General features: G+C 39.2%; 2 protein-coding genes across 5 annotated transcripts; one reads left to right on the top strand and one right to left on the bottom strand.

Moving 5' to 3' along the window:
- Positions 1 to 68,024: 68,024 nt before the first annotated feature.
- On the top strand, positions 68,025 to 69,281 carry GPR151 (G protein-coupled receptor 151). The gene has a single exon (XM_027604358.1). It carries the CDS (start codon positions 68,025 to 68,027, stop codon positions 69,279 to 69,281), a length of 1,257 nt encoding a protein of 418 aa, XP_027460159.1.
- A 1,520-nt stretch (positions 69,282 to 70,801) lies between these two features.
- TCERG1 (transcription elongation regulator 1) lies at positions 70,802 to 132,661 on the bottom strand. Of its 4 annotated transcripts, none has more exons than XR_003521988.2 (23): positions 132,385 to 132,443; positions 125,818 to 126,043; positions 123,422 to 123,574; positions 122,123 to 122,540; positions 117,390 to 117,632; positions 112,990 to 113,052; positions 111,641 to 111,841; positions 110,811 to 110,923; positions 109,962 to 110,050; positions 101,946 to 102,106; positions 100,466 to 100,522; positions 100,059 to 100,125; positions 97,420 to 97,555; positions 96,505 to 96,594; positions 88,223 to 88,341; positions 83,917 to 84,067; positions 79,289 to 79,453; positions 78,848 to 79,030; positions 76,736 to 76,915; positions 75,981 to 76,064; positions 74,569 to 74,669; positions 73,662 to 73,755; positions 70,802 to 73,385 (listed from the first exon to the last, which is right to left on the bottom strand). XR_003521988.2 is itself a non-coding variant. In XM_035727598.1 (23 exons), the coding sequence occupies exons 1-23, from the start codon at positions 132,441 to 132,443 to the stop codon at positions 73,184 to 73,186; spliced, it is 3,312 nt and encodes a 1,103-aa protein (XP_035583491.1). In that variant the 5' UTR covers positions 132,444 to 132,661; the 3' UTR covers positions 70,802 to 73,183. The 4 variants fall into 4 exon arrangements, 3 of the variants coding, with proteins under 3 accessions (XP_035583491.1, XP_027460847.1, XP_027460848.1); XM_035727598.1 differs by lacking the exon at positions 73,662 to 73,755 and adding an exon at positions 98,921 to 98,971 and having other exon boundaries at positions 132,385 to 132,661; XM_027605046.2 differs by lacking the exon at positions 73,662 to 73,755.
- Positions 132,662 to 144,179: the final 11,518 nt, after the last annotated feature.

Here is a 144,179-nt window from a genome sequence, read left to right as displayed (position 1 = left end):
GTTCAGCTCCAGTAGTCTCACTTAGTTACACAGGTACAAAGAACCCCAACACTCCAGTACTGTACCACTTTGGCTCCAGCTGCCTCATAAGGGTGCTCCCTGTATGGAGCACTTCAGGTCCCCTCCAGCCAGCACTTCACCCTACTCCAGCTGCCCAGACAGGATGCTCCCTGTGTGGAGTACCCCAAGACACCCTGGCCTGCACCAGTCTCAGGTCCAGCCACCACACAAGGAAACACCTTGCACTCAGTACCCAGAAATATCCCAGATTGCAACCACTTCAACATCAGCTGTCTAGCCAGGCCATCCATTTCAAGGAGAAAACGTGCCATTGCCCTAATCCATTCCCATTTCAGCTCCAGCTATCTCACTGAAGCAGCCCTAGCACAGCCTGCCCCAGGATGCCAAGCCCATACCAGCTATAGCTCTAGCCAGCCAACCAAAGTCAACAGGCATACACAGTCCACACAGGGGATGACTACACATAAGACCCCTTCAAGTTTAGGACAGGTAGCTGTTCTGCCTAATACATAGAAATAGGGTGCCTGGGTGGCTCAGATGGTTAAGCATCTGCCTTCGGCTCAGGTCATGATCCTGAGGTCCTGGGATCGAGTCCCGCATCGGGCTCCCTGCTCCTTGGGAGCCTGCTTCTCCCTCTGCTTCTCTCTCTCTCTCTCTCTCTCTCTCTCTCTCTCTCTCTCTCTCTCTCCCCCCCGCTCTGTCTCTCATGAATAAATAAATAAAATCTTTAAAAAAAAAAATACATAGAAATAAACACAGAAGGTCAAGCAAAATGAGGAGACAGAGGAATATGCTCCAAATGAAAGAACAAGACCTCAGAAAAATCATTCAATGAAACAAAGATAAGCAATATGCCTGATAAAGAGTTTTAAGTAATGGTCATAAAGATGCTCACCAAACCAGAGAGAAGAGTAGATGGACTAAGTAAGAACTTCAACAAAGGGATAGAAAAGTAAAAAGGAATCCATAAAAGTTGAAAAATACAGTAAATGAAATGAAAAATATACTACAGGGAATTAACAGTAGATTAGAGGATCCAGAAGAACCCATCAGCAAACTGGAAGACAGGGTAATGGAAAGCACCCAAGCTGAGTAGCAAAAAGAAAAGAGAATTTTAAAAATGAGGATAGGGGCACCTGGCTGGCTTAGTCAGTAGAGCATGGGACTCTTGATCTTGTGGTCATGAGTTCAAGCCCCACACTGGGCATAGAGATTACTTTAAAAATTAAAAAAAAAAAAATTTATATACATACACACATATATATATAAATAAAAAGGAAGATAGGTTAAGGGATCCCTTGTACAACATCAAACAAACATTCCCATTATAGGGGATCTAGAAGGAGATAAGAGAGATAAAGGGGAAGAAAAAAGTTTTGAAAAAATAATATCCAGAAACTTCCCTACCCTGAGGAAGGAGACAGACATCCAGGGTCAGCAAGCACATAGAGTTCCAAACAACATGAACACAAGAAGGCCCACAACACAATGCAGAACAACTAAATGTCAAAGATTAAAGACAAAGAATTGTAAAAACAGCAAGAAAGAAGCAAATGGTTCTATACAAGAGAAACTCCAAGTCTATCAGCTTATTTTTCAGGAGAAACTTTGCAGGCTAGAAGGGAGTGGTTGGTTATACTTAACGTGTTGAAAGGAAAAAACCTATAGCCAAGAATACTCTATCCAGCAAGGTTATCATTTAAAACTGGAGAAATAGTTTCCCAGATAAACAAAAGTTTAAAAAGTTTATACCACTAAACCAGCTTTAAAAGAAATGTTAAAGGGACTTCTTTAAGTGGAAACTTAATATAGACTGGTATATACTTAGAATGTTATATAGGAACCTTATGGTAACTACAAACCCAAAGCCTATAATAGATACACAAAAAATAAAGAGAAAGGAAACCAAGCATAACACTAAAACAAAGTCAATCACAAGGCAAGAGATCAAGTAGAAAGGAACAGAGAAGAACTATAAAACAACCAGAAAACAATTAACAAAATGTGATAAGGAAATAGCTACTATTAATTACTTTAAATGTAAATGATCTAAATGCTCCTATCAAAAGACATAGGGTGGTGAAATGGATTTAAAAAAAGAAAAAGATCCATCTGTATGCTGCCTCCAAGAGACTGACTTCAGACCTAAAGATACAAGCAAACTGAAAGTGCCAAAATGGAAAAAGTTATTTTATGCAAATGGAAGTGAAAAAAAAAAAAAGCTGGGGTAGCATACTTATATCAGAAAAAATAGCCCTTAATTTTTTTTTAAAGATTTTTTATTTATTTATTTGACAGAAAGAGAGACAGTGAGAGAGGGAACACAGGCAGGGAGAATGGGAGAGGGAGAAGCAGGCTTCCTGCTGAGCAGAGAGCTGATGTGGGGCTCATAGCGGGCTCCCCTGGGATCATGACCTGAGCTGAAGGCAGACACTTAACGACTGAGCCACCAGGCGCCCCAGAAAAAATGGCCTAAAGGCCATTTAAAAGACGAAGACTGTAACAAGCAACAAAGAAGGGCATTACATAATGATAAAAGGATCAGTCCAAACACAGGCAGCAACCTCTTCAACCTCAGCTGCAGCAACTTCTTCCTAGACACATCGCCAAAGGCAAGGGAAGCAAGGGCAAAATGAACTATCGGGACTTCATCAAGATAAAAAGCTTTTGCACAGCAAAGGAAACAGTCAACAAAACCAAAAGACTACTGACAGAAGGGGAGAAGATATTTGCAAATGACATATCAGATACAGGGCTAGTATCCAAAATCTATAAAGAACTTACCAAACTTAACACCCAAAGAACAAATAAACACCCAAGAAACGGGCAAACACATGAACAGACATTTCTGCAAAGACATCCAAATGGCCAACAGACACATGAAAAAGTGCTCAACATCGCCCGGCATCAGGGAAATCCAAATCAAAACCTCAATGAGATACCACCTCACACCAGCCAGAATGTCTAAAATTAACAAGTTAGGAAACAACAAATGTTGGCGAGGATGTGGAGAAAGGGGACCCCTCCTACACTGTTGGTGGGAATGCAAGCTGGTGTAGCCACTCTGGAAAACAGTATGAAGGTTCCTCAAAAAGTTGAAAATAGAGCTACCCTATGACCCAGCAATTGCACTACTGGGTATTTACCCCAAAGATACAAATGTAGGGATCCAAAGGGCTATGTGCACCCCAATGTTTACAGCAGCAATGTCAACAATAGCCAAACTATGGAAAGAGCCAAGATGTCCATCGACAGATGAATGGATAAAGAAGAGTGGTATATATATATACAATGGAATATTATGCAGCCATCAAAAAAACGAAATCTGGCCATTTCCAGCGACGTGGATGGAACTAGAGGGTATTATGCTGAGCGAAATAAGTCAATCAGAGAAAGAGAAGTATCATATGATCTCACTGATATCAGGAATTTGAGAAAGAAGACAGAGGACCATAGGGGAAGGGAGGAAAAAATGAAACAAGTTGAAACCAGAGAGGGAGACAAACCATAAGAGACTCTTAATCTCAGGAAACGAACTGAGGGTTGCTGGAGTGGTGGGGGGTGGGAGAGATGGGGTGACTGGGTGATGGACATTGGGGAGGGTATGCGCTATGGTGAGCGCTGTGAGTTGTGTAAGACTGATGAATCACAGACCTGTACCTCTGAAAAAAAATAATACATTATATGTTAAAAAAAAAAAAGGAGATAGTAGGAAGGAAAAATGAAGGGGGGGAATCGGAGGGGGAGATGAACCATAAGAGACTATGGACTCTGAGAAACAAACTGAGGGTTTTGGCGGGGGGAATGGGTGAGCCCGGTGATGGGTATTAAGGAGGGCATGTATTGCATGGAGCACTGGGTGTTATACGCAAACAATGAATCATGGAACACTACATCTAAAACTAATGATGTAATGTATGGTGACTAACATAACATAATAAAATTAAATTAAAAAAAAAAGGATCAATCCAACAAAAGGACCTAACAACTGTAAATATCTATGCATCCAAAAGAGGAGCACCTAAATAAAGGAAATATCAAGAGACGTAAAGGGAGAAACTGACAGTAATACAGTAATAGTAGGGATTTTAACATTCCACTTACATCAATGGTGAGGTCATTCAGGCAGAAAATCAATAAGGAATCAGTGTCTCTAAATGACACATTAGACCAGATGGACTTAAGAGATATGTACAGAACATTTCACTCAAAAACAACAAAATACACATTCTTTTCAAGTGTACATAGAACATTCTAAAGGATAGGTCGCAAGTCAGACCACAAAACAAGTCCCAAATATAAGAAGATTGAACTCATATTATGCACCTTTTCCAACCACAACAGTATAAAATTAGAAATCAATCACAAAACTATAACTGGAAAAAAATACCAACAAATGGAGTCTAAACCTATGAACAACCAGTGGCCAACAAAGAAATAAAAGAGAAAACCAAAAAAAACACATACAAATGAATATAAAAACACAAGTATTCAAAATACTTGAGACACAGTGAAAGTAGTTCTAAAGTGGAAATTTATAGCAATGTAGGTCTACCTCAAGAAACAAGCAAAAGCTCAAATAAACAATTTAACCTTACACCTAAAGGAACTAGAGAAAGAATAACAAAGTTTAAGGTTAGTAGAAGAAAGGAAATCATGAAGATCAGAACAGAAGTAAGTGACATAAAGACTAAAAAGACAATAGAAAAGATGAATGAAAGAACTGGTTCTTTGAAAACAAAACTAAATTCAACAAGCCTTTACCCAACCCCATCAAGAAAAAAAGAGAGAAACCCCTATAAATAAAATCAGAAACAAAGTAGAAGTTGTAGCAACCAAAACCATAGAAACACAAAGGATTATAACAGACTACTATGAAAAAGTATATGTCAAAAAACTGGACAACCTAGAAAAAAATGGATACATTCCTAAAAACATCAAATCATCCAAATGTGAATCAGGAAGAAATAGAAAATCTGAACAGACCAATTATTAGTAATAAAATTGACTTAGTAATTTAAAAACTCCCACCAAACAGAAGTCCAGGACCAGATGCATTCACAGGTGAAGTCTACCGAGGATTTAAATCAGAGTTAAGACATACTCTCCTCTATTCCAAAAAACTAACAAAAACAAAAAAGAAGAAAAAAAGAAAAGCTTTCAAATATATTCTACCAAACCAGCATTACGCTGATACCAAACCAAAGACACTACCACAAAAGAAAACTATAGGCCCATAGCCCTGATGAACATAGATGCAAATATCATCAAAAAATATTAGGAAACCACATTTACCAATGCATTAAAAGGATCTTTCGCCATTCATTATCAAGTGGGATTTATTCCAGGTATGCAAGAATGTTTCAACATTTGCAAATCAATCAACATGATATACCACATTAACAGAACAAAGGATAAATGAAAAAAGAAGTACACACACACACACACACACACACACAGAGGATTTTATTCAGCCATTAAAAAGAATGAAAGCTTTCCATTCACAGTAACATGGATGGAGCTAGAGAGTATAACGCTAAGTGAAATACATCAGTTAGAGAATGACAAATGCCATATGACTTCACTCATATGTGGAATTTACAAAACAACACAAATGAGCAAGGGAAAAACAATAAGAGAGAGAGAGAGAGAGACAAGCTGAGAAATAGACTCTTCACTACTGAGAACAAACTGAGGGTTACCAGAGAGGAGGTTATGGGGTGGGTGGTGGGGGATGGGTGAAATAGGTGGTGGGGATTAAGGAGTGCACTTGCTGTGATGAGCACTGGATAACCTACAGAATTGTTCAATTCCTATACTGTACACCTGAAATATATAACACTATATGTTAACTATACTGGAATGAAAATAAATGAAAATAAAATTTTAAAAAATCTTCAACAACTTTTAATTTAATGTTATGAAATCTGATTTAAATTGAAGGTACTTTCATTTTGCCGAATTCAGCTTTCACATTTTGTAATAGTGGCATGTCAAGAGATGTGCAGCAGAACAAGATATATTAAAAAAGCAGTTTACATACCCAATTTAATATTGATTATTTTCTCATAAAATAAAAAACAATTGGGAAGAATTACATTTATAATTCAGTGTGCTAATATTTTAAGAGCATACGTTGCCCATTCCATTATAGTTTTCTAAATGATTATTTTGCTGCTACCCAAGGTTGCTGTGAAAATAAATGAGAAGAGATGAGAACAATGAGAATCTCAATTAAAACTTAAAACATTTGAGTTTTAAATGCCTATCTGCAAAAGAGAAGTATTATTCCTCTTCTGATTGGTATTGTAATAAAACTTTCTGTGTCCTAAATAAATTAATTTAATTAAATAAACAAAAAATAAATGTATATATTTAAAAATATAGATATTGTTCTAAGTCTCTTAAGATTTTACTTATTTATTTTAAAGAGAGAGAGAACACAAGAAGGGACAAGCAGAGGGAGAGGGAGAGGTAGACTCCCCGCTGAGCAAGGAGCCCAATGCAGGCCCAGTGGGGGACTGGATCCCAGGACCCCAGGATGATAACCTGAGCCAAAGGCAGACACTTAACCGACTGAGCCACCCAGGCGGCCCTGTCCTAAGTCTCTTAAACCAAAGTCTTTGTGTAGACCAGTTCCACAAAGAGGACAAAGACGGAAAAGATGGGCATCAATTATAACCAGGGCCTATGTCCATATAAATTTATACACTTACACCCTTTTCTTAGGTGAATTAAGGAAGGACACTGACACATTCATTTACAACTTACTCTAAGCATCTGCCCTTACTCTAGTAACTCCCCTTACTCTAGGCCAAATGGTTTTTGAAGTTATCACCCCTGCTGGAAAAATATGGACTTTTGACTGCCCAAACGCCAAATGGACATTTCACAAAACAGAAATTTAATCTACACGCACACACACACACACACACATCCGAAATTTAGAGAGTTAGTGCCAGGAAGTTATATGCTGAAAAAATACTGGGATATAGAAATAGAAGTAGGCTAGCAGGAAGCATAAACATGATGGAAACACTCTCCTCCCTACAAAGACCTTGGTGAGAAGAATCAGGAAGGAGCTTATGACTTTTCTCCTCTGGTACTCCCACATTCAAACACACTTTTCGGAGTCCCTTATGATATGTTTTCAGGAGAAAAAGACTAAAATGTGCTGGAAACTGTCCCTTAGGACACATTGTCAGGTGTTTGCTCAGCTCACCCCTTCACTGTGTTCCCACCCACAGGGACACTCCCCTGGCTGCCATGTTTTCACTCTGTGCCCCCAACGACTGGCCACAGCCACACAGACCAGGATACCATGGCAAGACCTTTAAGAAAAGCCTGACCCACACTTGGAGGCCCTGAGATGACAGTTCACTCGGTCTGGTTTCTTGCAGCAGGGTGCGGACTTGCTTGCTGAGGGGAGGCATTCTGCAGTTGCCATGTGAGTGACAGCCATGCCTGCCCGCCCAGCTATGTGGTAGCAGTCTGGCAGGAATCAAGAACAGAAATGCAGAGTAAGTAAACACTTAGGAACCCTCAGAGCATTTTGACAGAGTAACTTTATGACTACGGAATCTAATAATAAATACGAGGACTCCTTTGTTTCATTTTGGTGTAATTCTTTTTTTTTCTGTGTTTCAGCACATACAATTTGAGAAACACTGCATTTCAATGAGACAGAAGCAGATCAGCAAAGGTACAAGACAGAGGCAGATGTTTGTGCCAGGGTCCTTGGTTCCAGTCCACTCCTGAGGCCTGATGATATCCATGCCCTTAGAGTCCCAAAAACACTCCTGAATCCTTATAATGCGCATGTGGTGTTTTTTTTTAAAGCTTGCTCAGGCAATTTTATGGGCCTTGAAACTAGTCCTAATGAATACATTCACATGAGTTTCTGAAGAGGCAAAAAGCCCTGCTGGTCTTCATCCTAGTTTCCTCAGAAGTTCTCCTAACCCAAGATGTCATCAGAATAATCCAAAGCAAGTGTCACCTTTTTGCTCTCATCCTTGGTCGGACCCTTCACTCTAAAATAAAATCATTCTTTAAGTGGGACTCACAGAGAAGAGAAAGAAGGGAAGTGACTGAAATGGGTGAGAGTGAGTCAGTTAGTATGCACGGAGAGCCTGCAGTGCGCACTCACTGAGCTCAGCCATACGGGCGGGTACACTGGGGATTGCACATACAGATCCCCACCAGATGCAGCTTGCACCACAGTGGGAGGAGAGATACACCCAACAATTAAACAAACCAATCAACAAACAAGGTAGTTTTAGAGAGCAAAAGGCGAGGAGGGAAACTGTACACAACAAAGGAAACATACCAGCCACTCCAAACTACAAGCTAAGGCAAGGAAAAAGGTGAGCCAGAGGAAAGAGACAGATTCTTATAATAAATATCACTTACTAAATGCTAACTCTGTGTCAGGCCTGCAAAATATTTTAAGTACCCTCATAACATCCCTAGGAGATGCCATCGTTATCCCTATTTTACAGATGGGAAAGAAAATTCAAAGGTGTTCCCTCAGTTGCCCAAGATAACAGCTGGTAAGACAAGAAGACACGAATCTTAAAAATCCTACCTCAAAACCCATACTCTTAACCACCCATGGAGAACAAAAAAGTGAACTTCAACCCCACGAGTATTTTCTTGGTTACTCACAACAGTCAGGCTCAGCCATTCTCACTTCTTGGCAAAAAGAACTGTGAAATCCCTTCAAATACACATTCCCTTCTGAAAATCAAATGACAGGGCCTCCTGCTCAGTGAGGCTGGTGTGCATTGGTTAGGAGAAACCAACAGTAGCCAAGGGCTTTGGGTCACATAAAAGCTATTTTTGCAGGAAGCACCTCACAAAATGGAACACAAAGAAGATTGGATCTTATGACATTATTTCCTCGAGCCATGACAGGGAATGGCTTTAAAATGTCTCATAAAATCCTGTCAAAAGTACAAATGGCACAGACCTTCAACAAGTTGAACAGCACTAAGTGAGTCACTGAGTATCTGCGTGGGCTTGCCAACAGCCAGAGGAGCCTGGGGCTCAGATCCTTGTTTACAGGTACTAACAAATCCATCACAACCCTCTATTTGAGCCACGCCCTCCTTCTCTCTAGGGCAAACCTTTCTCTCCCTCCCTCTCCTCTTGATAGGTTAGTGCACCTGTTTTCTAATAACGGTTTCAGATGACTGAAATCATCCATCTTTCTGGACCTTCCTGGTAGGCAGATCCTGAATTTAGGCCTCCATAACTAGCTCTAGGCAGTTTGCTTCACATCCAAGCAATGAACAAAGATGAATGCAAGAGCCCTGGGTACCAGGAGATATCAAATAGATTTATAGATTGGTGGTTCTCATGCTAATTTTAAAAAATAAAACATCCAGGGCGCCTGGGTGGCTCAGTCGTTAAGCGTCTGCCTTCGGCTCAGGTCATGATCCCAGGGTCCTGGGATCGAGTCCCACATCGGGCTCCCTGCTCAGGGGGAAGCCTGCTTCTCCCTCTCCCACTCCCCCTGCTTGTGTTCCTGCTCTCACTGTCTCTCTCTCTGTCAAATAAATAAATAAAGTCTTTAAAATAAATAAATAAATAAATAAATAAATAAATAAAATAAAAATAAAACATCCATTCCAACCCCACTATTGTAGAATTCACAGCAGTCTAAGATGATTTTTATTAACTTTACCTACATGCTGTCTATAAAATCAAAGTACACTAAAGCAATTAATATTGTCAAGTACTTTTGTAGCTTTCAGCAAACATACCATGTTCTGTTCATCTAAGAGCTAGAGTTGACCAGATATAACTGATAAAAATATTAAGTGCTCAATAAACCTCAGTTATGTACCAGATCCCATCAGACTAAGGGTCACCACAACTCTATGGTGAAGGTAGTATTATCTCCACATTAAAAGGAAAAAATAAAATTGAGGATTCGAATGTTTTCCAAGGGTTAAAAAAAAAAAAAGAAGAGGAAGCATGATTCAAATTTGAACCCAGCACCTTCAACCTCAATCCTTCTGCTAGAGTGCCCAGGTATCTATTTTGTGAAACTATTAGCAACAGCTACTTGAGGGAAATCAAATATTTTCAAAGCCACTTCAAAATCCACAGCAGACTTGTCTTCTCCTAGCCTGGAACAGAAGGAAAATTTCCCTGTGGTTAAAAGGCTTTGCCAGCCACGGAATGTTCCAAGCCATATCCAAGCCAATTCCCTCGCAGAGCTCTGAAGTTCCTCTTAACAGTAACCACATCCTTTGTCTGTTATTCATTCTGATCAGCATTTCCATAGAGAGGATGGAATATCAGAAATTGATGGCCCAATAGGCCTAAGTCCCACCATAGCCACCAGTTGAGGAAGAACCTCCTTGTAATTCCCAAGGGTCAATTCTTCCCTCAGTGCTCCTGGGCCAGATGAGGCCCACCTTCAATGCAATCTTTGCACCAGGTTGGCCCCTGGCTCCCTGGGGCTGTAGAGTTCACTGGCACCTCATCCTCTGAGCCTTTCTGCTTTCTCCACAAACATCCCTTTCCCTAGGATGCACAGGCCATGCCATGGCCCCACATTTTAAAGATAATTCTTCAAGTACGGTGTTCTAGCCCCTATAGGAAACAAACTCCAGGTTTTACTGATTAGGTGATACAGAGCCTCTGGTCAGGTTAAGTAAAGTCAGATTTTGGTATCTCAGGAAAAATGATACTGACCAAAGGATCTGTTCATCTCTTGGATTCACTAGTGGACCAAAAACTGGAAGCTGAACAAACTCCTGAAAATAAAGCCTATGTAAATCTCCTTTACACACTCCTTTACATACTCAATCACACACTCCTTTACTCTCTGTCACATACTCCCTCTTCCTCCCATTGGTCATGTTATCAAGCACAGGCCAGAGGCAACTATGAATCTGTCAAACCACCAAGCAGATCCCAGGAGAATGGATCACCAGGCAGGGATGCAGCAGAGAGGGTCCTAAGTAGGGTGGAGCATTACATAACATGATCTCTAAGACCCCTTACATGATATAAGGTCTCAGTATTTGTTAGATGTTTTGCTAGAAACCGTTTGATACGCTCTCAAATACTTCCAAACACATAAACACATGAGCAAGTCCCCAGGCACACACGCAGCAAGCCGTGTCACCTACTGTCTTAGAGCTTTGAGCTTTGGAGTTGGATGATCCCCTCTTCTGCCACTTTACAGGTTGTGTGACCTTGAGCAAATCACTTAACCTTTCTGAGACCACCCTCATCTGTCCAGTGGAAATATAATGGAACCTGAATCCTGGAGTTGTTGGGAGACTGAGGGAGAATAGTATACATTATGAACTTAAACACAGTAAGAATCTAATTAATACACCATAGTTACTGATAAGGCTGGTCTCCTTGTAGTCCCCTGACATGCCATATTGCTTTCTAAATCTAAGTCTTTACCCAAATTATTCTCTTCTAAAAATTACATTGACATCCCTCATTATTTTCCCATACTACAAAGCCCAGTGCAAACAGGGATCATGTAGACCTAGGGAAAGAAATCTAACTCTAGTATAGTCCTTGATTTTATCAAAACCTGAAATCTACATTCGCTTTGACCCATAAATTTTACTTTTATGAACATAGATGGATACATGAAGACATATGCTTGAGGATATTAAAAACCACTGTTTTTAGCAGCTAAGGACTAGGAACAACCTAAGTTCATCAAAAGGGAACTGGAAAGTAAATTATGATACTTGTATACAATGCATAGTCTCTGAATTTTAAATAGGTGGAGCAACTCTACCTGTGTGAGCAGATAACCAGCAGTCAAACAAGAAGTGGTGGGAAAAATGAGTAAGAATAAATGTAGTATAGTAATGCTTAGGTTTTAAAAAGAGAAGAAGAAATCCTACATGTATATGCTTTTATACGTTTCTAATACCTCTGAAGCTAGCTACCTCTAGGAGAAAAAACTGGGATGCTGGGGTCCAAGAGAAGACATTATTTTTTTACTGAATACCTATTTGTAGTATTTAAATTTTTACCATGTATTAGTTTTTCAGAATAGTTTAAGGTTATTAGAAATAATTCTTTAGTTCAAGCATCTCCTTCTCAATGCCACAGTCCCAGTGTACCCTCAGACCCTGGTGGTCTCTCCTTCTCTAAGCCTCTAGAGCCTTGCATGTGCCCCGATCTGCTCTCCTGAGGCCTTGACCAACCACCTGTGGATCACAGTCATACCAACTGGATGACTGCTTGTAAAAGCCTAACACAAAATTACAGTGTCATAGGGATAACACTACAACATAAGTCCATGAATTTTTAAGTGTGCTTTCTGGAAAACTGGAAAGCTGAAAAGCCTTTGGATTAATCTAAGGTCCTTATATTTAAATTTTGTGTGCTCAAGCTCAAATACTTGACAGTCTCTCTAAGACTTTATGAAGCAAAAGTCAACGGTGCTTCTAAAGCTATCAGGTCCCTCTACCTTCCTTAATGGAACACTAGCTTCAAGGGCACTGGGATGAGCCCCTCTCACCTGCTCTCATTACTGACTCACAATATATCCGTGCACCGAGAAGAGAGTCACTAAATCTTAACATAGTAAGATGCACATGAGTTCAAGCCTGAAATCTGAAAAAGAAAGTATTTCCCCCACACCAAGACCTCTCTTGGTGGTAAAGTAATGAGAAAGAACAAGCAACCTTTCCTGGGATTATCTGCCTCTTTCCAACTGCCAGCCTGTGAAACAGAAACTCCAAGGGAAGTTATGAGAGCACAAGTACGTAACACCCAATCTGCCAGATCATTATTGCCAAACAGGTTTTTTTGTTTGTTTCTCAAATTATTCCATGAGCTTTGTTTTTAAAAAAGGAAATTCCATTTTTTTTAATCCTATTTCCACAGGTTTTGTCTTAGTTGTCAGCTCCATCCAAACTTCCCCTTACCTCCCAACCACACACTGATTGAGAAGACAAAGTTCTCCAGGACCAGGGCAGGGAGAGGACAGGAAGGCTGCAGGATGAAGCTCAATTCATTTAGATCTGAAGTTCACCAATCAACCTTGTCAACCTTAAAAATAAAACAGCCAGTAATTTTATTAGCAAAATGAGTTTATTTGGCAGCAGTGGAATTGCAGTTTGGAGAGACATGGAAGCTATGGTGAAACCACAGGCAAGTCTGAAGAGACAGAGAGAGGTCAGATTTTGTTCGGTTTTAGGAGGATACTGGGGAGTGATGTCTTTAACAAAAGCATTTGGAGATGAAAAAGAGTTGGAGGTGGTGGTGGTTTCTCATTGGCTGCAAGCAATGGTTAGTGTATAGTTACTGGGGCAGGAAGGGATCTGCCTTCTTTTTTCTTAAAAGCTGGAGATGAAATTCCTAAGTGAAAAATGTCCTTCCTTGTCAACTTAGGAATTACCTTCCCTCCTCCTGCTCGTTATGGAGACTATAAGGAGTGGTAAGTACATCAGAGCTCCCCCTTCAGGGCTTGCTGGCTCCATTTTAAACAAGGTTTCTGGTATTTTCACAACCTACATGGGCAGATGGTGTGTCTTCATTTGTAAAAATTTCTGGATTCCCAACAGATTCCTTTTCCTAAAAGTCCCTGCTGTTCCGAGCTTGATGAGAGATATCATGTCCCAGGTAAGCAGAGGCTTGAAGTCAGAGGGAACCCAGGTGCTGCTGAGGAAGGGGAGGAAAGATCCTCCAACACTAACCGCCTCTCTGTTCCAGCCTTTGGTCAGGAGAGGTTGCTGACATCTCTCTTTCTAGAAAATGTCTCAGGAAACCAAACCTGTTTCAAATGTGGCTTCCTTTAGCTAAACTAGTGTCTCTAAGAATGTTCCAGGGAATGCCTATTCTATAGGATGGAACGGCCATGGACTAAAGATTCTTTAGTCAAAGCCATGGGAAATGCTGTAATAAACAAGGACTGGCAGATTTCTTTATTATAAGACTCAAAGCTTTTATTATACAGTTTATGAATCTACAAGAAGGGAATCTCATATGCAGTATGTCTTGCTTACTGGACCAGGAAGTCTCTGAGCAGATCTTAGCATGGCTCCCATCACTCAAAACACCCTCTGAGAACTATTCAGCCTCAAGAAATCAAAGGGACTTTTCAAATGTGTCTGTCTAGCTACATCAAGGGACTGGGGAAAATGTTCTCTAAAGTCCTTGTCATTTCTGATTCTATGGCCAGCTTAACACAGCAAAATATCAGAACCCACCATTTGATGTTTCATTTTAATGGGTCCAAGACTTTTTTATTTAAGTCAGTAAAAATAGTAAGAACAACAGCAGCAGTAACAAGCTAATTTACTTGTTATTGAGCATGAATCTGCCAGGTCCTATACAAGGTCTTCTAAAATCTTCCTCCGTGCCCCAGGAAGGGGGTTTCCCGTTTTACAGATAGGGAAAGTGAACTTTCAAGATGTGAAGATACAACCAAGTGGTGGCAGAGCCAAGACTGAGCCTAGAGCTCCTAACCACGTGTGTTATACAGAACCAGGACTGTGTTAAAGGAAACGCAGTCCCTTGAAAAAGTCCTGGGGCCAAAGAGGAGGGGGTGCTCTTCCAAGGAGCTATAGTACCATGGACACTAGCATAACAATGGCTTTGAAAACTCCTTCCACATTCCTATAGGGAAAAGCACAGATTTGGACACTTAGTACACAATGGATAAAAAGCTCTACATAATGTCACCTTTGCTTGAAAATATTCAGCCCTCAGAACAGAGCAAATACAGAGAGAAAAGGAGAAAGCCAAGGAGAAGGAACAGAGGAGACAGGAGATCCGGGCCTATACATACACACAATCAGTAAGAAAATCCCCCAGGCAGGGAAAGACTGATCCATTTTGTGAGCCAGTGTCGCCATTTTTTTCTAGCTTTGGGGATAGCCACAACCTAAAAACTACAAAACACTTAGAAGCCATCCCCTCTCCCTTCTCCACCCTCGTCACATGCAGTACAACAGTAGCGTCTCTCACTACAGATGAGCCGGTACCAAATCCTAGGGCCACCAGCATAGCTCCGAACCCATCCACGTTGGCTCGTCCAGGGTTGGAGCAGAACCAGACCAGCTTCTCGTCCCCTTGCTTTTCATGTCCACTCCACGTAAACTAGGATGCCACTTCATCATGTCAGACAGCATGACTTCAACTCCAGGAAGGGGGCAAGGGAGGAAGCGGGTAGCAGGGGAAGGAGAAAGGTCTATTTTTTAAAAATAAAGAAAAGAAAACTAAGTAAATCAAGTAATTTTCAACTTCATATACAACCTAGAAGGGTGTACTCCTCTAACACCAAGAGCTGAGAAACATGCAAATCATGCATCTTTAGGATCCCTGCTGTCCTGTGGCCTTCTAGGACTATTGTGGTGTACTCTGCTCCATCATTTGTCTCCTATATAATAAAAAGACCTTTTTATTTCAGGAAGGAAGGGAGGGAGGGAGGGAAAGGAAGGAAAGGAGGGAGGAGAAGGAAGAGAGGGAGAGGAAGGAAGGAAGGAAGGAAGGGAGGGAGAAATGGCAGTTCCATGAGCTTGGGGGATTCAGAATTATGTGAGTTAGATTATCTAATTTACTCCTCACAACCGCCCACTGGAGTTGGTATGATCCCTAAACTCACAAAATGAGGAAACAAAGGTTTAGAAAGGTTGAGTCAAGGTCTGGTGGCAGAATCCCTGCGCTCCCACATTCTCTCTGTCCACTGCTCTGTATGTTCGGTTGAGTCATATTTACTGGTAGCATTTGCCACCTTCTCGGACATCATTTTTTGCATCATCTAGGGGTAAGGCAAATGCTTCATTGAGGAGCCAACAGAGGGAAAAATCTCCTTTTTCAGACATATCAAAGTCTTGGTGATGTCAGAATTCAGAGTAAGCTTAGGAGGATTATGATTACAGACTTATCCAGTTCTTCTCCTGTTATGGGAAGGTGCTTTTTTGCTGGTGGGATTTAAGCTGGAGAAGAAATATCTCTAAAAGAAAGCCTAACCCTCCTGCATTCCAACAAGACACCCCCCACCCCCACCCCAGAGGAGCTGGCACTGAATTCCAGAGCTGCCAGAAACCATGCCGGGTAGGAATTTATAACCTTTAGTTTTCCTGGCTCCTCTTAATGTGATTTTTCCCTGCAATGATATCTCTGAGTGATGAATAATTGACATAATATTCAACATGTATGAAGATCAATGTGATCCTAAGGCTATCAATCTATCCATTTTAATGCTTCCTTTGCCCACATCCCTGATGGGCCCAGAGATGAATGGGGGAGGAGAGATCCTGCAAAGCCTGGGGGTGAAGGTGACAGAACAGGCTCAAATTACAGTGTTCCCAGGATTGTTTGGGGGTGGGGAGAAGAACTTGGACTCAGCAGCACCTGGTTAAGGCTCCCTGGGGAGCCACTAGTCAGGCAGAGAGGCAGACCCCAGTGATGAATGGACTTCTCATGCCCTTATTTCTTAGTGTCTTTTCTCTTCTGAATCAGAAGATGACTGGAAAAGAATAAAAATGCAGAAATACACATGCACAGGCATGCTTATGCACACAAGCGTGCATGCACACACACACAGAGGCTTGGCAAAATCCTGCTTAGGTTCAGAATCCCTGCTAGACTGTTCACTCTTTAGGTTAAACTACAGGATGAATTTTGTCTTTGGAGTAAGAAAGATATGGAGAATCTGTCAAATTTGGGAAACACGCTGTTTTCAACAAATCTTGCATGAATAGAAATATGTCTAAGCCTTCTTTTAATTCTCAGGAATCATGAGACCAATCCAAGAACAAGCATATGTTACACTATTAGGCAATTTATCAGCTTGCTTTAATGAATAGGGTCCCATTTAACTTGTTTTACAGTAATAATAAAAAGCTTCTTAGCCTTTAGAAGACCAACATGTATAAAGACAAGATGCTGAGGTTACTATTACTATAATTATTCTGTTCCATAAACTTTATTTAACATTTCTAGTATCCCTATAAAACCCATTTTCCCCAGTGGCCAATGGAACGCCAAGCATGTTTCTAACTACCCTTGTGCCATTTGGCAATCATGATTTTGAACTTCTCATCTCAAGGTGATTAGATCAGTTATCTTTTAAAATAATCATGAATATGATATTCATCTAATACAATCCCAAAATATTAAGAATCTCAGTCATTGGGGCAGAATTGACAGATAATAAATGATCTCTTACTCACATCAACATTGTGCTTCATTCATTACCTCATATAATCCTCACACCAACCCAGAAAGTACGTTGTCATCCCTACTTTCTAGATTTTAAAAGGGAGGCTAACAAAGTATCAATTATCATGCACTAAGTAAGTAGCAGAACAGAGTTTGGATCTCACTCTCTCGTCCTCTGTCCTTCTGACATCAAGCTCATGCCCTTAACAACTATATTATTGCATATAATTTCTAAGTAGCCAAACACAAATGCATTATTTCAAAGGAAATGATGGAAGGAAATCATTTGTAAGCTTATACCTTCTAACCTGTGCCCCAAAAAGTTGCCATCAGCTTTTTTATTTATGATAGTTCCTAAAGTAATAAAAATGATAGGCCTGGTGCTAACAATCCCAAGGGATAGACAACAACAGAACACAATCTTCCTTTATTCCCCAGCCAAGTCAGAGCCGACTGGTTGCTTCAAGAAATTTGGACCCATTAGCTTTAGGTAGTCTATGAACCCCATCAACTTCTCTGTACCTACATGGATCTTTCTGGGATAAAAGTCCACAGCTTTGACCAGTTTCTCAGAGGGTTCTATACACTAGAGATAGACAGTATTCAGATCCTGAACCAAGAAAAGATACCTAGAATTTCATCTTCCTCACAATGAGGGAGGTACCTACCAACAAAGCAACATTTTAAGGAATTAAAAAAGAAGTTATACGAAAGGTGCCGTGATTTTTAACTTAGTAATAACTGCATATCTGTATTCATGTAAACAATATAGCTCTCTGAATCCCCTCAAGCAATGTTTGAGACTTAGCCTAGTTCATCAAGATTCTTCTGCATCACTTTTGGCCTTGGGCAGTCTTGTTGGCATTGAAGCAACACTTAGCTTTCCCTAACCCAGTTATATTCTTGACCCCTTTGTTACTACTTTAGGAGTAGGAGTAAAATTTCAAAGTATATTGTTAAGTGGGAAAAGCATATCCATCACCCAGCCACCCCATCCCTCCCACCCCTCACCACTCCAGTAACCCTCATTTGTCTCTTTTAAAGAAGAAAAGGAGGAGGACCAGTAGCAGCAAGGGAAGATAGACATTTTCTTGTTTTTTTGTATAGAACATCTCCTGAAGTTCACACACAAAAATGCTAACACTGGCCTCTCCCAAGGAAGACAAACGAAGAAGGACCTATTTTACTGTTTACTTTCAAAACTTGAATTTGAAATCATGTATATGTGTAGCTTAAAAAGTACTTTCAAGGCAAATCGAAGAATAATAACATTTATCTACATTTTCGATTCAGTTAAACTCATCACTCATTTTTTTTTTTTTAAGATTTTATTTATTTGACAGAGAGAGACACAGCAAGAGAAGGACACAAGCAGGGGGAGTGGGAGATGGAGAAGAAGGCTTCCCGCAGAGCAGGGAGCCTGACGTGGGGCTCGATCCCAGGACTCTGGGACCATGACCTGAGCTGAAGGCAGACACCCAACAACTGAGCTACCCAGGAGCCCCATCACTTATATTTTTCTTAACTGAAATACATGCCACTGGAAGTTAAACAGCTTTTTACTAAAATCAATCAGAGGAAGTCACATGAATCAGGCACATGAATTGTCACACCTACTTCTTTGTGCTTAAAAAACTATCAACTACTCCAAAGCATTTAGAAAGACTTGCCTTTAGGTGCAATGGGTGGCGATCTGTATGTACAATACCTTTTGTTTCAATGTTACAGTATAGTGTGACCTTTTTGAAGACATTTTGACCAATAATAAGATATCCACATTTTTATATATATATGTATATATATATATATACACAATGGAATATTACACAGCCATCAAAAAATGAAATCTTGCCATTTGCAAAGGCATGGCAGAACTAGAGGGTATTATGCTAAGCAAAATAAGTCAATCAGAGAAAGATAATTATCATACGATCTCACTGGTATGTGGAATTTAAGAAACAAGGCAGAGGCTCATTGGGAAAGAGAGGAAAAAATCGAACAAGATGAACCCAGAGAGGGAGACAAACCATAAGAGACTCTTAATCATAGGAAACAAACTGAAGGTTGCTGGAGGGGAGAGGGGTGGAGGGATGGGGTAACTGGGTGTTGGACATTGGGGAGGGTATAGCTGTAATGAGCACTGGGTATTACAGAAGACTGATGAATCACAGACCTGTACCCCTGAAACAAATAATACATTATATGTTAATTAACTGAATTTAAATTTTTAAAAAAGGAATAAAAGGTATCCACATTTAATTTAGATCTACCTAAAATGGTGCTACCAAACAAATCTCTCAGGCAAGCTTACAATTGAACAGATTCCTTCTGTGGACTCTAAGTTTGAATTTGATGAGTCAGAGACAACCTCTGATCTCTCCTTACTCATTCTTCGGCCTGGTAAATCTCTTTCTTTTGATATTAACCCTTAAAAGTATCTCAAATTCAGAACTGTTAAAATGGAGGTGAAGAGAACACAACACACCCACCAGAATAACAAAATTTTAAAATATAGGCAGTATCAAGTGTGGTCAAGGATACAGAGCTGCTGGAACCCTCATGTACATCCAGTGGGAATATAAAACAGTACCATCGCTGTAAAAAACAGTTTTGTAGCTTCTAATGAAATTAAATAACACCCACTTATTGACCCAGAAATTTCACTCCTGAAATATTTCTAGGAAAAATGAGTGTATATGTTCACAAAACACATGTATATGAATGTCCATAGCATCACTATTCATAATAACCAAAGACAAAATGATTCAAATATCCACTAGCAAGAGAGTATATTAACTACGGTATATCTTGAAAACAGAACACTTCTTAACAATAGAAAAGGACTTCTACATGCAACTATTTGGGTATCAAAAACATTATATTGAAGATATCAGTCACCAACAAAAGAACTGTATACCATATGTTTCTATTTATATGCAATTCAAATCTAGACCAAAATATTCTCCAGTGATAGGTATCATAGCAGCAATTGCCTCTGGTGGGAAGGAGGGGGTGCCTGCAAAGGGAAACAGGGGAAGATCCTAAAGTGATGGAAAAATCCTGCATCCAAACCTGGGTGATGATTACTTAAATGTATGCGTTTGTCAGAATTCATCAAGCTGTACATTTAAAATTTGTGCATTTTACTCTGAAAGTTATTCTTCAATAAAGTATTGCTAGCATTTAAAAATGCAAAAAAAAAACACTACTTTACAATCAAGAGAATATGTTATATAGTTTGTGAATACCTAATCCTCCCAAAATGAGATTGAGACAGAGAGATCTGAGCAATCCTAAAAGCAATGAAATAGGAATTCAGTAAATGTAAATATCATCTGAGTTCAGAATTTACTTGACTCTGGCAATTTTCTTTCTTTTCTTTCTTTTGGAACAGCTGGACTGGATTAGTTTTCTCTGGAGATCCTAATCTTTGAGAATCTGATTCACATGATGACCCAAACTCTAGAAAAATAACTATACACACACCACTTTGCATAGGATCCCAGAGGGTCATACATGATCTTATGGCCATCTACAGACGCTAAGAGAGGCTAAAGAGATATTTTCTGACTTTTCAAAATTCAGAGGTTTCTTGTTAAAGCTCTTATCTTCTAAACCAAACCAATGGCCTCTAAAATGCAAATTGGTCCATTGAAGAATGGAAATACATATTAATTAAAAAAATAAGCATTTATATTTTGCTAATATTTAACCTATATGGAATCAGTGAGATATACAATTTATAAATAAATACATATAAGCTAGTGTTTCCTGCTCAAAATTTTCATATAAAAAAATATGGGGCCACCTGAGTGGTATGGTTGGTTGAGCAGCCAACTCTTGATTTCTGCTCAGGTCATGATCTCCTGGTCATTGGCTTGAGCCCCACTCCGATGTGCAGTGTCTGCCTGAGTTTCTCTCTCCCTCTCCCTCTGCTCCTCACCACTAGGCTCGAACTCTCTCTCTCTAAAATAAATAAATCTTTAAAAAAATGTTTAAAAAAATATGATCTAAAAGTATGGATCTCAGGGCACCTGGGTGGCTCAATAAGTTAAGCGTCTGCCTTCAGCTCAGGTCATGATCCCAGGGTCTGGGATTGAGCCCCATGTTGAGCTCTCTGCTCAACAGGGAGCCTTCTTCTCCCTCTCCTTCTCTCCCTGCCACTCCCCCACTTGTGCTTGCACTCTCTCTGTCAAATAAATAAACAAAATCTTTAAAAAATAATAAAAAATAAAAATAAAAGTATGGAACTCAATCTCCTATTTTAGATCTTTGAATTTTTCAGACCTTTGAATTTCATGAATTGTACCCACCCAGCCCCAAAATGGAGATCCACAATATTTAGGGGATTTGTTGTTGTTGTTGTTATTTTGCCTTTTTGTCTTAGTGGGGAAAAAAGAGTAATATCTTACTTACCTTTACTATCATTTTTTAGAAAGATAACAAGGGGCATCTGGCTGGCTCAATCAATAGAGCATGTGACTCTTGATCTCAGGATCATGAGTTTGAGCCACACTTGGGTGTAGAGATTATTAAAAAAAAAAAAAAGATTAAAAAATATAGCAAAGGTAGGAAGGATATAGTCTCTGTAAAAAACAAAACAAACCAAAAAGAAAACTTTGAAACAGATTCCACTTTATGAATAACAAGACATTCATTTGATATAGAGGAGCCTGAGAAGATGTCAAAATGGGAGGACACTACGCTCACCTCCTCCCATGGATACACCTAGATAACAGCCACATGAGTGCAGCTAACCCAGAAAACTACACAACCGGCCAAACAGAGTCTCCATGGTTAACTGTAGCGAGAAGGCCACACTGAAAATTGTAGGAGAGGTAGAGGCTGTATAGGGAACCAAACTCCCAGCAAAACTAACCAAAAGTGGGAGGGACACCACAAGCACAGAGAAGAGAGAAGAGACCCCAACCAGGCACCCCAGACACAGGGGACCTGCACTGGGAAGATAAGTCCCCATAACATTTGGCTTTGAAAACCAGTGGGACTTACCTTCTTGAGTTTACACAACCAATGGAGTTTAATTCAAGGTACCTTAATTTTTTTATTATTTAAATTTTGTTAGTTAACATATAGTGCAATATTGGTTTCTGGGGTAGAATTCAGTGGCTCATCACTTACATACAACACCCAGTGCTCATCACAACTGCCCACTCGAATACCTATCACCCATCTAGCCCATCCCCCACCCACCTCCCTCCATCAACCCTCAGTTTGTTCTCTGTCATTAAGAGTCACTTATGTATGGCTTGTTTCCCTCTATCCGTTTTTTCTTTTCCCCCTTCCCATATGCTCATCTGTTTTCTTTCTTAAATTCCACGTACATCCAGGTACTTTAAAAGTCAGCCGACTCAGCTCTGAGAGAGCCATAAGGAAATAGGAAACTGAGTCTTCACCCTTAAAAAAGGCAGCATAACAAACAACCCCACTGAGAGATCATAGAAGCAGTGGTGTGGAAAGCACCTGGAGTATAAGGGAAAAATATTTACTAATCTCAGAACATGTGCAGGAGAGGCAAGGATCCTTAAGAGAACAAAAGAGTTGTCTGGTGCCATTTCTCCCCACCCCCATAACCTAGATAAGCTGACACCTGCAAGAACCAGCTGGAACACTCTCCACCTAGCTTGGTAAAGCTGTATCACACCCCTGTATTCTCCTGCGGATCCACCCCCTCTGGGCCTTCCAAAACAATGCCTCACATAACTCATTCTACAAGCAGGCATGACAGCAACCAGTGCCCCAAAGTGACTCCTGCCCTGGGGAGAGGGGAAGATAACCACACACACCAACTCAACTGCAGCCCCAGCAGTGGGGTGGGGGCAGACGTCTAGTCTGACTGCAGGCCATACCCACCAAGAAAGCCTTTAAGGGGATAATGCAGGGGAGATCCCTGCAGTTCAGTGTGGTCACAGCCCCCACAAATGGGCTAAAGGCAAGCATTTGGTCTGACCCAACTATAAACCCAAGGAGGCCCCAGACTTCCCCCTTGAGAGCACAAGGATCAGACCCCAACCACAGTAGGCAAAGAGTCATTGCGGATAATTAGACCAAAGAAAAATGTGGCTCAGCCACAAGAACAGGGTGCATGCAACACACATAGGAGACACCAATGAAGTGCCTGGTTTTGGTGAGCAGGAGTCATTGTCCTACAGGACACTAAAAGCCCCCTTCTTCAAAGGGCACTACTTTCAAGATCAGGATATATAGCAGACATTTCTAACACAGAGAAACAAAAACAGAGTTAGACAAAATGAGGAGATGGAGGATTATGTCTCAAATGAAAGAACAGGACAAATCACAGCAAAAGAGTTAAACGAAATGAAGATAAGCAACATGCCTGATAAAGAATTCATGTAGGAGGGGGAGCAAGATGGCGGAGGAGTAGGAGACCTAGATTTCGTCTGGTCTCAGGAATTCAGCTGAATAGGGATCAAACCATTCTGAACACCTACGAACTCAACAGGAGATCGAACAGGAGAGTAGCAACAACTCTCCGAACAGAGAAGCGACCACTTACTGGAAGGTAGGGCTTGCGGAGAAGTGAATCCGAGGCGATATTCGGGAGGATAGACGGCGGGGGAGGGGCCTCCGCCGGCCGCTTCTGGCAAGTGATAGAACCGCGGAGCACAAAATCGGACCTTTTAGAAGTTGGCTCGGCGGAGGGAAGTCGCTGCAGTGGCTAAGCGGGGGGTGGAATCCTCCCGGGACAGTGTGGTCTCAGGACCCTTGGGGTCACAGAGAGACCGGGGTGCCTGAGTGCAGCAGAGCTCCCAGGTATCAGAGCAGGGAAGCCGGCTGCAGATACGGAGCAGAGTCGCGGGCTCTTAGCTCGGGGTTGCCATAAACTGTGATCTGCGGCCCAGTCGGGGCACGGCTCCCCCAGCAGGGACCCAACAAGCAGCAGATCCGGGGAGACTCCCCTTCCTTCCCGGGGAGGGGCGGTGCGGGAACGCACTGCAGGGATCTGCTGGGTTTGGAGACTCCGCGCAGGGTCGGGTGCCAGAGATAGCAGCGCTCGATCACAGGCCGGGTGAGCACGGAGTGCGGCCGGAGACCGGGGACACGGAAGTGACTGCTTTTCTCTGGGGCACACTGAGGAGCGGGGCCCCGAGTTCTCAGCTCCTCCAAGTGGAGATTGGGAGGCCACCATTTCTGCCCTGGGCCTCCAAAGCTGTGCGGAGAGCTTGCAGGGAACAAAAGCTCCTGAGAGCAAACCGGAGCAGCTTCCTTAGCCCGGACCGACAAGGGCGGGGCAATTCCGCCTCCGGCAAAGACATTTGGAAACCACAGCAACAGGCCCCTCCCCCAGAAGATCAGCACAAACAGCCAGCAAGCCAAGACCAAGTTGATCGATCAAGGAGAATAGGAGAACTCCAGCGCTAAGGGAATACTGCACATAGATTCATGGCTTTTTTTTTTTTTTTTTTACCATGATTCATTATTTCATCAAAGTTAATTTTTGTTGACTTTTTTTTATTTTTCTTTTTCCCTTTTTCAACCAACATTTATAAATCCCTTTTAAAAAAAAAAAACATTTTTTATTTTTCATTTTTAGAGTCATATTTTATCCCTTCATAGTAGTTACCCTTATTTTTGGCATATATATATATAAGTTGTTCTCTCTTTAAAATTTTGAGGTACAGTTTCTTCTAACAGATCAAAATATACCCTAAATCACTAGTGTATGGCTTTGTTCTAGTCTCCTGCCTGATCACATTCTCTCCCTTTTTCCTTTTTTTTTTCTTAAATCTTCTTTCTTTTTTCAAACAACTTATCTTACCAAGTCCTTTTATAAAATCTTTTATAATTTTCATCTTTACAGTCATCTTCCATCCCTTCATTGTATCAACCCTTATTTTGTACATATATGTCTTTCTTCCTTTAAAATTTTAGGAGGCACTTTTTTCTAACAGACCAAAATACGCCCAAAATCTAGTGTGTGGCACTGATCTATGCACTAGCCTGATCATATTTGATCATATTCTCCCTTTTTTGTATTGTTTTGGTTTTTATCTTTTTTTTTCTTTTTTTTTTTCTTTCTTTTTCTCTTTCTTTTTTCTTTCTTTCCCTTTCTTTTCCCCTGGTGTCAGGTCTTTTCTGATTTGTATACAGTATATTTGCTGGGGACGTTGTAAACCTGTTAGCATTTTGTTCTCTCATTCATCTATTCTCCTCTGGACAAAATGACAAGACGAAAGAAATCACCTCAGCAAAAAGAACAAGAGGTAGTACCCTCAGCCAGGGACCTACTCAATACGGATATTAGTACGATGTCAGACCTAGAGTTCAGAATCATGATTTTAAAGATACTAGCTGGGCTTGAAAAAAGCGTGGAAGTTATTAGAGAAACCCTTTCTGGAGAAATAAAAGAACTCAAATCTAACCAAATCGAAATCAAAAAGGCTATTGATGAGGTGCAATCAAAAATGGGGGCACTAAATGCTAGGATAAATGAGGCAGAAGAGAGAATCAGCGATATAGAAGACCAAATGATGGAAAATAAAGAGGCTGAGAAAAAGAGGGAGAAACAACTACAGGATCACGAGGGCAGAATTCGAGAGATAAGTGATATGATAAGACGAAACAACATTAGAATAATTGGGATCCCAGAAGAAGAAGAGAGAGAGAGAGGGGCAGAAGGTATATTGGAGCAAATTATAGCAGAGAACTTCCCTAATGTGAGGAAGGAAACAGGCATTAAAATCCAGGAGGCACAGAGAACCCCTCTCAAAATCAATAATAATAGGTCAACACCCCGACATCTAATAGTAAAACTTACGAGTCTCAGAGACAAAGAGAAAATCCTGAAAGCAGCTCGGGAGAAGAGATATGTAACCTACAATGGTAGAAACATTAGATTGGCAACAGACCTATCCACAGAGACCTGGCAGGCCAGAAAGGACTGGCAAGATATCTTCAGAGCACTAAACGAGAAAAATATGCAGCCAAGAATACTATATCCAGCTAGGCTATCATTGAAAATAGAAGGAGAGATAAAAAGCTTCCAGAACAAACAAAAACTAAAGGAATTTGCAAACACGAAACCAGCCCTCCAAGAAATACTGAGAGGGGTCCTCTAAGCAAAGAAAGAACCTAAAAGCAGCAAAGAGCAGAAACGAACACAGACAACAGACAGTTAACAGTCACCTTACAGGTAATACAATGACACTAAATTCATACCTTTCAATAGTTACCCTGAATGTAAATGGGCTAAATGCCCCAATCAAAAGACACAGGCTATCAGATTGGATTAAAAAACAAGACCCATCAATATGCTGTCTGCAAGAGACTCATTTTAGACCCAAAGACACCCCCAGATTGAAAGTGAGGGGGTGGAAAACCATTTACCCTGCTAATGGACACCAAAAGAAAGCTGGGGTGGCAATCCTTATATCAGACAAACTAGATTTTAAAACAAAGACTGTAATAAGAGATGAGGAAGGACACTATATCCTACTTAAAGGGTCTATCCAACAAGAAGATCTAACAATTGTAAATATCTATGCCCCGAACATGGGAGCAGCCAATTATATAAGGCAATTAATAACAAAAGCAAAGAAACACATTGATAACAATACAATAATAGTGGGGGACTTTAACACCCCCCTGACTGAAATGGACAGATCATCTAAGCAAAAGATCAACAAGGAAATAAAGACTTTAAATGACACACTGGACCAAATGGACTTCACAGACATATTCAGAACATTCCATCCCAAAACAAAGGAATACACATTCTTCTCTAGTGCCCATGGAACATTCTCCAGAATAGATCACATCCTAGGTCACAAATCAGGTCTCAATCGGTACCAAAAGATTGGGATCATTCCCTGCATATTTTCAGACCACAATGCTTTGAAACTAGAACTCAACCACAAGAGGAAAGTCGGAAAGAACTCAAATACATGGAGGCTAAAGAGCATCCTACTAAAGAATGAATGGGTCAACCAAGAAATCAAAGAAGAATTAAAAAAATTCCTGGAAACCAATGAAAATGAAAACACAACTGTTCAAAATCTTTGGGATACAGCAAAGGCAGTCCTGAGAGGAAAGTATATAGCAATACAAGCCTTTCTCAAGAAACAAGAGAGGTCTCAAATACACAACCTAACCCTACACCTAAAGGAGCTGGAGAAAGAACAGCAAATAAAGCCTAAACCCAGCAGGAGAAGAGAAATCATAAAGATCAGAGCAGAAATCAATGAACTAGAAACCAAAAGAACAGTAGAACAGATCAACGAAACTAGGAGCTGGTTCTTTGAAAGAATTAACAAGATTGATAAACCCCTGGCCAGACTTATCAAAAAGAAAAGAGAAATGACCCAAATCAACAAAATCATGAATGAAAGAGGAGAGATCACAACCAACACCAAAGAAATACAAACAATTATAAGAACATATTATGAGCAACTCTATGCCAACAAATTAGATAACCTGGAAGAAATGGGTGCATTCCTAGAGATGTATCAACTACCAAAATTGAACCAGGAAGAAATAGAAAACCTGAACAGACCTATAACCACGAAGGAAATTGAAACAGTCATCAAAAATCTCCCAAGAAACAAAAGCCCAGGGCCAGATGGCTTCCCAGGGGAATTCTATCAGACATTTCAAGAAGAATTAATACCTATTCTCCTGAAACTGTTCCAAAAAATAGAAATGGAAGGGAAACTTCCAAACTCATTCTATGAGGCCAGCATTACCTTGATCCCAAAACCAGACAAAGACCCCATCAAAAAAGAGAATTACAGACCAATATCCTTGATGAACATGGATGCAAAAATTCTTACCAAAATACTAGCCAATAGGATCCAACAGTACATTAAAAGGATTATTCACCAGGACCAAGTGGGATTTATTCCTGGGCTGCAAGGCTGGTTCAACATCCGCAAATCAATCAATGTGATACAATACATTAACAAAAGAAAGAACAAGAATCATATGATCCTCTCAATAGATGCAGAAAAAGCATTTGACAAAGTACAGCATCCTTTCTTGATCAAAACTCTTCAGAGTATAGGGATAGAGGGTACATACCTCAATATCATAAAAGCCATCTATGAAAAACCTACAGCGAATATCATTCTCAATGGGGAAAGGCTGAGAGCTTTTCTCCTAAGGTCAGGAACGCGGCAGGGATGTCCACTATCACCACTGCTATTCAACATAGTATTAGAAGTCCTAGCCACAGCAATCAGACAACAAAAAGAAATCAAAGGCATCCAAATCGGCAAAGAGGAAGTCAAACTCTCACTCTTTGCAGATGATATGATACTGTATGTGGAAAACCCAAAAGACTCCACCCCAAAACTGCTAGAACTCATACAGGAATTCAGTCAAGTAGCAGGATATAAAATCAATGCACAGAAATCAGTGGCATTCCTATACACCAACAACAAGACAGAAGAGAGACAAATCAAGGAGTCGATCCCATTTACAATTGCACCCAAAACCATTAGATACCTAGGAATAAATCTAACCAAAGAGGCAAAGGATCTGTACTCAGAAAACTATAAAATACTCATGAAAGAAATTGAAGAAGACACAAAGAAATGGAAAAACGTTCCATGCTCATGGATTGGGAGAATCAACATTGTGAAGATGTCAATGCTACCTAGAGCAATCTACACATTCAATGCAATCCCCATCAAAATACCATCCACTTTTTTCAAAGAAATGGAACAAATAATCCTAAAATTTGTATGGAACCAGAAGAGACCCAGAATAGCCAGAGGAATACTGAAAAAGAAAAGCAAAGCTGGCGGCATCACAATTCCGGACTTCCAGCTCTATTACAAAGCTGTCATCATCAAGACAGTATGGTACTGGCACAAAAACAGACACATAGATCAATGGAACAGAATCGAGAGCCCAGAAATGGACCCTCAACTCTATGGTCAACTTATCTTTGACAAAGCAGGAAAGAATGTGCAATGGCAAAAAGACAGTCTCTTCAACAAATGGTGTTGGGAAAATTGGACAGCCACATGCAGAAGAATGAAACTGGACCATTTCCTTACACCACACACAAAAATAGACTCCAAATGGTTGAAAGACCTAAACGTGAGACAGGAGTCCATCAAAATCCTAAAGGAGAACACAGGTAGCAACCTTTTTGACCTTAGCTGCAGCAACTTCTTCCTAGAAACATCGCCAAAAGCACGGGAAGCCAGGGCAAAAATGAACTATTGGGATTTCATCAAGATAAAAAGCTTTTGCACAGCAAAAGAAACAGTCCACAAAACCAAAAGACAACCGACAGAATGGGAGAAAATATTTGCAAATGACATATCAGGTAAAGGGCTAGTATCCAAAATCTATAAAGAACTTATCAAACTCAACACCCAAAGAACAAATAATCCAATCAAGAAATGGGCAGAAGACATAAACAGACATTTCTCCAAAGAAGACATCCAAATGGCCAACAGGCACATGAAAAAGTGCTCAACATCGCTCGGCATCAGGGAAATCCAAATCAAAACCTCAATGAGATACCACCTCACACCCGTTAGAATGGCTAAAATTAACAAGTCAGGGAACGACAGATGTTGGCGGGGATGTGGAGAAAGGGGAACCCTCCTACACTGTTGGTGGGAATGCGAGCTGGTGCAACCCCTCTGGAAAACAGTATGGAGGTTCCTCAAACAGTTGAAATTAGAGCTACCGTTCAATCCAGCAATTGCACTACTGGGTATTTACCACAAAGACACAAATGTAGGGACCCGAAGGGGTACGTGTACCCCAATGTTTATAGCGGCAATGTCCACCATAGCCAAACTGTGGAAAGAGCCAAGATGCCCATCAACAGATGAATGGATAAAGAAGATGTGGTATATATACACAATGGAATATTATGCAGCCATCAAAAGGAATGAGATCTTGCCATTTGCAACGACATGGATGGAACTGGAGGGTGTTATGCTGAGTGAAATAAGTCAATCAGAGAAAGACATGTATCACATGACCTCACTGATATGAGGAATTCTTAATCTCAGGAAACAAACTGAGTGTTACTGGAGTGGTTGGGGGTAGGAGGGATGGGGTGGCTGGGTGATAGACATTGGGGAGGGTATGTGCTACGGTGAGCGCTGTGAATTGTGCAAGACTGTTGAATCACAGTTCTGTACTTCTGAAACAAATAACGCAACATATTTTAAGAAAAAAGAAAAAGAAGAAGATAACAGGAGAGGAAGAAAAGGGGAGTATGTCAGAGGGGGAGACGAACCATGAGAGATGATGGACTCTGAAAAACAAACTGAGGATTCTAGAGGGGAGGGGGGTAGGGGGATGGGTTAGCCTGGTGATGGGTATTGAGGAGGGCACGTTCTGCATGGAGCACTGGGTGTTATGAACAAACAATAAATCATGGAACACTGCACCAAAAACTAATGATGTAATATATGGTGATTAACATAACAATAAAAAAATTAAAAAAAAAAAAAAGAATTCATGTAATAGTCATAATGATACCAACTGGTCTTGAGAAAAGAGTGGAAGATGACAGTGAGACCTTCAACCAAGAGATAGAAAATATAAAATAGAACCAATCAGAGGTTAAGAACTCTAATTCTGAAATTAAAAATACACTAGAGGGAATCAAGAGTAGATTAAAGGAAGCAGAAAAAAAAAATCAACAAGTTGGAAGATAGAGTAATAGAAAGCAACCAAGCTGAACAGCAAAAAGAAAAACAAATAATAAAAAATGAGAATAGGTTGGGGCACCTGAGTGCCTCAGTTGGTTGAGCATCCGACTCTTGATTTCATCTCAGGTCATGATCTCAGGGTCGTGGGATCAAGCTTCATTTCAGGCTCTGTTCTCAGCATGGAGTCTGCTTGTCCCTCTCATTCTGCTCCTCTCCCCACTTGTGCTCTCTTTCTCTCTCTTTCTGTCTCAAATAAATAAATAAAAACTTTTTTTTTAAATGAGACTAGGTTAAAGGAATGCAGTGACATCAAGGGTAATAACATTCATATTATAGGGATCCCAGAAGAAGAGAGAGAAAAGGGGGCACAAATTTAATTTGAAAAAGTAATAGCTGAAAATGCCCCTAATCTGGAGAAGGAAACAGACGTCCAAATCCAGAAGGCACAGAGAGCACTCAACAAAATCAACCCAAGGAGGACCACATGAAGACATGTAATAAATAAAATGGCAAAGAGTGGTGATAGAGAATTTTAAAAGCTACAAGAGAAAAAAATAGTAACATGCGAGAGAAACCCTATAAGGCTATCAGCTGGTTTTTCAGCAGAAACTTTGCAGGCCAGAAAGTAGTGTAATGATAAGTTCAAAGTGCCAAAATGAAAAAAAAGTGCAACCAAGAATACTCAAGTCAGCAAAGCAATCGTTCAGAGTAGAAAGGTAGAGTTCCCCAAATACAAGTTAGAGTTCATCACCACTAAACCATCCTTCCGTGAAACATTAAAGTGACATCTTTGAGTAGAAAAAAAAAAAAAGGCCAAAATTAGGAATAAGAAAATAAGGAAAGGAAAATATTTCACAGTTAAATACTAACATAATAAAAGATGGGGCACCTGCCTGGCTCAGTGAGTAGAACATGCAACTCTTGATCTCCGGGTCCTGACTTCAAGCCCCATATTGGGCATAGAGCTCACTTTAAAAAATAAAAATAAAAAAGGATGTCAAGTATGATATCATATAGGTAAAACCTGGGAGGAAGGGGTGGAGAGTAAAAATTTAGTGCTTTAAAATGGGTTCAAACTTAAGCAATCATCAACTTAGTATAGACTGCTATATGTAAAGGATGTTACATATAAACTTAATGGCAACCACAAATCAGAAACCTGTAAAAGATATGGAAAAAATAATAATTCAAGCATATCACTAAAAAAAATCTATCCAACCACAAGGGAAGAGAGCATGAGAAAAAAAATAAAAGAACTACAAAACCAACTATAAGTAACAAAATGGCATACCTCTCAATAAGTACATTAAATATAAATGAATTAATGCTCCAATCCAAAGACAAAGGGTGACTATATGCTACCTACAAGAGATTCACTTCAGACATAGACACATGAAAACTGAACTGAAGGGATGGAAAAACATTTATCATGCAAAAGAGGCTAAAATAAAGATAGGGTAGGAATACTTAGGTCAGACAAAATGACTTCAAATCAAAGACTATAACAAACTGAATCCAACAATACAGTATAAAAATCATTCACTGTGATAAAGTGGGACTTATTCCAGGGATGCAAGAAAGATTCAAAATTCACTAATCAGGGGCATCTGGCTGGCTCAGTCAGTGGAGGTCTAACTCTTGATCTTGAGGTCATGAGTTCAAGCCCCACAGTGGGTGTAAAGATTACTTAAAAATAAATAAATAAGTTTTTAAAAATATTTTATTTATTTATTTGACAGAGAGAGACACAGCAAGAGAGAGAACACAAGCAGGGGGAGCGGGAGAGGAAGAAGCAGGCCTCCTGCGGAGCAGAGACCCCTACGCGGGGCTTGATCCCAGGACCCTGGGACCATGACCTGAGCTGAAGGCAGACGCTCTACGACTGAGCCGCTCAGGCGCCCCTAAATAAAATAAGTTTTAAAAGAACAAAATTCACGAATCAACTGTTTATATATGACATTAACAAAGCCAAGGACAAAAACATGATGACCTCATCAGAGGCATCAAAAGCTTTTGACAAAGTACAACATCCATTCATGATTTAAAAAACTCCTAACAAAGCAGGTTTAGAGGGAACATATCTAAACATGATAAAGGCCAAACAGGAAAAACCCACAGCTAACATCATACTCAAAGGTAAAAAACTGAGAGCTTTCCCCCAAAGATCAGGAATAAGAGAAGGATGTCCACTCTCACCACTTTTAACACAGTACTGGAAATCCTAGCCACAGCAATCAGATAAGAAATAAAGTATCCAAATTGCTAAGGAAAAAGTAAAATTTTCACTATCTGCACATAATTCTATATGTAGTAAACCCTAAAGACTCCACCAAAAAACCACTAGAACTGATAAATGAATTTAGTAAAGTTGCAGGATATAATAGCAATGTACAAAAATTCATTCAATTTCCAAACACTGATAATGAAGCAGCAGAAAGAGAAATTAAGAAAACAATCCCATTTACAATTGCACCAAAAATAATAAAATACCTAAATAAAAATAATAATACATATAAACGTAACCAAGGAGGTGAAATACCAGTATTCAAAAAACTATACAACACTGATGAAGGAAATTGAAGATGATACAAACAAATGGAAAGATATCCCATAGTCATGGGTTAGGAGAATATCGTTAAACTGTCCATACTACCCAAAGCAATCTACAGATTACCTATTAAAATACCGACAGCATCAATTTAAAAAAAAGTAAAATAAAATGCCAACAGCATCTTTCATAGAACTAGAACTAGAACAAATAATCCTACAATTTGTATGGAACCACAAAAGACCCTGAAGGCCAAAGTAATCTTGAGAAAGAACAACAAACCTGGAGGTAAAACAAAATCTCAGATTTCAAGATATACTATAAGGCTGTAATAATCAAAACAGTATGGTACTGGCACAAAAGTAGACATAGAGATCAATAGAACAAAATATAGAATCCAGAAATAAACACACAATTATATGGTCAATTAATCTACAACAAAGGAGGCAAGAATATGCAATGGGAAAAAAAGAGTCTCTTCAGCAAATGGTGCCAGGAAAACTGGACAGCTACATGCAAAAGAATGAAACTGGACCACTTTCTTACACCACACACAAAAATAAACTCAAAATAGATAAAAGACGTAAATGTGAGGGGCCCCTGGGTGGCTCAACCAAGCATCCAACTCTTGGTTTCCACTCAGGTTATAATCTCATGGGTCCTGAGATCAAGCGCAGTGTCAGGCTCTGCACTCAATGGGGAGTCTGCTTGAAGATTCTCTCCTTCTGCCCCCCCACCCCTGCTCTTGCTTGCTCACTCGCTCTCTCTCTCAAATGAATAAATAAATCTTAAAAAAAAACTAAATGTAAGACCTAAAACCATCAAATTCCTAGAAGAAAATATAGATAGTAATTTCTTTGACATCAACTGTAGAAACATTTTTGTAGGTATGTCTCTTCTGGCAAGAGAAAAAAAAAGCAAAATTAAACTATTGTGGGTATACCAAAAGAAAAAGCTTTCACCTACCATAAGAAACCAGCAACAAACCATCAACAAAATGAAAAGGTAACAGAGTGAATGGGAGAAGATAAATGTAAATTATAATTCTGATTAGGAGTTAATATCCAAAATATATAAAGGATTTATATAACTCAACACCAAAAATAATCCTATTAAAAAACAGGCGGAGGACCTGAAGAGACATTTTTCCAAAGAAAGCATACAAATGGCCAATAGACATAAGAAAAGATGCTCAACATCACTAATCATCAGGAAAATGCAAATCAAAATGCAGTGAGTTAATCACCTCACACCTGTCAGAATGGCTAAAATCAAAACACAAGAAATAACAAGTGTTGGTGAGGATATGGAGAAAAAGGAACCCTCATGCACTGTTGGGAATGTAAAATGGTGCCCCTGTGGGAAACACAGATTCCTCAAAATATTAAACATAGAATTCCCTGCAATCCCTATCAAAAGACCAACAACATTTTTCACAGAGCTAGAACAAAATTTGTATGGAACCACAAAACACCCCAAAAAGCTAAAGTAACCTAAGCTGGAGGAACCACAATTCTAGATTTCAAGTCATATTACAAAGTTGTAATAATCATAACAGTATGGTACTGGCACCAAAATAGACACATAGATCAAGGGAGTAGAAAACCCAGAAATGAACCCACAATTATATGTCAATTAATCTTTGACAAAGTAGGAAAGAATGTCCAGTGGGAAAAAGAATGTCTCTTCAACATATGGTGTTGGGAAAATCGAACAGCAACATGCGAAAGAATGAAACTGGATCACTTTTTTACACCATACTACACAAAAATAAATTCAAAATGGATTAAAGACCTACATATGAGACTTGAAAGTAAAAATCCTAGAAGAGAACACAAGCAGTCACTTCTCTGATATCGGCCAAATTTCTTTCTACATATGTCTCCTGAAGCAAGAGAAACAAAATCAAAAATACGCAAACAATGAATCATGGAACACTACATTAAAAACTAATGATGTAATGTATGGTGATTAACATAACATTAAAAAAAAAGACTGCATCAAAATAAAAAGCTTCCGCACAGTGAAGGAAACAATCAACAAAACTAATAGGCAACCTACAGAATGTGACAAGATATTTGCAAATGACATATCTGATAAAGGGTTAGTATCCAAAATATATAAAGAACTTATAAAACTTAACACCCAAAAAGAAAATAATCCAATTTAAAAATGGGCAGAAGACACGAAAGGACATTTCTCCAAAAAAGACATCCAGATGGCCAACAGACACATGAAAAGATGTTCAACATCACTCATCATCAGGGGAATGCAAATCAAAACCACAATGAGCTACCACCTCACACCTGTCAGATTGGCTAACATCAACAACACAAGAAACAACAGGTGTTGGCAAGGATGCGGAGAAAGAGGAATCCTCATGCACTGTTGGTGGGAATGCAAACTAGTGCAGCCACTCTGAAACACAGTATGGAGGTTCCTCAAAAAGTTGAAAATAGAACTACCCTATGCACTACTGGGTATTTGCCCAAAAATACAGAAATACAAATTCAAAGGGATTCATGCACCCCGATGTTTATAGGAGCATTATCTACAATATGCAAATTACGGAAACTGCCCAAGTGTCCATGGATCGATGAATGGATAAAGAAGATGTGGCATATGTGTACACACACACACACACACACACACACACACACACACACACACACAGGAATATTATTCAGCCATAAAAAGGAATGAAATCTTGCCATTTGCAACAACATGGATGGATCTAGAGAGTATTATGCTGTGAAGTAAGTCAGAGAAAGACAAATACCATATGATTTCGCTCTTAACATGGCATTTAAAAAACAAAACAAATGAACAAAGGGACAAAAAGAGACAAAACAAAAAAAACAGACTCTTAACTATAGAGAACTGGTGGTTGCCAGAGGGGAGGTGGGTGAGAGGATGGGTGAAATAGGTGATGGGGATTAAAAGTACACTTACTGATGAGCACTAGAAATGCATAGAATTGTTGAATCATTATATTGAACACCTAAAACAATATTACATTCTATGTTAATTATACTTGAATTTTTTACAAAGGTATTTGCCAGATTTTTTTCCAGACTTTACTGGAGAAAGAAAAACATCTGAAAGCAGCTCTAGTGCATAGCCTTAAATGCTGGTCTTCTGGAAATCTCAATACTTTTAATCTGCCTCCAACAAGCTCACATACGTGGAAAAGAAAGAGCTCAATTTTTTTAATGTAAAATATTAATTCTTTTCTTGCAGAATATTTACTTTGACTATAGTTGAGAGAAGGAGTAGATCCAAGCGTTCTTGCTTTCTTTCCACCTCCTATGGCTATTTAGAAGACTAATCGAAAACCAAGAGAATACTTGGTGATTGATTAAAGAGCGCTCCAGGACTTACGAAACAAGAGAAAATTCATAAGCGTCTCCAACGTAATAATCTGGAGTGGCCACAAAAACCCGTTAAATACAAAACTGCTCATAGGTACTTGGGACTGAGTATCACTACCCATCAAACACTGGAGCAATTGCTCCTCACCTGGATTGCCCTACTTCCCCTGCTAATGGTGGGATAGGAGATAAATAAATATGGCAATGCCATTTACAACAACGTGGATGGAGCTAAAAGTGTGTTACACTATTACACTAAGTGAAGTGTATTACACTAAGTGAAGTCAGTTGGACAAAGACAAATACCATATGATCTGACTCATATGTGGAATTTAAGAAAGAAAACAGACGAACACATGGGCAGGGTGGCAAAAGAGAGAGAGGGAAACAAGCTCTAAGAGACTCTTAACAATAGAGAAGAAACTGAGGGGTGATGGAGGGAGGTGGGTGGGGGATGGGCTAGATGGATGATGGGGATTAACGAGGGCACTTGTGATGAGCCCTGGCTGTTGTATGTAAGTGATGAATCACCGAATTCTACTCCTGAAATGATGCACTGTATGTGAACTGCCTAAAATTTAAATAAACAAACAAACAAAAACATAGCAATGGGAGGGCTGGGAAATTTTTTGTTTTTAACCTGTAGACCAGGGGTTGGCCAAATGCAGCCTGCTGCCTGTTCTTGTATGATCTTCAAGCTGGGACATGGTTTTTACATTTTTATCAGTTCAAGAAAATCAAAAGAATATTCCATGACACATGAAAATTATGCAATTCAAATCCATGTCCATGAATAAAGTTTTATTGGAAGACAGCCATGCTCATTCATTTACAAATTGCCTCCTACTGTTTTATACTCTAACAGCAGAGTTGAGTAGTGGCCACATGGCCCACAAAGCCTAAAACATTTACTATCCGGCCCTTTCCAGAAGTTTGCCGATCCCTGCACTAGACTAGTACCAGAAAGACAAAAGACTATGTTCTTGTTGTCAGTATTTGGTTATTTTGCTGCCCAGCATCCATCTCCTTCCTTCTGCAGGCCCACCCCAGTTCCTTTCAGGGGGAGGCCTTCCCTCTCAGCACAGTCCTTTGGGTGGGGCCCACCTCTGTAAGGCCAATTATTAAGCCAGTCCCCTTGGATTCAATAGTGGGGTTGGAGACACTTGTCTCAGTTAGTCCAGAGAGAATCCCGGGACTTTCAAGGGTTCTCTCACTTTTCCCAAGGACATGAACCTGAGATGTAGAATAGGAATCACTGGTTTCAGGTTTGAACTGAGCTAACACAGAGCGAAAAAAATGCAGGCATAGAAGCAGAGACACACACCAGATGCCTACTACATGGTTGGAGCCTGGATCACACCATATCTGAATCCAAATATGCTCTTCAATTCGAGATAGTTTTGCTCTTATTTGAATTTTATCTTCTGTCACATGAAATTAAAAAAAAAAAAGTAGTCTTCACCAATACAATTCCATTTCCATTTGATTCCTGACAGCACCCAGGTCCACAGCATTAACACAGGAAGGCTCTGTAAATGCCCATGAATTGGGATGACAGTTTGAACAGTTGAGAGCTAGGAAAAGGAATCCCTGCAGTCCTTTAGATGTACAGAGGTTAATAAACACAAAGAATGTAGAAGCCTCAAAGGCAAGTCAAGTTAAAAGTAACAGCAGCAGGGGCGCCTGGGTGGCTCAGTTGGTTAAGCATCTGTCTTTGGCTCAGGTCATAATCCCAGGGTCCCAGGATCGAGTCCCTCATCAGGCTCCCTGCTCAGCGGGGAGTCTGCTTCTCCCTCCCCCTCTGCCTGCCTCTCTGCCTACTTGTGCTCTCTCTCTCTGTCAAATAAATAAATAAAAATCTTAAAAAAAAAAAAAAAAAGAAAAGAACAGCAATATCAATGATCATTGACTGTCAACGTGGGCGCCACATTGTGGCACATATTGATTCAATGTGATGTCTTACAACAACATATTAAAACTCCATGGAACAGAGAAACAGATGCTGGGAGGTCTTATTTGTCACACAGTTACAGGAGGAGATTGAAGCCAGGTCTGCCAGTTTGAAAGCCCATGCTCACAAATGCTTTGACTATTAGAGGTCCTCTTCCTCAGACACAGGTCCTCTGAGGTAAGGCAGCCTACCAAGGTGACCTAAAAACTGGGGTCAAGGTGTACTGATGATCCCTTCCTATGTGACCTTCAGCAAGGGACATTTCCACATCCCTATTTCCTCACTTATAAAATAAGGTGGTCATCCGCCCATATCAAAAAGTTGCCTTGAGGATTCAAAGACCAAAAAAAAAAAAAAAAAAAAAAAAACCACCCATAAAGCTCCTAGCACAGTAATTGACACATCCCAGGAACCTGAGAAGTACCCATCTTAGGTTCCCATGCCTGGGCTGGGTCAGGGTGACCCTGTTGCCCTGAAGCCTCTTCACAACCACAGTTCAGCAGAATTCATTCCAAAGGAACATGCCCACACTTAGCTGCTCTTGTGGGACCCAGAGCAGGCACTAAACGCTGAGAGTGTATCCTTCACTGGCTCCTAGTAATGAATTGTGCTTTTAACCAGCCTGACACAGCCAAGCCTCAAGCTCCCAAGCTGAAGTACATTAGCATACACAGCCCCATTTACTGATAAATACATGTGATTGTTTCCAGCATGTCACCGTTTTATGGCTGCTTCCTGTCTTGGGGCTCAAGTGATGAAGTTTTATGCAGTTGTGGTTTTTTTTTTCTTTTAACTGGAGCTTGAGATTTCAAGAAATGAAAAATTTGTGTTTAATTTGAAATCTCTCCTGGGTTTGCAATCCTTTGGTGCATTTAAAGGGAAACGCGAAGAGGGAAAGAATGAGGGTGACATCTAATAGATCAACCCGGCTAAAGAAAATCAAGGCAGCTTATCTCATCAAATGAAGGAAACAGCTTGTCACGTGTCCTTTGTGAAGACTAGGCCATTCTGTTGTCTTTCTGGGATGCTGTGACCATGCCTAATGGACGAGGGAAGCAGAGCTCAGGGTCCCTTACCCTGGACAATGGATGGTCAATGGAAGCAACTTATTCTGATATCCATCGTCTGTGAGATACCCAGCCCTGCAACATACTTGTACATGACCTTGGTCAATAATTTATGTAAGTTTCAGTTTCCTGTTCTGTGAAAGAGGTATAAAAGTTCTCAGTTCATAGATATGACCGGATACTTGGCTGCAGTCAAGAAGACCACATGAGAATCTCCAGAAGTATAGATGTGCACACATGGAAGATCAGCAGGAGCCCCCAGTGCTCTACAGACAGGGCAGTAAGTCTGTCCAGAATGCTACTGACAGCAGCCCAAACAGATTTCATCATCCCCATCTTTGCCCTCTTGTCTCTTAACTCATGCTCAAGTTCAGAGAAGCCAGCCTGGGTGTCTGCTTGGCTAACCTGCCTGCTGCAGGCAGAGAGAGAGGAAGTGTGACACCCCTGGAGGTAGGGCACTACCCCACACCACAGAGAGTCCCATGAAGATATGCACCAAGCCAACTCTCCCTGAGTTGAGACATGTCCATGACAACAGGATGGTTCAAGAATAAACAACCTGACACACAGAAAGCCCTTAGCAACCGACTAAGAATGCAGCAGATGGTCAATAAATGGCAGCTATTATTATTGCTATAATTAGCATTATTTTTAGCAACTACCACTCTGGCCACCAGGGGTGAGACAGGCAGGTGATAAAAACAGACTCATTTTTTATGAATTCATGATGAGGGGTCATGAGGAGAGGGTACAACTATAGACAGTCAACAGAGGCCAATGCCTCAGAGGACTAATACCTAAGAATACCAAAGCTACTCCTGGACCATTCTTGGTATGTATCATAGTCCACCTGGACACTAGAGGACCATCTCCAGTTCTGCAGCAAACCTGGTGCTGTTATGCCAGGGCCTTCCTTCCATTTTACAGATTCCACCACACCATGAGCGGGGTCCTCAGCTCTGCTCATGAAGTTTCTTCCATTTGAATGATTTGCCTCAAGTCCCAAGTGTAAGCAAGATAGATCTGAGGTCCTCTGAAGTTAACATGAGGGCTCAAACCTTATAATTTCAAAAGAATATGGGTATGCTTGTACACTGTTTGCATCAAAAATACAGAAGTCTCAATATTAGCTCAGTGTAACTAGGCAGAAAATGAAGGTTGACATGGCAATTAATTCTTTGCATCTCTCTGCTGTGTACAATGGGGATTTTTTTAAGGGCAAAATTCTCACCATGGTTCAAGCCCTATTCATCAGTGGCTTTGAACTAAAATCAAAAGTGAAGTAATACCTTGGAAACTGTGGTCTTTGTAACATCCTAAAAAGGGATTATTCTCTTCAGTGTGTGATTTGAGTTGCTTCTAGCAGTCCTAAGATAACTTTGTATTGCTTGGTTCTTCCACATAGCCAAGGTATATGATCATGTGTTAATGATGAACCTGAGGGCTTAGAGGACTCAGAAGAGACATCACAGTCAAGAAAAAACAAAAACAAAACAAAACAAAAAAACAAAAACACCCACACATTCAGTGTTGGGTAAGATTTAGTGAAATTAATAGAAAATTAGCATTGTGTTTAAGGTACTATAACCTAGAATATATAATTATTTAAAGATACTCCACTTCCCCACTATGCCAGATCTTTCACCCATCGTAATATGTTCAAAATGTAATCCAAGTTATGATAGTGACAATGCAAAATGATGGGGATTAATTAATCAAAATTTAGTTAAAAGTTAATATACTGGGTACTCATTCCTTCATCCAAACAGTGGCTATTCAGTGTTCCCATTTGCTGGGAGAAGTAATGTGTTCTGGAGATGCAATGAAGAGAAAAGGCAGTCAGGGAATGCTGGAAGTTTCCAGACTTTTGGAAGAAAAACACAGTGATTATAGAAAGAAATGCAAAATGTAGAAGTTATCACTGCTAACAGAAGGGTAAGCTCCCCAGGTAAGACAAATAAATTTTCTTCAACCAAGTGTAGCAAACAAGCTGAGAAGCAAAGAATATGAATTCGTACCCAGGTCAGGAGTGGATGAGGTAGGTAGAGAGGAGAAGTTTTATAAGGCAGTCATCTAACTTGCCTTATCCTCATTCCTTCCAAGGAAATTCCAAAGCCTCTGAACATCATTGTTAACTGGGAACTATTTATGTCCCTAGACCCATCCTTCGCATGCCAACCAACTGAAGGACAAAAATTCTCAAGTCCAGTGCTATTGTTTAAGCCTCTATGAATAAGACAAAGAAGATTATACAGATGACAATAAGATGTGGTTCACCCCTGCCATCCAAAAAACCCAATCTAGTTTTGCAAACATATCTATAAACAAAAATCTAACTGTTAAAAATCTAACCCTCATACATTGCTGGAGAGAATGCAAAATGGTACAGATACTCTGGAAGACAGTTTCCAAAGTTGCCAAAAAAGGAAGTTTCTTTTGAAACTAAACATGTTCTTACCATATGATCCAGCAATCACACACCTTGGTATTTACACAAAGGTGCTGAAAACTTATCTACACACAAAACCTGCACTTGGATGTTCATAGCTGTTTTATTCATAATTGCAAACACTTGGAAACAAGCAAGACATCCTTGTAGGTGAGTAGATACATTGGTACATCAAGACAATGAAATATTATCCACTAAAAAGAAATGAGCTATCAAGCCATGAGAAGAGATGGAGGAAACTGAAATGTCTAATTCTATGTGAAAGAAGCCAATTTGAAAAGGCTACTTTTAAAAAATCATACTATAATTCCAACTATCTAACATTCTTGGGAAAAAAAAAGGCAAAACTTGGAGACAATAAAAAGCTCAGTGGTTGTGGGGAGGCAGAGCATGTGAATAGGTGGAACACAAAGGAATTTTTAGAAAATTAAGAAAATACTCTGTATAGTATAACAATGGGTACGTGGCATTATATATTTATCCAAACCCATAAAATGTCCAACACCAAGAGTGAACCCTAAGGTAGTCTATGGACTTCAAGTAATTATAATTAATGGAGGTATATTCTTGTAGTTATCTTTGAATTTCAAGGACAAAGGCTTGGCTAATTGCTAGTATGTCTAGCAATACACATTCTGGTGAAATATACACATTCTGGTGAAATATACACATTCTGGTGGGGGCTGTTAATAATGGGGGAGGCTATACATGTATGGATACAGTGCATATATGGGAAATCTATGTACTCTTGATTTTGTTATAAACCTAAAACTGCCCTAAAAAAAAGAAGAAACATGGGGTTTTCATTGGGTCTTCACAGGGAGTAGAAATTGGTGAAAAAGTGAAGAAATATCCCCAGGAAGATTTGATGGAGGAAATAAAGTCATAGATAAGAGACTGAATATCCAGTGTGATTGTAGCTGAGGAACTGATCGAGTTAGCCAACTTCTGCCTAATCTGTACCCAAGGCAGACAACTATGACTGATCTCCATTCTATTCTTTTCAGATTTCTAAAAATTTTTCTTTCCAGGCAACCAATCCTGAGAAGTTGAAATACAAAACTTACCCAGCAAAATGATGGCACCACTAACAGAAACAAGGGAGAGAGGAAAGAGAGCTGAACTTTGAGAGAAACAGAAAAGACAGATTTAATCTTTTAGTATGGGTATGGCTAGGAGCAAACTAGTAAAATTCAGCAAGGCCTGTTAACCTGGGAACCAGTGTCAGAAAGGTGCTTCCAGATCAACATTCACTCTCAAGCCCTCTTTGCTATAGGAAAACTACAAACTACAAAACTTACAAACTTTGGATGGGGATGAATAGCCTCAGTGAAGAGGCTTCAGAGTTGTGGAGACCAGCAGAAGTATGCTAATGGACTGGATCAGGGTTTTTCAAACTTCATTCATTAACTATTCATCAGTGTGGAAGAGGTAGTAAGAGACATACTAGCAATTAGCCAAGACTTTGTTCTTGAAATGCAAAGATAACTACAAGAATATACCTATGTCAGGGGCACCTGGGTAGCTCAGTCGTTAAGCGTCTGCCTTCGGCTCAGGTGATGATCTCAGGATCCTGGGATCGAGCCCCACATCCGGCTCCCTGCTCAGCGGGAAGCCTGCTTCTCCCTCTCCCACTCCCCCTGCTTGTGTTCCCTCTCTCACTATCTCTCTCTCTGTCAAATAAATAAATAAAATCTTTAAAAAAAAAAAGAATATACCTATGTCAGTTAAAGGCTACCTATGTTCAGGCTGTGTGCTGCAACAAAACCATCTATTGGATCATTTCTGTCTCGTATTTTTTTAAACACTGGACAATGTGTAATTGAGTAAAATTTATTGATCATGAACCAGACCATTCTAAAAGATCTATGCTCAAAATAACTCTCTTATACAAAAAATACTTCCAGTTTATATATATATACATATATTACATATATGTATATATATATAAATATATGTCTCATTTCATATATATATATGAAAATGAGACAGAGAGGTTAAGAAATTCCCAAGGGTCACACTAGTGGAAATGGTAGAGCTGAGATTGAAACCCCATCAACCGTGCTCCAGGGGCTACCCTCTAATTATCAGACTATGCTGGCTGGCCAGAGAGAGTGGAGACCCTCTGTGGAGTGAGGTCATGGGAGCTTGAGCTGTGAGGCGGCTAAAGGGGTCATGCACAAGAGGGGAGGGTCTCTGGAAATCCAGAGTTCTGATGGATGGTATATATGCCATAGTTACACAAACATAAGAAACAGCATTTAACTAATGGAGATGGTTAAGGTGGGAACTTCACAGGTGAGAACATTATGGGATTAAGCATTTTCAAAGAATATAATTTAATATATAGTATATAAACTAACACAAATTCAAGATAGTATATCCGCATGGTGAGTATACGGGGGCAGGGGAAACAGGTTGTAAGGTTGTATTTATTTACTGGTCAGAGTTTGGTACAGAAAACAAAAACCACTCTAGATATCTTGAAAAGACTGGGATTGAATTCAGGGATTAGATGCTTACAAAAAAAAAAAAAAATCACTCCAAGAGTTAGCTAAGTGTAATTTAAAAGACTGCCTCTAGGCATCTGTGAGGGTCTTAAGTCCTGCTCACCCCAAGGAGTTCAGCTCTCCACCTCTGAGACCACTTCCTTCCCCTTGGTGTTTAGTGAAACTTGTGACTAGCTCTGATCACTTATTTCTTAGAGTAAGAGACATGCATTGCTTCCAGGTCAGAACAGTTGATTGCCAGGACAACATCCCTCCACCCCGCTTCATCCCTCTGCCATAGCACCTGGCAAAGACTGAGTTGATGGCTACTTCATCTGTCTCAAGATTAGAGTGAGGAGACACAAAGCACAGCCCCTCGCCAATCCACATGGGGCAGAGAGCATAAACAAGAAATAAACTTTTGTTACGATAAACCACTTAAGATTTTGAGGTTGTTTGTTACCCAGCAGAACCTCACTTAGACTGACTCAAACAGGTTCTGCCTTGAAGATGATCAGCTATCACAGCCACCATCCAGGGAGCAGGAACTATGATTGCCAGGGAGCTACCAAGCAGTAGCTGTTTCCGTGGCTACCACCACAGCTGAAGCCAGACAACAAAAGTAAAGAACAAACAGTGATCATGGAGTCCAGCTGCTACCAACAATCACATTTATTGGCAGCACAAAAATCTCAGGGCAAACAAAAAAATGGTCTTTGCCTCCCTACTACCTTCAAATTCTCAAGGTCATCCGCTGGCCAGGACCCAAATTCCATCAAGAATCCAAATGGCCAGAGTGACAGGAGAATGTGGATTTTAGCTTCCTCATCCACATGAGGGAGGAGTATGGGGACAGAGAAGGTGATAGACACCAAGGGCCAAAACACAAGAGTCTCAAAGCTTGCTCCAGGGACCCTCTGCCTCAGAACCACCAGGCGTGCCTCCCACCAGATGCCAAAAATACATAGTCAGAATTCCAGGGGGCTGGGCACCTGCATTTTGACAAGGACCTTGAGTAATCCTCATACACACTGTAGCTGAGGTCCTCTTGACTATGGCCAAGAGGATTTGCCTATAAAAGAGACCCCCCCCCCAAAAAAAAATCCAAAGCAAAATGGCTCCTACATGAAAATTATTTTACTATTTTAAAGACTGCTATAAATTCCATGTTTCTTACATAGTTTTAAGTTGGAGATCATGAAAATTTCATTTAGACCTCAAAAAAGTAAAATAAAACCCAACTCTTTCATTTCACAAACAAGGATAATAAAGCACAGACAGGTTAACAATTTTGCTTCAGATGAAGATTTGTAGTGAGACCAAATGATTGAAAACCAAATAAATTAGATTTATCCTCAGAAGTCAAGTCTATTCACCAGCCACCTGAGTATTACCTGCAGAGAAAACAGATTTTGGGAAACCGTTCATCCAAAGCTACAAACGGCTAGGCCTCAAGCCATAGACATATTTTTTTTCTATTTATTTATTTTTTATGTAGTGTTCCATGATGACATATTCTTTTATTATATACTATGTACTCTAACATTTGAGCTAACATCTAAACTTTGGGAGATTTCACATAAAAATCTGTATACCCAGTTGCCTTTTTTTTGTTTTTTAAGATTTTATATATTTATTTGACAGAGAGAGAGAGAGACAGTGAGAGAGGGAACACAAGCAGGGGGAGAGGGAGAGGGAGAAGCAGGCTTCCCGCGGAGCAGGGAGCCGGATGTGGGGCTCGATCCCAGGACCCTGGGACCATAACCTGAACCGAAGGCGAATGCTTAACGACTGAGCCACCCAGGTGCCCCTCCAGTTGCTCTTGAAAAATTGAAAGAGCTGACCATTTGGGGCCCACATTCCCACTGGCTCCTCTAGAAAGCAGCTGCCAAACCCCTGCCCCAGCTCCAACATTTGCTGCAACTCCCACCAGACCCACTGTCACCTGGAATTTCAAACTGACAGTCGAGGTCCATTTATCGCCAGGCTTGTCTTTTTTACTACTAAGAAAGATTTCTTCTAGTTCAATCAAAACTATAGTAACAAATATAGACAATGATGCTGTGTGAGTTCCTAGACCTTCCCATTTCTTTCCCCCAACCCACTGCCTGGCCACTAGGGACAATTTGCCACCGTGGCTTGAGAGTATCTGGTGGCTTTTCCCACCTGAGGACAGATTTGAGGCATGCAGTCTGAACTCCAACTGAGGAGAGCCCCCACCTGGTCACCCTGGGGAGCTCACTAATTCTGTCTTCTGGCAGGCAGGGCAGTTAGACGTGCTTCTCCATACAGAATACCACAGCGCTGTGTTTGAGGTAATTAGTCTGGCTCTAAAATTAGCAGTTAAATAAATGTTAATGAACAGCTGTTCCCAATAAACAGAATAAATTGAAATTAATAATTGCCGTATTCATTTAACAAATGAATTATCCACTTTTTAAATACACCGACATAATGTGTAATCTCCTGCCAAGCCAGGCCAGTCTAACAAAATTTATTTAGTGGCAAAATAGGGCAGACTGGGAACTTAGCAGGCAGATGCTGTGCCACCCACCCTAAAGATACCAAGAAAACAGAGGACTGCTTTGCTTGCATCTACTTTAAAGGTAAAAATAGCTGATTGACTAGGATCCAAACACGAGGGAGAAGAGAGTAATTGCTTTTTGCTGAAAGTAGGATAAAGTTGTGCCAATGTTTCTCAAAGGGACTTGCTTCTGACACCCTCACCCTTATTTTTTATTGAAGGCACTACTTGCTCAGGAATCTTTAAGGAACCCAACTGGACAGTGTCAAAGAGGTAGAAACCCGCTAGAAATCTTGAGTTCTCAAGCAGTGAGAAGGGCATGAGCTTGGGAGGGCCAGCTCTAGTCCTAACTATGCCCATTACCTCAGCTTCCCCACATGCCCGAGGGAAACAACAGGTTCCTCACGGGATTATGGTGAGCTTCACCTGAGATCATATAGGTCAAATAGCGTATTTATCTGCCACATAGTAGTTGCTTATTGGAGAATCATTTCCCCCTACACTGATTCCAAGGAACCAGGTTGCAAATAAACTACACCTTGATCTGCTTGAGCCTCTGCATTCATCATTCATACAACCACCTTTCACTGTGTCAGACTGTTCCAGGAAGGGATGCGAACGTGAACAAGGGCTCTGCGTGGAGCTGTTCATACACAGCCGTCCTCATGGGCCAGACACGCTGGTGAAGCCTGAGGACTTGTAGGTGAGGACCCTCAAGGGAGGAGAGGCGGGCAGGGGGAGAGCGGCTGCATGGTTATCACTGGGGTACCAGGACCTGGGGGAAACACCTCCCTGCAAGGAGCCCACGGCCTGCCTTGAGAAGATCTCCAGGAAGGGCATTCCAGAGAAAGAGCAAAGGTAAAGATCTTAAAATGAGAACATCTGGCACATTCCAGCAAGAAGACAAGTGTCATCAGAGTATAATGACACTGTATGAGTCCCATTTTTGAAAGGCCACTCCATGTGTGTGAGACAAAAGCAGCAGGAAGGAGAGGGGGTAGGAGGCTCTTGCATACAGTGGCTTCAACACAGGTTCTCCAGAAATTGCCACGACCTACCTCCTCCCATGCAAAGGGGTCCTCACCGTCCCAGGAACTCCCCTAGCACCCAGCGTTGGCTACACGATACAAGGTCGATATTGACAGAAGGTGGGACGGCGAGTACTAGCTGAGTCCTACACTCTCGTCCCCACTAGCAGCTGGCCCTGAAGGCAATGACTGGGCTGTCTGCACGACCCTTAACCCTCCCATTCACTCCTCTGTCCCTCTCCCTACTCACAACATCCACAGCTCTCATTATCAGAGTGCTGTGCATATGGAGAGACTCAAAAGGGTGGTGTGTAAAATATTAAATGGCCACAGGCATGTGTAGTGTTTCAGGTTGCGTACGAAATCTTAGCCAGCCTGGTTGGAATCCCAATGCTGCCATTTCTTCCTGGGAAACCCTGGCCAATTTACTTCCCCTCCTTGATGTATTGGTTTCCCCATCTTTGGAAGTGGGGAGGACGGTCCCTATCCACCAAGAAGGTCAATGATAACACGTAAGAAGATCTTTGGACATGAGCATGTCAAGCATATAGGAAATGCTCAGTAAGGGTCAGCTGGTACTAATAGGCCCTCAGGACACAGAGTTCTTCTCTGATTCACACAAATCCCGTTGCCCCGATGATGCAGATGTAGCCATGTAGGAAAGAGCTGCCTTCCAAACTAGAAGCGAAATTAGTGGTAAAATTACTTAATGGACAAGAAGTTTGGAGTTGTAGATAAAAACTAATTTATAGATCTGGCAAACTCTTTAATCTCAACAGGCATTTCTTTGAGGCCAATATGAGGGACCCCAAACTTTGCAGTAATGTAACATCCGGTGTAGGCAAAGGTAAGTGAGCCAGAACTCTCACCCACAGATGGAGGAGGTATCCAATAGGATAACCAGCTCAGAGGCAAAGTCGGCCTTAGCTGATAACACAGTGAATGTGCGTCAAATTTGACTCAGCAATTTCACTTCTCAAACTCTCTTCCTTCCGAAGACACCTGATACCGTGTGAATATTTAAGTCCTCCCCAAAATCGCATGTTGGAATCCTCCCACCCACTGTGAGGGTGTTAGGTGGTGGGGACTTCGGGAGGTCATCCGTGGTTAGGTCATGGAGGTAGAGCCCTCAGAAACAAGAGACCTCACGGAGCTCCCTAGCTCCGCCTGCCACGTGAGGACCCAGCAAGCTGTCAGCAGCCTGCAGCGCCAAAAGAGGGCCCTCACCAGAGGCAGACCGTGCTGGCACCCGATCCTGCGCTTCCAGCCTCCAGAAATGGGAGGAATAAGTCCCTTTCATTTGTAAGCCACCCAGGCTGTAGTATTTTGTTACAGCAGCCTGAAAAGACTAAGAAAACACCCAAGTGTGCACAAGAAACATCCAAGGGTGTTCATGGCCATACTACTAATACTGAAAAGCTGAAGATAACCTAAGTGATTTCCCCTGGAGAAATAGCTCAACCAATCACAGTATTTTGGCAATGTGGAACACTATGCAACCACGAACAAAATATAAAATTGTGTGTCCTAACATGCGAATATCTCTAAACATACTAAAAAAAAAAAAAGATGAAAAATTCTATGTGTGATAATGATCAATAAAAATAAGGCGACTTACTTTTATACACACACGTTTGCATGACAGAATTGCCAGTTGCCTTCTCCGCTGTTTTTTCATAGCAGAATCATGACTTTATTTATTGCAGCAATGAATTTGCCTGGAAGACTACAGCTCCCAGGATCTCTTGCAAATAAGTATAGCCTAATGACTAAATTCTGGTCAATGAGCTGTATTCAGAAATAAGTGCAAGTAAGACCTCCTTCCTTCCTTCCCCGTCCAGCCTTGGACGTGGAGAGAATGAATAATGCTCTTGCCACCATATTGGCCCAGGAGGTGACCCTGAGGATGGAGAAAATGGACAGAGGCTGGCCAACAGGTGCCTGGATCCCTGATGACACCTGCGAGCCTGGACCGCGTACACCCAGACTTTCCTTATGTGACAAAGAAACTTCTAACTTACTTAGGCTATTTGTATTTGAGTTTCCCTATCATAGGCAGCCAAATCTAAATCCTCAGCAATACAGAAGCCAAATCCAACAGTCTGCAGAGATACTTTCAGTTATCATCTCTGGGGAAAGGAGGGCAAGGCTGCAGTCACAGAGAAGGCCAAGGAAACGCCAGCTCTTTCCCATTTCGGTTTTGTTTTTTTTGTTTTTTTTTTAGCATTCATGTATCTGTACATCTGAGAAATGATTTAAAATAAAAGGGCAGCATCCATGTTAAATGAAAATGAGGGGCGCCTGGGTGGCTCAGTCGGTTAAGACTCTGCCTTCGGCTCAGGTCATGGTCCCAGGGTCCTGGGATCGAGTCCCACATCGGGCTCCCTGCTCAGCGGGGAGCCCACTTCTCTCTCTGCTCCTCCCCCTGCTCGTGCTTGCTTACTCTCTCTCAAATGGATAATTAAAACCTTAAAAAAAATGAAATGAGGGAACGAGGCAGAGCCTGAGAAAGCAGCACCTGGCAGGGCTCAGGGCCTCAGGTGCTCTGGAGCTGCTTCTCAGCAAGCTACCCCGCCGCAGCCACAGAAGGGCTGGGCTGTTTCAGCAACCGCCTCCGCAGGGGACTCTCACCCTCACTTCAGCTGGGTAGCCCCTCACACACTGCACCTGCGGACTGACCGCCAGAAACCCCCAGCAGGCAACAAGCCTGGTTCCTTCCAGAGAAATAGGAATCCCAGCTGAGATATTTGCAGGGCTTTGTCGTCACTAATCATTAGGTCCCAGAAGGTGAGAGGTTCATTCACTTGCCCTCTCAGAAGCGTTTTGTGTTTTACCACCACTATTTCTAAGTCAGAGGGAGGCGTATGGATGTCACAAAGATGATGTCATGTCGGACTTCTCCTGTGCAGTAAGAGCGATGCCCTACAATTCCATCCTGAGTCAGCCAAGGGCCTGGGAAGAAAGCGTGACCTACATATTCTGCTGCTCTTGTGGACCCCCACACCCCAACCGACAGAGATAAGGGAAGCAAACGGAGTATGTCACTAAGATTTCACATCCAGTCAACTCACATTCACCAAGTTCAGATTATGTATTAGCAAAATCAGCAAGAAGCCCCAGATGTCTCAACAACAGAGCAGAAATGAAGAGCAATTTTTCCTGATTTCAACATGTCTGACCTCTTTTGTTCCAGATTTGGCAAAACCCCAAGCCTGAAGAGCCAACCATCAACGTCCTCTACACACACACCTGGGAAGCCTTGCCCGAGCAGACCGGAATCCTAATAAATCAGCATCCCCCATCTCAACTAGGCATTGGACCAGCTCCAGCAATTCTACTGTTTCAGAAGGACCACATCTTCACGCGTCCCAAGTCTCACATCTTCCACCTTCAGTCCCCCTGTTACTCGGCGGTCCCTATCAGAAAGACAGTGCTAGCCAGCAACTCCCCCACCTGACACTGCAAATGGAAAACCTCCCTGCCTCTATACCCATCTCCTGGTTCGGCACAGTCACACAAAGCAACTGCCACCTGTCTGGTGTGATTCATCTTCCTTTGCATCTCCACCATGCTTCCCAACACACGTTTACTCCAGTGAAGTAGAAAGGCTGGTGTTGTTAAGAGGAGACTGGGTCTCCTAAGAAATATCAGGCCAAGTTTCCCAGAAGAAGCAATGCTTGAACAAAGACCTGAAGAATGAGGACAAGTTAGCTTGGGCAAGAAGTGGGAAGAATATTTCCGGCAGTGGGGATTCACAGGCCCAACGACAGAACAACGTGTTCACACAGGACTTCCAAATTCATCTATTAGAATCACCCATGTATTTTTACTTGCAAAAATAAAGTCCTCCTGGCACTTTCTTAACCACCAAGTCATCTTCAGCTGGTAACTCTATTCATCTGTTCAGGCTGTTATAACAAAATACCACAGACTGGGAAGCTCGTAAACAGAAATTGATTTCTCACAGTTCTAGATGCTGCAGTCCATCATCAGGGCACCAACATGGTCAGATGAGGGCTCTCTTCCCCGTCATAGACTTCTTCTCATTGTAACGGGAATAATCACGTTCAGGAGGGCTCCACCCTCATGACCTAATCACCTTCTCCCCAAGGCCCCACCACCTAATAGCATCACCTTGGGAGTTAGGATTTCAACATGAGTTGGGGGAAGGGGGAGACACAAACATTCAGACCATAGCAGTAGCCAATACACACATGTGGCTAGTCTAGTTAAAATTAAAGTTTAATTAAATAATATAATTAAAATTAAAAGTTTAATTAAAAATTACAACTAAGTATTCAGTTCCTTAATTGCACTAGCCCATTTCGTATTGGGCACTACAAAAGGAGAACATTCCCATCACCACAGAAAGTACTATCAGGAGCTGATCTAAACCACTGGGAGCAGAAGAGTGGATCTAAGATTCAAAATAATGTTTGTTTTTATTTTTAAGTGTATTGTTTGGGTTAATTATAGGAAGATTAGTTAACTCCTGGTCTTTGGTTAATATCACAAATTTAGTGATCAATATTCTTCTACAAACGTGTTAACAAATGCTGTTTTCCTTACAAATTCAAGTAGTTTCCAAGATACAAATCCACAATCCTCAGAAGATAACTCCTTAAGCCAACCACTGAGTATTACAGAAAAGTTCTTTGCCCTTTTTAAGTGAACACTTAGAAATTTACCTTTATGCTAAAAAGATGATCAATAGAGATTTCACTCAAATTTTGTTTCCCAGTGTCATTATCTTCTATCTTTTCCTTTATGTCTCTAAATAAAGGATAAAGAATAACCCAAATTCAAAAATACTTGTGTTGGGGCGCCTGGGTGGCTCAGGTCATGATCTCAGGGTTCTGGGATCAAGCCGTGCTTCCATCATGCTCCCTGCTCAGCGGGGATTCTGCTTCTCCCTCTGCCCCTCCCCCCACTAGTGCTCACACTCGCTCTAATAAATAAATAAAAATTTTTTAAAAACCTGTGTCGATATCCCCTTTACTCAGCATTTCTCATCGTGTGCCGCAGAGCTTACAGCTTGTGGTTTCAACTCTAACTAAAGCTCTATTTTGGGGTTTAAAACAGTTTTGTTCCAAAGCTGTGAGAGGAAGAAAATGTGGTAAATACGTGGCCAGGTGGCTGGAGGGCAGAGCGGAGGACACGGTTAAGACCAATCGGGGGAGCAGGCATGGGCCAGGCTAGGGAGAGTTTTCACTTTAACCTAATGAGCAGTAAGAAGCCACTCAAGGGTTTCAAGAGTAAGAAGGAACACGGAAGCAGGAAAAATGAGACCAAATTTGAATTGCTGCGCAGAGAGCAAGAACAAAGAACCGTCTGGAGGAAGACCAAAGTAAATACGGACACACCTGTGGGGAGGCAGGTGCAGCAGGAGTTGAGGGTCCACACTGGGGCACGAGCCGGAGGGTCACCACGCTTCCCGAGTCGTGAGTCAAGAAACCACGATGACACATGTGCAGTCAGGGGAAACCAGACAGAATATGTGAAAGACAAACAATCCCACAAACCTAGAGTGTGTGGTCATCCCCACAACAGGAGGCTTACTGGAAATATTGCTAGGTATAAATACTGATGAATACTCAAAAAGGAATATGTTGAAGGAGAATTCTTGACTAATAACTCCCACGTCAGGATTCCAAAACAAAAGTTTATCATCTTGAAATTTTAATCCCCGCAGGATTCAAGACTGCATGACTTTCCCCTGAAATATTAAAGCAACCCTACCTTTGTTTTCTATATGCCACTCTCCTCCCTTATACAGAAAGACCAGGATAATTTCCTTTTCTAAGAAGAGGCGGTAAGTCTGGGCCATTTATAATCCTAGGATTCTATAGGTCTTGGCAGACCACAGGGCAAATTCAACCCACAAACATGTCTTTTTTTGTCTGAATGATGCTTTAAAAGAAATTAAGAACTAGTTTTCAATCAGAAAATTTCACAGAGAAATCTGGAATACTTTCTTCTCTTGAAAAAGCACATCTGACCAAAAATGGGGCTGTCTTCATACAAGGCAACCAACAGCTAGCAACGAGTGCAAACTGGTCCTTTGAAATCCAGAGCCCCGCTCCAATTCGTGGGGGTCTCCACTGCCCACACATGGTGTAGGTGTTAGAATTCATACCTGTTACCCAGCATTTGTGTCCTCGCCAGCAAGGGACTTTTGTCCCTCGCCCTCTGCTGGCAAATCCATGCAACTGCATAAAGCTACCACATTAGTCCAGCTGGCTCATTACCAGCCGCAGTTAGGTCAGCCTCTCAAAAACAAAATTCTTTCACCATATTCTTGAACTTCTTCTAGCATCACATGATAGGTGTTCAAGAAATACAAACTGAATTTGACTTTAACAGACAACCATTTAAGAAGCGAACAGGCATGCCAAACATACAAATTACTCTTATTACGTTTAAGATTTGCGAAGAAAATTCAGAATTTTGACATTTGCATAACAAAGCCTCGTGGGTTTTTCCCAAAATAGTCAGTTTGAAATAATTCCCCCCCATATCCCTGAATGTGATTAACACATATCGATTTAGTCCTCAAGTTTAATGAGCAACACTGCACTTAGCCACCCCAAAGACTGGAAGCGTACCTTCTTGTCCCAACATGGTGCTCAAAGGAGCTGTGTCACAACAGAAAAGGGGCCAAAACACAAGAGGCTCTTTGTCCCTGAACTCATGCTAAATGCTGTTCTCCAAGCAAGGCATATCACTACCTTACAAGGCCTTCCCAATCAGCATGCAAAGATTTTTATTTTTTTTTAAAGATTTTATTTATTTATTTGAGAGAGAGAGAATGAGAGAGAGAGAGCACATGAGAGGGGGGAGGGTCAGAGGGAGAAGCAGACTCCCCGCCGAGCAGGGAGCCCGATGCGGGACTTGATCCAGGGACTCCAGGATCATAACCTGAGCCGAAGGCAGTCGCTTAACCAACTGAGCCACCCAGGTGCCCAGCATGCAAAGATTTTTATAGCCCACTCCAACTTAACACACTTTGAGAACTTAATTTTGTTTTTAATTTTTATCTATTTATTATGTTTTTTAAGTAAGGTCTCTACCCAACGTGGGGCTTGAACTCATGGTCCCAAGATCAGGAGTCGCAGGCTCCACCGACTGAGCCCGCCAGGCTCCCCTGACAGTTCTATTTTGAAAGACATATATTTAATTAGAGGTTTCTGCTCTATTTTTACCACCATTCTCTTCTCTCTAGAAGATAAAATATGACAGGAAAGCCAAGCAATGCTTTGATCCCACCCTGCAAGTTAATCACCACATTCCTAACTAGCAGCAGAACAGCCCAAGAATGTAAAATGCCAAATATTTTGCAGCTGAACTGAAAGTCTAAAGGTAATTTGCCAAGTGCACCTAATCAAATTAAAATTTGAAGACTAAAATTAAAAGACTTCCGTGGAAATACGATAAACCCCACAGGTGTGTAAAACCAATCCGAATTAGCAAAGCTGAGAAGTCAAATGCTCACAGAGACCATTTCATGCATTACAAGTACAACTCGGGGTCCCAGCAGAGCCCTGGCCCATTAAGCAATTAATTAATCTCAAAGAATAGTTTTTGCCTTCAACTACATCTATTTGTTTACAAAGAATGTATTCTCATCTTTTAAACCACCAGTTTCCTGGGAGTCCCTGAGACCCTTATAGGAGGCCCACGAGATCAAAACTCTTTTCTAATAATACTAAAATGTTATTTGCCTTTCTTACTCTCCTGCTTTCATGAGTGTACAATGGAATTTTCTAGAGTCTACATGATGAATGATACTTCAACAGACTGAATGAGAAGCAGATAGGGAGAATCCAGCTCTCTTCTATTGAACCAGGTATTAAGGAGATTTGCAAAAACATACAATACTCCACACTGCTCACTAGATTTTTTTTCTCTTAGAAAGTGTAGTTATTTCTTACAAAAAAAAACTATTATGTATATTAAACATACCTTTAAATGAATTAATCTTTAAAATTTTTCTCAGCTTTTAGTTTCTAATAAGGTCAATATTGACAGATACAACCCACATCAACAAAAGCTCCGAGTGGGGCCTCAATAATTGTGAAGAGTGTCAAGGGATCTTCAGACCAAAAGGTTACAGAACCACTGTTTTAAACAGATATCCAGTTGTTTATTAGATTAAGCAAGATTTCTGAAGACTGGTTTCATCTTAAATAATCTTTTTTGCATCACTAATGAAGAGGGGTCAAGTTTGAGAATTTGGTCCTCAAAGCTCCCCCAAGGCCTTGGCACCCAGGCCCCAGGCCCCACCTGCCAACCCTACAGTCTTTGTGTCTTCTGTTGAAGCATTTCCATTCCATCCGCTTGCTCAAAGACCGTGCTGTAGGATTACAATCATCACGACCCGGCATTTTTTCCACTGGTGAGCGTTTACCGTTTGCTAGACACGCCGCCTGCAAGATCTCATTAAGAAGACCTCAGAACAGTGCCTAAAACGTGTGAGCCCTCATTCGACGTTGGCAGTGACGGGGGTGATGGCTGCCTTACAGTAATCCAAAGTCTTCCTCACTTACGGGTAAGGAAGCGGAAGCACCTGTTACTTGCTCAAGGGCACACAGCTGAGGATCGGCAGAACCCGGATTCCAATGCAGCTCTATCTAAATCTCAAGTCCAAGAGCTCAAAACTTCTGCTGTGCACCAGCGTTTCTCACACTTCACAGAGCAGATGAATCATCTGAGGTTCTTAGTAAATGCAGATTCTGACTCCGTGACCATGGGGTAGGACCTGGGATTCTGCATTTCTAACGAGCTCCCAAGAAGGCCAAACCTGCCGCTCAATGCAGTTTAGAACACTATACACCTGCCCTCTCATAAGAATCTTTAACTTTTTTTTATCTGTGTTCGTTTTCCTCTGTCTACAATGAGATCTCTTTATCCCAATTAAAAGTATTTTTCATCTTTGTCCCATTCAACAATAGTCCCTAGCCTTCATTCCACCCCTATTTTTGCCAGTTACTCACAGGCACTCAGCAACTACCTTTAGAACATCACATTGACTCTTTTTCCCATCAGCTGAACCAATACCTCCAGCTGTCGCCAGGGGGCACTGCCTGCTCATCAGTAGTTCAGGCTCGGCAGCAGTGTCTTGGTAGAGTTGAGTTACCACATTGTGTCATTACATGAACTTCTATTAAAAATGGATGGGAACTGGAAAACTCAAATTGCAGGTGGTGACCAGAAGTATAGGTCTCAAACACAGCACAAATTAAATAGCAAAAGACATCAGTAAGCACACCAAAATGTATTAAAAACTATCTGGCCTTGGTGGAGTGTAGGCTTTATGACCGTCAACTCTGTTTGTCCATGTAAGACAAAAAACAAGACCAAGAACTTACTTGATTCTGGGGCACCTGGCTGGCTCAGTTGGTAGAGCATTCAACTCTTCATCTCAGGGTTGTGGGTTCAAGCCCCACATTGTGCACAGAATTTGCTTAAAACAAACAAACAAAAACTTGTCTGATTCTAGGAAATATATCAATTAATTCTAAAGACAAGTTACTGGGTTTTTTATAATATTTGTTAATTGCACTTTGAACAGAGCTCTGCCCCACTTTTCCATAGGTCACCTCCATTCACACTCCAGGCATAAAAGCCACTTGTACCACTTTGTTACAGATATTACACAGCCAAAAACAAAGATTCATTCATGATGGAATCTACTAGGATCCCATTCACAACTGGATATATAAATATATATATATATATATATATATAGGTTTATTTCTAAATATGCAGAAATATATATGGAAAGTCTTTACCAAAGTGTTTTATATAAGCAGTCCTGTCTGTCCAATGAGAAAATGTCTAGATTCTAGTCATTATCACAGGAGAAATAACTAATTCATATCAAACACAGAGACAGTGTCTATTACACACATTTCCACCATTCCCCAGGAGCGGACCCCATAGCTCCCTTTGATAATTCATTACTTAGAGTTACAGTTATTAGAAAGAAAATTTATTTTGGAAACATTAATGTTTTGGAGCTCAAATGCCAAAGATAGACCACCTCGGATCAAATCCTAGGCCTATCACTTACTGACCACATGATTTTGAATTAGTTACTTCATGAAATGCAATGCTCAAGATTCAGTGGGCAAAGACCTCGTAATGGATAATGTGAAGAACTCAAGGATTCAATATTCCATTGTCCAGGTAATCCCAGTACCCACATGATACAGGAAATGCAAATGACCGTAGCAAGATTTAAAAGCCCAGTTCAATGATCTCCAGTGTCATGTGACATTTATGGGCAACAATGGCTCTTTAGTCATTGCTAAGTCTGGTTCTAAGTAAGGACTATACCCAAGTTTGATGGGAATGGCCTGACTTCAATCAGTGACGTGAAATCCTAAAAAAAATCTCTTCCTCCCAAATTTATACCCTGTTCCGCACAAACACGTGACAGAACACTCAGCATCCATTTTAAAGATGTTGATCAATTGTTCAAAGTTATTTATGACAGAATATGAAAGAGCAAATTTACAAAGACATCTAGTTTCATCTTTTCAAAATTACATACGAAATATATTTGAAAATATGCATATAAAGTCATCTGGGAGGTGTCACATCTCTTTTCTCCCTTGCAGCCTCCCCTGAGAAACCCAGAAGCTCTCCTGCCTCTGAGCTTTTAACCTCTGTTCTAGATTCTGTCAGTGACGGATATACCCTGGAGTTTCCGAGACGTACCTCACAAGCCTCTATAGTAAGTGAAGGGGGCTCAGATAATAGGACCATGATTCACTCAACTGCTTCAAACAGAACAGCTCTCATTTTATCTGTGACAGATATTGGGCTCCTGCCTAAGATTTCATGTGAAGAAAGGTTTTCCATAGCTAAATTAAGAGTCAGCACCATTGACCACAGTATTAACTTGGTACTTGCTTTGCATTTCTAATGGTATTGTTTTTTGCAACATGACGGATGATCTTTCACCAAAGTACATACTGTCTCCTCAAAGAGACTAGCTTCAAAGACTTTACAAGACCTCAGTCCTACTGCCTTGATTTACCCACAGTTACATAGAACGGCTTCATAGAGTCTTGAACAATTGAGAATACTTCCACTAGGACATTCATGTTTACAGGACACTGTCAGATAACCAACAACCAAGATAGGTGTATCAAAGACTGGGACTCAATGGTCTACAGATCTCCACTGGCTTTTCTCATGACGCCTGAAATCCTGTTTTACTGTCATCTTCCACCCAAAAGCACATCCTTCTCAGAAGGATTTGAGAGAGCCCGAGCGTGCATAAGTAGGGGGAGAGGGAGCGGGCAGAGGGAGAGAGGCAGGCTCCCCACTGAGCAGGGAGTCTGATGCAGGACTCGAACCCAGAACCCTGGGATCATGACCTGAGCCAAAGGCAGAGGCCTAACGGACTGAGCCACCCAGGCACTATTATTACCCCCACCATGTGACTATTTCTATTTAAATAATTTAAATCAAATAAAACTTGCAATTCAGTTCCTCAGCTATCTTAACAACATTTCAAGTGCTCAATTGCCACAGGTAGCTAGTGGCTACCATATTGGCAAGTAGAGATATAGAATATTCCCATCATCACAGAAAGTACTACTGGTTAACATTGCTATCAAGGCCACCAAGTTTATCATTTCATAAAGTGTTCTGAAGAACACTAGCCTGGTAAGATGCTATAATGCTAGCTAGGTTCATCTAGAAAATTCTGCATCCACACCCCCTGCCTTACATATCAGAGTATTAACACCATGGAACTTCAAGACTCAAGCTCTAGCATCAGATAGATGTGAGTTTGAATTCTAGCTCCACCACTTAGAGCAGTGTGACCTTGAGCAAGTCATTTACCTTTGAACCTCAGTTTCTTCATCTGATGAATGAGAATAACTGAACTCCTTAGTATCGTCACAATGAGATAATCCACGTAAAATTTAGCAAAGTGCATCACAAATACAAAAGTTTCAACAAATATAAACTCTAATATTTTTTTAAATGCTGAGAAGTCCTATTTAACTTTGTTTAGTCCAGCATTTCCCAAATTCACTACCACTGAACTTTTTTTTTTAGAATACATGGAACAGAGAATAATACCCCTCCACCAAAGACGCCTGTGCTCTAGGAACCTGTGAATATTTACCTTACATGGCAAAAAGGACTTTCCAGGCGTGAAGTAAGGATTTTGAGATGAGAAAATGATCCTGGATTATCCGGTGGGCCTGATGTAATCACAGGGGTCCTTTCTATGAGGGAGGCAGTAGGCTCAGAGTCAGAGAAGGAGACGCCATAAGAAAAGCAGAAGTCAGACGGGGGTTTGGAGGGAGATGCTGTGCTGCTGGCTTTGCATATGGAGGACAGACCACAAATCAAGGAGTGCAGGCATCCTCTAGGAGCTGGAAAAAAAGAAGGAAATAAGACTCTCCCCTATGGCTCCTGGAAGGAATGCAGCCCTGCTGACACTTCGCTTTAGGACCTTTGGTCTCCAGGGCTGTAAGATGGTTTGTACTGTTTTAAGGCACTAGGTTCATGGTAATTTATTACAGCAGGAATAGGAAACCAATAGAGAATACCTGAAATCATCTGTCCAGGTACTGATGTCCCACTGGGAGGCTTACCTGGTAGGACAAGCTGGAACCAGAATCAGGAATCCCCCGTCTAGCTCAGTCCCGCAGTTAACCCACTTTGTAACTACTATCAGGTCAAAATCTCCGGAGTGCTTCATTTTCTTCTACAAAGTGATGATATTATCAACTCCTTCACCTTAAAAAATTTTTATGACAATGAAAATTAGAGACCTACTTCATGAGAGTAATTCCAACTTGCATATTTCAACTCTTGTCAATCACAAGTCCTTAGCAGGGGAGTAAAATAAGGCATAAAGTAGAAAAGTTTTAGAAGAATGTCCTGAACTTTCATCAAGGATTTATAATGAAGGGCTGAAAAAGATTAATTTTTTTAACGCACTCAGCCTCAAAGCTACCCGAACCAACGTTGTATACCCAGTTGAAATATTTGGAACCAACTCCTTGCCTTCCTTCCCCTCCATCCAAACATTTCAAAGATTTGCAGTATGATAGTCATTAAGGATGTTTAACAAAATTTTTTTAAACTTTCTTTCCCTGCCAGAGTCAACAGGAAGGACAAAACCTACAGATCACAAGAGCTGCCTCTCCCATTTTTAAAAGAAAAACAAATCCCAGACTCAGGGATGGCAACGTCCTTTCTTCTTCCTTAACCTGCTGCGGAAACCAGGTGACCACCACACGTCTGAACACTGCACGTTCCTTCCCCTGCTCATCCTGTGCTGGGAGGTTTGTGACAATGCCAAGCGCCACCTGCTGGATTTGGCGGCCGTGGAAACAGCTTTAGTCAGTGCCGAGGAAATCATCCCATCAGGATGGGCACCCAGGTGCCAAGAGTAAATACAAAAAATCCACTGAATTGTACACTTGGCGCTGCTCGTATGGCATGTGAATCATAGTTCAATCAAGTTCTTTTTTAAAAAAGGTCAAAGAAATGGACATGGCAAAGGAACTGTTTTTTTTTTTTAATTAGATTTTCCTCTAAATGATTGGACCTGTCATTCCTTAAGGACCAGCCACAAATGATATCCTAACAAAACAAAAGAGCTGGAGCCAGGGATGGGCTGACTGTGTCCAAAGCAGGATTTTAACCATTCTGGGCCCAAAGAAATATTTGTCTTTTACTTGCTGAAAAGACTCTGTCCTCCTAAGACAATGTGCACTAACAAACACCGACCTGTGTCATCTTCACAGTGGTGACATCAATCCCTGAGACTCCAGGGTCTTTTTGACTGGGCCTCTCATGACATTATAACAAAGATCATAGCTACAATTATCATTCGCATTTTAACAACAGAAAACAAACTCTCATTAAAAAAAAGATCAAAGAAAATACATCACGATATCGACCACAGCTGTGTTTCAATGGGACTAGCTAGGAGTGATTTTTTTCAAGTTCTGCCTAAGCAGGCAAGATGCATCCTATATTCTTACCATCCTCACGCTTTCCAAAGAGACTTCACATCCACATCCAAATTTTATCGTCCATAAAAATCAAAACATGAATTATTCACAAAGACAAAAATCCCTAGCAGGACAAAGTCCAAGACGATGGAAGAAACAAGAAGCCACTTGGCCTCACGGATCCCAGCCTGTGCCCTGCTAGCCAGGAGCCAGTGGCCTTAACAGGACAAGTCACGTCCACGGTCAGAGCATCTGTCTTCACAGCTGGACAATGAAGCTTTGACCCACACAATGCAGAGGGGCCTCTTTCGGATATAACAGTCTCGTTTTTTCAGGGCAGGGTTCCGATCTCCAGACTCGCAGTCTGTGGAATTTGAAATCTACAGGATAGTCATCCAGACAGTGGACTTAAGAGGCACATAACAAACAGCAGAAACAGGAGGAGGGGTGCTGTTTTGTAGGAGTGGCCACCTAGACCCAGCCAGACCTAGTCAACACTTAACCTTAGAGACAGATTTTCACTCAGCTTGCACCTGAAGCCTGAAACAACCCTCCATGACCCTAAACCTGCAGTAATGGGATGTGCCGGTCAGGAAGACCCCCAGCCAAAGTGACTCCACACCAACAAGGTAACTGTGGTCCAAAAAATGGCATGACCGGGGCACTGGGGAAAGCAACCCTCAACACAGCAAAGCCGTCAGCAAAGAAGGAAGCAGCAACAGTGCACCGTGACCCCTCTTCAGCAGTGGGAGGGGGAGTGAGGGGATGGCAAGGAATTTGGATCGCTGAGGGCTAACTTACAGAGTGCCCGCACAGCCAGAGCGGAGCATGCTCAGCAAACTCCCCAGCTGCAGCTGGCCAGCAAAGCCCAGCCCGATCCACTCTGCGCCTCCCAGAGCTGCACCTGCCATGTTCAGAGACTGCACCTACAGGCAGAGAGAGAGACCTTAACTCTCGGAGACCTGATGTCAACCGTGCTAACTTCTCTGATAAGAAAGAGCTGTTTTCTGCTGGGTGTCATACAGGGATACCGAATACACAGCACGCATGAACTCCACAAAGGCTCTAGCCGAGACGCGCAGGGAAGGGCAGGGCTGAGGTCCTGGCTTAGATTTCACATCTGCAGGAGGCTTTTGCCAGACGCTCACCACCGACTCTTGGTTTGCTCTAGGTGCCCCCACTCAGGCCCCCACAACAGCCAGCCTCTTACAGCCCTGTCTCTGAACTTTCCTGTAGGTTCATGCCTCTACCTGGATCGCGGCTCCTTAAGAAAAGGGACTCTTCCACCACCTGGGGGGCCAAGGTCTAGCACAGATGTTTGGTGTTCGGCACAGAGGAGTGGCTTGGTAAATATTCACTGAAAGGAAAATACACAAACTTTATATTCCCAGAGCCAATGGGCTCAATACCTGTCGTTGAACTGAACTCTACCAGCTTCAGAATCGTGATGAACAGGAAATATCCCACAGCTAATTCTTTAGGAGGGCAGGATAGCACACTATCTGTGGACACCACTTCTGGGTCCCTAACTCTGGGTCCTGATCCCAACTCTGTCATCTGTTGGCTGTGAGCTCTACAGACCCACAGGCAAATAATTTCGGGTCTCTGGGCCTCAGAGTCCCCATCTGTAAGAAGGCGGTCGGAGCAGCCCCCTCTCTAAGAGCTGTCCTGAGGATTCCGTGGGTAGAACGTGGAGCACCAAGGTTGGCACTGAGGACTCCCCCAGTAAATGATTGTTAGTATCACCCACCATTCCCTGGACCTGAACTATGGGGTAAGCTTGTCCCAGCCCCGGAAGAGAGCCCACTCAGCTCTGCTTTTGTCAAAAGCCACTTTAGCACACCTGAAACTAAGGTAACACTGCAGGTTAACAACACTGGAATTAAAATTTTTTAAAAGCCACTTAAAAACATGGCCACTAGTTTGCTTTGTCTGGGTTCTTTTGAAGTTTAAGCTGGTTGAGGTCCTTTACAACTTGAAATTTTTTTAAAGATTTTATTTAGTTATTTGAGAGAGAGAGAGAGCACGAGTGGTGGGGAGGGGCAGAGAGAGAAGCAGAGTCCCCGCTGAGCATGGAGCCCGACACGGGACTCGATCCCAGGACCCCGGGATCATGACCTGAGCCAAAGGCAGACACTTAACCGACTGAGCCACCCAGGCACCTCTGCAAATTGAAATTTTTTTTAAATGTCTATGCCTTAAATTATCTGTTGTTTTATTAATGCTGCTCCATTACCAGGGCTTCCCCTTAACATCATTGCTATAGGTGGTATCCCTGTCAGGAAAAACAGCCTGGCGCCCGCGGAGGCTTTTGCTGGGAAGGAGGTGGTAGCTGCACTGTTTCTGGGGCCTCGCATGAGTGTGGAGTAGAGGGAAAAGACTTTGTTGGGAGTCCATTTCCAAGCTGGGAACCAGCACCAGAGACAGCAAATTCTGAGACGTCTCCCTTTCTCCCTGCTGCCCTCTGATAATCCTCCTTCCCTGCCCAGGACTGTCTTTTGGTTTGGTCCTTCTAAACTGCAATCCCTCTCCCTGGCTCTACCCTTTGTTTTTGTAGAAACAGTCTCAGATTAGAATATCCCCTCTACTGGAGCCTCCTGAGCATTCTAAGAGCAGGGACATATTTGCTCTTTACCTTTACTCCATCCCAAATAACTCTTAAAAAAAAAAAAAAAGCTTTATCGAGGTATAATTTACATACCATAATATCCACTCATTTTGAGTGTACAAGTCAAGATTTTTAGCACATTTACAGAATTGTGTAACCATCCAATTTTAACACACTTCCATCACTCCAAAAAGATCCTTTGTGCCCATTTGCACTCACTCCCTTTCCCACCCCTGGCCCCAGGAACCACTATCTACTTTCTGTCTCCAATATTTGCCTTTTCTGAACATTTCATATAAAAGGAATTTCACAACTGTGGTCTTTGTGTCTGGCTTCTTTCACTTAGCATAGTATTTTTGAGATTCACCTCTGTTATAGTATGTGTCATTCTTTTATATTGCTGGATAGTATTCCCTTGTACAAATGTAGCAATTTGTTTATCCATTCACCAATGTGGGCATTTGGGTTGTTTCCAGCATTTTGGGGGTGGGGAGGCTACTTCTGCTTTTCATCCCATATAACTCTCCTTTTTATTTCTGTATTGTATTGCTCAGTCTACCTCCCCCACATAATTTCTCCCCATGATCCCGTCTATCAAACAGGAAAGGGATTCAAATACTAGGTAACTCCCCAAAATAAATAAAAACAGGGAAACCTGACAAATGTCCATTATGCATACAACTTAATCCTGTATTAAAGTAAATGTGTTATCAACAAAACCAACTTACAAATAAGAAACATGCATATAGTGTTTTTTTTTTCCTTTAGGTTTGCTAAATTACATTTAGCCTTTAAGTGGAAATGATATTAAAATGAAGAAAAAGTGGACACAAGCTACAGATCACACTTGTCAGTACCTAGAGGCCCAAGTGCTGATAGATCAAAAGAGAAACAGAAACTGGGACTTGATACTGGGGCTTGCCAAAGGAATTTCTTTTTGCTACAAGCACGTAGTCTCATTTTGATTTCTATGGTTAATGATGATTCAGGAAGAAAACTCAAAAACTCATTTCTAGTTCTCAGAGGGTTCAGAAAATAATAATATGTATGTGTATTTATACACATACGGGCACATATACATGAGAGAGAGAGAGCAAATGTGCCTAAATGTTAATAACCAGTGAATCTGGATGAAGTATATATGAATTGCATAAGGTCTTGCATTTTTTTCTCTAAGTCTGCAATTTTTTCAAAATATAAAGTTAAAGTGCATTACCTCCAAAAACTGTGGAAAACTCAGCCTTCCCATCCTTCAGGCCAAACATTTGGTCTCTAGCTGGAGCACCAGGGGATCCTTCCCCAAGTCCATTTTAGTAGACTGGGGGAGAACCACATGACTGACGGGCCTTCGTTTCCCTAGTTGTCTTTTAAAGATCAGACTTTTGTGACGTTAAAGCCTTCTGGAACTCATTTAGCTGTCTGTCACGTGTCTTCGGGAGCCTGGAGCGTCCTAAGCTTTAAGCCATGATGTCAAGGAGTCTCTGTCTCTGGTCCTGAATGGATGTCCTCCACATACACCAGGTAGTCTCTAATTCACACCATGTCCATTTGCTCCAAGTAGTGCTCCAGAAGTTTCTCTACAAGCCCCTCGCCCCTGTTTTCCTCCTTAGAAGATGGCGTGACCTCTTTACCCCCACAAGGGGTACTTTTGGGGTGTGCGCATATTATTTCCCTGGCCATAGCACAAACTGAGAGTTATGGCAGTTGCTGGGACAAGGCACTGAGCCAATTACTGTTTCTGAAGTACCCTGACTTTCCAGAGGGAGAGGGAAGGCAGACAGACACAAAGAAACCCGGTGCCACAGACAGCCTTTCCAAAAATCAGGAGCTGTTTATTCCATCCGTTCTTATCAGGTGAGGTTGGGGCTTTGAGGAATTCTGAAGTGTCATCCCCTTACTTTCCAGAGACAAATTGGTGAAAGCAGAGCTAGTACCAGAACCCAAAGGTCGTACTCGCAGCCCAGCACATTCTCAGTGCCCAATACTAAGCATTTCTGGTTCAGCTACACTTCGAGCAGGACGCATCTTCACGGCAATCCCACAAACCCCTTTCCCTGAACAATTCTCCTCTGACTCCTCCAGAGCATCTTTCCACTGCCCACCATAAAGTGTCAAGACTAGCACTAGGATAATTTTTTTTTCCAAGAACTTCCTCGTTTTCCAACGTTAACATGTAACTTTTTTTAAAACGCCTTAAATGCCTTCCACATAGAAATTGTTTTTCTTTTATTCCTCTTGTCTCAGTAAACCTTCTAGGAGTTCTCGCTGCAAAGCAGCCTAACTCATCACTTGTTTTGCCTTCATCATCATCACCACCTGTTGAAATCGTATTCCACATAGTCTAAGTCAGAGTCTAAAATCACTTCTAAAAAACTCACAATAGTTGGATACACTAGACTAAACCTGTCTGTGATTAGATTTTTACATAGGTCTTCTTTGCAGTTTTCGTTTTCCTTATCCAGCTCTGTGCGCTTGACCTCAGGTGGCGGCTGGTGGGTAGGCTGGGTCAAGGGAGGAGCTCCTCAGTGCAGGCGGAAAAGCAGCACTCGTTCTTGCTTTAAAACAGGGCAGTCCCCCCCACTTCCCGCCCAACCCGCAACATCCACAACCGCCAGGAACTTGTTGGAAATGCACATTCTTGGGCCTTACTCCTGACCCACTGGATCAGGTATGCAGGTGATTCTGGGGCAGGCTGGAGTGCACAAGTCACTTCTCAGCCACAGTGTTTGCTGATTTACAGACTGCAGTCAAGATTTTAGAAACAGCTGGTTGAAAATAATTGCCTGACTGGCTCATGACCCCCCAGGAATACATCCCACTTACACGTATGTTGTCCTCATTTATCATTTATGAGTATATGGGGTTTTAGCGCCACAGGGCTGGCAATGTGACACAAAGCTTGCTAATGAGCAGCACCCAAGCGTCCCCACTGCCTGCCGTTCAGTGCAGCGGTGATGTCTCGCATGCAACAGAGCAGAGGTGAGCAATCAACCTTCTTCCACATTCGGCTCTCAGGAAACAAACAAGGGGGAGGGCCCAGAGGTGTCACTGGACACTCATGACAGTGTATTTATTTCCTAAGCTAAAGAGCTGAGGCAGAAAGACAAAAAGAAGCAGACTTCTGTAAGGACAAGCTGTGTGGGAAAGGTGATGCTGGCAACCGCCTTTGCAGGCTCCAACTCCAGCACCATGAACATGTCGGCTCATCTCCACTTTGCCGGAGGGTACCTGCCCTCTGACTCTAAGGACTGGAGGACCATCGTCCCAGCTCTCTTGGTGGCCGTCTGCCTGGTGGGCTTCTTGGGGAACGTTTGCGTGATGAGCGTCCTCCTTCACAGCGCCTGGAAAGGAAAGCCGTCCATGATCCACTCCCTGATTCTGAATCTCAGCCTGGCCGATCTCTCTCTCCTGCTCTTTTCTGCACCTGTCCGAGCTACAGCATACTTCAAAAGTGTTTGGGACCTCGGCTGGTTTGTCTGCAAGTCCTCTGACTGGTTCATCCACACGTGCATGGCAGCCAAGAGCCTGACGATCGTTGCAGTGGCCAAAGTATGCTTCATGTATGCAAGTGACCCAGCCAAGCAAGTAAGTATCCACAACTGCACCATCTGGTCAGTGCTGGTGGCCATCTGGGCTGTCGCTAGCCTGCTACCCCTACCCGAGTGGTTCTTTAGCACCACCAGGCTTCATGCGGGTGTGGAAATGTGCCTCATGGACGTACCCCCTGTGGCCGAAGAGTTCATGGCCATGTTTGGTAAGCTCTACCCTCTCCTGGCATTTTGCCTTCCATCACTCCTTGCCAGTTTTTATTTCTGGAGAGCTTATGGCCAGTGTAAAAAACGAGGAACTAAGACTCAAAATCTTAGAAACCAGATGCGCTCCAAGCAACTCACAGTGATGTTGCTGAGCATTGCTGTCACCTCGGCTGTCCTCTGGCTCCCTGAATGGGTAGCCTGGCTGTGGATATGGCACATGAAGGCCGGAGGCCCGGCCCCACCACAAGGTTTTATAGCCCTGTCTCAAGTCCTCATGTTTTCCATCTCTTCGGCAAATCCTCTCATTTTTCTAGTGATGTCAGAGGAGTTCAAGGAAGACTTGAAAGGCTTATGGAAATGGATGATAACCAAAAAGCAACCGACTGCCTCAGAGTCTCAGAAAACACCAGCTGGTGACTCAGAGGTCCCTCCCGACAATGACCCATCTCCCGAGTCCCCAACATCCATCCCAGAAAAAGAGAAAACCGGCTCTCCCTCCTCTGGCATAGAGAGAAGTGAGAAGGCACAGATCCCCATCCTCCCTGATGTAGAGCAGTTTTGGCATGAGAGGGACACGGTCCCTTGTGTGCAAGACAATGACCCTATTCCCTGGGAACATGAAGATCAGGAGACGGGAGATTGTGACAAATAGATTGTTTCAAAGCAAAACAAATTGTGATTATTGTATTGACTTGTCCTGCTGCTTGTCCACACTACAGCCTTTACCATATACAACACAATACAATTACTAACGCTAGGAATTACAAAAATGCTTCCCAGTATGCATTTTCAAAATGTGCAATTTGGTAAGTAGAACACCATGGTAGGGATAATGATTGCATTTCAGAATTATATCCTGGCTATCCAAAGAGTTAAACTAAGTGTTGTGTGAAGAAGATGCTTCCGGCACACACACTAGAAATTCCAGATATTTTGTCCCTTGTTCACAATCGGTTTTACTGGGTACTCCTTAGGTCCACCCTGTCTGTACTGGGTGGAGCAGAGCCCATCTTTGCCAAAAGCTGAACTCCTTTCCTTTTACTTTCTTCCTGAACCTGCTAGCCTTAACGTTCCTTATCAAACTTTCATATAACCAAAACTCAAAAACTACTTCCACTTAAGAGATTTTAAAAACATTAATGAATGTTAAGGAGTTACCTTCATTTGCTTAATCCATGTAGAATTTCCATGACTGAAGGTTACAAAATAAGGAAGGACCACCACCTTAATTAATGGGGACTGATTTCAAACCATGGCTTATTTTTGCCTAAGTTTAAGTAAATCCACACTTCGCCTTATCCTAAACAACCTGCTTCACTTGTCTTTGTAAAGCCACCTGTCTTCAGTTTCTAAGTCTGAGGATTTTAGCAGCTTAGCATGACATTCTAAATTCTGATATGGAGAGACAACTTTTAAAACTGCCCTTCTTTCTCTTCCCAATTACCTGTTCCTCCCAATATCTCCTTTCAGTCAAGATAAATAGAAGCTACAGTTAATGATAAAGGTAGTAATTGCTGAAGGCAACCCTCAAGTATGAAGGAATAGGGATGGTCATCTTTCTTGTTAAATGGTACTAAATGTCTCCTGAACACTGAACTTGAACCCTGCCCAAATACCTAAGGGTCTTTGTTATAAAGATGATCAAGAGTAACAGGAAAAGTGTATATTATTAAAAAAAAAGAAAATTAGTAAGAAAAGAAAAACTCCATGGACAACAAGACAGAATTTGGCTAAGAACAGAAAACAGCACAAGGGCGATGCAGAAAGAAAAGCAGTGCTATTAAATTTTGTGTTCCCAAACATACTACCAGTATAATTCGAGTAAAAGGCAATTAACTATTCATTTTACAGCAAGGTAAAGTATACCCAATAAACATAATGATTATGATACATTTCTTTTCCTGTTGGCTATAAGGACACTTATCCCCAATTCTTGATTACTTTGTAATGGAACTCTGGGGTATTTGCACTGAGGGTTTCCCTCAGAAAAAAACTGCCTTTAGGCCAAGCCATGGAGAACTTAAAATACAAAAATATGCCATGGATGGAACTTTTATCTTTAAAACAACGTTCAGTCTGTGGGTTTTTTGGTTTGTCTTTTGTCTTTACAAATGATTGTGGTTTGCTTTTTCAACACAGAAGATAGGGCTGTTTTCATTTTACTTAGTTCATTACAAATTTTATTTTAAGGCTCACAAGATCACAAAGTACAATTTAACCCAAATATCCAAATATTGTTTTGTGAGACAATAGTTATACAAAGGGAGTACCTTTAAAATTGTCTGTGATGAACTATTTGATTTCAAGACTGTTCATTATATATAGTAAATGTTGGATGTAAGCTTCCAGTGTTTGACATTTTAACTTGTAAACAAATAAAAACAATTGCTTTATTTCAGATAGTTTTGGAGACCTAAAAAGCTGTCTTTGTCTTGAATGCTCCTTTCGAAATCATCATTTGGCACAATGGGGCTTTACGGGGAGGTCAGACCTTAACACTGATATAGGTCTCAGGGTAAACTGAATCAAGTATTTTTAAGGAGTTTGCTGGTAAGCGCCAAGTCAAGATGGACATTTTGAGACAGTGTAATTACAATGACCTTTTCATTAAGAACCTAATACACAGTCCTGACTTGATCTTTTAAAGAAATCTGCATAGTAAAGTTTGATTTGCACCTTAAATGAACAATCAATCCCAAATACAACGGAAGTAGGAAATTAGAATAGGTATCACCAAACCATTTTTTTTTCCACACTTTGCAACTGTGAAAAACAGAAAGTAGTGAGTGGGCAAACAATACTATGTGGAATTTAGAAAAATAAAACATTCTAGAAAGTTCACTTTTGTAGGTTATATTCCTATAATAGTTGTGTTCCTTTTGGCAAACATTGCAGTTTCATTCCTCACAGAACTTAAAAGCCACTCAGTGGAATTATAAAAATGACCTTCGAAAAAAGGGAGAAAAATATCTTAATTTTCAGTTGTAGAGGTTAAGACCTTAGGTAATTTGTTTCCTATACATAATTTCTGTGGCACTTAATATGCTTAAGCTAAGTACTAAGTAACATAAGTGTGAATGAGTCTGTGTATGCACGTGATGTGTGTCTGTGTGCACATGACATACAAATACAGATCTATTGGTTCTTCCTCATTTTCTGTTTTGTTGCAATCACAGCTGGTGTGAGATAACAGGGAAAACAAATTATCCAGTTTAACATATTTTTCTTAAGCATTTATGCGGTACTCTGAAATGAGAAATCTATGAAGGAAGGAGACAGAGAGAGGAGTCTTTAAACTGGGGAGGTACAGCTAGAAAGAGCAAGTGGGGGTCAAAGGTGGGTATCATGGTATGATATGCAGGACCCACTGAAAGGATGCCAAGAAGGCATCAATCAGCCACATGTAACATAAAAAGACAAAAACAAGAGAATAACAAATCCGCATCTTCTTGCTACGAAGCAATAAGATATTGCTGAGAGACTGAGCACCAAAGTGGTTCTTTACATTCCTTCCCTTTTATACTGCAAATAACTTATTATATTCAAACCTTTAAAAACTACGTGATATTTAAGATGTAAAGTCAACTTTCTTTGTGCCAAATTACATTTGCTACTGCTTTTAAGAACAGGTTTAAAAGAAGTTTTTTTAAAAAATTCTTTAACAATAATCATATACAATCCACATATATAAAAAGGGTTGGTTTATTGTAGTTCAAATACATAAACTGAACATTCAAACATCTTAAAATTAAACTTTAGAAACAAAAGTTTAACATTCAAACAGGAGTATAGTTTACAGGGAACACCCAAGAAAGGTAATTTGTTGTCTAATCCAGAATATTGATAAAGATCACTTAATGGTAAATAAAATGTGTTTAACCAGCAGTCCTATTCTGGCCAATATGTTAGTTATGACCATGGTTCCATACCTGAGAAGACATTACTAAATAAATCTTCTCTTAGGCTAAACAACAAGACTTGGCCTCTAATTCTGAGGGGATAATCAAAGCACATAAGTGAACAAACAAAACTAAAGTGTTCTTTAGAGACAAAGGTAAAAGTATGTCCATTATAATAATCTTAGCCTCTGGAAGATAAGAATTCAATTTTCAGTGTTTTCTCTTTTACCCGCTTTAAAAAACAAAATCAAAACAGAACAACCCCCAACTTAGGTTTTCTTGGAGTATGTGGTATTTGCATCCTGCAAGTTCAAACCACAAATGCTCTTACGTCTTGCATGTTTAACACTGCTAGAAAGAACGTCACCAAAAGTCACTGACTTCCACACCTCATAAAAGGATGATTTTTAGCTTCGAGATTTTAGATTTACTAGAGACAGCCTATATTTGAGTATGTATGTCAGTCATGCCACACAAGAAAAGCATAAATTATTTCCAAAGTGTTCTCTGTTCAGAAACGGTTCACGAATGCTTCTCCTTCTGTTCGTCAGATGGTTCTGCAATAGTTTGACTAATGCACATACATGTAAAAACCTGAAAATTGGCTCATGCAAGCGTTTTGAATGAAGATCCCCCTGTGGAAGAGTACTGAGAATTATTTTGTTGATCGTCTCGTGGGCTCTGATGCTGTGGGAGGCGGGGGTGGACCCCGGCGGTCCAGGTCATCCACATATGCCACAATCAGTTTACGCCTCTCCTCGGGCACACAGTCTAGTACTAGATACCGTTTGTCGTTCTGCAAGATTTTTTCTACATCTTTCAGGTGCTGATCAGATTCCTGGATTAGCTTTTTGGATCTGAAATAAGAAAAGAAGTCCAAGAATTACTGACTGCTGTTCCTAGGTCTTTCAGAAATGAGCTGGAAATGTCCATCTAGTTCCTAATCGTGTTTCCATTTTATTTATTTATTTTTTTAAGAAAAATTTCACTGCAGTGGTCACCTTTGTAAGTCGCCTCAGCAAAGACTCCAAGGAGTGAAAGGGCCTCAGAAGCTGAATTACCCTCCCACCCCTACTGGTGGTCCCTCCAGATCAGGGCTGAGGGTGGGTGGGTAAATCTTGCCCGTGCTGTACCTGTTCTGTGGATGAACAGAGGACTTCAGTCTGCGGGGCTGCCAATCCCAGCATCTCTCACAAGCTTTCACTTTCACATCTTTCACTAAATTAACTATAAAAATGTAGAAAGAAGTCTTACTTCACATCTAATTTAAAAGCCCAAGCTGATGCAAAACATTAAGGATCCTGACCAAAAAAATCCAATGACAAAATACCTAAAAACCACACCCTCAGCACTATCTATCCTCCCGTGCACATACCCTTCATTAAGATGTTTCCAATTTTTCTCTTAAAGGAAGAAAAGCTGGAGCATGAAACAAAACTGTTTCCTGTGCACTGACTGCTAAGCAACGTTAACTTGTTTTCCTGATGGTAAACTGTTGGGAATGTGGAACTACCGGGCATGTTACAGAGAAATCTTGTTTCAAAACTCTGACTTTATCATTTAAAATTTTTAAAGTATCCAGCAAACTGCTATCATCTGGAAAAAAAAAAAGTTTTTGCTGAGCTTAAATAAGATGATTTCAAGCTTTCAAACTATTCCACAACAATGAATAGTCTTCACAGGAAGCAAAGATAATGGATAGTGAAGGATTATTTTAAAAGTCTCTTCACGAATACAATTCTTAAATAGTTAGGGGTATTCCTAAAAAAGCAGTGAAGTAAAAACAAAAGTGTGTTTAAAAAACTGGATGGGTGGGTAACACAAAATAAGAATTGACATCTGGGCCCTTTCTTTAAAAAAAAAAAAAAAAAAGGTAACGTAGATATGGGCTGTATTTGGCCTTTGATAAAAGTTGGCTTCTTCTTATTCCTAAAAATTAATAATGTCAACATGTGTGTGAATGCAAAGAATGCTTTGACCATTAGAGTAAGAACTAGTAAAGACAATGACTGCTGATATGAAACATTTCATTGCACACACCTATAGGTTATAAATTTGGTCTCTTTCAAAAGCGTCCTGAAGTCAGCTTTGGCTGTGATGTATTTGTCTCTGATGTATTCCTCAAATTCTCTTTGTTTTTTCTGCAAAAAGACAGTAAGATTAGGAGGGAAAAAAAAAGTCCAAATTAGAATCAATTATTTATTAAACCAGTTCTTTGTAAGTCACATTATAAATAATTCAAAAGAAAAAGGCACTAAAGTGCATTTTTGTTCATGTAACATTTCCTAAAATGCAAGACGCACAATGTACATTTTTAAGGCCGAAAGAAACCAAGAACAAGGTCCCATACACTGTATTAGTAGTAGCTAAGACTCGAGGGGCTTGCTAGGTGCGACACTGCTGAGGGTTTGATGAGGCTATCTCCTTTCATGTTCCTAACAACCTCAAGTGGTAGACACTCTTAAAAATAAGAAATTAAGGGGTAAACGTACCTTTCCTACAGACTGTATTTATCTCTTCCAGCACAAAGACAATAATGTGGTATGACTTTGGGAGAACCCCAACTAACAGTCATAACTTTACTAAGTGATACTGAGCATTTAGCTCTTCTAGTAAGGGAACAGGAATGATGCGTATAAACTCTTTGCACAAAAAAGTAAATAAAATTAAATAAAATTTAAAAAGACCTTATTATTGTCAACTGTAAACAATCAGTGAAGTTAGAAACTGAGACTGGACCTGTCGGCTATCAGTCTACTACTCTTTCCCAGCCGTGTGTACTTTGTGGACCGCACATCTATAACCCAACTTATTAAAGTAAATCTATGGGGGCTGTGCACTCTAGACTCGGAGAAACCAACCAGACAAGGAGAATGAGGGGGACAGGGAACAAATGAAAGGCAAAGGGCTAAAATAAGACAGCAGTCAGCTACGCTTCCCTTGGCCTCATTCACTATTTCAGAAGCCAGCTGACTTCGCTTCCGACACAGGAGGCAGAGTGCGCCAGAACGAAGCTCGGCTTCTAAAACTTCACTCGTCTGGCGTTCCTCTACTCCAGTCTCTGGAGCATACAGGAACAAGAGGTGGTGTTACGGCGTTCCGTCAGCATGGCTCAGGGGCTCGGACAGTCTGGTACCAGCATTAATGTTATCTACCTAGTGGGACCTGACTATACAATGAATAAAAACTACAGCTTCATTAAAGTGCTAACATCCCCAAACACAGGCTTGACCCCAAGGATTAAATTTTTAAGTTTATCCTGTGCTTTCTTGTTTATGTATCATGCAAGACAGAAAATATGAATTTAAACTTCAGATTTGTTTCTCATACACTTAAAAGTTATTCACTTAAAACCATCAATTTCACTTTGGTCAAGATCCTAGAGGTACTGATTGAAACCCAATTAATATTTATAAACTGACAGTAGCAAATCTCAGACAAAATCCTCTTACCCTGTCACTGGAGGAGAACTTAATGCACCGAGGATCTTCCTTAATGATTTTTTTTACTTCTTTCCATGTGGATGTTAAGGTAATCTTTGAAAGGCAAGTGAATAAAAAACATAAATACAACTCACTTTTATTGAGAGGGTCAAACGGCAGCACATATGGTACGTGGTATCACACACTGACCTGCCATCTCTTGTAATGCCCAAAAGTAATTGGACAGGGAAGGAGCTTTAATGCAATTTCTTTCTGGCTTGCCACAAGTTATTTTCATGGCCACATTTCAATGTGGCCTGAGACTATCACCTGCAAACCCTGTGTCTCCATAGGTAACACCATAACTTCTAAAGAAACCATCACCAAAAAGAGATTACATAATCAGGAGAAAACCTGAACAGAGGGTACACACTGCCAAAGGAGCGGGCCATGGTGCCAAACTGAAAATGGAGCAAAAGATGGAATCTATTAAATATCTCATCAGGAGGGATCAATGATTACACAGCTAGGGACATTATGAACTACCACAGGAGCAGAAACAAATGTTGAAACTGCAGAAGGAAGTAATTTCTACATAGTTAAGGATGCCACGAACATTTTACTTTAAAAAGGAAAAATAAAATCAAAGAAGAAAGTGTCATAAAACTCATGAATTCTGGTAACGGATCTAAAGACCATGACGCTAATAATCACATCAATGTTTTACTTTTGGAATTATTCATGAAAGCCCATCTAGATTAAAACAGGGAAAATAAGGGACTTACTGCAGAAGTTTCATCCAGAAGTTGCCTAAAGTGCTCCCTCTTCTTTTTGGTAAGTGCTTCAATGTGTTCATTAAAAAGCTTCTCTTTCTCCTCTCTTTCCAACAAGGATCCAGATTCCCAACGGTGATCTTTCCGCAGAGTCCTCCGAGTATCAGACCATGACACATCTGAAGAACGTACCTAAAAACGTACCAAAAAATTGTATCACCAGAGACTTATCTTCTCATATTTCAACAATAAAAGGCTTATTTACTTAATTTAGGAATGATACATTTAATAATAAAAGAAACTTCTGCTGATTCCACCTTAAGCAGTCACTGAAAATCTTTTTTAAAGCCAGAAAGCCCACTGCTCAGAGCTTCCCTAAACTGTCAAGTGATTTAGAGGTGGAGAAGGATGAAGAGAAGAACTTCTATTTAACATCTTACCAACTTTCAGTAGGAGAAATGGATACAAACAGAGCAGGAAATACCTTACTGTAGTACTAAAGAGGTCACAGGAAAAAAACAACAACAACAAATCCTGAGCTCCAATGTGTACTTATCAACCACATACGGGAAGTGACACTTCCAAGTATAAGCAAGAATTAACATGGCTATCGAGAGAAGACATGGTGGATCAGGCTGGCTCAACAACCAGCAGAAAGGTACGCTTCATGGCTTCAAATGGCATCACCAGTTATTACTAGTCACACTGCTGCCAATGCTAAAGAAATATGGGAGGCTGAAAAGACAGGTAAGAAAAAAGAAAAACACGAAAACATTTATTTAACCAACATTTATCAAGCATCTATAAACGTGTCAGCTGAACACGGAGCTTGATACTGGAAAAACAAATAAGACACTATCCCTTCCTTCAAAGGACTCACTTTTTTAAGGGAAAAGAGGCGTATAAGCAAGTAACTGCAACTGCATGTAGTAAGGGCTGCAGCGGTGTATGCTGAACACAGGGTGGCCAAGGGGAACAGGAAAAACAAATCCGCCTTAGATGGGTCAAGATCAACCTCACAAAAGAGATCTGAGTGTGATCTTGAACAATGAGTTTTCTAACTGCAGCGGGAAGCATCCTACCTGGAGGGACTGGCCTGAGCAATAACAGGATTCATTAATATAAGTGTGGTTCGTTAGAGGTTAAGTTCAGAAAGGCTGGAGCATAGGGGGCAACAGAGGAAACCAAAGAGGGTAACATAATATGAAGGTGAATATGAATAATATGGGGGAGTCAAGAAATGAACAGCCTTATATATTATGCTAAGTAGACAGAGTTTTAAATGTAGGCGACCACTAGAAGCACAGAGAACCTTCTCCGCAAGCCACAGGGAAAGTGACAAAATCATTTGGTTTTTATGATGACTTCTATGACGGCGGTAACGGGGGAAGTAAAAGCAGGGAGAACAATCAGGGAACGACTCTAACTGTCCAGAGAACAAAAAGAGGAAAACGAAAACAGATCATCAGAAGAAAGGGAAGAAATCAGAAGACGTGACAGTAGTAATGAAAAGGGCCCTTACAAAAGAAGAGAAGAGAAACAGGAGAGACGGTGACAGGGAGAAGGGATGAAACAAGTAGAACACCAGAACGGCCTTGGGCACTCACTGTACAGAGAAAACCCTACACACCTCAACAACCCTGGGTGATACAGAAGGGTTTGTCAAGAAAATTCCAGGGTATCTCCTGAGGTCAGTACACCTCCAGTCCTAGATCTCACACCATCTACATGTACAATAATTCATCATCACAGTGATGACCCTAAATCATCAAGAAAAAGGTTTAATTACGTTCAGCACATTTTGTTTATTACTACGGCATGTCAGTGTGCGATAATTTACGATGACTTCCATCAAGAATAAAGAAGTTATCTTTGGGACTAAAAGATTACAAATTTTTATATATACAAAATATCTAACCTCTGAAAATGTTAAATAACTAGGGTTTTCCTATTCTAATGGTGCTAATGCCAAGAACTCCATTTTAAAACACCTTATAGAACAACTTACCAAATTATATCTCAGAGTCAATTTAAATATGAAAATTTTCACTAACGAGGTAATGTAATAGATCTCCATGTCCAGTACTATAAAGGGGTGAGGGGGAAAGCAAGAATAATATATACCATGTCAGACAAAAGAGCCTTGAAATTCTGGATAGCTTCTTCTCGTTTGTGTTGCTCTCTCTCTCGATCTATTTCTTTTGTTTGTTCTGAACGAGCCTTTTGAACCTCTCTTTCTCGTTCTCGAAGGCTTGCCTCAATGCGGGCTTGCCTTTCAAGTTCCTTTTCTTTTTCTGAGTCTAAATTCTGTAAAAGTAAAATTACAGGATCAAAATCGGTTTCCACAGAATAACTAGTTTGCCAAAAAGAAAATTTCAAACCTGGTTTTCACCAAGAAAATTCCTAAACGCTATACCTCGTTTCCATACCAACTACTAGAGATCTTATATTAAGAATACCAACAAGAAAAATTCCAAATCCCAACCAGGAGTGAATACCTTTATAATATAGCAATTAAGAATTTTATTATTCCATGCTTTCAGTACAAGTAAACACAATGGTTACCTTGGCTATTTTTTCAATATACTGTTTGAAAAGGTCTTCTCTCATCGATGAACTGTCCACTGCTTTGTAACGTGGATCACTTTCTACTTTGTCTTTCACTTTGCTCCATCGAGACTGACTGTCCAAGTGATGATTTGATAACAATTCAAAGAAATCCGATTTAATCTGTATTTCAAAACATGTAGTGGGATGGGGGGGAAATGTGCCATGAGAAATTCCTCCTATGCAAACGTCTGTAACCAGAAAAAACTATTCACTTACCTTGAAGATGGGAATAGTAATAACTTTTAAATGCATTTATTTAGAGTGGAATAATTTTTAGAATTGCTCTTTTAGGAAAAATATAAAGAACAACACATATATAAGCTCTCATTTAAAATCTACCAAGTTCAAGATAAATCATTTTCTCCAGTGAAATTATTCAAATGCAGAAAAAAATCTTAGGTTGTTTTTAACATTTGCATTTCAGAACTGCCATTTTTTTATAAGAAATAAGAACTCACATTTATTTTTAGGTAATATTCAGGCTTATGAACTGACAGTAAACGATGCATTAACATCAAGACACTAAGAATGACTTATTTTAAAAAGTACGAGTAACATTTTTTGTTACGCAAAGGGGAATTTAGAGCTGAGCACAAATAAAGTCTCATTCATTCGAAACTTGAAACTATACTGAAATGTCTAAAAACAGGTAAAAAACGGTAAATTTTTGTATTTTAGTTTAAAAAAAGCAATGTTTGTACCCTTACATATAAATTACAGAATTTCTATGGTCATAATCAAAGCATTACATAAACTGTATTTAGATTTTTTGTATTTAGCCATTAAATATGTATGCCTTTACCATTATACAACCAATCAAGTACCAAGTTAGTAACATTATACCAAGGGTATGAAATGGTATTAATCCTTTAGTGTCAACATATACAATACTTAGAATCCCTCTCCCAACTGCAATTCTCATTTTTTTAAATAGGGAAGAAAGGGATAAACAAGGCATTTATTTTTATGCACCTTTGAGGACCTGTTTTAAAATTTAGTCTCATTTAAATTATCTTGTACTCCTACCAGGGGAGATACCTGAGGTAGCAGTCAATTCAAAAGAGGATTCTGGCCATGTCAAGAACCTCTTCCCCCCCATAGGGGTTAAACATGTTGGCTTCCCACCTGACCAGGAGAAGGAGAAATTAGGAATGGAATCATTCCTTCTGCCTATTCCAACCCTCACTTGAGAGGATTAAAAGGGAGGATGATGTCCTTTCTGGAAAACATGGTAAGGTTGTAAAAAAGAGTTTCCCCTATTAAGAGATTTTTTTTAAAAAGACAAGAGCTAACCAACTGTGGATTTCTTTACTACTGAACTTAGCTCTTGCCTTTGTTTGGAACAGTAAGAAATACTCATAAACCCAGTATTTCTAGACAGTAAAAAAGAAACTAGTTGATAGAGTGATTTTACAATTTTTCTGTTCATCTTGTCTACTTTGTATCTGACATGATGAACACCCAATTCCTAGATGCATATAACTACAAAGCAAAATTGACAAAATTTGTATTAAATAAAGCATGCAAGCTCTATCAAATAGGAATCTTTCCAAGCCATAGGAATTTATATTGATTTAAGACAATTTTCACATATTAGACACGAAACCTATAAAGTAAGGATTATCACACAGGTTTTAAAAAATGTGTGATGTATAAACAAAGTGAACTTTAAATGAAGTTAAACTTCCTTTCACTGTGCATACTACCGTGACAGGCTATTACATGGCTTACCAAAGCTGCTATTTGTATGGGAATTATTTAACAACTGAGTAAATGTCAAAAAAAAAAAAAAGTAAGTTACCACTAGCAGCAATTTAAGGCCCTGTATCCCCTATTTTCTTCTGTCTCCAAAAGGAAGTACCTTACCATCTAGGCTGTTCAGTTTAATAGGGAAAAATAGTCTCCCTAGCCTAATAATGTACTGTAACAAAAATATTTAATTTGTTCAAAATGAAATTTAAGGGAGGGCAGAGAGAAAAATGCCAACTTTATGAGAGGATTAACTCTATTATATGCAACCTCAAATGTGTTGTTCCAAAAGGTATGTTACTTGAGCCAGAATTTTATAAAAACTGGTTATAATAAAAAATTGTAATAAAATAAAACAAAAACTTGAGGGTAGCTATTTTGGCAAGCAAAACAGCCCAGTAAAATAAGCAGAGTTTTGGGGCACCAGGGTGGCTCAGTCATTGGGCGTCTGCCTTCGGCTCAGGTCATGATCCCAGGGGTCCTGGGATCGAGCCCCACATCGGGCTCCCTGCTCAGCGGGAAGCCTGCTTCTCCCTCTCCCATTCCCCCTGCTTGTGTTCCTGCTCTCACTATCTCTGTCAAATAAATAAATAAAATCTTTAAAAAAAAAAAAAGCAGAGTTTTAGGGACATTTTTTATAAAACTGAAAATAACCAGTAAAAGCTCCATGAAAATGATTTTACCCTTTAGCTTAAAAATGTCTACTGAAGGAAGCAACTTCACCAAAAATCAATGTCCTTCCACAGGCTTTTGACTCAGCAAGTAATTACCTTTAAACCTTTACTATTCAGCTATTAATTGCATTACCTCAATGCTACAAACGGCAGCTAGAGAATCACAAGAAAGAAAGAAACTCCAATATACCAGCACCATGCTACTAGTACTAATCCTACCATTCAATTAGTTAAAATGTGATTTTAAAAAAATGGTATAGACAATATACTTCATAAAAATAAACATTTACTGTACAGTAAAAGTCATGAAGAAAGTGGTAAAACTTCATTAACCAGCTACTTCTCAGAATGTGAATATAAAATATACTATATTTAAACCCTTACTTTAGAGATTTTTGTTTCCATGGCCTAGTTAGTAATTTTGCATTCTTTAAACTGGCTGAGAGAGTTTCACTTTAGTAATCCGGCCTCTTTTTAAAAAATTAAGTAATGATACAAAACCAAACCTGTAATTTAGAGAATTTTATAATCAAAAGAAAATAAAGCTGAATATATTAGGTTTATTTAGATCTAATGTCTATTTAATTTATTTCAATTAACACATTCTGGGCACAACTCTCATCGCTTCATAAGGAAAAAGACTAAAAAAATGTAAAGTACCGGAACTGCGGGAGGCTAAAGTCACCACACAGAGATACCAATTCTTTCCTCACTAGTGAATCCCATAATACTTTGCGTATCAGTGTTTGACAGCGGTCAGACTGAACTGATTGAAAGGCAGTACAGCACAAAACTGTAAAGTCTATCGACTTGTTATAAAACAGGATACACAAAAATAGTGACAAAAAAAGTGTTTAGAAAAAGAACATTAGTTACAAATGCAAAGACAAAAACATTCAATTTGTATAAAAGCAATCACACAGCAGCATTCATTTATTCACTTGGTTTTCTTTAATAGGTTATTACTAAAAGTCAAAAGTAGCAAACAATTCATTAACATGACTCTAATTCAACACTCAATTTTGCACATTTCCTGAGAAGCATAATCATTTGAGGGAAAAAAAAAGTTGACAGTGAAAAAATTCTGGAAGGATCTACATTGAAGCCCAATGTAGCATATAATCAGGAAGTTTCAGGTATTTCTGACAAAAGTCATTTCACCCAATACTATTGCTATTTACAGTGAAAATGGCTTCTTCTCAGTAAGAGTGGTATTATTTCCCTAACAACATTTCTTAAAAGAAGCTGTGATGTTTTAACTTTCTGGGCTAACAGGCCATTTTAAATGTCAAAAATGATTAGGCTTCAGAGGTCCTTTTTCTCCATTCACAAAGCACACAGGGACACTGAGGAGAGTGGCTGTGTGTTCTGATGGCTCACGCACCACTGGTGCCATCCCCACCAGTCTGCTTCTCCAGCGGTGGGCTCCCCTCCATTCCTGACACTGCTATCACATGACATTTGGAATTCATTAATCTTTAATAGCTGACCTTTATTTCTGATAAGCAATAATTTATATGTAAGATATGTTTACTAGAAGATGAGAAAGTCACTAAAATGCTATCTTTTAGAAAGCAAAAAAGATAAAAAACCTTTTTGAAATTTAAAGGTTACTGCTTATTAAGAATCTTGAAATCTTAGCAGGCACCAGTGAATAAACAGACCTAATAAAAGTCAGTTCTGGGTTTACTGGGCATCTCAGTATTAATAAATTGTAAATGCAAAATAAAATGTAAAGTACATCTAGGTAGTTTAGTGAAGTTATTAAAATAAACATCTTGGGGCACCTGGGCGGCTCAGCTGGTTAAGCGTCTGCCTTCGGCTCAGGTCGTGATCCCGGGGTCCTGGGATGGACCCCAACGTGGGGCTCCCTGCTCGGCGGGGAGCCTGCTTCTCCCTCTCCCTCTCCCCTTATTTGTGCGCGCGCTTTCTCTCACTCAAATAAATAAATAAATTTTTTAAAAATGAAAAAATAAACATCATGGAAATAAAGGGACAATTCACACAAATAAACGAATATAAAAGTTAACTGATAAAGCTAAACAGTAAATGTGAGTCCCGTAATTTGTGCTCATGAACAAGATTAGCAACACAGCCGCACATCAGTCCCTTCCTACTCACACCCCATCAATCGCACCCCCGGGACTAAAACCATCTTACCTTCTCACCTCTGGTCTTCGAATCTTCTTTCTCTTTCTTCCTTGCAGCTGCCACAAATTCATTAAACAAGGCTTCTCGATCTTTCATCTTTTCGATCGCTTTGAATCTTGAATCTTTAGCATGCTTGGCTGCAAATTCACTAAAAGTAGCTCTGTAACAAAATGGCAAGTGTGCTAACTTTGGTAGAGCTATTTCTGCTTGTAGAAAGTGTATAGCAGAAGATACCATTTTTCCAGCAAGAGTATGTGCCAAAGAGCCACTGAGCCCCAACATCTGCCCAAACAGTAAACAATGAGCTACAGAAAAGAGTAAAAAAGGGCTAAAGGGTGAAAATGTGGTTAGTGATTTGTATACTATCAGCATACTGTGGGATAACACATCAGAGAGCAAAAAAATGTATGTGCTCCAAGAGACTTCAGAGCTCATCTATTTTCACACTAGGAAGAGGCTCAGTCTTGCTTCCAGCCGTGGAGGAGTAACTTTATTGAATTAGCTCTCCTTCCAGCAACTATGAAACAGGACAAAATACATGAAGCAACTGATTTCAAAACAGTAGACAACAGGGAGAGTACTAAGACTGAGGAAAGCCCCACTGCCCTCTGCGTCAGGACAATTTCCCAAGAAATTGTACTCCAAGCAGAGTACAGTGGCCTCAAAAGTCAGAAGCAGTGATGATCAGAGTTCGGGTGCTAAAATGGCAGAGGAAAAAGCTATAGGAAGAAAGTACCCCATAAGTATACCAAAAAGCAATTCCCCGTGTGTGTATGGCCAAGGCTGGACTGCAACAGCACGCTCCCCACCAAAGTGCTACATGGGTAAGAGCAAAAAAGAGATCTTAGAAGTTGACAGTACAGAAAAAAGAACAGCATTAGGACAATAAAGTCCACAAAAGATGAACAAGGGAGACAAAGCTGGACCGCTGAAAAGCACCTTCCACCTTCTGAGATCCACACTAACAAAGCCTTAAATCAAAACTAAATTAACATAATCAGCCTGTAATAAAGTGAACTGCCTGTGAAAACAAAAATCCAGAATTTCCAATATTAAATCAGAAAACACTAAACACACTAAGAATGCATAATCCATACCAAAAGATTTTAAATCAACAGAAACTAAACCCAAAATGCCCAGATGTTGTTCTAGGCAGAGACAAATTCTTTAAAATTATTATAATTATACTGAAAGGATTAAAGCAAAATAGGTTCAAAGAACTAAAAACAAGGTCTTAATGAACAAAAAAAGGGAGTTTCAGCAGAGATACAGAAAACAGAAAAAAAGAACCTAAAACTAACTGAAAGGAAAAATTCACTGGATGGGCTTAACAAAGGAGGAGACATAGAATAAAGAGCCAGCAAGTTAGATCAGTAAGTTATCTAATCAAAAGAGTACACAGAAAAAAAATTAGGAGGAGGAGAATAGTCTCAGAGATGTGTGCGATAATACCAAACACTTTAAAATAGATGTAATTAGAATTCTAAAAGAGAAAAGAATGAATCAGAGCAGAAAAAATGCTGATCAAAAATTTTCCAGATTTGATGAAAACATCAATGTACAGATATGCAAAAAGCACAGCAAGCTGCCAAGCAGGCTATATAAAAACATGAGGCCTATGAGGGCTAATGAGGCTCAGCATAAAAAACATTTTTCTTCACAAATAAAAGGCATTTATATAGCCTTCACACGTTTGAATATACCTCAATATTTGAAGCTTTCCCCTTACATAATAATAATTTGCTCTTATAATAAATACTCCCACATTTAGCATGTTTTTAGAGGGGAAAAATAAACCTTACTTTCTCCTTTTTAAGAACTATTTAACTATTTCAACACACATATAAAACACATCTTCTCAGGTGTTAAAGGTTCTACTACAACTTTGATTAATAAAGAAAAAGTTGGTTAACTTCAGAAATTAGAATTTAAAACATCAACTGAAAACTAGGAGTACCACTCACAGCTAACATTTGCTATTTTTACGCTTTGGCAACCAAACTCAGATTATAAAAATCTTCTACATGCAACTGTTATTACCTAGAATACCTAATTTCATTAATTCAACATTTTTAACAACAGGATATATTGTAAACCTAGTCTGAATAATGGAAATATAACTTTAATAAAATTTTGAAGTAAAAATTGCATGTCCCAGAGAAGGGATCACATGTAGCCCATCAAAGTTTCTTTTCATGATAAATTAAGCACCTTGCATTATAGTTTTAAGAAAGAAGAGCAATTACTACGATTAAAGAATAAACCTTTCTTTAAAATGTAAAATCAACTTATAAAAGTGAGAATTATTTTATAGGTATTTCTATTACTTGTAATAAAATAGGTAAAATAATTATTATTTTTTCACCAGAAAAGACCAAGATGAAGTTTTAGCATTAGATTCAGATAGATTTTTATATGACTCATCTCTTAACTCCAAAAAGCACTGCTTGGTAACAGACATGTTACCCTTTTCTCTCAGGGAGAGTTGAGGGTGGACAGTAGTAGTAGGAGACCAGTAAGAGTAGAGGGACCAGGACTTGACCCTACGGGGAATGCCTTAAGATTTCCATCAAAATAGAAAAAAGACAAGAGAATGGGCACTGAGGTAATTCTCCCCATTCTTTCCCTTAGAATAAACTCCAGGGCTTCTTATCTACAAATTCTACTAAAAAGCTTTGTTGATAGTAGTCTTTTTCCATTACAAAGTGGACTTAAGTTAATGGGCACTATTTTCTCCATTTTAAGTTTTTCCTCATTTTCTGCCACTCACTAAAATTGGTGCTAATCTCTATTCTAGTGCTGAATGTGTTAATATAACAATACAGCACAATGTCCCCAGTGCCAAGACTTCTAGTTATGTGCCTCATGGCTTTATTTTTTGAAGTAACTTGCAAAGTACAGATCACTCCAACGATTCTATGAGTCCCAAAAGAACACCAACAAGATACTGTGACACAGCAGGACTTTGTCAAATCCACAAAATGGAAATCTCTTCAGAGTCTCAGTTATTGCCAGATTCATACTGGTTTTGATAAATAGATACATTTTGCTCAATCACTTCAAAACAAGCTGCAGACATGCAGACATCATGAGACTTCATCTATAAATATTTCGGCATGTATCTCCCTCGGAGTAAACCTTTTCCCCTCCACAACCACAATACCCCAAAAAACTATGAATTCTCTAATATGTACTAACAAACCATGTTCAAATTTACTCAAGTGCATCCCAGTTGCAAGTACCTGACCCAACAACTCACCCTTCTGATTAACCAACAGAAAGGCCCAAGACCCCTCAGAGAGTCTAAAACTCAATTACCCCCTGACAAATATTACATTCTTCAGAGCCACAAATACTGTTAGCTTCATTGTCTGAAATGCGTATTAATGCCATAGGTTTCTCTTCATGTTTCAAACATAAAATTGTAATACCAAATACACTTTCTCAAACAACATCACTCTTAAATCTCCAATGACAAAAGTAACTGTTTAAACAAGATGAATTTTTATAAAAACTACCATTTAACCCAGATGCTCTGTGATTCTACCCTATAGTTTTGGAAATTCTCCATGTTATGAGGTGTTCACAGCAGCCTAATAATACAACTGTTAAAACTAAGCCATAAATAAGAAAGTAATTCTCCCTTGCCTAATCTGTGCTTAGCACCGGAATCTAATTGAAATCCCACATTCACTTGTGCAAGTTATCTAGTTTACTCTTACTTTCCTCATCTGCAAAATAGGTATGAGAGGAGTCCGTTAATAATGTGTTTAAGTTTGTACTTTAAGTTTGTACATATATCTTTAAGTGCACATAAAATAGCCACGAAATGATGCCATTATTGTTATGATGCTATTCACATAAGTTTAAAATGTCTCATCTTCTTCAGCCCATTACGCGTACTCACTACCCATTAACAATCAATTGAAAATGTCAGACAAAAATATTATCTAGACAAGAGAGGTCCTTCACCACTTCAATTCCATCAAAATAATGTCCCTGTGCTGCAAGTTATTAGGTGTAAAACTTTAAGATGGAGACAGATTTTTTTTTTTTATAATCATTTACCAGTTTCTAGAGAAGGAAATTTATTCCCACAGGGAAGCTTTTATAACAAAGGTACCCTTCTTGAAAACCAATGCCTCTCACAGGGCACAAGAGATTCCTCTAAAGGAAATATATTAAGAATGAAAATCAGAAATGCAGCCACCAATAATCAAATAATCCAATTATCCAAAAGATACATATTCTCTTAGCTGATCTTAGGAGAAAGCACATAAAATATTTTGAAATGTTACAATAATGAACCATATACCTTGGATTAAATTTTGCTTCTTCCATCATTTTTTTGAAATCTTCCTTGGCTTGCATTATTTTGTTTTTCTTTTCCCTGCGTTCTTCCTCAGCCCTCGTCTTTACATACTGATCAAATACCTATCACAAAAATAAACCAATTTGACAAGTTAGTCTTTTGTATAAATAATTTAATTACCAAACTACAGAATCTGTGAGAAAATACTAAGTCAATATCTTTGTCCAAAATGTAATAGAAAAATACACTATAGATATCTCAATTATATGCAGATTATCTATAGCAAGTCTCAGAAGCCCTCTGTTCAGATTTCCAGAACAAAGTTAAAAGCCCCTGTAATTTTCATTTTCCCTGATTACAAATTGAATACATGTTTACTAAAAAAAAATTTCAGGCAATATAAAATGTATAAAAGAAATTATAGTCCTTCCAAATCTCTTCTAGAAAAAAACATCAGCAGTATGGGTTTAAATTTATTTCTGTGGTTCTCTTTTAAGGCATAACTATTTTCACCAAAATGTAATACTTTACATCTATAATATTTTCCCACTTAATAACATATAGACAAGATAATAAACTGAACATGCACACCTATTTCCTGTTTTCTTCAAATGCCAAAAAATGCCAATAGAGGATTTTTTTTTTTTTTTTTTTTTTTTAGATCACAAACCAACAAGAACAGGCCAATGGGAAAAAGAGAAAGAGCAACTCTCGATGGTGAAAAGCACATGGATAAGTAGTAAAGGACTTGGAGGACATGAGAAAGCAGACCCTAATTTAGCAGTCAAAAAACAAAGAAATCAATTCTTTTTTTTTAATTAGAGACTCCTCAAACAGCTCCACAGGTGACAGCACCAAATATCCATAGAAGTGAGGGTAGAGTATAACTATACTAAGGTTCTTCAAGAATGAGTCAGTCAGTAGATTCCCCCTTGCCAACTTCATGTACCGGAGGGCATGTCACTCCTGAACCTCAGTAAAAGGCAGGTGATTAGTCTCTAGAACAAAGGATGGCAACTCACAATCTGCCGGCCAAATATGGCCTGCTGCCTATTTTTGCACAGCCCAAAAAAGTTTTAACATTTTTAAACAGTTAGGAAAAAACACACTAGAAAATTTCATGACATTTCATGACACATGACAACTAAATGAAATCCAAATTTTAGGGTTCGTAACTAAAGCTTTATTTGAACAGTCATATTCATTCCTTTACATCTATCTATGGGTCCTCCTACACTAGAGCTGCAGAATTATAGTATAGTGACAGAGACCAGATGGCCCCCAAAGTTACAATATTTATTATCTGACCCTTTATGTTAAAATTTTGCTGATTCTTGCTCTAAAAGGTAAAGTGGTATCTCTGGCCTGAGTTGGGGGGGCGGGGGAGGGACAACATGAATTAGAAATGAGGCATACCAGAGAAAACAGTGAATTAACCAGTTACATACCAAACATAAGACACAGTTCTCCCAGAACAAAAGCAGTAAGGACTGTGTCCTCTCATCAGGACACTAAAGGTTCTTATCAAGAATCTGACCAGCCTAAAAATCACCTGCACCAGGAGATCCTCAACAAACTGGCTTATATCACCCTACAGCAGGATTTTTCAACCTCAGGACTTATGGCACTTCAGCCAGATAATGTTTAACAGCATCCATGGACACCAGATGCCAACAGCAACCCCTCAGTTGTGACAACCAAAAATGTCTCCTGGGGCAAAAGGGCCCCTGATTTGAGAAGCAAGGCTTTACAGTAAAGCCAAGTTATGGGAGCCCAATTAGATGCTCAGAGTGCCCAAAGAGCATTTTAGTGCTTCATTCCTAATCATGAGAAGTCCAGGTCTCTTTAAAGACATCTAAGGAAACTCTCCAGCATGAAAAATAGAAACCAAAATAGAAAACAGAAACTGTGTATAAAAACGAAAACTTAAAAAAATCCTCAACAATCTCATAAAACTAAGATACTATAACCATAAAACAAGAAAAAGAAAAAAGAAATCCTAGAAATTAAATTATGACAGAAGAAATGAAATATTAAAGGATCAGACTATAAAGATGAGAAAGTCACCCAAAATGTTTTTTTAAAAAAGGGCAGAGGTAGAAAACAAGAGAAAAAAAACTTTAAGGACAAGCCCACCAGGGCAAATTTAAACAGGTGGAAACAAATCAAAAAAGCAATACAAGAAAATCTCCCAGAACTGAAAGATACAAATTCACATACGAGAAGGGCCACCAAGGGCCCAGCACAGTGGGCCCCTTCCACAAAGGCACATAATCACCATGAGATTTCAGAACTCTGTACACTAAGAGAAGGATCCTACATGCCTATGAAGGAAAAATAAACACGTCCATAAACAAAGGAACAAGTAAAGATGGATTCAAAAACAATGAAAACTAGAAAAAGCAACATCGTCAAAATCCTGAAAAAGATTTCCAATTTCAAATATCTTAACCAAACAATTCCAAATTAAGGATATACAATAAAGGTGTTTTCAAATATGCAAGGCTTCAGAAATTTATTTCCCATGCATGTTCTCCCAAGAAGCTATTACACGGATGAAATGCGTCAAAACGGAGTAAACCAAGAAAGAAAAGACTTATGATGGAGGAAACAGGTAAACCCTCCCCCCTCACACCCCCAGCCCACCAAAAAGAGAGAAGAGGGAGATTCCAGGATGACAGTAAAGATTGGTCATCCTCAAAAATGACAGCTATACATCAGGTGTAGAGGGCAACCAGTCCAGAATGAAGCAAATCAGAAGGCTCTGGGAAGAAATGTCTTCAGAAAGATAAAACTGGGGCAGCACTCTAATATTTTTCCTAGCATATCTTATATAACTATTTGACTCTTTAAATGTGTGCATGCACATCTTCAGAAAAAGTCGAACAAAAAATGCTTTCTTTAAAAAACTTCAAACTTCTTTCCAGGTCAGGCCATATATATCTACTAATCTTTAATAGCTATACAGAAATATCTACAATTATCTCACCAGTCTCCTGCTAGGCATGTAGGTCATTTTCAGTACCCTCTAAATATAGCACTGCAATAAATCCTGAAAGCATTTGCATGCTGACGGAAATGGGAAAGAGGGCTCTTTTCAACCCCTCTCTCCTTTCTTGGTACGTACTTTTTCTTTTTTTTTTTTTTTTAAAGATTTATCCATTTCAGAGAGAGTACACGGGGGACGGGTAGAGGGGGAGGGGAAGCCAACTCCCCACTGAGCAGGGAGACAAGGGGGGGTCAAGGGTCCCAGCCAAATGAGCCACCCAGGCACCCCCTTGGTATGTACTTTCTTATTTGTAAAAGTAATAAATTAGAAATAAAACCCAAGTGAATTTATGTTAACTTTCTTTTCAGAAGCTCGAGAAAACTTCACATCCCCTCTCTGGGATATCCCACACCAAGGTTAGGAATTAGGAGTTCTGTTATGCTTCCAAGTTTCTCCTAATTATTTGTGTCATGCCTCCCAATACACTTGGGCTTTATGTTCCTACTTTAAGCAGTTATTTTCTTACAACATCAACTTGTGAACAAAATGTTGTAATTAACACCATGAAAGTTAGTAAGTTTTTAAAAACTTCCTAGTTGACTTTTATAGGTATAATCAAAACCATCCAAAATAAAGGGCTATACACTGTCTAAGCCAAAGCAGCTTCTAGGGTGCTGGTAATATTCCATTTTTTTGCTTTTTTTTTACATCACTTTATTGACGTATGATTGACATACAAAAAGCTATACACATTTAATGTATACAATTTGGTAAGTTTGGAGATAAATATACATCTGGGAAACCACCACAGTCTATGCCAAAACCATATCCATCACCTCCAAAACGTTCCTCCAGCCCTTTTAATTTATTCTTATTTTATATGTGGTATTAAGAACACTTAAGATTTATCTTCTTAGCAAAACGCTGAGCATCCAATACAGTACTACTAGCTATAGGCACTATGCAATACAATCCTCTAGGACTTAGCTGTCTTGCATAACTATTTATGCGCACTTTGTGAAACTTGGGATTTTTAGACTTTTCTTTATGTATATTTTTCTTCAAAATATAAATTTGTGAAAAGTATGGGTGTGGTATTGTGTTGTAAGAAAACATAAAAGTAAAAAAAAAAGAACAGAGAAGCAAAAAAAAGAAAAAAATATATATTTGATAAACAACGAATGAAGTATTGCCATTTGCAACAACACAGATGGAGCTAGAGAGTACTATGCTAAGCAAAATAAGTAAGTTAAGAGAAAGACAAATATCGTATGATTTCACTCATATGAGGAATTCAAGAAACAAAACAAATGAGCAAAGGGAAGAAAGAGTGAGCGACAAACCAAGAAACAGACTCTTAACTATAGAGAACATGCTGATGGTTACCAGAGGTTGGGGTGGGGGGGAACGGGTGAAATGGGTGATGGGGATTAAGGAAGGCACTTGGGATGAGCACCGGGTGTTGTATGGAAGTATATATTGTGTACCAGCAACTAGTATTATACTATATGCTACCTAACTGGAATTTAAATAAAAAAGAAAATATATGTATTTGGTCTTCATCCTGGCTCCTGGCCAGAGTTCCCAAAACCCTTATAATTTCCTAAGTGTTAAGAACAATTTGATGTTATTCATAACAAGGCCCTTTCACCTATACCTAAGTTAGTGTCAGTGAAATAATTTCTGGAAAGCTTCTAGATAACCACAGGTTGGCAGACAGTCACCAGTGAAACCAACCATGTCATTTGAGCATTGAAACTTCCAAGGGCTGTGACTCAGTCCAATCACCAATGGTCAATGACTTAATTGATCATGCCTATGTCATGCTGCCTCCATAAAAATTGTAACCAAAGGGGTTCAGAGAGCTCCTGGTTTGGTAAACACTTCCATGTGCCAGGAGAATGGCACACTCCCAACTCCACAGGGACAGAAGCTCCAGCATCCAGGACCCTTCCAGATCTCACCCTATGTACATCATCTGCTGTTCAATTGTATCCTTTATCGTATCTTTTATCATATCCTTTCTTATATTATAAACCAGTAAACATAAGTGTTTTCCAGAGTTCTATGAGCCATTATAGCAAATTATTAAACCTGAGGAGGGTACTATGGGAAACCCTGATTTGTAGCCAAACTCAACAAAAGGGTGCAGAACCTGGGAACCTACTACTTGTGATTGGCATTCAAAGAGAGGGCAGATCTTGTGAGACTAAGCCCTTAACCTGTGGGATCTGACCCTAATTCCATGCAGACAGTATCAGAATTCAACTTAATGGTGGGTCAGCCAGCTACTGTCAGAGAACCGACTGATGTGGAAAAATACCTACACATTTGATGTCCAAGTATTCAATGTGTAGAGAAGTTTTTCCTTTTCAACAAGGCTCCATTATTTGATTCTCACTTCAATTTAATTCAATTTATAATTTGATACTGACGCAGTAAACAGTAGCCAAGATGGCCAGTTGACAGTCAGTAACTATCCTGGTAATGTATTACCATATTCTAACACTATCGATCTTAAAAAGCTCTCAATAACACATAACTATATTAAATGTTTATTTTTGAAATAAAGTATTTATTTTAAAGTGTTAGCCTAACTGGTCTCTATATCAGAGCCTAAAATCCTGCATGGAAATGGTATGATTCTGTTGAAAAATGTTATTCACTTTTAAACTTGTCAAACATGGGTGCCTGGGTGGCTCAGTCGTTAAGCATCTACCTTCGGCTCAGGTCATGATCCCAGGGTCCTGGGATCGAGCCCCGCATCAGGCTCCCTGCTCTGTAGGAAGCTTGCTTCTCCCTCTCCCACTCCCCGTGCTTGTGTACCCTCTCTTGCTGTCTCTGTCAAATAAAATCTTTAAAAAAAATAAAATAAACTCGTCAAAACAAAAAACAAAAACAAAAATATTTCTGACTCTTTAAGTTATCTTTTATCAAAAACAAGATTATATAAAGAAAATCTTAAGTTAAAATTTACAGTTACAATTATATAAAATACTTCTTTTATAATGATGTAAGATATACATAAATCCAAAGAAAACTAGAAAAGGACAGAAGTGAAAGAGATGTACTTTTAGGTTATGAGACAGTTCCAATGAAATTGTTAGTTTTTTTAAATCAAAACACGTATTTCAGAAATGAAGTTACAAAGTGCAAATATGTAACCTAGCACTTAACAGGTTTCTCCTTGATTTTATACTCTTATGCAAATAATAAAACTAAGTACTGAAAAAGTACATGGATTAATGCCAAATGTTAGGTTCCCCATTCATTTCTTACAACTGCAGTTGTAAGAATTCTACTCAAATGGCATGAGAACATTTAAGTAAAATTTTTATTTAAATAAAATAATGCTTGGTATTTTTCCTCTTTTTAACTATTACTCCTAATACGAAGTAACACCATCAGTTTACCAAATGCCTCCTAAATTGGGAAAGAATTTTAGCTCTCAATACATGCTTGTAATTTAACTCAGTAAGAAACTGTAACACTCAGTAGCATGAAGAGAAAGTCTCAAAAATTTTCAAGTACATCTCCAGAGATATTTAGGTTAAGCATTGTTCCAGGCATTACACATACAACAATGAACAAAACAAAGTTCCAGCACTCAGAATTTATATTCTGCAGTAGGAGGAGACAGAAGATAATTTTAGATAATCAGAGCTATGAGTGCTATAAAGGAAAGAAGGCAGAGATACACTGATCAGAAGGCATCTGCACAAGCACCTGAATGACAGAGCATACACAGACACCTGGGGGAAGAACATTCCAGACTGAGAGAAGTACCAGAATGTGCCTTACTTGTTAAGGCATAAAAAAGGAAGTGTGGCCAGAATGAATAAATCTAAGAAAAGAGCTTCAAGAAGTATGCAGTTAAGAGTGTTAACCATAAAGAATTTCAATTTTATCCTAAATGAAATGGGAAGCCCTGGATATTTTTTAAGCAAGGGAACAGTAACAATGCCTTAATCTGTCACTTAAACTTTAAAATTAGTGTGGCTGCCATGTGGAAAAAGAACTTGACTATAGAAAAAGCAAGAACGGAAGGAAGCAAAGATATCAGTCAGAGGCTACAAGGATGCTGAGAAATGGTCATGGTGCCTTGAAATACAGTGAGTGGCGGAAATGGTGAATAAGAAGTTGTATTTACAAGCTTTTAGAGGTAGATTTTGCTGACAGACTTGAAATGTGCAATGGGGAGACGTAAAGAATCAAGGCTGATTTATACTTGATAGGGTCATCAACCCAGGAGAGAATGAGACCATCACACAGTTTAAAACAAACAAAACCAAAAAACCCTACTATGCTTGAAATGCAGATGCAAATGTATCTGGAAGTCATGCTTTTCTATTACACATACAAAATATATGTCTGGCACACTATAAATGTTCTCTCATCATAAAAGTTTGTCATGAGACCTACATGCATAATGGCACAAGCAGTGTAGAGAATTATTCCAACTGTTAAACTGTCAATATAAAGGACGGACTATCAAATGAAATCCTGTAGCTCAACAGCCCTATAGCAAGTGGTTCAACATACTCACCATTCTAAAGAGATCACTGTCTGGGTGGTCCAGGTAATTCAGAAACTATGTAAGTTGAAAGTGTGCAATGCTTTAGAGGAAGAAGCAATCATTTTAAGATGGTATGTACTGCCATGGGAATCAATGGCAACTCAGTAAGAGGCGACTCTAATTCATGTTAACTCTAGTTCAGCAGACACCCTCAAGTATCCATCAATTCTTTAAGTGTATAACGAAAAGACATTTAACAGCTGCCACTTAGATGTAGAATGTACACATGAAACGTAAACATGTCTTTGAATGTTGTCTATCTACAATACACACACTCTCATACATATATATTGGCACTAACAGGAAGGTTAAAACACCAGTATCCAATCATGGTCCCATCAGTTGGGTAAGACTGTAGGTGTTTCTTTTTCCTTTCCATCCATCTGTACTTTTCTTTTTCTACTCTAAATTTGCATCATTTGCCCAAGAAAAAGTAAATTAAGCACAATGAAATGCAATTTGAAAACTTTAAATACAACCTCAGCATGTATGAGGCATAAAGACAAAATGCTGATGAAGCAACAGCCACGTCCATAATAAAGGCAAAACTAACGATTTAAATGTCCACATAGTCAGGAACTGTGTTCTCAGATATAAGACTATGTTTTTAAAGTACTGTGTTACGGGGCGGGGGGAAGGATGGTATTTTATTCCTTACATTTTTAAAAATTATGCTGCTAAGAGATATACATTTCTTAAATAATGTTATTTTCCTTTTACCTGTTTTCTCTCTTTAGGATTGAGAAGTAAGTACCGAGGATCAAAAACTATCTTGTGCAACTCCTTCTCCCATGTTGAAAAAGCAGACACCTTTAAAATAAAAATGTATTGCCTCATAATTAAGTTGGCTCTAAAAACATAAAGGTCATATAATTTTCCTTGAAATCTACAGGACATCTGCTTAAAAAGGAGACATAATAAAAACCATACTGAAGTTTCCATCACTAATAAATGACAAGCAGTGGGAGGCTAGCAACAGCAAATTTCCACACTAATTGGCTCTGAACATTTCTATATTATATAGAAATAACACACACTTAATTAGTCATTAAAATAACCACTACTGTGTGACATTTTAAAAATCAGTACATCAAAAAAAGCCTTGAAGATTTGCATTTTGATTTCCCAGGCTTTCTCCAATCTTGTGAACAATGTTGTGATTTTAAACTGAACAAACATACTTATTCAAATGAATATGTAAATATGTGAACCAAAAGGCTGAAACCCCCTCTCAATTAAGCTTTATTAATTAATATCATAAAATACCAGTTCTCCTTTAACCAAAACCATTCTGGGAAGTATTAAAGAATTATATATGCCTTACCTATCCCTCGTAGTCCGCCATTCTGTAATGTTAATACTCTGTTAATACTCATCTTATATTACTCACCAAAATGTAATGACCCAATAAATGTTAAATGTTATTTATATTTAAAAGGATAGTAAAATGGCATTTAGTTAAACATGACAGGATGGGCCAAGAAAAAGGCTGTTTGAGAGAGTACAGTAATTTGATAGGCTTCCCTTATCCCCCCCCCCAACATGAGCACTAACCTTAGACTTGACCTTTTAGCAAGACATATTTATATTACTTATACAAAACAGAAATATCTCCCCCAAAGATTGTTTTCTGACCCCTCTCTCTAGCAGCATGTCCTTGAACTGCTTCATTCGGGCCTCCAGAGGGACAATGGCCCTTTCTCGGGCAGCTTTAATTTCAGCTTCCATCGCAGCTTCTTTCTCTGAATCAATGTCTTTATTATCGTCTCTCCTATAAAAAAAATAAAATATAAGGCATCAACTGACAAAATATTAATATGGAATCTTACTAAAATCTTTACATCAATGGAATACTCAAGACTCACTACTGAGCAGCATATTTTTGGCAAAAAAAATTACACTGAGGGTTTCAAATGAACTCTAAGGGATAAGCAACTTCCATTACAATAATAATAATAAAGTTACAATGAGCTTCTAATGATGTTACAATGGCTATATTGTTGTGCTGTCTCTCTCCCTGATACACAGAATAAACTACCTTACTTTCAAAAACAAAAACAAAAAACTAACATTGCAGTAAAACTCTATGTGTTAGAAACAAACAGCACAAAATGTAATTTTTAGTTCTTGAAATGATACAGGAAAAACAGTATTTTCCAAAATGTTTTACATTATAGATACATAAAATATTTCTTAATTTAATAAAAATTGGATAAATCTTAGTAATCTCAAATATTCATTTTGAAAATAAAATGAAAATATCTGCAAACTTGGCCATTTGGATATGTGAGATATATACCTTACCTACCTGACATCTTTTTTACTCACTTTCTGGGTGGTAAGTTGAGATTTAAGTTGAAGGACAGGTCCCAGAGAGCAACATAGGCCCAGGAGTAGTTAGTTGGAATTACAACTGTTCACCAATGACTAAACTACTTCTTTTTCCTCAAAAAATGCACCTCAGGGCTAAGGACAACCCTGTTGATATTGCTCTCACTCAAGTGAGATTGTAAACATGAAATCGAGTCACCTCTCAAACATCTGCACTATGAAGAAGGCCCGTTCATGTGAATAATCCAAAACAGTAAGTAATTCAATAATATTCGTGTGTGTTTGGGCAGATCTTCCTTCTTAAATATGATCTAAGTATAAAAATAAAATTGGTTCATATTCCCTACACAAACTTAAGGGAATCAGGAAAACAAAACATCATCAATTTCAAAAGCATGCTCTATAGGGAAGTGAAGGTAGCCCAGCAGATTTAAATGGAACTAAGGCTAACCCACAAATACATGTTAAGTGAGAGGTAATTAGCAACTTAGAGAATGAATCAAAAGAAATAGAAGACACAGTCCGTGACCTGCAGGAACTTAGCGAGATAGTCTGTGACCTAAGATATGCACAAAACAAACAGGTAAAAGTAATTTGCCAAACAATATACCCTCTTATAATAATTTATTTAAAAACTATTTAAATAAAGAATTAGAAGACATCCAAGAAATATAACTAATGAAAACAAATAACCTTTATAGAATTACACTAAATGGAAATGTCACAATACAAACTATCACTATCTATCTCAATAAAAGAAATAAAGAAAAACTAAGCCAGGAAAAATAGGCTTTTAACTTTGTACCTAAATAGAGAAGCTCGGGCAATCCACATAAAGGACTTCTTTGACATTCTCCTGATAAAAGCAGTTAAAAACCTTACAGAGTTGTCTATAAGAACAAACAATTAAAAACAACCTAAAAGTTTAACATTGTAGGAACATCTAAAATTATGTTTATATAAACAGAATGAATACAGTCATTTATAACTATTAAAAAAACAAATGTTTTATTCTACATTTTATTTAAGGACTCAAAATCAGTTGATTACAACTAATATTTACATATTTGGTCAAGAACTAAAAAGTCAACTGCAAAAATGAAAACAGCTATGTTACTTCGGTTGATTATGACTGACTCTCTTTAATATCTTAATTCCTTTAACATTGTTGCTAACGATTTTTTAAAAAGAACCACCCTTCCGAGGGGTTGTCTTACTGATTCCTTTGCCATAATTTGGCTGCATTCAATCTGTCCTTTTTAGATAAGGACTACGGTTCATCCAGTTCCTAATAATGTCGTCAAACTTTCCTTTTTGCTGCTAAATAATGGTCCCATTCCTCCCCCACCCACCCACATCTAGCCAAGCCTTTCATCCCCCATAATTAGAAACATTCATATTTTACCCAATTACAGAGCACTGGCCAACCTAATGCTCCTGCTTATGGCAATCTCTTTCTCCCAAAGCATTTTCTAAGCTCACAGGTTCCCTCTTCACCAGGTAGCAATGACACAGACTCAAGGACTGGCTAAGTGACAAGTACATAAAAAGAGAAGTCTGTGTGTCTGTATTTATGAAATTTCTGGAATGGTGTCTTTTGGGGTCTACATTAAAGAGGAAATTCAATTTTTTTATACAATTCAGGCTTAATGAATGACTGAAAATAATTTATCATCTAATTCCTAAAATGTCACTTGGCTTTATAATACTTCTTTAAGTAATCAAGTATTTAAGTAATCAAGTATTCTGCACATCTAGCAACAGAAGGGACACCATTTCTACATTCTAAAGCAAAGCTTTCTAATATTAGGCCTTAGCAAATCAAGACTTATGTCTCCTAAAATACACATTACCTGTCCCAACCACAAACCGACTGGGACCTAATAACTTTTGAAATAGTATTATAATCTCCCTGAATTACATGAACTGTAAGTATTACTTACTTCCGTTTTTTGGCTTTAACAGGTTCATCTTCATTAAGTTCTTCCATTAATTCTTGTTCTTCTTTAACTGTAAGATCAAATTTAATTAAACCTTGTCAGAATAAAATTCGGCAAGCAACAATTTAAACATTTAAGTCTGAATCCTAGCAACTACCAGAACACTTGCTTTAATAGTATTAAAAAGTAGCTACATGGGCGCCTGGGTGGCTCAGTCAGTAGTTAAGCATCTGCCTTCGGCTCAGGTCATGATCCCAGGATGCTGGGATCAAGCCCCGCATTGGGCTCCCTGCTCAGTGTGGAGCCTGCTTCTCCCTCTCCTCCCCACTCATGCTATCTCTCCCTCTCCCACAAATAAATAAATAAAATCCTAAAAAAAAAAAGGTAACTACAATCTATAGTTTACTCACTTGCACTCATAGAGAATTGCCATTTTTGGATGGACAGCATTGTGGGGGTCGGGTGTCCTGGCAAAAATATATCAAATATTATTATGAATAGTTACATGCACATATTACACAATATTTTCTTTTAAAAAGTTACTGTTTATATAAAATACCCATCCCATAATACTCTCTCTTTTATAAAATATTAAACAATTCTAAACTTCCTAAATTAATCTTCCCTTTAAACTTCCAATTCATTTGAAATGTTTATTCATGAGATATATTTATCAAATAACTGAACTGAATATTTGAAAACAGTCATAAAAACAAAAGCAAATCTCATACCTCCTTGGCATAATTCAACACTAGGATTATAAAGTATCATCAATATCACAGCTATAAAACAGATACTGCTGAAGGGAAAAAATGGTGCCTAGTGACTTTACCACTAGGCAGGCAAAGTTTCACTGATTTGGAAATGACTTACAGGCAAAAAATGTAGCACCACATATATATAACCCATAAAGATTGCTCAATTATTAGGACATATATTTGGACTGATTTCACTGGAAGTATTAGGTGATTCATTTATGCTTCTATAGCACATGGGGGGGTTCTATAAAAACACAATCATGTCAATATGAGGGCAAATTACCAATAAAAAACATGCAATAAAAATTATGTAAAACTATCTGTGTCCATTATATCTACTGAAATGCTGTCTGAACACAAGGTACCTTAAAAGACAATCTCTTAGTAAAGTTTGTTTCTCTATTGTCAGGAATAAGGCTTTTATTCCCTAAATTTCATCTGCTTGAAAAGAGTAAGCTTTTGGGGCGACCACGTGGCACAGTCAGTTAAGCGTCCAACTCTTGATTTCAGCTCAGGTCATGATCTTGGGGTCATGAGATTGAGCCCTGTGTTGGGCTCTGCGCTCAGTGGGGAGTCTGCTTGGGATTCTCTTTCTCCTTCTCTCTCTGCCCCTCCCCCCACCCCACCCCCCACCACACACTCTCTCTGTCTCTAATATAAATAAATCTTTAAAAGAGTAAGCTTTTATAACTTTACAAAATTTTGAATTTTATAAAAATTTAGTAAACAATATTTTTAAAATACTCTGTACAGTTCTGATTATTTCAAAAAATATATTACTAGTTATAAAAAGTGCTAAGAGAATCACTGAGGAGTGTTTTAATATTTTAAGCAAGCACAGAGCAAACCTTAAGCAGAACCAACATAACCTGGACTAACTAAAAATCTTGGCGAGGACAGTAAGTTAAAAACAATATACATGTAAATATTTTACAAAGAAATAATTGTCCAAACTTTCTAATTTTTAATATCTCTACTACTGAACTCAAACTAGCATGACGGTCTTCCCATTTCTCAAATTTCTTATATTCCTTGAAAACAGCAAGTTTCCTTCCTAAATGGCCTCAAATTTTCTGTAAAAATATTAAAAAAATAATAAAATTAGAGGATAAATTCCTAATTTAAAACTTACTTAGTTTCTTCACTTCTTCCATTCCTTTTTTATGAGGAGGCTCCTGAATAATTTTGTCAACATCTGCCCTTCCAATCAGATCATCAGGTCGGTCCCACATAGAAAGACGGGTGGTAGGATTATAAAAGAAGACCCGCTCATCACCAGTCCAAACAACACACCTACGAATTGATTCAAATATCAGTTTCTTCTGTTATGGAACATATTTGATAGGTAAGTCTTTTACTGTCATCCTGCCTAAAGGAGAGGTGGAGGGGTGGTGAGGACACCTTCGTATTTAATAGTTACAGGGCCAAATACAATTTTTGGAGGAGAGAACTGAATGGCTAAGGTTAGAACAGCAGTTCAGTATTTTAACTGAGAAAAACCAAGACAAGCAAAGTAATTCATAATCAGTGGTTAGAGCGCTCAAGAACTTGGTGTAGCTGGCTCAGTCTGAGAGTGTTACATTTTAACCTATCACAAAGGATGAATTCAATGGCAACAAATAAGAATGCTATTAAGCAGTTCTAAAACTAAAGAACAGACCACAGCACAATACCTATTATGTAATACTTCTTAGTATTTCTTACCAAATCAGAATTTTAAAAACTCAAATGCAACCTACTATGAAGTCTTTAATATCTTACTCTATCTGGTATAAAAAATAAGAAATATTGATTGCACCATGACACCAGAGCCCACTAGAGCTCACTGTTCCTGTTCATTACAAGAAATTCAGACAAAATAGAAAAAAAGAGAATGTAAGGACTGTGTACAGTTTTTAAAAATAAATATAAGTATGGAAGAGAGTTAATATTTACAGCAGCAACTGCAAGGGTGTAAATTTCCCATTTTTCCTCCCTTACACCTCTGCCCTAAGAGCCCACAGTCACACGGTACATGATGGTGGCAGCACAGGCAGTGAAAACTCCCAATAGAAACCAGGTACTTATGGCCAGATAATGACAAGTTCATCAACAGCTGCCAAGCCAAGCTGATCTAGATGTTGAAAATATCAGATAAAACCTCTATTGTTGAGAAAATCGAAGACTTTAAAGCAGCAATTATAACTAGAGTTCATGAGATGAAGAAAAAAAAAAAACTTGAAAACAGTTCTCATTAGAGAAACAGAAACTGCAAAAAAAAAAAAAAACTTTAGAGATGAAAAACACACAATTGAAGCAAAGGGAAAAAAAAAAAGGAGACAAGGCAAGAAATGACTCTTAACTACAGAGAGCAAAGTTACCAGAGGGGAGGTGGGTAGGGGGACCGGGATTAAGGAGTACACGTGTCACGAGCACCGGGTAATGTATGGAAGTGCTGAATCACTATATTGTACACCTAAAACAATATCATACATTAAAATAAAATTAAGGGGTGCCTGGGTGGCTTAGTCGTTAAGCGTCTGCCTTCGGCTCAGGTCATGATCCCAGGGTCCTGGGATCAAGCCCCACATCAGGCTCTCTGCTCCACAGGAAGCCTGCTTCTCCCTCTCCCACTGCCCCTGCTTGTATTCCCTCTCTTGCTGTGTCTCTGTCAAATAAATAAATAAAACCTTTAAAAAAATTAAATTAAAAAATTAAAAAGAGAAAAAGAAAAATACACAACTGAAATTAAATTTCTTTAGATTGGCTCAAGAACAGAATGGAGATGACAGGGAATTATCAGTGAACTAAAAGTACATCAGTAATTATCCCACCTGAAGAAAGAGAGGAAAAAAAGAATCAATAGGCTTTCAGGAAACCCAAGGGACTATATCAAAATGCCTTACATAAATGTCACTTACGTAGATGTTTAACTTTACTTAAAAAAAAAAAAAACCTACCCTAAATTTTCTACGTCGGCTTCTAAATATGTCACACCACAAACAGGCGAACAAGTCCAATGACGCTGGATGTCTTACCAGAAACCACAGAGGCAAGAACAAAGTAAAGCAACATTCTTAAAGTTCTGGGGGTGGGGGGATGAAAATGGCTAATGAAAATGTTCTAAAACTGAATATGGTAATGGCTGCGCAACTCTGTGAATATATTAAAAATCATGGAATTGTACACTTTAAATGAGTGAACTGTATGGGATGTGAATCATCTCAACATACTTGTCATATTTTTAAGAAGCGGCTAGACAAAAAAAGTATATGATTCTTGACATGACATTCTACAAAATACAAAGTAATCTAAAATAACAGAAAGCAGAAGGATCCTTAGGGATGGGATTAAAAGGAGGGATGCATAACAAAGGAACACAAGAAAACTTTCAGGGTTACTGGAAATGTTTATTTTAATTGTGGAAATGAAGTTCAAATATTTCTGCTCATCGTACTTAAATTTTACTTAAGTAACACAAAAAAAATGAGAAAATGGGGGCTCCTGTCTGGCTTAGTCTGAAAAGCATGCAACTCTTGATCTCGGGGTTCTAAGTTCGAGCCCTATGCTAGGTGCAGATATTACTTAAAAATAAAATCTTTTTTTAAAAGTGAGAAAATGTATAATGTACTACTAAATCAAAATCTTTTGTGGAAATGGGACTAGATGCATTTTTTTTTTTGTCATGGAATCCAACAAAAAACCAAGGCTCAGTGATCGTAGGGAAAACAAAACACTTCTACTTTTGACCTCTCTTTACAATTAATTTTAAGCGCAGGTGTGGGGGCCCCTGGGTGGCACAGTCAGTTAAGTGTCCTGACTCTTGGTTTCAGCTCAGGTCATGATCTCAGGGTGGTGAGATCGAGCCCCACGTCCAGCGCGGTGCTCAGCATGGAGTCTGCTGGGGAATCTCTCTCCCTCTCCCATTGCCCCTGTTGCTCATGCTCATGCACTCTCTCACTCACTCTCAAATAAATACATCTTTATAAACATAAATAAATAAAAGCAGGTGAGGGGTAAACACATGTTATATACTATGTTCCATCAGAATATAATCCTGAGAGGGGCACATGGCTGGCTCAGTCGGGAGAGCATGTGACTTGATCTTGGCGTTGTGAGTTCAAGCCTCACATTGGGTGTAGAGATTAAAAATAAAATCTTAAAAAAAAAATTAAAAAAAGAACAATCCTGAGATACTTAAGCCATCTTGACAGATGTTTAACTTTACTGCGGGGAAAAAAAAAAACGACCCTAAATTTTCTATGCCAGTTTCTAAAACACTATTTAATTATTAACAGTAACTACTTTAAGAAAGAGATGCTATTTTACTAATTCATGAGGGTTTCAAAACACCAAAGTGTGCTAATATACTCCATCAGTCCTAACAATAAATGTGGAGTGAGAAGCTGTCAGAACATTTTAGAACTAAGAGAAAAATTATGAACAAAGAATTCTTGTACCAAAAAACTGCCCTGTGCTGGGGCACCTGGGTGGCTCAGTCTGTTAAGCATCTCTTGATTTCAGTTCAGGTTATGATTTCATGCATCATGGGATCAAGCCCTGCATCGGGCTCCAGGCTCAGCAGAGCCTGCTTGTCCCATTCCCTCTCTGCTCACTCTCTCTCACTCTCTAATAAATCAATAAAATCTCAAAAAAAAAAAAAAAAAAACCTGCCCTGTGCTAATAATATGGATGTACGCATGAGAAAATGTTTAGGGATGAAGTGTACTAATATGTGCAACTTTTAACCTATCAAAAAAATGACTGGCAGATGCACTGAGAGATGGTAAATAAATAATAACGCAAATAGAATAAAATGTTAATTGTAGAAGCTAGGTCAATATATGGGGCTCACTGTTCTAGAAACATCCTTTCAACGTTTCCATAGGTTTCAACTTTTTCATAATAAAATACCAGAGCAAAAAGCTCTGGAAACAACAAAAACCTACAGAAACACGAGAGCAAATTAATTAGTGGCCCCGTACTATTCTCAGTATATGCAAAAGTGAATAAAACTTGAAAGATCAATTTTCCTAAGTTAAAACCCAATACAGAGTATACACAAAGAAAGCACGGCAAATACAAGCAGCCCTCACTGTGCACTCTGCAGGACACTGTAAAAGTAACTGCAAACTAAAGCTCTAGGATTTAATCTCAGTAAACAATGGAAAAACCAAAATTAGTCCATAACCTTTATTTTTTTTAAAGATTTTATTTATTTGTCAGAGAGACAGAGAGCACAAGCTGGGGGAGGAGCAGGCTCCCACTGAGCAGGGAGCCTGATACAGGACTCGATCCCAGGGCCCCAGGATCATGACCTGAGCCAAAGGCAGACGCTTAACTAACTGAGCCACCAGGCATCCCAGTCCATAACCTTTAAAAACTTTTGTCAAAACATTAAAAACTCTCTTAGACCAGAAACTAAAGTTTACTGATCCTAAGGAATAAAAAATGCTTCTAATTTTGATCTCTCTCTATTTTAAGGAGTCAAACTAATGCTGTAAAATACCATGAAAAAAGAAATCCCGATATTGAAGGAAAATATGAAACTTGATGTTTTACACTTAGCTTCTTAACTCTAAAGAAACAGTTACTTCAAGAACAACATTTAAAGATATGAGGAGATAGAAACACTAATAAAAATCTGATTATCCAAATGAAGTGGCATAGCCTGCTTATTAGCTAAGAAATTTGTTGTGTCTCCTTTCTCCTCTTTTTTCTGAGTAATCTCTACACCCAACATGGGGCTGAAACTTATAACCCCGAGATCTGGAGTCACATGCTCCACTGAAAGTGCCAGCCAGGCACCCCCTGAGTAATTTGTTTTGCTTAAAGTTAGCATTTACCCATTTTATAAGAAATAGAAAAAAATCAAGGAATTAAAGTTCTACTGACAATACATTTTTCTCTGACAGAACCTGGAAAATAATTTACACAAGCAGTTACCTTACATGTATTCACATGGACTATAAAAGCACTAGGAACATATAGTTGCACTGGGGGGTGAGGGACAGTCCCTAAGAAATACCTAGAACGTAGAAGCTATAAATAAAAGATCAATAAATTTGATCTCATTGAAATATAGAACTTATGTGTGACAAGACATCAAAACAATAATCAACAGGTAGGGACAAAGTATAATGTATGTAAAAATCAAAGAGGTTAATAGCATGCATAAAAAGGTCTCTTATGGGGCATCTGTGTGGCTCAGTAGGTTAAGCATCTAAATTCAGCTCAAATCATGATCTCAGGGTCGTGGGATCGAGCCCCGCATCTGGCTCCACACTCAAGAGGGAGTCTACTTATCCCTTTCCCTTCCCCCTCCCCATCTCCCTCTCAAATAAATAAAATCTTAAAAAAAAAAAAACTCTCTCCTATCATTAAGAAAAAGACAGGTCCATAAAAAAGATGAAGGAAACTGTGAAGGAAGCAATCCACAGCCAATGAACATGAAATAAACTGAATTACACCAACATTCTGAAAACACGTAACGGGAATCTTTTTCTCAAGAGGTTACAAAAGATTTAAAAAGAATATGCCACACTGGTAAGAGGGAGAGAAAACTGGTACTGAGGCTACTGCTGGGAATATTAACTGGCACAATCCAGCCTGCCCCGCCCCGCACCAAAACCTGAGGTCAACCTAGCAGTACCTACGGAAATATTAAATAACAGTATCACTTGATTCAATTTCACTTCTAGGAATCAATCCAACAGAAATACTTGCATGTGTTCACAAAGAAATATGTACAAGGATGTTCTAAACAGCAACAGCAACTTTTGTTAATGCGGGGGGGGGGGGGCGGATAGGAAAACCTCATCATCCACTTACAGAAAAATTCTGCATTTACAGAAAACTATGCTATCACGTAGATTTTTATTTACAAAAATAGCAAAATTTCTGAGATATATTTAGTAAAAACCACTGACGAATACAGTTTTTGAGACACTTTAAGATGCACGCACACCACACATACAACTCTGTACACATGTACACAAAACAACAAAGGGTCCAGAAGGCATATGTAACCAAACTTTCATTAATGAGGCTTGGGGAAAGTGGAATTCTTTAATTTTTTCCTCCATTTAATTCTTTCATATTGTATGTTTTTATGGATTCACATATTCTTTTCTAATAATATCAGATTAACGAGAAAATAACTGAAAGCAGGACACAAAAACCATAGATATAAAACATACAGAAAAAGAGGTTTAGAGGGTGATAAATATAAGAGACTTGACATGCAAATAACAAATGTTCCAGAAAAGGAAAAACAAACAGATAAAGAGAAGCAATAATTAAACAAATTCCAAAAGAAATTCCACTAATGTGGGGACAGACTCAAATCTGAAAACTGATGAGAATCCACGAAGCTTCAGACTGGTGGGGTTTGGAGGTAATGACCAGCTTTTCATGTACAAAACTCAAACTCAGAAACCACAACCTAGGAACATATTCTTGAAATAGACTGTTTCCATAACTTTGATTTTGGATCCAGGTAAATATTTTGCTTACTTATTTTTTAAAATGAGGCTATGTATCAAGTTGGTGGAATGAAATATACAGAAAACAATTATTCCAAATGCCTTTAAAACACAGTAATTTGACTACAAATCCCTGGAGTGACATACCCTGAAAAAACAAAAAAAAACGGGGGGTGGGGAGGATAATAAAGGTTAAAAAGTGTCTTCAGTGTCACACTGTTAGTGACAGTGCTGGTACTACAATTCTGTGACTTGTGTGTGAGAAAAGCAAATGAGTAATTATGTTGCTATCACTCAGCAAAAGGATTAAAGGATTTTGAGCAGGAAAGGGGATGCTGAATTAAAACAGATGATGAGGTTCAGTAAAAACCTTGTAAATCTGAACTGCAAGTAATGATATGAACACATGATGTATCTTTAAATGTGTGCATCTTCACTCTGTGTCTACCAAAGAGGTCTAAAAATAACGACTTATTCAGTAATAACTACCCCTAGATCCTATAAATGCCACGTCCCACAAAAAGCAAAATGGCCAAATCTAGGTCTGAGACAGGAAATACATGAGAAAGCCAGGAACACCTTTTGTCAGAGTAGAAAACAAGAAAGGTATCAAAGACAGGGTTACAACAAAAAACCCCAGTCAACCTTAAGAGGCTTCACCCAGCCCAAGATGAAACAACTGAACTTCAGTAATGATAACAGATGGAAGCAAAGAAAATGTATTTAAATCTATGAATTTGTATTACTCAAACCAACTCATTCTTGTGAAAATCTCAGCACTACTGACATTTTGGGCCAAATAATTAATTCTTGTAGGGAGCTCTCCTGTACCTGGTAGGATATTTAGGAGCATCTCTGCCCTCTAACAACTAGATGCTACAACGCTATTAACCCCTTCCAAGTTATGACAACCAAAAATGTCTCCAGACACTGCCAAACATCCACTTCTGAACTAGTCTTGCCAAAAAGATCACATGTGAATCTGATCAGGTCTCTACATATACTTGCTAGTTTGCAAGAAATTCAGGAATAGGAGACTAAAACAGTACCAAGGGGATGCAACAGTAACATTCAGACTGAGTCTCCATAACATATTTATTTTTTAAATAACAAAAACAGAAAGGAAAAAGCAATGAAAACACAATGAAGGGAAACCTATAGATCACAAGATGTAAGGAAGAACTCCCTGCAATATGTGGACTGTACGTGGATTACATGGGCTGGAGCAGAAACAGGAGAGAGCACTGACAAAGGGAGAAGAAGAAAAGGGAAAACCAAACCAAAGAAAAGAAATAAATTAAGTAAATGAAGACTTAATGAAAAAATAAACTTAAATACTTTACACAGTTCTATAAATACAATCATGTATGTGGGCATAGGTACAAAATTAACTTTTAAATTTCAATAAAAAGGAGATTGAGGATCTCACAGCAGTTCAAGTCTATAATTATGTACAATAAACATTAATGGACAGTACCATGAAAGGAGAAAGACAATGTAGCAATTGAGTTTTAAGAAATAAGAACCAAAATATTCATTCATTTGATAAAAACGTCTACTTGGCATGTATTTTTTTAAAGCACCTTTTATTTCTAATATGATAAACCATGTAACAATCAAATATGGCAAAATATGAGCAAACAAGAATGAAATAAAGTAACTTACTAACTAAGCCAAGTACATACCATGGAGTACCAGGAATAGGGGTAGTAGCTACTGGCTTTGCCTTCTGGGCAGCCTTTTCTTCTTCAGTCATCTCCTCCTCTTTGGGCTCCTATGGGAAATGATGTTACTCCCATCTCATTAGTATCATAAAACTATACCTGAATCTTACACAAATACAAGTAAAACTGTGAATACCTCAAAGTGCAACCAACATAAGGTCTGTTACTAGCATAGTGAGGACCCTGAGTAGGAATTGCTAAGAAAGTTCTAAATCCTTGCTCCCTAGACAGAGCTGAATTCTACAACAGCAGACCCCAGCAACAGCAGATGGTCCTATCTTACAGACTCACTAACCATCTGCTTAGGAGCAGAAATGGAGAACTAAGGATAGAAAATCAGATGAGACCTCTTCATTTAAGGTTATTTCTTTCTCTTGCTAACTTCCTTACTAATAAAACATGACTACCATTAGTCCCTCACTGAATAAAGAAAGCTTCCAAAAAGCAGGGCTTTTTTAGTGCTCTACAGAGATCATTGCATGCCAGGAGAAGACAGATAAAACATCCCCCAAATATAAAATTGTACATATGATTTTTACCATGTGCCAGTCTATAAATCAGGAGGTTGGGATTGGGGTCAATGCCCTGGCCCAAGGCCCTTTCTTTCTAGGGGCCTTGGTTTACTCTAAGTAGTAATTTAATGAAACTTTCACAGGAAAAACTGAATTACAAACTTCAAAGAACCCCAAAATTTCAGAAATCAGACTAAGGACAATTATCTAAAACTGTATCAGATGGGTTTTCAATTACAAGTAAATTGTACCCAGCAATTAATGCTGGCTCCCAGGTTAACAGGTCATGGCCCTTTACCTCCTTTATCTCCTTTATGGGCTCTTCTTTAGGGTCCTCCTCCTCCGTCTCCATTGGAAGAGGTTCTTCAGAAGGTTCTTTAATTGGCTCTTTAATCTTCTCCTCTAATTTTTCTATTACCAAGTTAAGACAATGTCACTCAATGGTTTTTGGTGTAATTTTCCAAGAACTTTCAAATTCTAAGCAATTAAGATATTCCATAACTAAAGTTACTAACCACAAAGATAAAATGTTCTTCTTTGTACCATCAATTTCAATATAACGTCCTGGTCAACTTCAAATACCTTGCTATACCATCAGAAAACTGTCACTAGAAAAGAAATCACTGACTGTACAGGGACACAGTCTTTCAAGTCATTCGTGTATCCTTTGTAGCAATGATTCATTTTGCTCAAAGGGACAAGATACTAAGATACTTAGAAACAGGAATTTGTGATACAGAAAATTATATGAGTTTTCCTCATCCAAGACTCCAAGGGCCTACATTTCTTTCTTTAGAACAGACGCAATACAGACATCTCTTCCTGAGAGTACTATCAATCTCAGTAATTACACAGGAGAATAATTATGCAATTCCTAATACAGAAATATATGTGTACAGATGTATAATTTAATTTCTCCAGATGGAAAAATCATGGACAAATATGTTAAGTGGAACTGGCTTTTTAAATACATATATATCAATTTGATACAAATAAATAATCCAACAACTATGGAATTAGCAAATTCTTCAAATGTGTTAAAAAAGGAATTAACTCAGAATTTCAAATAGCATTCAATTTATTGTATCATAACTTTTACTACATCTCAACAAGTCATGAAAACTATACCTTTTTCCTTTAGCTCTTGGGGTTTTTCCCAGGTTGATTCTAACGTTCTATTATTATAGTAATACGTCTTTCCATCCGCTGTTTTATACTCAGTCCACTCAGAAACTGCCGTCGCTCCAGCTAAGGTAGCAGGGGAAGCTGCAATAGCAACCTGGGGGTGTATCATAGGTACGATAGGAGGGGCCATGCCTGGCAACACACCTAAAAGAAGAATAATACAAAGTTAGGTCCAAGTATCAAATTGTATAGCAAAATGAAACTTTAAAATATGAGCTACATCTTTCTATTATACGTTAATAAAAGAATGAGCCAGTTGGAACAAAAACAACTCATATAAAATGTGATTTAATTAATTAACACTATTTCCCTGGTTTAGTTCTAAGATCTAAATTCAATTAGATTCAGAAATTCAACCCAAGAAGTACCTTAAGAACAGTCAAAAATTTGGATTGAAGGTATGATGAAGTCCTAACAATAATTATAAAAATCATGACACATTCTGTACGTGTGACGAGAAATATATTTTTATAAAGAATTTCTCAAATTCTAATGAAATCAAAACATATTTACTGAGCATATTTCCTGAGGCAAATTACTTTCTAGTTCTAAGGTACCTAAAAGGGTATGAATAAAATTCTCAGTTTTAAGGTAAATGACTGAGTTTATTATCAAATCCACGTTAATATAGTGATTAAGTTAGATGTCTCTGTTAACTCTTTGTCAGTTTAGTCTTTTCCCTAAAAAAAAAGGCAGTTTCTTCTGTTTTTTAAAAGATAAGCCAAAATTAGTATTTTTTTTTCCAAGACAGCTACACAAGCTGACATTATACAAATAATTAAGGATATACAAATCCAAATTGAAAAAAAAAAAACCCTCATATCCTATTCCAGAATTTAAGTTTCAGGTAGCTATCTTCAGTAAGTTTCAAATGTAAATTTATACTATATACACAAATATTCACACACATATACTCACTAGCATGCAAGCATAATCACATCACTTTACACATGGAAATGATTTTTTTATATTTAACTTAAAAACACACATCAAAAATAAAATTAAATGTTATGAATATGAGAATGAAGTTGTTTACACTTATTACAAAAATTAAGATATAAAGTGATCTGACCTTATTTGCTTTTGTGAACCAAAGAAGCTAATACTACAGGCAATTGGGAAAATTAAGTGTTGGCCAAATATGACAACTGCATTTATACTGCTCATTAAAAAGAAAAATATAAAAAAATCCACTCACTTGGGCAAAAATAAATAAATAAAAGGATAAACAACAACATTCACTACCATGCCAACTTACAGACAAAACAAACTAAGATGGTTTTAAAAATTACCGGTCTTGGTGGTAGCGACTGTCTTTACATACGGGCAGCTGACTATTTGCATCATTGCTACACCTGTAAAATGGATAAGCAAGCATACGTTGGAAAGCTGCCATGGTATGTCGGCTACCACTGGGATTCAGGGAAGTAATTTACCACTACAATTTAGAATGCTATTTCCAATGAAAAAGACCAGGAATGGAGTAGAATTTCTTTTTGTTTGACATTTTGTGGGAAGTGGTGCCAAATCCAATGATAACTAATTCTAAATTATAGCATCAATTACCTTTTTATCAAACCAGTTCTGATAATATTTGAAGGAGTCTTGAGAGTTTAAATTCAATGAAGGAAGCCCCTTCATTACAAATATATAACAAGTTCTCATGTGGGACATTTTCCCACAGGACATCAAACCCATGCTGCTGTTGCTTAGATACCAGTGAAAGGCAGATGCAGCATGACACTGACAAGACGCTTTCTCTGTGCTGCTAAGTGGGAACTACATGCAGAAGCTGAGGCATGGAGCATAACCATGCAGAAGGAGAAAAAGAATAAAATGGGACAAAGAGGGGTACGAAAGAAAGGAAGAAAGTAAGGTATGAGATGGATTCAAAATTCCAACGCAAATAACATTTTAAATAAAAGGGCAGAGATGAAAAGAAGGGTAGCATTCAACTAATGACAAAATATCCATGTTTAGGACCTGCTCTATGGAATGTCACAGGCCTGAAACAGTGTGGAAGCAGGCTAACGTGTGAAGAAAAATACAGGCCCTTTAGTAGCACTAATGACTACATGGGCTGATTGTTCAGAAACCTCTATTATTTAAGCCAAACTAAAGAAGCAGCACTTGTATCAAAGAATGGAAATTACGTACAGTTCTTAGAAGAATGAAGACTCATCATGATGCATTACAATGGTGATAAAAAGGGAATGAAAGGAAAAGCTGGAAAACTAAGACTGATTAATTGAAGAAATCCAAAATTAAGTGTGAATTAGGAAAAAATTTTTAAAGAAAAAGGCTGAAGGCTGAACGCAGGAAGAAAAGGGGTTGGGGGACTTAGTTTTAATTCCTATTTGTTTGGCTGAAAAAACTAAACCTAGTTTAGTACCAATAAAAACTTAAAATAATATACTATTTTCCCCACTAAAGTATAGGAAAAGAAATTTCTCTTAGAGTTAAAAACTGAAATTAAACCCCTGGGTTTGTAAATAATGTACCTAAGTTCACGCACACACACACAAAAATACTGCCAATTTTTGAAAAATGCCTTTAATTTCTTATTTACTATTTTAAGTGAAGAATATTAGAGCTAAACTTTCTATTACCTCTGAAACATAAAACAAAAGCACTGGATCATAAAAGCATGCTGAGTTAAGTCGTATGTATGGTTCTGTTTTCCCTAATGTTAAAAGAAAGCAATGGAAAAATTCATTTGGTTAAAGAAGTTACACCACATATTAGGTTTAAATTAGTATAAATACTGCCATCTGCAGGACCACTGAACCTAATAAGTCAGCCCTGGAAATTCAATTCTTAGAATACGTGAACTTTTTTTCCCTCAAACAATGTTCTCCAAAACCACCCCCCAAAAGGTAATTTTAACTATTCAACTTAAAGAGAAGAAAATCAAATCTATTCATATTTAGGCCTAGGTGCCATTGTTAAGGATCAACTCGGCCAACACAGAACTCCTATATTTGACTGACAACAAAGAGACCATACTGAAAGGTCATACGTGTTTCTTTTCAAGCTAAAAAGATAAACTTAAGGTTTTCTTTGAGGGTAATTTCATACATAGGACTCACAAAACTGCCACACATCTAAATTTTTAAACCTCTATTTAAAGGGAGCATCTGGGACGTCTGGGTGCCTCAGCTGGTTAAGCATCCAACTCTCAATTTTGGCTCAGGTCATGATCTCTGAGTCATGAGATCAAGCCCCATTTCAGGCTCCATACTCAGCAGGGAGTCTGCTTGAGGATTCTTTATCTCCCTCTCTCTGCTCGTGCTGGCTCTTGCTCTAATAAATAAATTTAAAAAATAAAATTTAAAAAAATCCAAAGGGAACATCCATTCAATTTTCCCGTAACTTTATTCTCAAGTTATGTTCTACTAGGAAATTAGAAAATTCCATTGAGCATTCTGAATAGTTCTGATGTCAATAAGTTTCTTAAAATTCCAAGTAAGATTTTATAGTCTTAGACTTAATTCTTCCACTCTTTTCCTTCATCTTATTTGATTATCCTTTCCTTAATCATCCTCATTAAAGCCATACACTGCTATTACAGGGAAAACTTAAAGCTCCAGGATAAATCACATCCAAATCTTTCCTGTTTACCTTACTGACAAATTGATAAAAAGAAACAAAAAGAGATCAATCCCACTGTGTATAAAAGATTTGGGGAAGAGAAAGACAAGTCTTTTCCTTTTTTTTTCCTCCCACTAAAGCACCTTGGAGAACTGAGTTAAAAGGGAAAATGAGAAAATGAATTCATAATATCAAAGATGCCTTACCATATAAACAAATATTATTATTTTCTATAAAACATTAACTCTTTAAGGAATCGTGGCATCTTGGACAAAATTTTACAGATTATCTAACTCAAGCTCTCTTCCAAATGACCTACAAAATGACATTAGTGACTGTCATTTATTAAATGCCTTTTACTGCTAAACTTCATAGGTACCACCTCGCTTGATCAAATGGTCACCACCATCTGTTTTAAAATGTAAAGATGGGGTGAGGGTCAGAGAAGACCATATCAAAACAGGCCTATAAGTGAAGGGATTTTATTGTGATAAAATTCCACAGTCTATAGAAATGAATTTTGCTACTCTGTACCTTTCACCCACTGGTCCCTATTAAGAACCTCCAAAGCAAAGCAAAAGTCCATTTACAAAACCTCTCAAATACTTCGGTAACATCACTATGCTATGCCCCAATCTTCTCTCTACAGAATTCACAACCCCAGCTTCTTCAGGTGATTCAGAATCCAGTATATGGTCTGAATACTGTCCCTGATCCCAAAGCAGAGCAAGACTGTGAAAGCTTATGACCAATGTCAACCTAGTCTCCATGTATCACCTGGTTTTCTACCAAAAGTATATCCAGAGGCAATTATCCAGCAGCTTGTCTTAAAATCTAATTTAGAAGAAGGGTAATCCCTAGTATGAGGAAACATTTTTGGTTTTCTTCTTACTTTTAAATGATTTGAGTTTCTTAAACATCGCATATTGGGTATTTAATTATCTAACACTACATCAATAATGTGCAAAAGGTTTTCCTTAGGGAAAAAACCTAATTCTTAAAATTTTTGGTTTCTTTCTTGCTAAGGTGCAATACCTAAGTGGCTGCTTCTTTTCCAAGCAGTCACAAGGAAAAAGACAATTAGAACAATAGCGATATTTAAAATATGTACAAATCTAAGAAACAGCCGGACTACAACCCTATTCTTACATAAAAACTAGTACAATAAAACAGCAATAATAGATAGCATGAAGAATATGAAACTGGGAGACAAGAGGCCTACATTCTATCCATCTTTGCTACACACTAGACCTATGAACTTGAGCTAAGGTATAAAAGCTTCAAACTGTAATACTAGGAGAAAGGACCATGGATTAAGGGTTAAATGTGTTTGCCAAAAGCATATGCATTCAAATTAGGATGCCCAACACTATCCCTGTTTAATCCCTACAGGAAAAATTCTATGCCACAATCTCACTATACCTATTTAAATGTTTAAATGATGCAGGTTGTACTTCACTTCACTTCATGTTACAAGGAAAAGTTCTGGTTTTGCTTTAGATGAATTTCTTATAGTTAAGTGATTCACGTTTTCTTCCCAGTATAGTACAGTTATTAAGAGCATGGTATTCGGGTCTGGAGCGCTCAGCTCATATCCCAACATCATCACTTATCAGCTATGTGACCATGGGCAAGTAATTTAACCTGTCTGTGTACCTACCTCATACGATGGTTGCAAAAATTAAATTGAGTTATTACATGTAAGGTGCTTAGAACAGGGCACAATATATAAAATCACTCAATTTGTATCAGCTAGTAATGACTTGTAAGTTCTCAACTTCACAGACTCAATCCTTTAAAGATATTGCATTTGAACATAGTTACATGAAAAGATGATCATTTTTTAATTCACTGAGGCCATTATCCAAAAATGAGTGTAACTTCAAATGTGGCTCTAATTTTAAGACATGTAAACAACAACAAAAAAAGGACATTTACCAAAACTGAAGAGAAAATATTGCAGTTAGCCATGAATCTTTCAAAAAACATTTCAAACAGGTGAGATTCAAGGCAAATTTCAAATGCAACAGACACATGAGAACAAACTAACTGACAATATGAAAACATAGCTGGAAAGGACTATTAGAATCTATTGGTTTACCTGGAAGTGGAATTGGCATGCCAGGAAGGGGAACACGAAACGGAGGTACCATTACTGGTGGAAAAGCAGGTATTGCTGCTGCTGGCTGAGGTACTGAATGAGGAACAGCAGGAGGTAACGTCTGGGGATGCGGCTGGGGAACAGTTTGCACAGGTGTGGCTGTAGGAGCAGGAGTTGAAACACTAACTGTAGGCGTGGCAACTGAAACAGCAGAACTTGGGGTCTGATCTTGTGTTGTGGGTGCTGATAAAAGATAAAACAAAAATATGTATCACTCCTTCATAAACCATTTTGCTATATTCATTCATCATTCACTCATTCAGTAAGTATTTAAGGGCCCATTCCATGCACTGCAAGAAATTTGTAACAAGGTCTCTTGTCTTCAAGAAGCTTGAAAATAGGCGGTTAAATGAAATACAAAAAATAACTAAAATACAAAGTGAAATGGGATAATAGTACAGGAGTGTAAATCAAGACACAAAGACCATTTCTAACTGTGAGAGGTACAGAAAATTGTACACTGTGATGACAGGCCTTGAAAGATTAGGATTTCAACAAGGACAATGACAAAGTAGGAGGAAAAAATAAGCAAGTAATGGGAAAAGTGAGTAAAAGCAAAGAGGAGATAACAAGGAATTATTTAGAAAATACAAAGCAAGCAGTCAACTAGTAAAACACTAGGCATATCAAAAGAACCAGTGAGTTATGGCTGTAAAGGCAGGCCAGAGGCATAAAGTACAAGGCTCTGGCAGAAGACTAGGGAGTCGGTACTTTACTGGGTAGTGAAAAGAAAGAACTAAGGTAAATGCACAAAACTGACCTAATAGAATGCACACCAAAATGTAGGTACTCACTACATCTGTGTATGCCTTTCACATTTTGCTACATATCCTTCATTAGAGTTTAAATTTTTTTTAAGAATGCATTCATGTGTTATTCGTGTGACTTCGTGAGCATGAAAGAGGTCTAGGGGAGGCAAAATGAAGGTTTCTGTATGGAAGAGAATTAAGCAGTGTTCATCTGATGAATTAATCTGACAGATGAATGGGAAGAAAAGGAAGAACAGAGGTGGGAAAATCAACTTCAACCTATCTGGAACTATCCAAGCAAGGAAAAACAGTGAGGAAAAGATATGCAATAACTGATGACTGAGTATGAACAAATGGAGTAAAAAACAAGTTGCGTTTCTCTACAATTATTTCAAAATAAAAAGGTAAAAAAAGAAAAAACAATAATAACTCATGTTTCCAGTGTGAGAGACCAGGAGAATATGAAATTCGGGATAATTTGATTCTAATACATTATTTTTAAGCAGCAAAAATAAAACATTTCATCTCTATCACATTTAAAATCAAACTGTGACCCAAAAAATAAAATTTGTATTTTATACTTTTTAAAACGTTTCAGTTCTCAAGTATTATAAAACATTTTTGCTATTTATTTATAACCCACTTAGTTCCAAAACAAAATTCATTTTGGTAACTCATTGGTAACAAATACTTCATTTTTAAACTACCTATACTGGACTAAGAATGAATTTATCAAATTAAATGAAATAAAATAGTGCATTCCCAATCTTTATGCCAATTTAATTCTAAGGGAAAGCACACTATTGAATACAAGCCACCCAATAATCCACCTGACAAAATTTGTATCTTTTTTCAGCTCCTAATAATGAAAAACTCACTTAGGCTGGGAAGATGTGAGCAATTTCATACTTGTTAATGAGGGACTCACCTTGGCTAAATAGACAGCAGGGCCAAACAAGTATCTTCAGGGGCCCAGGAATGAATTGTTGGTCTAGCATAGACCTAGCCTTAGGGTACAGTATCATATTAATATAATTTTATAACAGTGTGAAAAATACAAATTACATGCAACATTTGCCCAGTCCCATAAATATACCACTTAGCATCTGTAGTCTACTGTAATGGCTGAAAATATGTCTATTCTTCCCAACTTCCCTGAGAAGGAGGATTTCATCAGCATTTCTCACAAACTTGCACAGGATAAAATGAGTTTATGCTCAACTGGGGCTAAAATATAAATTTCTTAATTTTTATTTCTATTCACCCGCAGGACTATACCGCAGTTCATACAATTACATTTTTTTAAATGTTATGGTAATAATACTTAGATATAATCAGAAGTACAATAAAAAGTACTATACTCAGGAAAAGAATAGGAGTTACAAAATCATCAAATTTCAAATGGAAAGGAACACCAATGGAGATGGCAAAAAGTTATTCACTCAACCCACTCCTCCTGCTGACACAGGATTTTCTAAATCTGATTAGTGGCCATGAGTCATGAGAGGAAAGACATAAAGGCAATGAAAGAATTCAATGGGAAACTGGGAGAATGGGAGCTAGAACTTAATGGTCACTAAACTCCTACTAACACCTTTTGCTAAAATAACTAGTGAAAGGCTAGGCCCCAAATATACACCTAATCCAGCCTCAGATCTTAATTAAAAAAGACAAGTGACTACAACAGATGGAGAAATACTAAGACTGTAGTATGACAACACTTCAGGATACTGAATCAAGTGAAATAAAAACAGACATCAGGAATACTCAGAAAGAACATCAAAAGTGATGGTTAAGGCCAGTAAAAAGAACATGTTTTTGCTATTCTGTTCTTAGAATAAGGGCCTCCCAATTAGTGAACGGCAGTGCAAAAAATGACAAACCAGAGTTCTGAATAGAATAGTTCATAGCAGCAAGACAGCTACGGACCTCTGGACAGACCACTCTGATACAGAAATGGAATACATATACGACAGTTAAAGTATTCTGCTACCAACCTTCTTTAAAACAAAGTACTACCACTTCTCCTTCCTAAGAAGGAAGGGAACAAAAGCATAAGCAACACAGAGCCTCCACACAGAACTGCAATGCTTTTATTAATCTCCTTCCGTCATTACCACCACAGGTACCCAAAAAAAATTGGCAGTTTCCTGCCTTACCACACAGGTTTTTAGAAACACTAGCCTATGAGAAGGGAAACCCCTCAGCCAGCTAGTAACTGCCAGTTATACTTCCATATCAGAATTCACCTTAGCTAATCAAGATGTAAAGCATTATTCACATCTTCCTACTAAGTGCATTTTCCCCCAACCTGTCTAAACTATATCAAGCACAGCTATTAAAAAACTGTCTCTGTATTAGGTGTACCTTACTTCTTCAGTTACTCCAATCCAATCTGAATCTACTATGATTTAATCTCTCTCACATATTTCTTATAGGATAAAAGACATTAATAATTCCCAAGTCCCTGAAGCCTTCTTTTCTTATTCTCATCTATTATCCAGGTAGCAAAATAATCCAACTTCTAATCACCTATAGGGTTAACTATGTATCTTCATACCAGTATCAAAACAAAATAATCAAATCAATAAAATCATTATTTAAATATTTTGGGGCTCGGGCGCCTGGGTGGCTCAGTTGGTTAAGCGACTGCCTTCGGCTCAGGTCATGATCCTGGAGTCCTGGGATGGAGTCCCACATCGGGCTCCCTGCTCAGCAGGGAGTCTGCTTCTCCCTCTGACCCTCTTCCCTCTCGTGCTGTCTCTCATTCTCTCTCTCTCAAATAAATAAAATCTTTAAAAACAAATAAATAAATATTTTGGGGCTCAACCTCAGCCTGAAAATTAAGTAGTACCATATATATAAAAATACAAACAAAAGCCTCCCAAAACTAGTAGTGTTAATATTAATGACAATCTTTTAAGCAAATAAATAATTCTTCTCTTCTCATTCCTAAAATCTGCTATAATCCCCTCTCATCTTTTTAGGAAAGGTCTAACCCTGGGGCCTCTGTGACGTTATACATGAAAATTCTCTTTCATTTCTGACTGCTTCTATCTCCGCTCCTCAGACGTCTGCCTGTATCCCATTCCAGGACCTACCTACCTCTACACAAAATTACTAAAAAGTTCCTAATAACTTTCCCTGATTTCAATAACTACCCCCTCCCCCAAAAAAAGAACACCAGAAAAATGTTCCAGAACACTGCACTTATACTGGACCCCTGGAACCTACCTGCCTCACCCATATGACTAGTTCTTAAAACTCTTCGTAACCTGGTCTCACTCTGAATAAATGTGTTAACCAATATAAACCACCTCCCACCTCAGAAGACTTTCTTAACAATCCCATAAATTGCATTTTTCCTCACCTCCTGACCTTTGTTTATGCTGTTCCCCCTACCAGAAAGATCTCTCTTTACTTTGAAATCTACTCAAATCCTACCACACATCCTTCATGATCAATCTCAATACCCACATAGTCTGTCCACCCATTACTCATCTCTCCCTTTTCTTAAATTCCTACCGTCTTCTATTTTCACTGTGTAACTGGACACACTACTCCCTAATTGCTCCACATACATTATTCTCGCCTCAGTTAGAAAAACTGAAAGTCCTATAAGGCAGGAACAAAGACTTAACACTTATTTTACAAACCCCACAGCACCCAGCATTACTGTTGGCCGAGATGGAATAGCTACCTCTGCACTTCCCAGTTTAGCTTCATGAACGCCAACAGGACAAATAATTTCTTCTACTAATTTAAATTCCTGTTCTTTTTTTAACCCAGAAGTCTTAGTGTCAAAAATGTATTTTAAGTAACAGCAAGGATAACACCTGAAACACTAGGATCATTTTGCAATGCAGTCCCTACTTGTCCATTTCTCTAGCCCCTAAATGAAAATACATGCTGGCTGGTACTCACTTGATACTGTCTGCGAAACCGAAGAGGCAGTTGTTGTGGTAGAAGTGGTAGAGGATGGGGTGGATGATGATGTTGAAGTGGACACTGCAGGTGCTGGGCTACTGGTTGTAGGGGTGGAAGCTCCTACTGCTTGTGCTTGTACTTGCGCCTGCACCTGGGCCTGAGCTTGGGCCTGCGCCTGAGCCTGTGCTTGTGCCTGAGCCTGGGCCTGTGCCTGGGCCTGGGCCTGCGCTTGAGCTTGTGCTTGTGCCTGCGCCTGAGCCTGCGCCTGGGCCTGGGCCTGGGCCTGCGCCTGGGCTTGGGCCTGAACCTGAGCCTGGGCTGCAAGCATAGGTGTCAGTTCTGACTGCTGAATAACCTTAACTCCATCTGGTTTGGTCCATGCAGATTCACGTGTCCGAGCATTATAATAATAAACCTGCAGAGGAAGCAAAATCGTTGGTATCCCAGAATCTGTCAACTATCATTTAAAAAAAACACTAATGCAACTATATCCTGTCTTAAAAGGTATTTTAAAAAAACTTAGAAAAGAGAAGTACATGGAAATTGGCTGTTGGTGTATTGATACTAGAGGTAATTTCCCCCTCCTTTCTCCCCTTCCCCTAATTTTCTATAATGAGTGCTCTGTATTTTTAACACAAAAAGGAAAACCAAGGTTGTATTTTGTGCACAAACTTAACTGAGAAGGCTTCAGACTGCTCTCCTTAGAAAGCCTTGCTTGCAAAGTTGGCCCTGACTGGCATGTGGACACCTGAATTTTAGAAGGGCTCCCACCATTCCCTGGAAACCCTCAACTCCTTGGCTCAGGCAAGCTTCCTTGGTAGACAACACTTCACACGTATTCTCACAATTCCATGCTGGAGGAATTAAATTGTTCAGTGTGATTCCACTGAGGGGACTCTTGGAAGCTTATGCTTGGTTTCCTCCAGTTTTCGCCCCATACACCTTTTTTTCTTTGCTGGTTTTGCTTTGGATCCCTTATAATTAGTCTTAGCTATAAGTACTACTATATGCTGAGTTCTATGAGTCGTCCTAGCCAAAACCAAACCTCATTGACACTATTTAAAATACAAGCTTCCAGAATCACAGGTAAACTTATGTAAGCACTCCAGGCAACCTTATGTCTGTGCAGAAATCCAATCCAGTGAGGCTTTCTTGGAGTTCTACCCTATCCAGTGCTTGTCTGAGACTCATTTTCATTGGCAAGGATACTGTCATTTATCTCCATTTGCCAGAACTCTTAAATTTTACTCTCTTGTCACCAACAAGATAACGACCTAAATACATTTTAGAATTTACCTTCCCATCTGGAGTTTTATTTTCAACCCATATCTCCTCAGTAGGAGGCAATGCTGGAGTACCAGGAGCAGTCACAGGAGGCATTCCTGGTGGAAACATCATACCCGGAGGAGGAGGCATGGTTCCCATGGGTGGAGGCATAAAAGGTGGTCTCTGTCAATTAACAAGAACAATAATGGTCACTTGTATTTATCTTTTTTTTCCCTTCAAATGACTAAATTCTACCCAAAAGTAAAGTACTATAAGAGAAACTAGTTTTATAGCCCATTCAAATACATTCATCTACGTTGTATAAGACAAGTTTCTCTTTAACAAAAATGATACTCAAACAGATTAGAAAGGAATACATCAAAACACTAACAGGAGTCCTCTCTGTGTTACGGCATCATGGATGAATCAATCTTGCTTTTTCTTTATACTTTAACAGCATTATTTCATACACTGGGTACTGGATTATTTTCAAAAGGAAAAAACTGATTTATATGTCTTGCTGAACACCAAGCACACCAATGCCTCCATACCTCACCTACAACAGGAACCAACTGTAAAAGAAACATTATTTTATAAATAACACAGCAATAACTGAAAAACCAGCTATACATAACCCTTTATTCTCTTTTCCCATTAAGAAGTAACTATAAGGTAGGAAAATAGTCATCATTTCCTTTTTTTTCAAGTAATACTAATAATGTAGCTCAAACATACAAATATCAGGAAGTTTAAAAGACATGGTAAAAGCTGACCATTTTACTTTTAGTGAAAGTAAGAATTTAAATGGTATGTATTACAATTTTTAAACAAATTTCCTGGAACCATTACTGATCTAATCCTATCTCTGATAATTCCCTTATTGTCATTCTTCAAAGATTGCTGACACAAGACCCCAAACCAAACAATTTAAGTGAAACTGCTACATCTTATTTACTAAAGCCGAAATGTGGCCTGGTATTTTAAAAACAGATTCTGAACAGGAATTAAAAAGATTTCCTCTATAATCTATAAGTTACTTTAAAATTCAATTATCCAAAGCACCTTAATCTGTATAATGGAAGGGACACTATGCTAATAATATGAAATTGCATTTCCTTTTCCTAAAACTGTCTTCTTCCCATATTCCAGCTTTTTCTGGATTCAGTTTAGTCTTTCCAGCAACAGCACACAGACCCTCATTCTATGAAATAACTACCCCAAATATGTCTCATGCACCATTAGCTGGAAAACATCTGGATTTAAAGTAAAACTACACACTTATCCATCAAGACCAAGAAAAGTATCAAAACATTAGAAAATATCACATTACAATAACTGATTTATTTCCATTTGAGGGTCACATTAGTCCATTACATTTTATAATATTCTACAAGTAGATTTAAATCTTAAAGGCACAAGTTAGAATAAATCCACGTATTATTACAAGTTGTACCAGAATCAGTAGGTCAAAAACCTATTTCTTATTCTAATCTTCAAGGAAATATAAAACCATTTAACACTTTGTTGGGGCGTAGGAACTATCCATTACTTAGAAGACAATATAATTATTAAGCAAAATATTAAAACTCTGTCTCTTCCATAAACATAACCCTATCTAAACTGAGTTAACTTCACTTAAATACTACCTCATTACCCTTTTCTATTTTTAGTAAGTTCATTCTTGATTATCTAAGCTAATGGAGGGCAGATGACAGCACTGTATTTATTCGGTTTCAGAGGTATGCAGGCTGGATAAACATGAGAACAGATACATACTCAAACAAAAAGAAAAAAAACAATCTCAAAAGTAGACATTTGAGAGTTGATACCTTCAGGACACCATTTCAGACAATAACTGAGTCTACATAAACGAGAGAGGAATATTATGCTTCAGGTTAAAATACCAGAAAAGTATTTATTTAAAGAAATCCCACAATAATTCCATTTCTAAAATTTTAAGATAATCCCTTTTTTCCCCCTCAGGGAGAGAAAATCCAAGTATTATACTTATGTCTTTGTTGTCACTTTGTAGATTCTATCCTAAGCATCACTTCTGGGGAGAACTGCTCAGAAATATATATACATATATTTACATTTATTGGCAACATGTATCACTGAAAATAAATTTCACCCACTCTATATATTAAGATTTCAAATTTCATATCCCATAAAGACAGATTACTAAATTCTCAAGAGATAAAAGCATGTAAGAAATACATTGCTGAATCCTAGTTTTATATGTATGGTTTTCTATCACCATCTAAATTCCCATTCTGAATTTCTATACTAATTATGTTTCCACTGCTTTTGGACAAACACATTAACAGATGGATGTTCTCTTCAGCTCCCCCTTTCCTAAACAGTGAAACGAAGAACTAGTTTTTAAGCAAAACTCACTGACAAACAGCAAACTCTACATTCTTTACCTGGAGGTGTGGAGGGCCCATCGGTGGAGGAATCCCTCCTGGAGGAGGCATTGGCGGCATATTAGGATCAAAAGGAGGACGTCCAAAAGGGGGCCGTGGTGGTGGTGGAGGGCCTCGCATCATACCAAAAGGTGGAGGAGGTCGCATAAGAGGTGGTGGGCCTCGCATCACTGCATTTGGTGGGGGAGCCGGGCCTCGGAACCTCAAGGCCTGCTGTTGAGCCATCCTGTGTGGGAAAGCAATGTATAAATTTTTCCTTCTCAAAATTACAAAATGTAGCTATTAATCTCTAATTAAAATCAAATTTAAAAGGCCTTTAAGAGCAAGTGGAGTTAGAAAGTCATCATTTTGCAAACATGATAAGTGCATCGGTAAGAATGATAATTGGTCACCAAATCCAGGAGGAAATTTGGATAAGGATGATATTTGGATGGTCTTAAAATGTCTCCCCACATGCTATTTACAATTGCAGGGTAGGATGAAGAACTACTAACTACATACTAAGGAAGTTGGGCAACAGCCTGACCAAATGATCAAAATTACTATCATCTAAAAAGGATAAATGGATATCATGTGACTTAGAGGGACACAGTATCACCTATTCTGGGCAAGAATGTATAACCTCAATCTAATAATGAGGAAATATTAGACAAACACAAACTGAGGAATGTTCCATTTTTAAAAAGGGAGAAGAAAGGAGGGGTGCCCGGGTGGCACTGTCAGTGAAGCGTCCAACTCTTGATTTTGGCTCAGGTCATGATCTCAGGGTCGTGAGATGGAGACCCGCATTGGGCTCCAAGCTCAACACAGAGTCCGCTTCAGATTCTCTCTCCCTCTCCCTCTGCCCTTCCCACTCAAGCATGTGCTCTCTCTAAAATAAGTAAATCTTAAAAGAAAAAAAGGAGGAAGGGGAGTGTATTCTTTACAAATGTCAATGTTATACATAAAAGACGAAGGAAGGCTGTGGAAATGTTCCAGATTTTAAAGGAAGCTAAAGAGATGACAACACAATACTAACTCCAGACTGGATTCTGTACTAAAGAGATGAATGTTATACAGGACATTTTGAATTAATGGACAACACTTGTGATATGGAGAATAAGTACTGTGTCAGTGTAAATTTATGAAGTTGATAACTGTGTTGTAGTTAAGTATCTCCATTCTTAGAAAACAGACACTTAAGTATTTAGGGGTGAAGGGCCATGGTGTATGTATGTTACCCTCAAATGGTTCAGAGTAACAGAGAGTATGCATATGTGCAAATAATAAAGAAGAGATAAAATATTAACACTAGGTGTATTACCTTCATTTCTGCACCTTTTTGAAATTACTTCCAAATACAAAGTTTTTACGGGAGAGGTAGGTAGCAGCTTAAGAGATCACAAGTATTCTTTAATTAAAGGAAAAGACTTTCGCCACACTGCGCCCCACCCCATCCCTCAATCTCTAAACACCCTGGTTTGTTTTCTCCATGGCACTTAAACAGATAGATAGTATCACCTAAGATGGTATTATCTATCTCCTCTCACAAGTGTTTCTTAAAAAAATTAATTCTGCTTACTATGTGTCAGGCAATGCTCTAAGTTCTTTTTAAGTCATTTAACCACCGTAACAACCCTATGAGATGGATGCTACAGTTGACCCTTGAACAATACAGGTTTGAATTGCACAGATCCACTTACGGGTGAATTTTCTTCAATAAATTCAGTACAATACTAACTTATGTTCTCTTCCTTATGATTTTCTTAACATTTTCTTTTCTTTAGTTTACTTTATTGTAAGAATACAATATATAATACATATAACATACAAAATATGTGTTAATCAATTGCTTAGGTTACAGGTAAGGCTTCAAGACAAGAGCAGGCTATTAACCTTTAGTTTTGGGGGAGTCAAAAGTTATATTCGAATTTTCAAATCACAGAGGGTTTGGGGGTCAGCATCCCTAATCCCCACAGTGTTCAAGGGTCAACTGTATGATCCTCATTTTAAAGATGAGGACAGACGAGATCGGGCGTGTTCAAGGTGGTATGACCTAGACTTAAAGATGAGGACATTAAGGCACAGGAAAGTTAAGTATCACTTGTCCAAGACCTCACAGCTGGTTCAGTAGTAAAACCAGGATTTGAACACAGGCAACTGGCTCTTAAACACTACACCACACTGTCTATATAAGTCCCTTTAGAGCAGGAATTCTGTCTGTCCTGCTCTCCTGTATATTCCCAGCACAGAGTTAGGTCTGCACACAGTAGGTCTCAGTATGTGTGGAATCAACCAATAAATACCTAGGTGATATCGTACTTAAGCTACCTTATAAGTAGGGTATGGAGAATATTATAAAAATTATTTTTAATATAATTTGCCTTAGTCTTCTCAGTAGCTACTTTAACTCTCTTATATATGAAATTTACATTTCTGTGCTCACAAGATTAATAGTTATATTCCTTATGTATATTTGAAAATAATCATTTTTATATTCTCCTCACCAAGCTCTTCCAACTTTCCTACATTTTCAACCCTCTGCTTAAGATTATCCTCTGAACTTTCTCTAAATTTTCCACAATGTAGTTCAACTGTCACAAAAAATCCTAAGAACCAAGATGCCTTCCATGAGAACACTGGGATTATAAACACATCCAAGAACTACTATACAAGTGTATTTAACCAAATTTGCAAATGATCCTGCACTCAAGGTTACAAAGTACGATGTAAAAATGGTGACTACAAAAAGGATTTTATCAGAATGATCAGTCTTCAAATTATATGCACTCCCCAAAGACAACCACTGTTACTGAAGGAAATCTTAACCTTTGAGCAGAAAAAAAGTTAAGCACCAAGGAAAAATACTCTGTTTCAGCACTGAGTTAATAATGTACCTTCATCTTCTGATTTCCTTGGAGTCTGCCTCTCCCTTTTTGAAAAATTTACAGTAATTCTTTCTTTAGAATTTCACTTACTAGTTCTAGCTTGAAGTTAAGCATTTAGGCTGCAGAATCACAGAACAGTCAAATCAGGGCTCTGCCTCTTGTTGTAGGCTGGTTACATTTTTTCTGAGCCTGAGTATACTCAGATGTAAATTAGCAGGGGAAGAGAAATAAAACTTATCTCCTATCTCTCCGTTCAATGAGATAATGACCGTAAAACATTTAGGATAGTTATCTGGTACACACTAAACTACTTTATCACTACTTTCCTTCCCCCACAAAACCTAGCACAGTGCTCTACTTGAAAAGGCACTTCACTGTCAATTTGACTCAACAGCTTAGCTATGAAGTCTGCCACTAAAAATGGTAACAAATTCACAGAATTTCCTCCATCAACAGCCTAAAGTTGCCATCTTCTGATGTTAGATCTGTATGGCACACGTGCTGAGCTCTCTATACCACTGTTTCATTCCAAAAGCCTTTACTAGAAACTGCAAGGAGGAATAAATGAGCTAATAAAGCACTGGGAACAGCACCTACCACTTAAGTCCTCTGTAAGTATTAGCTATTATAACTGTGGCTATAACGTCAGTATAGTAAGATTAGCAAGTGTTAAATGGCATTAATATTAGAAAGTTAGCTATACTATAGTGTTAGCTATATTATTATAATTACTATTATCAGACTCCCTATAACCTGACCCCTCCATAATTGACCTCTCTATAGACTCCAGTCTTCTTTTTTGATCAAATACTTCAAAAGTTCATTACCTTGAAGCCTCTGCCTGGCATGCTTTTCCCAAGATGTTTACATAACTGGCTCCTCATTATTCAGCCTCAGTTCAAATGTTACCTCAAACTCTTTCCCCATCCCAAACCTCTCCTAGCCCCTCTCTGGCTCATTACCCAGTCTGAATGTTCAATTATGATAAATGCTACGAAGAAATTTCTCACTTGTTTACTTTTGTATTATCTCTACCCAGTAGTATGTAATTTCCCCTTAGTATACTGCTGCAACCCAGTGTTGATAACTGTTCAAGCATTAGTCTTTTAATAATGATATTATTATGAAATGGAAACTGTGGCAAGTTACATGGACAGTATTTGTACTAACTCTTTTATGCTCACCACAACCCAATAAGGTTAACTTTGACACCATTTTTACCAATTTTTTAAGGCAGCTGGCCAGTGGAAGGACCACTGTATTCTTATTCACATTTTACAGTTGAGAAAATTTAAATTGCAAGTACCTTGTCATAAGACATAAAGCATTAATAGGTAAGTAAACAAAGGCCTTGGATAAAGGATCTATACAAATACGACTCTATAATAAAGTTTCTTAATGGTCCCAACCATTAAGGGATGGATGGCATTTGGATCTCTGAATAAATTCTGTCTACTGTGGGTTATTTGTACCCCTATCACTTTCAACCTTTTTGGAAAAGAGAAGGCTACTTACATGAATAGAAAAGCAATTTTTTTTTACAAGAACAAATGTACTTCCCTACAAGTATTCTATCCAGATATGCAATGTCCCCAGTGGTGAAGACAACGCTGCAATTCCTTTAATAGGAGCAAAAATAGAGGGATGCTATTGATGGGAGTCAAATTAAGTAGTAAGACTGTAAGGAGACCTAGACCCTGCCGATTACTCAATGACCCTGCGCAAGTCTCTTCACACTTGCAGGCTGATCATTTGATGAGGTTAGTTTAATTTAGAATTTAGACCAACCTTAATTAGCATGGAAGGTCCTTGAGAACAAAGGTTTCTGGTCAGCTTCAAGGCTCTACAGTACCTGCCAGCAGGTACTGAGGTCAATGACCATCACAAAGCACACACTAAATATAGGTCCAAAAAGGAAACCATCTCTCAATCTCCTTTATTCATTTATTTACCATATATCCACTGAACACCTCATTTGCCAGGGACTATGACAGACACACCATGATATACGTAAAGGATAACAATACAAAAACTAAGCCTCCATTTCTACCATCAGAGAAGCCACATAAACAGGTGATTTCTCTTAAACCCTGAGAAATGCTAAAATAAACTATTTAAGTGAAAGAGTTTTTACAATACACTCTGGAAGCAGAACTTCCAACCCAAGAGGCCAAGGTATAAAATATGTGCAAGAGAACACCTAATTAAAAACCCTATTCAAATCAGTTCTGCAACAATGTCTAGCTATTATTAATAAAGTCTAAAAGGCTACTCATTGTAAAGCTCTAAAATGCAAAGTAATGTTCCCAATATGACAAGCTAAGTAACTAAGTAACTCGAGATCACAATCAGGAATAAACTTTCCATTACTAATATCGAACCACCCTGACAATGCACTTTGATCACTCATTACTGAAGTGTACATATGGGGTTTAAAGGATGTGAAATTCATTTCTGAAAGAAAACAAGATTTTATTCCTGTCAAATAAGGATTTTTGTGTGTGACGATTCAGAATTTAGAAGACATTTTTCCTGAAACCTTGGGTAACAATACCCATTTCTTTATACAATGTCATCTTGAGCTCCAGACAATACTAAAGAGTCCTCATAACCTACACTGCTCTTTTTCATGTTCAAATGCTGACAATGGCACAATTCAGAATGAGAGCTGAACATCTGAAATGACATTTTTCCCATGCGGGGGGGGGGGGGGTACCAAAGATACATAAAGCTCCGTACCTCTTGTCCCCAAATATCACTGACTAAAGAATTTTACTTTATCAAGACACTTTTACTGTACCAAATCTTAATTACAAATTCCATAGGCACTGAGATACCGGAGGAAGAAAGGTCACTGCACTCTTTAGGGCAATGGCGTAAGCAGAAGAATGGAACAGCGATCCAGACTGCAGGCTCTGGAGCCCGACTGCCTTGGTTCGAGCCACTTCCTGGAGCCACAGTTCCACCAATGCGACCTTGTCCCACTTCCTCAACCTCTACGGGGTTCAGTTTCCTCACCTGTAAGATGGGCAAGTAACTTAACTGAGGAGGGGCCTGCAAAATGACAATAGCAACTACTCCAAAGGCACACAGAAGCACGTAACAAACGGCTGTTGCTACTGCTGTTATTCACAAATGCGGCATGAGGAATAAAATGAGAGAAAGGAAGGAAACACACAGGAAGTTCAGAAAAGCAAGCGATGTGGGGATGAAGGCACAGGGCAGACGTGGAGACCCCCGAGGGCCGCGGAGGGCGTGAGGAATGCTGAACCAGAAGTGGCGAGGAGTCCCCGGGAGTTCAGCGCGGAGTGGAAGGGGTCGATGAGGAAAACCGGGCCCGCGGCAGTGCGAAGCCCAGACGAAGGCTGAGAGGGGCCGAGGCGGAGGCGGCACGCGGCTGAGGCGGGGCCCCAAGGCGGGAACGCCGGACCCCGCCCGCAGGCCGCAGGCCGCGAGGGGCGCTAAGGACCCGCGAAAACCGCAGGGAGCAGCCGGACAAGGCGCAGGAGGCCGCGGCCCAGCCCCGGCCCGGCTCTCTCATTCAAGCCACCTTCCCCTTCCCCCTTCGCCAACCCCATGCGGTCCTGGCCCCGAGCCGCCGCGGCTCCTCCGTCCACCTCCCACCGCGGATCTCCACGCCACAGGCCTACCCCCTGGGACTCCACTGTGCTGAAATGTAAGGGAGGGCAGCGCCCCTTACCTGAGCTCCCCCGGGTTGAATCGCTCACCGTCCCCCCCGTCCCCGCCACGCTCCGCCATTACAGAGGGCCGCGTTCATCCACCCGCCGACTGAGCGTCCCCTATTGGCCGGACCGATCGTCAATCCCGTGCGAGCGAGGCGGAGATCGCAGAGATCTATGAGATGATTGGTGAAGCTTTCCATCAATCCTCGGGCTGGGGGCGGTATCTGCCTTACGATTGGTGAAAGGGCCCGCCGACTTTGAAAGCGGTATCGAGACAGCCAGTTGATTGGTCACTCGGAGGCTTTATGGGAAATGAGACTTGAGCACCGAGGAACCGCCGGCGCCCTCTCGCGGTAGGGAGAACTAGGTCCTCCCACGTCCTCCGGGCTGCGGTAGCCACGTGTCCGCCGGCTTCCAGGAAAGCCAATTGTGGAGCCATGTTGGCCACATATTGGCAATACTGGCTCAGGCAGAGTCCCTTTCCGTGCGAGAGCCAATCAAAAAATCGACCTGGGTCGCGCCTAAGCCAATCGCAGAGTGGCTGTGGAAATAAGCTATTTCCCAGCTTTTCAAACTCGAGTCTTAAGCGATCACGCGATTACAGCCGCGTTATTAATAATAGATTACTAACTACAAAAGTACCTCCTAAATTGTATTGCCGGCTGGTGAGTGTTATAAGTTGCTGTATTAAGACAAGTTGGAGGTGGCAAGCCTCTGCTCAGTTTACAGCATATAAAGCATCTGTCCTTCAGTTTCGAAATAGGCTTGTCTGAAATCAGCACATCCTGATACCCCGAAGGAATTCTGTTTATTTCTTTTTTTATTAAAGGGGAAAAATCAAAAATAAACCTTTAGACTCAGATATCATAGGCATAATGAAGATGAACCCTATCTATCATTAAGGAACTCAAAATATTAAAATAATAGATAAACTGAGGTACAGAGAAGTAACTTCACAGAACCAGTAAATGGCAGAGCGTGACCAAGGCAGTGCGGCAGCTAAGCCCCATTCTTAAGCACCACCTCCAAGAAAATTGAAAACATACTCGCACACAAAAACTTATGCAAAGTGTTGATAGCAGCATTATCTATAATAGCCAAAAAGTAAAATCACCCAAACGTCCAATCAAGTAATGAACATATAAAAAAGTGCTATATCTAATCTATACATAGGAATATTAGTCAGTCATTAAAAGGAAGTACTGATACATGCTACAACATAGATGAACCTTGAAAACATTTAGCTAAGTGAAAAAAAACAGACAGAAAAGGCTACATAGTGTATGATTCCATTTATATTGACTGCCTGGAATAAACAAATCCAATACAGACAGAAAGTAGATTAAGGATTTCCAGGGGGTGATGGCATTACTAATTGGTATGGGATTACTTTTTTGGATGATGAATATGTTCTGGAATTAGTGATGATTGCACAATTTGGTAGTATACTAAAATGCATTGAAATGTACATTTTTAAAGGGTGAGGTTTATTCGATGTGAATTACATTGCAATAAATACCTGTCATATTGAACCCCAGCAAAATATTCAAGATCAATTATGATAAAATGTAATCAGGACTGAACCCAGTTCCGAGGTGATCAACTGGTGAAGGAAAGAATGGTTAAAATTTCAGTAAATATGTGACATTCAAACAAACTAGAGTCTAAGAGTGAGAGGTCAGGTCCCTTTTTCAACGTTAGCTTGCATCCCCAAATCCTGGCAAACTATTCTGAGAATAACACTGGTATAGATGGCTGAGGACAAACTAATCCCCACTGCTGGGGGAGAAATAAAACACCTCAAAATAGTTATAGAAAGCAAATCACTGGCATGTATAAAAAGTGAAAACAAACTATCAGCTTGAATGAATGGAAGAAACTCTTTGCAGTTATAATGAAAGTTTTATCATTTGAGAGTTTTATTATTTGTCTATATATAGACATTAAGATATTTATATCTTACTGGATTCTCCTCTTTTTAGATATTTAGAGTGGGCATACATACAGATGTATATGTATCATATGTACATGATTATTCATATATAATCATTTCATTGTTTCATTGCCACAGCTTATTCAAACGAACATGAGCTTGGAATTCAGTTATTTTGCGCTCAATAGTTACACAAATCATACTGCAAATATCTGATCTGAGCCGAAAATACAGTGAACCATTTTATTGAATCAATGTGAAATAATTAAAGGGACTCATTGCATCTTTCAAGAGACAAAATGCACTTCCCTATAGTCAAAGCTTGATAACTCAGGATACTGAAAATGTACATAGCTACACAGAACAGGAAAACAAATACCACCCTTGCCCAATTGGCAGCAGTTGAATTATATACCCTAAAACTTACTATATCAAAGTGAGGTAAAGAGACAGTGTTTGTTTAAGACTAATTAATATCATCGGGGCTTTAAGTTTTAGCTATAAAGTCACTCTTCAGAAGTGACTCTTAAAAAGTGGTTCCAGTGCAGAATCAGACTTTTCTTTTTAATAACTACCATTTTGGAACACCCGTCTTAAACCTATGGTAGGTACTTTGCATATACTATTTTAATCCCCTCAGCAGCCCTGCAAGGCAGACCTATTGTCACCATTTTACATATGGAGAAACTGAGGCTCACAGAAAGTATAGAACTGGCTCAGAGTGACATTCACACAGCTGATAAGAGGTGAAGCTAGGATTCAAGCAAAGATGTATGTCACACCAAAGCCAACTGGGGACTGCTAAATCCCACATCTCAGCCAAACCAGAAAGATAGCAGAGCTAATAAACAATTTCTTCCTCTCTCCTCTGGACTGAAATACTTTGAAAGGACTCTGTTTTCTTCACTGAATCCCTAAGTCCTAGTAGAGTATTCATTCCACTATAGGTCAGTGGTCAGTGGTATCTACTGTACTGTACAGCTACATTATTCTTTACTGGAAATACTGCTCTTTGAAACACTGAAAGAGAACTCAGAAATGGAGAGACATATTCTGAGTACCTAAGAGGCCGCATGGATAGCAGTTGCTAACAGGGTTCTCATCCTGGCTCTTCTAATTACTGGCTGTGTAATCCTGGGCAAATTACGTGACTTCCCACAGCTTCAGCTTCTTGTTTTGGAAAAGGAAGAGTTGCTGTGAGGTTTTATAAGTAACCATTCACCATGGCCTAGGCAGCAACTAACAGGCCTCAATAAATATTTGTTAACTGAGTTGCTCTGGGGCATTTTCCTAGCCAACGCTTTACCTAAATGGTTAAAATCAAGATAGTCTTCAGCTTTTTTGCACCCATACATGTGAAGATATTGAGCTCTCAGCCAAGAACTAGAACAATATTTGTCTATTAACAGTAAATATCATACTAAATCAACATAAGGATCAGAGCAGAAAATAATCATAGTAGGTTACCTCTGCCCTTTTTCCAGCCAGGTAACTCTTTCTTACCTGTATTAGTTATCTATTCCTGGGTATAACAAATTGTCCCACAATTTAACAGTTCAAGGCAACAAAATTTATTATTTCACAGTTTTCACAGGTCAGGAATCCAGGCGCAGCCTCTGGCTACAGAACTCTCATGTGAGGAGAATGTCAGGCTGTCAGCCAAGGGAGAAGACTCACCTGAAGTTCAAGGATCTGCTTCTAAGTGTTCTCATCTGGTTGTTGGCATGTGTCACTTCCTTGCACATTCTTAACAGCTGAGGACACACCCATGGGTCTCTCCATGGGGCCGATGACAACGTGGCAGTTTGCTTCTCCTAGCATAAGCAATCTAAGGGAGAGAGAAAGAGAAATGGAGAGAAAGGGGGGCGGGGAGGGAGAGAGACAGAGAGGGAGGGAGAGAGAGAGAATGCCCAAAACAGAAACCACAGACTTTTTGTAGCTTAATGTTGGCAGTGAAATTTCATCACTGCTGCCCATATCCTGTTCACTAGAAGCAGGTCAGTAAGTCAATCCAGCTCACCCTCAAGGGGAGATTACCCAAGAGTTGAATACCAGCAGGCAGCAAGCCCCAGGGGCCATCCTACCTGCCACACTGTCTTTTTCAGGTCTCAGCTTCCGTGTTACTTCCTCCAGAAAGCATTCTTCAGAGAGAAAATCGGACCTCCTGCTATGCCCATCTTGGTAATTTCCCCTATTCACCCTTCATGTCTCTTAACATTCCGGCCACTCGTTACTACATATTGTAACACTGAGCATTATGTATATGACATGTTTTACATATACTGTCTTATATCTTTTCCTGTCAACATTTTTGTTTTCCTGTCAAATTTTGTCTTTTTAATGTAAATGATGAACATCCTAACATTCCACGACTAAATACATCAGTATGTATCTTTCAAAACAAAAAACCCTACAGTTTTCTACGTATCAAGAATAACATTTTCACACTTAACAAAACTAACAGTAATGCCAAATCCATATTCACATTTCCCCCAGCTGCCCCTAAGATGTCATTTTCAGCTGATTTGTCCACATTACGATCCAATTCAGAACCATGCAATGCATCTGGTTGCCATGTTGCTTATGTCACTTTTAACCTAGAAGAGTTCCTTTGGTCAGGACACTGACTTGCTGAAGATCCCAGGCCAGTTCCACCTCCTGGATCTGCTTGATCGCTCCCTCTTACCCTGGTATTTCTGTAAGATGGAAATTAGATCTGAAGACTTGGTTAGATAGAAGTTGAACATTTTTATGAAGAGAACTTCAGAAGTCGTGCTGTTTATTTCCGTTATAACACACCAAGAAGTACACACGTACATGATGATCCCACCCTTAATGATGCTGAGATTGACACTGGGTTACAGTAATGACAGCTCTATCCTTCCACTGCAATCAGAACACTATCTGCAGTATGAATAGTTACATCTGGACTACAGTCAGAAACCAGGACTATTTCTGGCAAAGTTGGATGAATGGCTACCCTGCCTATCAACCATTAACTTAAATGGTTTAATGGTTTTGTCTTTTCCTGAATCAATATTCTCCTTAGGGGGTGGCAAAATAATGAGTTCCTAATTATATGTTACCTTCTACATTTACTAGCTAACAATTCTGTAAATTAGAGATTTCCCTGAACAATAGTGGCTATTTAGTTACCCCAAAATATAGTTTCTATTTTAAAAGGTAGATAAATGCTTAATGCTTTCCCTTTATTTATCAGCCTTCAAAATAAAAAGGTGGTTTGATAGCCATCTCAACTAGAGACAAATTAGTTTTTTTCCCCTGACTCCTTTCTTTAAGTATTAACATGGACTCGCAGGTTTTCAATAGATTGAATCCATTTCAATTAACTAAAATCAATAATCATTTTCAATGCTCAAATTTCCATAAATTATCCATTTGTTCTTCACAAGGATCTTTTAAGTAAGGTATCATTACTATCCCCTTTTACATACCAAGAAACTGGGCCAAAGAGAAGTTAAGTAACTAAGAGGTGAAGTAACTAAGGTGGCTCGGATAGTAACTTCAGTGTGCAATTGAATCTAGACTCCAAGAGAGCAGGGAATGAATTCATGTTTTTTTCTATTCATTTCTCTTGAACGTAGCTCAATGCCAGTCAATAAATAAGTCGATGAGCAAATTAATTAATTGATTATCATTTCTAGTTGACACCAAAAAACATTCTAATACCTACTGAAGACTTTCAGATTAAACAATGTAATACCTGGGATTAGGTTCAAGATAAACAAGGGTAGGAAGCTGCAAGGCAGGGGAAAAATTTACAGATGAAACAAGGTTGACTGTATGTTGAGAAATGTTGAAGCTGGATCATAGGTACATGAGAGTTTATGATACTGTCCTTTCTACTTTTTAATATTCGAAATTTTCCATTAACAAAGAAAATATTCTAAGTCTTTGAAACACTGAAATGTAGGGAACTACATAAAAGTATTTAAACTGATACACAGCAAAATGTATCTGCTTACATTTTTAGTCTGTAGTCTAACAAAAGGTAAGAAAGTAAAGTGAACAGGGTGCCTGGGTGTCTCAGTCAGTTAAGCATCAGACTCTTGATTTCAGATTAGGTCATGATCTCAGGGTTGTGAGATCGAGCCCCGCATCCCACTCTGCGCTCAACAGGGAATCTGCTTGAGATTCTTTCTCTCCCTCTCCCTCTTTCCCTCCCCCCACTCATGCTCTCTCTCTCTCTCAAATAAATAAATCTTTGAAAAAAGAAAGTAAAGTGAACTGATGATACCAGCTAACCCAACACAAGCTAAATTAGATATGCAAAGAGTAAGATGCTCCTTAAAGTCATAGATGGTAACTACACTTAACGTAGTGAACATTGCATAATGTATAGAATTGTCAAATCACTATATTGTGCACCTGAAACTAATGTAACATTGTATGTCAACTATACTTAATAAAAAAAATTTTTAAGAGTAAGAGCATCCTATAAAACAGATTAAGATAACAGAAATCTCATGTTTGACTTTTTTGTTGGAAAGCTGACAACAATGGTATGTGTAATATTGTTTAAATGCCAAGACTTAGAGAAAATCTGATCACTACAAAAGGAATGGGGAAAGAAACCTGTGAATCTCTCTTCTAGAAGAAAAGATGTCAAGGACTTATCCCTGGTTACCAAGTTCAGAAGCCAGATAAAAAGATGCCAGGTCACAAAACACTCTGGGATACAAATAGATATCCATTAAAAAATATTGTTTCTAATAAACATAGAAAGAATGAGAAAAATAAAATTACCATTAGAATACCACAGTAATTATGCTCTAGGCAGGTTCGTCTGAGGCATGCTAAAATTAGTAGATGAAACTGTAAAGAGAAACAGGATATTGTATAGGCTCAAAATATCTCCACCCAAAAGTTATAAAATAGTGTGGTGGTTTTAAGATACACCAATGAATTTGTTGATACTCCTCCCTCCAAAAGATGGAGCTCAATGTCCCTCTCCTTGAGTGGAGGTTGACGGTAGCGACTCTACCTAACAGCATTTACACTTACAGTGGAGAAATCTGGCGCACAGCATTTCAGCCAAGGGCTGGGTTAATATCTTCAGTGACGGCCTGCATTCCTGATACCATGTGACAAGAAGGGCTCTTCCCCGAAATCCATAACATCAGTCTAAACCCGAGGAAACATGAAACAAATACAAACTGAGAGACATTCTACAAAATACCTGATCAATATTCTTCAAAAGTGTGTAAGTCGCCTGGGTGGCTCAGTTGGTTAAGCAACTGCCTTCAGCTCAGGTCATGATCCTGGAGTCCCGGGATTGAGTCCCACATCGGGCTCCCTGCTCAGCAGGGAGTCTGCTTCTCCCTCTGACCCTCTTCCCTCTCATGCTCTCTATCTCTCATTCTCTCTCTTTCAAATAAATAAATAAAATATTTTTTTAAAAAGTGTGTAAGTCATCAAAGAAAGGTAAGGACTGAGAAACCATCACCAATTTAAGGCAACAAAGGAAATGGGACAACTAAATGCAACGTGGTATCTTGGATTGCATCCTGGAGCAGGAAAAGGACACTAGTGGGAAAAACTGAGGAAATCTGAATAAAGCTTGTAATTCAGTTAGTATTGTACCTCTTAGTTTTGATAAACACCCTATGGTTATGTAATATGTTAACATTAGGGGAAGGTGGATGCAGAGTATCTTTGTACTTCGTGTTTCTTGTGTAAATCCAAAATTATTTCAAAATAAAAAATTTTTCAAAACATATCATAAACTTGCAGATAGCTAGCTCTCAGTGATGCCAACTAAGTGCAGAACATGAAACCACAGTCATTTTGTGATGTATGCCTTAGTTTGTCCATCTATGAAATGAGAGGACTGGACAAGATGCTCATCCAGTGATAAGGGCAAAGCGGTGCAAAATGTCCCTAGAAAAGCCTCAGCTCCATGAGTGCCAAGTGATCTCCCAAGGTACCCTTGACCTTGGGAAATAGTTGTGGTTAAGGATGGTATTCCCAGCTTTACAGTCTCCCAAATAGATTTCCTTGGCAGAAGAAGACCAAAACTGAAGTCAGTAACACTCACTTTAAACTGCGCACACAAAGATCCATTTCCATAAACCAGAATGCCAATTTATTTACAGAGAATTACAGTAGTCAAGCAAGCAAGGTGTCCCTGTCCTCTCTGTGGGCAAATTTACAGAGCTAGCAAAATTATCAGAAAACAGCTCAAAGAGACCAGAAGCAGAACAAGGGCAGTAAGTTATTTGATTTGAATTTTTAATAACATTGGGTCATGACAGCCTGATAATTCACTGTTCCAAATAGAGAAATACCTTCCATTTAGACCATCTGTGTCTGCCCTTGCATTGGGGACCTCTCTGCCCTACCCAAGAAACTCTTCTTTCCATGTATATCTAAGCCTACTTCCCTAGCTAGAAGGACATTTTAAAAAGAGATATGTTCTTTTTTTTTTTTTTTTAGTTGAGATGTGTTCTTTTCTATTCTGCTCTATAGGAAACAAACAGAAAGGAAGTCATTTTTATCATTAACATCATTGGTTGATTCAGTCAACACACAATAAATGGTTAATGAGCTCGTGAATTTGTAGACCCTTAAGATAATTCCATGGACCACCAGGGATCTGTGAGCCACAGAGTGGAGATGGTTTAAGACAACCATCTACGTTTTGTTTCCACAATTTTTCCCCAGTAAGATACCATGTGATTACTTAGGCCTCCACTCATTAAGTGATAATCACATTCCCTAAGATTACCCTAATTTGGATTTGTCCTGGAATAGCCACCCACTCATGTGTGAGCTTTTGGTTTATAACCCAGATGACTAGATCTAAGTCCACTATGTATATGCACTGTACTAGTTTAACTCACAGAACCTTTGGATTTGTCCCCAAATACTCAATGACACATTTACAGTATCTTGGTTATTAACACAAATAGTTCATCAAACCCATTGTGTAAAGTAAACATTATTTCTTTTACTGGATTGGTGGGAGGGAGCCTTTCTCTTTCTTTTATTAACAACAATCATGTCTTTTATGGCTCATTCCAGCTCCAAAATCATACTATCAAAATTTTTTTGTTTCTCAAAATTAAAGTGACATCGTATCGGGAATCCTCATTGAAAGATAATATTTAAGACTCTGTTATAATGCATTTGTTTTATATACTACCTGTCATATGCAATTTCCCCAATTACTACTTTGACAACTTACAAAAGAAGTTGATTGGAGAGCTGAAAGGAATCTCTGATATCATCTGGCCCAACATTCTTTGTCTACAGAAGGAAACAGAGACCCTGGCACTTAACTTTCTCATGGTCACATATCCAGTTAGTGGCAGAGATAGGGCTAGAACCCAGGTCTCCATGACCTTATGCTTCCTTAGTTAAATCTGACCAAAAGCTCTGTCTCTTAGAATTTATGAAACTCAACAACTGCAGTGTGTCATTAAGAAACCCACCAGTCTCGGGACAGAGTGAAGTAATAACTCACCATTTTAGAAGTTATTTGAACTCTTCTCCATTACACAAAACATATCAGACCAAATGATTCAGAAGATAATTAACTTGTCCATTTGGCAAATCCATTCATTTGTCCATTGAGCAAACAGTTAATGCACACTCATTTTGTGTGAGAAATTATCTTAGTTGCTAAAGAGGCAAGAGTCATTGTACACAGTCATGGAGTACAGAGTCTAGAAGAGGAGGTAGACTAACCAAATCTCGGCCAAGACAGCGACTAGTATTCACAAAGGGATTACTATGTGCAAGCATTTTACATGGAACTTCTCATGGAACTCCTCATAACAATCATACATAGCAGCTACTTATTATCCCCACTTCACAGATGAGAATTAGAAAGGTTAACTGAATTGCCCAAATGCCTATGGTATAAGTGGGCCACTCAGGCAATTCCACACATCTGCATTTGCTCCAAATGTCTATGCCATACTGCTTGGAACTCAGGCAGAAACACAGGAGGTGGGGGACTATATTTGGAGGGAGACTCCACTGTGGACACAGAAACTGAGGCGGCAAAAGACCTAGGAAAGGATGCATTAGGGACAGTGTTTTAGAAGTAATTTTAGGAACTCCATGATGAAAGGACCAATGTGCAGGGGAGTGGCAGGATCAGATCTGCTTGGTAAAATGACCACTTGGACTACAGGGGGAATAAGGAGTTAAAACAGAGCAAGACTGAAGTTAGGGAGACAGTAAAAAGCTTTTGTTATTCACCGTGATGAGACTTTTAAGCTAAGACAATGACAGCTGGATGGAGAAGAAGGGACAGGCTCAAGAACCATTTAAAAGATAGAATCAGGGCACCTGGGTGGCTCAGTAGATCAAGCATCTGACTCTTGATTATGGCTCAGGTCATGATCTCAGGGTCGTGAGATCGAGCCCCATATCCGGCTCCAGGCTGAGCATTGAGCCTGCTTGGGATTTTCTCTCTCTCCCCCTCCATTTGCCCCCCGCCAAAAAAAAGATAAAATCAACAAAACTAGGTGATGGATTGGATTGCAGTGTGGGACAAGTGGGGAGTTCTAGGCAACGTTAGGATCTCTGGCTTGGACTGCCTGGGTAATACATAGGGATAACTTCTGCAACATTATAGATCAAATATAGAGTCCAGTATGTATGTACACACATGCAGTGCAGTACAGATACACATTCTAAATAGACTTGTTCTGGTTTTAGACTTTAATTTACTCTATTACATTCAAATTCCCTTGCTAATGAAATCTGCCATTACCGGATACCCGTAGGATTTTTAGAACAAAACAGAAAACAGTGGAAATTAAATAATTTCCCCCAGCCCAGTCACTTGCACCACAACATCAGAACTTCATGAGCTTTTAATTAGGAAGTTTCCAGAACTGCCATGACAGGTCACAGGCCCCTTTATGCAGAAGAACTTGTCAGGCCAAAGTAATAGCACTAAAAAGTAAATAATAAAGCAAATCACTATTAGTGGAATTCACTATTAGTGAAATGACATATTCATTCATTCAGGAAATTTCATAGCCTTTTTTTTGTTTAAGATTTTATTTATTTATTTGACAGAGAGAGAGACAGCGAGAGCAGGAACACAAGCAGGGGGAGTGGGAGAGGGAGAAGGAGAAGCAGGCCTCCTGCCGAGCAGGGAGCCCGACGTGGGGCTCGATCCCAGGACCCTGGGATCATGACCTGAGCCGAAGTCAGATGCTTAACAACTGAGCCACCCAGGCGTCCCTCATAGCCTTTCTAGTAATCTGTACCAGTCTGACACTAGAACATGGAAACAGATATAATGAAACCTAACTCCTGCCCTTAAGGAGCTTGTGGTTTAAGGAGGAAGATGAAGAAGCAAAAATGGCAAAATAGATGATAAGATCTCCAGCAAGGATTAGCTCAGATTCTGGGAAGCCCAACAGAAGGGCAGAGCCCCAGCCCTCCCCTGTGGGCAGTGGGCCCCTCCTCCTCCAGGCCAGGCCAGCTCCTCTATAGGAAGCATATAATTGCATTAGGTACAGACGGTGTGGGAGGGCATTTCAGGTTGCAGAAAAACATGGTGTGAAAGAAGGACATTTTGACTCATGTCACCATTTTGTTCCAGAGGACGTTCTGATGCTACAATACTGAGAAATAAGCAATAGTGTACAAGGACCCTTGCAGCTTCTCTGTCACAGACTGCCTAGGCTTGAATCCTGCATCTGCCCTCTACCGGCTGTGTATTTGGGGACAATTGATTTCCAGTCTTTGTGCCAAAGCTTCCCCATCTTAAAATGGCAATAATAATTATATCTCTGCAAAGAGTTATTGTGAGAGTTAAATAAATGTAAGCCCATTTAAAGTATTTAGAACAGGGCAGATAGTAGCTATTGGCTGACGATCAAATCTTCAAGT

The sequence above is a fragment of the Zalophus californianus genome, chromosome 5 (genome assembly GCF_009762305.2).
Source record: "Zalophus californianus isolate mZalCal1 chromosome 5, mZalCal1.pri.v2, whole genome shotgun sequence".
In the NCBI taxonomy this organism is placed as follows: Eukaryota; Metazoa; Chordata; class Mammalia; order Carnivora; family Otariidae; genus Zalophus; species Zalophus californianus.
This window is presented reverse-complemented; position numbering and strand designations above follow the sequence as displayed.

Coding starts and splice junctions, on each gene's coding strand:
- GPR151 (XM_027604358.1), top strand. CDS start 68,025: ATGCTGGCAACCGCCTTTGCAGGCTCCAACTCCAGCACCATGAACATG.
- TCERG1 (XM_035727598.1), bottom strand. CDS start 132,443: ATGGCGGAGCGTGGCGGGGACGGGGGGGACGGTGAGCGATTCAACCCG. Junction 79,454..83,916: donor CGAAGACCAGAGGTGAGAAG/GTAAGATGGTTT, acceptor TTTGAAATACAG/ATTAAATCGGATTTCTTTGA. Junction 73,386..74,568: donor ACCAAATTTATAACCTATAG/GTGTGTGCAATG, acceptor TTCTTATTTCAG/ATCCAAAAAGCTAATCCAGG.